At 44.8% G+C, this 144179-nt stretch overlaps 1 protein-coding gene across 1 annotated transcript; it reads left to right on the top strand.

Annotated features, from left to right (window-relative positions):
* Positions 1–49265: 49265 nt before the first annotated feature.
* plekhb1 (pleckstrin homology domain containing B1) lies at positions 49266–115816 on the top strand. Its single transcript, XM_078221463.1, has 6 exons — positions 49266–49302; positions 49758–49910; positions 55013–55115; positions 58017–58236; positions 114017–114119; positions 115680–115816. Exons 1-6 carry the CDS (start codon positions 49266–49268, stop codon positions 115814–115816), a joined length of 753 nt encoding a protein of 250 aa, XP_078077589.1.
* Positions 115817–144179: the final 28363 nt, after the last annotated feature.

Below are 144179 nucleotides of genomic sequence, written 5' to 3' on the forward strand. Positions count from 1 at the left end.
CCCAAGTCTCGTTGAGCATCAACACTTTCAAGTTTTTAACCTTTTAAAAAATATTCCGCCTTTTTATTCTTACAACCAAGGTGAAAACTTCATTCTTCCCTATATTATACTCCATCTGCCATCTGCTTGCCCACTCACCTCACCAATCTATATATTTTTTCAGCCTTTCTGTGTCCTCCCCACAGCTTACCTTCTTACCTAGCTTGATAGCATCAGCAAACCTAGATACATTACTCTCTGTCTATTATCTCTTCATTAAGTCATTTTTAATAGCTTGTAAATAGCTGATTCTTGTGATGCTGTAATATTCACTGCCTGCTATCTTGAAAAAGCCCTGTTTATGCCTACTCTCTGTTTTCTATCTGTTAGCTAATCCTCTATCCGTGCTAATATATTATCCCCACCCATAATTGGTCTATTAACCTTTTTTGTGTCGCATCTTATCAAATGCCATTTGGAAATTCAGGTATATTACATCTACTAGTTCTCCTTTATGTACCCTGTTAGTTGTAGACTCAAAAAACTCTAATAAATTTGTCAAACAGGATTTCCCTTGAGTAAAACCATGTTGACTTGTTATAATCATACTACACTTTTCTAAGTGCATTGTTAAGACTTTCTTAAGAATAGGTTCTAACAATTGATGTTAGGCCAACTGGCCTGTAGTTCACTGTTTTCTCTCTCCCTCCTTTCTTGAACAGCAGTGTAACATCTGTCAATTTCCAATCTAGTAGGACCATTCCTGAATCTAAGGACTTTTGGGAAATCATAGCTAGCACATCCATTATCTCTGCAGGTATTTCTTTTAGAACCTCAGGGTGTAGGCCATAAGGTCCACGCATTCATCGGATTTCAGTCTCTTAAGTTTCTCCAACACTTTATCTTTGCTGATATGACTTTCCATAATTTCCTCACTCTTCTTAGACCCTAGGTTATGTTTATTTCTGGTATGGAACTTATGTTTTCTACTGTGAAGACAGATCCAAAATATTTGTTCAATGCTTCCACCATTTCCTTGTTTCCTGCGATAATTTGTCCTGTCTCTTCTTCTAAAGGGCAAACATTTACTTGAACTACTCTCTTTTTCATAGACTTATAAAAGCTCTTAGAATCATTTTTTAAAATATTCTTGGCTTGTTTACTTTCATATTCTATTTTTCCCCTTGATTTCAACTTTATGGTGGCCCTTTTCTGGTTTCTAAACCATTCTGAATCCACACTCTTGCTACTGTTTAGGGCAACATTGTAAACCTCTTCTTTTAATCTAATATTATCCTCAACTTCCCGAGTGAATGACTGCTGGGTTCTTCTTGCTGAGTTTTTGTTCTTCAATGGAATGTATTTTTGTTCAACATTTTGAATTATTTCTTTAAATGTTTCCCACTGTTCATTTACCTCCATATCCTTTAGTCTATTTACCTGCTTAACTGTAGTCAGTTCTACCCTCATACCTATGCAATTGGCTTTGTTTAAGTTTAAGATTTTAATTTGCGATTGGAGTTTGTCACTCTCAAACTTGACATGGAATTGAATGGTATTATCGTCACTATTTCTCAGTGGATTTTTTACTTTGACATTACTAATTAACCTTGCTTCATTACACAATACTAGATCTAAGATAGCTTTATCCTCAGATGGTTCTACTACGTACCACTCCAAGAAACCATCACAAAAGCATCCACAGTCACACCCTCCTGTTCCTGACCATTCACCAACTCTAAAATTCTGCCTCGGTTAAGGAATGTGAGCACCTCCAAGAATAAAGTGTCCAGGTGACTTTCCCCTACCCGATGCATCAGTGTCCACTCCAGATCAATGGCTCTGAGCCGAAGCTCCTCAAGCCACAGGCACTTCAGCAGATGTGTTCACCCTGGCCCACATTCCACAATCACAACATATCACCTGCTCTGCCATCTTTACTATGTGTTAGTTGGTTAATTAATTAATATGGCAGCACGGCGGCACAGTGGTTAGCACTGTTGCCTCACAGCACCAGGGACCTGGGTTCAATTCCCAGCTTGGGTCACTGTCTGCACGTTCTCTTCGTGTCTGCAGGGTTTCCTCCGGGTACTCCAGTTTCTTCCCACAGTCCGAAAGACGTGCTGGTTAGGTGCATTGGCCATGCCAAATTCTCCCTCAATATATCCGAACAGGTGCCGGTGTGTGGCGACTTGGGGATTTTCACAGTAACTTCATTGTAGTGTTAATGTAAACCTACTTGTGATTTGTGTAACAAATAATGAATTAATTACTTATAGAAACATGGAAGATAGGCGCAGGAGGAGGCCAATTGGCCCTTCGTACTGCTCTGCCATTCATTACGATCATGGCTGATCATCCAACTCAATAGCCTAATCCTGCTTTTTCCCCATAACCTTTGATCCCATTCGCTCCAAGTGCTATATCTAGCCACCTCTTGAATACATTCAATGTTTTGGCATCAACTACACCCTGTGGTAATGAATTCCATAGGCTCATCTCTCTTTGGGTGAAGAAATGGCTCCTCACATCCGTCCTAAATGGTCTACCCTGAATCCTCAGACTGTGACCCCTGGTTCTGGACCCCCCCAGCATCGGGAACGTCCTCCTTTCATCTACCCTGTCTAGTCCTGTTAGAATTTTATAAGACTCTAGGAGATCTCCCCTCTTCCATCTGAACTCCAGCGAAAACAATCCTAACCTGGTCAATCTCTCCTCGTACATCACTCTCACCATCCCCAGAATCAAGCTGGTAAACCTTCACTGCACTCCCTTGAGAGCAAGAACATCCTTCCTCAGAAAAGGAGACCAAAACTGCACACAATACTCTAGGTGTGGCCTCACAAAGGCCCTGTATAATTGCAACAACACATCCCTGCTCCTGTGCTCGAAACCTCTCGCAATGAAGGCCAACATACCATTTGCCTTCTTTACCGCTTGCTGCACCTGCATGCTTACCTTCAGTGACTGGTGCACAAGGACACCCAGGTCCCGCTGCACACTCCCCTCTCCCAATTTACAGCCATTCAGGTAGTAATCTGCCTTCTTGTTTTTACTTTCAAAGTGAATAACCTCACATCTATACAAATCATACTGCATCTGCCATTGATTTGCTCACTCACCCAACCTGTCCAGATCATTCTGAAGAATCTCTGCATCTCCTCACAGTTCACCCTCCCACCTAACTTTGTATCATCTGCAAACTTTGAGATGTTACATTTTATTTCCTCATCCAAATCATTAATAGATATTGCGAATAGCTGGGGTCCCAGCACCAGTCCCTGTGCACCCCACTTGTTACTGTCTGCCAATTTGAAAAGCACCCATTAATTTCTACTCTTTGTTTCCTCTCTGCCAACCAGCTTTCTATCCATCTCAATAAACTTCTCTCAATCCCATGCGCTTTAATCTTGCACGATAATCTCTTGTGCGGGACTGTGTCAAATGCTTTCTGAAAGTCCAAACATACCACATCGACTGGTTTCCCTTTGTCAACTCTACTAGTTACATCTTCAAATAATTCCAATAGATTTGTCAAGCATGATTTCCCCTTCATAAATCCATGCTGACTCTGTCTGATTCTGCCACTGCTTTTTCAATGCTCTGCTATAAAGTCCTTGATAATGGATTCGAGAATTTTCCCCACTACCCATGTTAAGCTTATGATGCACTATCAATCACGATACGAAGACTCCAGTGAGTGAGTGAATTAACAGGCTTTTATTCACAAAGAACAGGAGCACACCCTTGTAGCTGACCTGGTCTAGACTGAGGCAAGGAGGAGGAACCATCACCTTTATACCTCGCTCTGGTGGAAAGGGAGGAGTCTCAGGTGGAAAGGGAGGAGTCTCGGGCCAGGTGCAGCATGGGTGTGTCCAGGCATACACATGTAGTTACAGTGGTTCACCACAGCTTACTTGTCTATAATTCCCTGTTTTCTCTCTACCTTCCTTTTTGAATATTGGAGTGACATTAGCTAACCTCCAATCTGCAGGGACTGTTCTAGAGTCTATAGAATCCTGGAAGATGACCACCAAAGTATCCACTATTTCTAGAGCCACTTCCTTAAGTACTCTGGGATGTAGATTATCAAGCTCTGGTGATTTATGCACCATCAATCCCATCAATTTTCCCAGTACCATTTCTCTACTAATATTGATCTCCTTCAGTTCTTCCCTCTCACTAACTCTTACATTCTCCAACATTTCTGGCATCTGATTTGTGTCCTCTTTTGTGAAGACAGAACTTTCAAAGTATGTATTCAGTTGCTCAGCCATTTCTTTATCCCCTATTATACATTCCCCCGTTTCTGTCTGTAGGGGACCTACATTTATCTTCGCCAACCTCTTTCTCTTCACGTATCTATAGAAACTCTTTGTGTCAGTCTTTATGTACTCTGCAAGCTTACTTTCATACTGTATTTTCCCCTTCTTAATCAATCCCTTGGTCCTTCTTTGCTGAATCCTAAGCTGCTCCCAATCCTCAGACCTATTATTTTTCTTGGCCAATCTGTATGCTTTTTCCTTGGATTGGATACTCTCTAATTTCCTTTGTAAACCATGGATTAGCCATCTTACCTATTTTGCTTTTGTGTGAATTTATAATTAATAAACCTTAATACTCTAAATAACTTAAACTGCTGCTAATAGACCTTAATACCAGCAATAAAACTTTACAATTATTAATTGCGGAGGCAGTGGGGTAGTAGTATAGTAACTGGGCTAGTAATCTAGAGACCCTGGGTAATGCTCTGGGGACCCAGCTTCAACTCCCACCATGGCAGATGGTGAAATTTGAATTCAGTTAAAAAAACCTGAAATTAAAAGTCTAATGATGACCATTGTTGTAAAAACTCATATCTGGTTTACCAATGTCCTTTATGGAAGGAGGTCTGATCTCCTCACCTGGTATGGCCGACATGTGAGTTGAGATCCATAGCAAAGTGGTTGACTCTGAAAAGGAAGCCACTCAGTTCAGGAGCAATTAGGGATGGGCAATAAATGCTGGCTTAAGCCAGGGATGCCTCCATCCCAGGAATGAATAAGTAAAGGTTACACGCTTTTTTGCTCCTCACCAAGAACCAATCATGTTTCCCTGTGATCTCAGACTTTAATTTTTACTCTCGCCTCTTGTGCCGTTTTTAATCCCCTGCTGCTCAATCTCACCTCTCTCTCCACTATTTTAAAATGGACTCTTGTCACTCATGCTGTTTTCAATCGCCCACTGCTCTCGCCTCTGCTGTTTTAAAATGGACTCTCAGCTCTCGTGCTGTTCTCACCTCTCACTCTGAGTAATTGCAGACAAAGGGCAGGAGGCCAATACTGTGGAGCACCGCATGCACGGGAAAAGGAGAACTGCCCAGCAAGGGGAAAGCAGCATTTTAACTGCAAAATGTTAAATCATTTCAGCCACAAGTCTTTGGCCAGAAAAAAGCACAACAAGCTGATACAGGTGGCCACTGGAGAGATTTCAGCTCAAGAATCTGATGAAGAATCTTTATAAAAGTTAATTTACAGGATGTAGGCATCGCTGACTAGGACAGCATTTATTGTCTTTGAGAAGGTGATGGTGAGCTGCCTTCTTGAACTGCTGCAGTCCCTGAGGTGTACGTACACGTGCAGTGCTGTTAGGAAGGGAGTTCCAGGATTTTGACCCAGTGACAGTGAAGGAACGGCGATATATTTCCAAGTCAGGATGGTGAGTGGTTTGGAGGGGAACTTTCAGTGGCAATATTTTCTGCTGACCTTGTCTTTCTATATCAGATCACTATACACGATATGGCAGGTTGGTTCAGTCAAGACTATAGGTGACTGTTACCATGATGACTGCAGAGAGAAAGTATTGAGCAAAAAAGAGGTGTCACATAAACACAAGTGCCTCATGCAACATAATGACCTTCACAGACCTGTGTGAAATGGCTCAACATGGCAATCTGATGAAGCCCTCAAAAATAAGATTGAGGCTATATGGCGGCACAAAACTCATACCGAGAGAACAAATTAACTTGACAGTCTAATGCAACAGCAAGAAGGAAGGTCTCAAGTCCAATTCATAGTTGGGATACAATACACTAATCTCAGCTAGAGCAAGTCTAAAGATTGGGTTACACATGCCAACAGAGAAATGGTGACAAAAGACCCCAGAGAGAGAGAAACAAAGGATGCCAGAGAGATGGAGACAGAAGACCCCAGAGAGAGGAAGACAATATTCAGGTAAACCACATGATGGTTGCTGACTACGTCAGTGCAATGAAATGCACGAGCCGAAGGTAAGTGTTCTACAGGAAAATATTCTCATGAGAGTTGACCTAGAAGAGTAAAGGGTGCAATTCCAGCTAAGCTTATCACTTTGAAAATATACAATAAGCTGAAGTCTTCAGTGAACCAAGCTAAGATCCGATCAAACAAATTTCAGAGACAACGCAGAGGTACCAACAAGAAAGAATGAGCCATAATTCCAGAGTTGGCAACTCAAAGTGGGAGTTAGTAAAAACTCAACCAGATAAACAGGTGCAGGCATATTTGTTCAATTAGCAAAATTACTCCTTCACAACAATCAAATGGTCAGGGTGGAGGGATTTCACCAGCTATATGACATGCTCATTGAATTTAGCTCTTTTGAGGATTTTGTTACTTTTTAGGTTAAAAATAAGCATTGAATAATTTTAGTACTTCTTCAAATTTAGCAGGTGATTCCTTGAATCTTAGTCATTATGACATCTGCTATCAGGCCTACCGAATAAAGTATTGTGTTAACTTGTTCAGCTTCTGTCTTTATATCCAGACCTGAAGCAATCATGTATCTAAGGAATCTTTTTCTTCAAAGTCCACAATTATGTGATTAATCTGACAACACCAGGTAAAGTCCAACAGGTTTATTTGGAATCACGAGCTTTCGGAGCTCTGCTCCTTCATCAGGTGAAGGAGCAGCGCTCCGAAAGCTCGTGATTCCAAATAAACCTGTTGGACTTTAATCTGGTGTTATGAGACTTCTTACTGTGCCCACCCAAGACCAATGCTGGTATCTCCACATCGAGATTAATCTGGGCCTTGAATAAATCCACATTGATCTGTGATTAATCTATCCAACGTCAAAATTGATCTGGATGAGTGGATTTCTGACCCAATAGTTTAAAAAATTTAAAGTGTAGGTTTAGTTTGAAGAGGTTGCTGAAATTCAAGGTGATGCTGCTGTTCATTTGAAGCTAAAGAGTTTACTCACATTTGTCAGCTTTGGTAGGCTCCCACTGCAATGGCACTTGCGTTCAACATTGAAAGGTTTTAAACAATGGCTGTTTGGATCGACTAGCTGCAAACTTCTCTATTTCAGCATAAAATTATTGCCTTTGCTGATCTTTAAAACTACATTTTAGTCACAATTCTTCCAAATTAATTATTTTTTCTCCTTCTCAGAGCGAGTTCAGAGCCATGGCTCGGGAATCTGTCTTTTCTGACAAAGATTTTAAACTGCGTTTTCAGACAATTTCCAACCACTGAACTATTTAAAGGTTTCTAAGGAGTTGCTTTATTCTAGAATTTAAATGTTTTAGCTCACCCCTGCTACGTCTGCTGACTCTGTGCTATGGGAATTAAAGCTGGACTTCAAAGAGATGCAATGGCATCTTCTGTTGCAATGAGGAATTTTAAATTTCTGCCTTCAGCTTCCAAGCCTTTTTTTGGAGATTTTCCCTGGTGATTTTCCTCTGAGTTTCTGCTTCTCAAGCTTTTCTTCAAGGGAGAATTCTTCTTTGAATTTTCCTGTAGTCTTGCAGGATTTTAGTTTTTCTCTGCACGTTTGCAATGTTTTGGGTTTGTCCATTGCTGCCACAATGTTGTAAAGTGTTGGATACCATTTGGTGGGTCTTACTGAAATCTTTGTGGTCTTAATAGATTAACAGTAGGTATTTACTAACTACAAGAACCATGTACATAATATAGTGAAGGGTTCAAGCTCAGAGCTGTCTCCATGCTTGCTTATGCATATGGCTCCATTCAATGCTAGGTCTTGTCCTTTCTTACATTACTGTGTGGGCGGTACTGTGTAAAGTCCTGTTAACTCTATTTTGCAAGGCACTTACATACAACCCACACTCTGACAAACAAAGGATTTCTACTTAAATAGACCCCAGAGGTGTCAGGGTTCTGAATTCTACATTGTTGATGAAAGATTCAGCAACCACAAGAACGGAAAGGAAATGTGGAAAGACTGCCTCCTCCCCCTCCACCCCAGCCTCCTACCCTTCCCTGGAGGTCTTACCAGGGGGTCTGAGCAAATGACATGAAGTGCTGTTTCCTGGGAGCAGGAGGTCGACCTCTAACACCAAACAGACATGGATAGAAGTGGACAAGAACTGAATCCAGTGCCACAAGATGTTCGATAACCTCATGAGGGCAGAAATGATGAGTGCTATCTCACTTTCAGGTGCTGACTCCAACAGCATTCTTCGGAACAACATTGCTCAGACCAAGACAAATTGCAGCTCCGTTCAATCCTCTTTCTCTCTTGCACCCTCCTCACATCTCTGTCTGAACAACCAACACTCCCAATCACCCTCATCCTATTGATATCTCAGAGTTGCCTTCCAAATTGATGTCATGCCCTCCTCGCCGTATAATCCATTTCTCAGATTCATAGCACTGTATTTTCTCTCCATACAGAAGAGAGTGCACAGCTCCAGAGAAATGCAGAGACCAAGTTCAGAGGTGGAGCCTCCAGTGATTGCCAACTTATCTGCAATGCATGACAATCTGATCCACTATGAAGGAGATTTCCTCCAGATGGCTACAACGCTCAGTGAGAGTCTGCATAAAACCTGAGCCTCATGAGGCTCTGGTGCTCAGAAATGTCAAAAAAGCTGATCCCCTCTCTGCCTGTAGACCCTGTGTCGATGTTGCTGCTTCTCTTGTTCCTCATCAGAAATCCAAGGCATAGCTGTATAAACTGTCCCCATGCAGCATGAAGACCGATATCCCAAAAATCGAGAACATGGTGAGTAAAGTCCTAGGTGGGTGAACCTGTAATACCGTGAAACCTAGCTCTCCGAACAAGAGTGATGAGCACAAACCATTTACATAAGCAGCAACTATTTAGGCTGAACAGGATAAATGCAAGAATACCAAGTTCCAAAAGACCACAACAATTATACTACAGGACAAAAGGGTGTTGACTGGTTGGCCAAGGCATTGCCATGGAGAACACAATGGGGAAGTATTGGCTCGCAAAGCTCCCAGAAAGGGTGCAAAGCTGGAGCATATTCATTTTGTTTACAGAAAAGGATCCTTGCATATGTGTGAGGCTTGTAGCAAATGTAAACGAGCTGCATTATAAACTCATCTGATAATCTTAAATTGGTCATTTGTGTAGCTATTAGCATACTCCGGAACATTCAGCTGCCCAGTCTTGGAATCACATCTAACAGTAAATATTTTGTTTTGCAAGCTCAGGCTGGTTGAGTTTGGTTTGTACGCTGCCTTTTACAAACAATCAAAGAAACGTGCTGTTTGATTCCATCAGCCAATCACGGGGACGTACGGCCTATGCACCTGGCATTGCACTGGCACTGAAATTCATACACAACATTGCTCAATTGTGTGGCAGGCATAACACATTGCTGGATTAATGGCAGCATGCTGTTAGTGGGAAATACCATTTGCTTATCCACTGCAAAGGAATAGCATGAAACGGCTTCCTTAACCTGTTGTTCAAATGTGTGAAATGTTTTGCCTTTCCAGGGCAATTTGAGGTGGAATGGTCACTTTTCCTGGGTCCCTGGCCCATTTGCAAGGTTGTACAATACACAGCAAACAATGATCTGATCAGGATAGCCATTGTCCCTGCAGGGTAGCTTTGATGCACTTTATTTCTGCATCAAGCTTGCAAATGAATCCCAAAGTGTATATTGATCAGTGAAGGCAGGCTTGTGATATACAATAGTGGAGAGTCTATTCGCAGATTTCTCTTTAAAATTTGGCATTCATGAGTGTAAGACAGGAGGTTTCAGCACATGCCTCTCTTTCCAGCAATATTCAACTCCTGGGCTACCAGGAGACTGTTTATCTAGTTTATCTGGTGTTGCAAATATTTAGTTCATGGTTCATGTGTTTTGGTATATAACCTTTCAGTATTAGGAATTAAAGTCTTAACCATAGAAACTGGGATAAATGTAATTAAAGCAAGCTTGGAACTTATTACACTTAAAAGGTTGGGGCCATGTCACCTTAAGTGGTTAAGCTTGAAAGGTAAGGTAATTAAAATTCTGGATTCAAAAGGTGACATATGTTGTTTCATAAAGTCAAAGTAGAAGAGATAGAGCTATGAAATAGCAGGTGGGCTTATTTGTCTAAAGAGCTGGAGGCACAATGCATGCAAAGTTTACAGTCCCGACAGTCCAGAGGGATCCTTTTATTTTGGGAGGCAGAGCTGAATTAGTTTAAAAACCTGAAAGGTTCTAAAACCCAATTACTTCATCAGATCAAATAAACAATTGTAAATGAGGGATAATTAATCTGAAGCTCAGTTTGAGGACAGCCCTAAGTAGGTTACATCATTAGGGTGGCACGGTGGCACAGTGGTTAGCACTGGTGCCTCACAGCGCCAGGAACCCAGGTTCGATTCCTGGTTTGGGTCACTGTCTGTGAGGAGTTTGCACGTTCTCCGTGTGTCTGCATGTGTTTCCTCCGGGTGCTCCGGTTTCCTCCCACAGTCTGAGAGGCATTCTGGTTAGGCACATTGGCCATGCTAAATTCTCCCTCAGTGTACCCAAACAGGCGCTGTAGTGTGGCAAATAGGGGGTTTTCACAGTAACTTCATTGCAGTGTTAATGTAAGCCAACTTGTGACATTAATAACTAATTTTTTAAAACTTAAATAAACAAAACAAATGAGTATGTTAATTCTATAGCTTATAACTACATATGTTATGTACTCGGGTTTACTTCTTACTTCCCCAAAGGATTCTCTTATAAGACATCAATCATAAAAGTATTTGCTCCTGTAGGGACCAACCATATTTATGCCACAGTCCTCGGGAGAATTCTCTTCAGTTCCAGCTATTCTCAGAGATTCAACTTTCATTTACCATCTCTTGACTGTGGATGCCTCAGTCCAGTGTTCTGGGTACTTTTTAATACATCTCCAAACTCCATGGCCTGGGGCTCAGCTCCTTGCTCTACGACTGGATCCTAGACTTTCAAACCCACAGGCCACAATCAGTAAGGATAGGCCACAACACCTCCTCCATGATCATCCTCAACAGCGGTGCCCCACAAGACTGTGTCCTCACCCCCTTACTATACTGCATGGCCAAATACCCCTCCAACTTGGTTTTCAGGTTTGCTGATCACACCATCGTAGTGGGTCAGATCTCAAACAATGATGAGACAGAGTACAGGAATGAGATAGAGAAACTGGTGAACTGGTGTGACGACAATAATCTCTCCCTCAATGTCAACAAAATAAAAGAGACAGTTATCGACTTTAGGAAGCACAGTGGAGGACACATAACGGGGACAAAGTGGAAATAGTCGAGAGCTTCATGTTTCTCAGTGTGCAGATCATCAACAATTTGCCCTGGTCCCTCCACGCCGACACTATAGTTAAGAAAGCCCACTAACACCTCTACTTTCTCAGGAGGCTAAGCAAATTTGGCATGTCTGCTACAACTCTAACCAAATTTTACAGAATTTGTTTTTAAATGTTAACAGTCCCTAATTAGATTGTAACACTGGTTAAAAACTGGGCAGCACGGTGGCACAGTGCTTAGCTATGCTGCCTCACAGCGCCGGGGCCTGAGTTCAATTCCCGGCTTGGATCACTGTCTGTGTGGAGTCTGCACATTCTCCCCGTGTCTGTGTGGGTTTCCTCCGGGTACTCTGGTTTCCTCCCACAGTCTGAAAGACGTGCTGGTTAGGTGCATTGGCCATGCTAAATTCTCCCTCAGTGTACCCAAACAGGTGCCGGAGTGCGGCGACTAGGGGATTTTCACAGTGACTTCATTGCAGTGTTAATGTAAGCCTACTTGTGACACTAATAAATAACTTTTAAACCTGTTTGTTTCATTGAACAATGACTCCTGGCTCTGCAGTTGCCTTGTTGACTCTGCCGGTTCCATGCAGCTCAGCAAACATGTACGCTGACTGTTAAAGTCAGAATCTTGGGTTAAATTCACAATTAATTGATGATTTAAATATGGAAATTGTATGCCCAAGAAATCCTTAGAAATATTCCACTCACTTGCTAACACGTCCCAGTTAAACCTGGAAGTGGATTTCATTTTAATGTTCCAATGAAATCACTCTCCCATTCTTTAAAGAATATAGGCCTGGTATGCTAAACCTTGCCTCATGGGGCAATCCCCTTATCCCAGGAATCAGCCCAGTAAGTGTACATTGCACTCCCTCTAGGGCAAATATATCCTTCCTTAGGTAAAGAGACCAAATATGTACACTATTCCAGATCTGGTCTCACCAAGGCCCTACATAATTCTATTAAGACTTACTCTTATATTCACATCCCTTTGTAATAATAACTAACATATCATTTATGTGTCTGCGTATTAGATTTATGAAAAGAACAACCAGTTCCCTATGAATACCAACATTTTCACTTTCTCACTATTTGAAGATATTCTGGTTTTCTATTTTTCTCACCAAGTGGATAAATTCACACTTCACTACACTGTATCCTATCTTCCATGTTCTTGTCATAGATTCATAAAATCGCTACAGTGCAGAAGGAGGCCATCCGGCCCATTGTGTCTGCACTAACCCTCCGGCCCAGGCCCACCCCCCTCCCTATCCCTGTAACCCCACGTTTTTAACCCGCTAATCCCCCTAACCTACACATCTTAGGACACTAAGACGCAATCTAGTATGGCCAATCCCCCTAACCTTGCACATCTTTGTCCTCTCAGTCTGTCTGTTGGTTTCGTCCTCCTCACAGCTGACTTTGCCACCTATCCTTGTATTGCCAGCAAACTAGGATATATTGCAATTGCCCCCCCCGCCCCCGCCTTCTCATCTAAGAATATAGCTGAGGAGGACACTGGGTTGCAAGGGAGTAGAATAGACAGTATTACAGTTGATAAGGAGGATGTGCAGGATATTCTGGAGGGTCTGAAAATAGATAAATCCCCTGGTCCGGATGGGATTTATCCAAGGATTCTCTGGGAGGCAAGAGAAGTGATTGCAGAGCCTCTGGCTCTGATCTTCAGGTCGTCGTTGGCCTCTGGTATAGTACCAGAAGATTGGAGGTTAGCGAATGTTGTCCCATTGTTTAAGAAGGGGAACAGAGACTTCCCCGGGAATTATAGACCGGTGAGTCTCACTTCTGTTGTCGGCAAGATGTTGGAAAAAATTATAAGGGATAGGATTTATAGTTATTTGGAGAGTAATGAATTGATAGGTGATAGTCAGCATGGTTTTGTGGCAGGTAGGTCGTGCCTTACTAACCTTATTGAGTTTTTTGAGAAAGTGACCAAGGAGGTGGATGGGGGCAAGGCAGTGGACGTGGTATATATGGATTTTAGTAAGGCGTTTGATAAGGTTCACCATGGTAGGCTTCTGCAGAAAATGCAGATGTATGGGATTGGGGGTGATCTAGGAAATTGGATCAGGAATTGGCTAGCGGATAGGAAACAGAGGGTGGTGGTTGATAGTAAATATTCATCATGGAGTGCGGTTACAAGTGGTGTACCTCAGGGATCTGTTTTGGGGCCACTGCTGTTTGTAATATTTATTAATGATCTGGATGAGGGTATAGTTGGGTGGATTAGCAAATTTGCTGATGACACCAAAGTCGGTGGTGTGGTAGACAGTGAGGAAGGGTGTCGTAGTTTGCAGGAAGACTTAGACAGGTTGCAAAGTTGGGCCGAGAGGTGGCGGATGGAGTTTAATGCGGAGAAGTGTGAGGTAATTCACTTTGGTAGGAATAACAGATGTGTTGAGTATAGGGCTAACGGGAGGACTTTGAATAGTGTGGAGGAGCAGAGGGATCTAGGTGTATGTGTGCATAGATCCCTGAAAGTTGGGAATCAAGTAGATAAGGTTGTTAAGAAGGCATATGGTGTCTTGGCGTTTATTGGTAGGGGGATTGAATTTAGGAGTCGTAGCGTTATGTTGCAACTGTACACAACTCTGGTGCGGCCGCACTTGGAGTACTGTGTGCAGTTCTGGTCCCCACATTACAGGAAGGATGTGGAGGCTTTGGAGAGAGTGCAGAGGAGGTTTACCAGGATGTTGCCTGGTATGGAGGGGAGATCCTATGAGGAGAGGCTGAGGGATTTGGGATTGTTTTCGCTGGAAAGGCGGCGGCTAAGAGGGGATCTTATTGAAACATATAAGATGATTAGAGGTTTAGATAGGGTGGATAGTGATAGCCTTTTTCCTCTGATGGAGAAATCCAGCACGAGGGGGCATGGCTTTAAATTGAGGGGGGGTAGTTATAGAACCGATGTCAGGGGTAGGTTCTTTACCCAGAGGGTGGTGAGGGATTGGAATGCCCTGCCAGCATCAGTAGTAAATGCGCCTAGTTTGGGGGCGTTTAAGAGATCCGTAGATAGGTTCATGGACGAAAAGAAATTGGTTTAGGTTGGAGGGTCACAGTTTTTTTTTTTAACTGGTCGGTGCAACATCGTGGGCCGAAGGGCCTGTTCTGCGCTGTAATGTTCTATGTTCTATGTTCTATGTTCTAAGTAATTGTTACAGATTCTGAATTTCTGAGACCCATAAAACTGATTCTTTGTGGTGTCCTGCCAGTTATAACATGTCAACCTGAAAATGACCCATTTATTCCAAATCTGTGTTTTCTGTTCATTAACCGATTCCAAATTCATGCTAATATTACCCCAATCCCATGAGACCTGATTTTGTACATAAACCTCCTGGCTGCTTGCACATGACTGTGCACAATCTTAGTGTTGTAGTTGAATTTGAAAAATCATGTCTTGATCCTCACAAAGATGGTTTACTTGAACCGCCAAGACAATGCACACCCATCCCCCAACTCACTCTCAACAATACTTATGCACACTACTGCTTTGCCCACACTATATGTCACCAACCTCTCCAACCATTGGTTGCAAATTCTTCAGAGACCAGACCTTGTACATCCTTAAACAGCTTTGCTTTAATACCATTCTCCCTTAAATCTTCAGCGTCTCTCTCAAAACCTAACCATACAATGATGCTTTTAGTTATCTCTCTCATTGCTTCAGATTTAGCACCAAAGTTTTTGATCTGTTATCACGCATTTAACTGTTGATTGGCTATGCTAAATTGCCCCTCACTATCAGGGGGATTAGCAGGATAAATATGTGGGGTTATAGGAATAGGGCCTGGGTGGGATTGTGGTCGGTGCAGACTCAATGGGCCAAATGGCCTCCTTCTGTGCTGTAGGGATTCTATGATTCTATAGTTGCACATCATGTGACAGAAAGAGGAAGGTTTTTGACTGCGTTATGACATAATAGGGTCAGTATTGTTACAGATGAGGAGAGATGTGGGATAGTTTTCCCCCTTTTCTCACTTATCAGCTGATTGAGTCAAGATTGAGACTTTTGAGAAGAAATATTTTCCCTATTTTAGTGCTACGACTCTGAAGAACAGACACAAAACAGGCTTTCATGTAGGTTTAAATTAAAAGAAAGGATAGGCATTTATTTTTCACATCACCCAAAATGTAAAAGCAAAACAATCACTCCTTATGTACACACAAGAAGAGATTATTTCTAAAGATGCACCATGCACTTAAATTACCAGAAAGGTAAAATTAAAGAAAAAAGGTCACTTCTTTACATAGTTCCTAAGATGGTGATTGCAAGCCTGAAGGATTCTCTCTTAGTTCACTGAAGGCAAAGAAAGTTATAAGTTTTTGGCTTTTCAGTCAAAGTTGTGGTCACGCCTCCGTGATGGAATTTCCTTGTGGATTAATAAAGTATTGGTTATCTCCAGGCAGTTTCAGTCATGTGATGACAGTAACGCTGTGTTCTATTGTCCACACAATGGGTTGATGGCAGATGTATTGACACACAATAATGGACGAATGATATCCCATCAACATTCCAGCTATCATTAGCCTCTTGAAGTGTCTTTATTTGAAATCCCATCTTCAAGGGGGCAGCCAATCTGGCAGCCATTGTAATTCTAAGTATCTTCCATTGAAATGGTGATGGTTAATCAGCACCTGGGAAGGCCATTGGCTGCTGAAGTGACTCACTAAAATTATGATCAGACATGTCTGTCTCTGTCTGTACAGAAATCAGTAAGAAGTTTAACAACACCAGGTTAAAGTCCAACAGGTTTATTTAGTAGCAAAAGCCACAAGCTTTCGGAGCCTTAAGCCCCTTCTTCAGGTGAGTGGGAATTCTGTTCACAAACAGGGCATATAAAGACACAAACTCAATTTACAGAATAATGGTTGGAATGCGAATACTTACAGCTAATCAAGTCTTTAAGGTACAAACAATGTGAGTGGAGACAGCATTAAGACAGGTTAAAGAGATGTGTATTGTCTCTAGGCAGGACAGCCAGTGAGACTCTGCAGGTCCAGGCAAGCTGTGGGGATTACAGATAGTGTAACATGAACCCAATATCCCGGTTGAGGCCGTCCTCATGTGTGCGGAACTTGGCTATCAGTTTCTGCTCAGCGACTCTGCGCCGTCGTGTGTCGTGAAGGCCGCCTTGGAGAACGCTTACCCGAAGATCAGAGGCCGAATGCCTGTGACCGCTGAAGTGCTCCCCAACAGGAAGAAACCATAGAAACCCTACAGTACAGAAAGAGGCCATTCGGCCCATCGAGTCTGCACCGACACAATCCCACCCAGGCCCTATCCCCATATCTACCCACTAATCCCTCTAACCTAATCATCTCAGGACACTAAGGCAATTTTTAGCATGGCCAATCAACCTAACCCGCACATCTTTGGACTGTGGGAGGAAACCGGAGCACCCGAGGAAACCCACGCAGACACGAGGAGAATGTGCAAACTCCACACAGACAGTGACCCAAGCCGGGAATCGAACCCAGGTCCCTGGAGCTGTGAAGCAGCAGTGCTAACCACTGTGCTACCGTGCCGCCCAAGAGAACAATCTTGCCTGGTGATTGTCGAGCGGTGTTCATTCATCCGTTGTCGCAGCGTCTGCATGGTTTCCCCAATGTACCATGCCTCGGGACATCCTTTCCTGCAGCGTATCAGGTAAACAACGTTGGCCGAGTTGCAAGATTATGTACCGTGCATCTGGTGGATGGTGTTCTCACGTGAGATGATGGCATCTGTGTCGATGATCCGGCACGTCTTGCAGAGGTTGCTGTGGCCGCGTTGTGTGGTGTCGTGGTCACTGTTCTCCTGAAGGCTGGGTAGTTTGCTGCGGACAATGGTCTGTTTGAGGTTGTGCGGTTGTTTGAAGGCAACTAGTGGGGGTGTGGGGATGGCCTTGGCGAGATGTTCGTCTTCATCAATGACATGTTGAAGGCTCCGGAGGAGATGCCGTAGCTTCTCCGCTCCGGGGAAGTACTGGACGATGAAGGGTACTCTGTCCACCGTGTCCCGTGTTTGTCTTCTGAGGAGGTCGGTGCGATTTTTCGCTGTGGCGCGTCGGAACTGTCAATCGATGAGTCGAGCGCCATATCCTGTTCTTATGAGGGCATCTTTCAGCGTCTGGGGGTGTCTGTTGCGATCCTCCTCATCCGAGCAGATCCTGTGTATACGGAGGGCTTGTCCGTAGGGGATGGCTTCTTTAACGTGTTTAGGGTGGAAGCTGGAGAAGTGGAGCATTGTGAGGTTATCTGTGGGCTTGCGGTATAGTGAGGTGCTGAGGTGACCGTCCTTAATGGAGATGCATGTGTCCAAGAATGCAACCGATTCTGGAGAGTAGTCCATGGTGAGTCTGATGGTGGGATGGAACTTGTTGATGTCATCATAAAGTTGTTTCAGTGATTGTTCACCATGAGTCCAAAGGAAGAAAATGTCACCGATGTATCTAGTGTATAGCATCGGTTGAAGGTCCTGTGCGGTGAAGAAGTCTTGTTCGAACCTATGCATGAAGATGTTGGCATAACGCGGCCAACGTTGTCTACCTGATACGCTGCAGGAAAGGATGTCCCGAGGCATGGAACATTGAGGAAACCATGCAGACGCTGCGACAACAGATGAATGAACACCGCTCGACAATCACCATGCAAGACTGTTCTCTTCCTGTTGGGGAGCACTTCAGCGGTCACGGGCGTTCGGCCTCTGATCTTCGGGTAAGCGTTCTCCAAGGCGGCCTTCAGAACACAGGACAGCGCAGAGTCGCTGAGCAGAAACTGATAGCCAAGTTCCGCACACATGAGGACGGCCTCAACAGGGATATTGGGTTCATGTCACACTATCTGTAATCCCCACAGCTTGCCTGGACCTGCAGAGTCTCACTGGCTGTCCTGTCTGGAGACAATACACATCTCTTTAACCTGTCTTAATGCTCTCTCCACTCACATTGTTTGTACCTTAAAGACTTGATTAGCTGTAAGTATTCGCATTCCAACCTTTATTCTGTAAATTGAGTTTGTGTCTTTATATGCCCTGTTTGTGAACAGAATTCCCACTCACCTGAAGAAGGGGCTTAAGGCTCCGAAAGCTTATGGCTTTTGCTACCAAATAAACCTGTTGGACTTTAACCTGGTGTTGTTAAACATCTTACTATGTTTACCCCAGTCCAATGCCAGCATCTCCACATCATGTACAGAAATCACACAAGATGTCTGGCTCTCTACAGTCCATTTTGTGAATGTAGTGTCCATATCCGATGTTGTCTTTTAGAGGAGAAGTGTCCATCTCTCCATAAGCTTTACAGACATAGAACATAGAAAGCCACAGCACAAACAGGCCCTTCGGCCCACAAGTTGCGCCGATCACATCCCCACCTCTAGGCCTATCTATAGCCCTCAATCCCATTAAATCCCATGTACTCATCCAGAAGTCTCTTAAAAGACCCCAACGAGTTTGCCTCCACCACCACCGACGTCAGCCAATTCCACTCACCCACCACCCTCTGAGTGAAAAACCTACCCCTGACATCTCCTCTGTACCTACCCCCCAGCACCTTAAACCTGTGTCCTCTCGTAGCAACCATTTCAGCCCTTGGAAATAGCCTCTGAGAGTCTACCCTATCCAGACCTCTCAACATCTTGTAAACCTCTATCAGGTCACCTCTCATCCTTCGTCTCTCCAGGGAGAAGAGACCAAGCTCCCTCAACCTATCCTCATAAGGCATGCCCCCCAATCCAGGCAACATCCTTGTAAATCTCCTCTGCACCCTTTCAATGGCTTCAACATCTTTCCTGTAATGAGGTGACCAGAACTGCGCGCAGTACTCCAAGTGGGGTCTAACCAGGGTCCTATAAAGCTGCAGCATTATCTCCCGACTCTTAAACTCAATCCCTCGATTAATGAAGGCCAGTACGCCGTACGCCTTCTTGACCGCATCCTCCACCTGCGAGGCCGATTTAAGAGTCCTATGGACCCGGACCCCAAGGTCCTTCTGATCCTCTACACTGCTAAGAATGGTACCCTTCATATTATACTGCTGCTTCATCCCATTGGATCTGCCAAAATGGATCACCACACACTTATCCGGGTTGAAGTCCATCTGCCACTTCTCCGCCCAGTCTTGCATTCTATCTATGTCTCGCTGCAACTTCTGACATCCCTCCAAACTATCCACAACACCACCTACCTTGGTGTCGTCAGCAAACTTACCAACCCATCCCTCCACTTCCTCATCCAGGTCATTTATGAAAATGACAAACAGCAAGGGTCCCAGAACAGATCCCTGGGGCACTCCACTGGTCACTGACCTCCATGCAGAGAAAGACCCCTCCACAGCCACTCTCTGCCTTCTGCAGGCAAGCCAGTTCTGGATCCACAAGGCAACAGCCCCTTGGATCCCATGCCCTCTCACTTTCTCAAGAAGTCTTGCATGGGGGACCTTATCGAACGCCTTGCTGAAGTCCATATAGACCACATCCACCGCTCTTCCTTCGTCAATGTGTTTGGTCACATTTTCAAAGAACTCAACCAGGCTCGTAAGGCACGACCTGCCCTTGACAAAGCCGTGCTGACTACTTTTGATCATACTAAACTTCTCTAGATGATCATAAATCCTGTCTCTCAGGATCCTCTCCATCAACTTACCAACCACTGAGGTTAGACTCACCGGTCGGTAATTTCCCGGGCTGTCCCTGTTCCCTTTCTTGAATATAGGGACCACATCTGCAATCCTCCAATCCTCCGGAACCTCTCCCGTCTCCATCGACGATGCAAAGATCATCGCCAAAGGCTCCGCAATCTCCTCCCTCGCCTCCCACAGTAACCTGGGGTACATCCCATCCGGTCCCGGCGACTTACCAACCTTGATGCCATTCAATAGTTCCAACACATCCTCTTTCTTTATGTCCACATGCTCGATCCTTTCTGTCCACCGCAAACCAGCAGTACAACCACCCAGATCCCTTTCCACCGTGAATACCGAGGTAAAGTATTCATTAAGCAGCTCCGCCATTTCTAACGGTTCCGCACAAACTTTTCTCCCTTCACCTTTTAAGGGTCCTATGCCTTCACATCTCATCCTTTTACTCTTGACATATTTGTAGAAAGCCTTGGGATTCTCCTTAATCTTACCCGCCAAGGCCTTCCCATGACCCCTTCTCGCTCTCCTAATTTCCTTCTTAAGCTCCTTCCTACATCCCGTATACTCCTCTAAATCCTTAACACCTCCTAGCTCTCTGAACCTTCTGTACGCCTCTCTTTTCTTATTCACCAGGTTCATCACAACCTTCGTGCACCACGGTTCCCGTACCCTACCAACACCCCCCTGTCTCATCGGAACGTTGTCATGCAGAGCTCCAGACAAACATTCCTTGAAAATCCTCCACTTTCCTTCGGTACTTTTCCCCAAGAATGCCTCCTTCCAATTTACCCGTCTAATTTCCTCCCTGATGACACTGTATTTCCCTTTACTCCAGAGAAACACTTTCCTAGCCTGCCTGATCCTATCTCTTTCCAATGCTATCGTGAAGGAGATAGAATTATGATCGCTATCCCCAAGATGCTCACCCACTGAGAGATCCTCCACCTGTCCAGGTTCATTAGCCAGCACCAGATCAAGTACAGCCTCTCCTCTAGTAGGCTTATCCACATACTGTGTCAGGAAACTCTCCTGGACACACCTAACAAACTCCTCTCCATCCAAACCCCTAGCCCTAGGGATATTCCAATCTATGTTTGGGAAATTAAAATCTCCCATCATGACAACTCTGTTATTCCTACATCTCTCCAGGATCTGTTTCCCCATCTGCTCCTCAACATCTCTGTTACTATTGGGCGGCCTATAGAAAACACCCAGCAACGTTACCGACCCCTTCCTGTTCCTAACCTCCACCCACAGAGACTCCGTAGTCAATCCCTCCACGGCGTCCACCTTCTCTACAGCCGTGACACTATCCCTGATCAACAGTGCCACTCCCCCCCCTCTCTTGCCTCCCTCCCTGTCCTTCCTGAAACATCTAAAACCCGGCACCTGAAGCACCCAGTCCTGTCCCTGAGACATCCAAGTCTCCGTAATGGCCACCACATCACAATTCGAAGCAGCAATCCACGCTCTAAGCTCATCCACTTTATTCACTACACTCCTGGCATTAAAATAGACACATCTCAGACCTTCAGCCTGAGCACTTCCCTTCTCCATCACTCGTCTAACCTCCCTCTTACCCTGTTTACATTCCTTATCTATTTGCGAGCTAACCTCCTCGCTCTCAGTCCCCTCATTTCGATTCCCTCCCCCCAACCTTTCTAGTTTAAAGTCTCTCCAGTAGCCTTAGCCAACCTTCCCGCCAGGATATTGGTCCCCCTGGGATTCAAGTGCCACCCGTCTTTTTTAAACAGGTCACACCTGCCCCTAAAGAGGTCCCAATGATCCAAGTACCCAAATCCTTGTCTCTTGCTCCAGTCCCTCAGCCACGCATTCATTCTCCACCGATTCCTGTTCTCACTCTCCCGCGGCACAGGCAGCAATCCCGAGATTACTACCTTTGCATTCCTCTTTCTCAGCTGTCGACCTAACTCCCTATATTCTCTTTTCATGACCCCTTTCCTCTTCCTACCTATGTCAGCAATACCTATATGCATCACGACCTTCGGCTCCTCTCCCTCCCCCTTCAGGATTTCTGGGACTCGACCAGAGACATCCCGGACCCCTGCACCAGGGAGACAAACCACCATCCGAGAGTCCCGTCTGTGTCCGCAAAAACACCTATCTGACCCCCTCACCGTAGAGTCCCCAATTAGCACTACCCTCCTTTCCTTACCCTTTTGCACTACTGGGCCAGGCTCAGCTCCAGAGACACTGCCACCGCTGCTTCCCCCAGGTGGGCTGTCCACCCCAGTAGTACTCAGACAGGAGTACTTATTATTAAGGGGCACATCCACCGGGGTGCTCACCATCAACTGAGCTTTCTGGCCATAACAAAAAAAGGTTTGCATCTGGGACTTGTTCTATCGCCAAATGTATCATTAATTAAACAAAATAGCAGGTGCTGACTGCAATAAAAACTTGGCAGGCATTGAATTAGAGTCTATTTCTGAATAAAAGGTGTAATTGCACAAAGAGAGAGGTGTTACCTTAGTATCCCCAAGAAATGCAAACCTGCTGTTACACTTAAAGCACTATGAGTGCCTTCCCAATGTGGCAGTGAATGAAATGGCAGCTGCCTTTACTGATTACTGACACAGGAAAAAACATTTGGCTTGCAGTCTGCAAGTGAGTTTTTGAAACTTGAATGACTTGAAAAATGTTTAATTTTCTTTTATTCTTTCATGGGATGTGGGCAATCGTTGGCAAGGCTGGCATTTGCTGCCCATCCCTAATTGTCCTTGCAAATGTGTTGGGGAGCTGCCTTTTTAAACTGCTACAGCCCAGCCGGTGCAGGTACACCCACAGTTCTGCTGGGAAGGAAGTCCCAGGATGGTGATCACATGACAGTGAAAGAATGGCAATATAGCTCCAAGCTGGGATGGTACGTGGCTTGGTGTTCCCATGCATCTGCTGCCTTGGTCTTTCCAGATGAATCATGCCATTATACTATTGCTTTTATAAGACGTTAGTTGTTATGTTTCATTGCCTACCTATAGTTGACCGTTATGTGATCCTGGAAGGCTGAAGATCGCTGCTGGGATTGTGCTTTCATGAACAAAGAACAAAAAATTACTGCACAGGAACAGGCCCTTCGGCCCTCCAAACCTGCACCGACCATGCTGCCCGACATAACTAAAACCCCTACCCTTCCGGGGACCATATCTCTCTTTCCCATCCTATTCATGTACTTGTCAAGACGCCCCTTAAAAGTCACTACCGTATTCGCTTCCACTACCTCCCCCGGCAACGAGTTCCAGGCACCCACTACTCTCTGTGTAAAGAATCTGCCTCGTACATCTCCTTTAAACCTTGCCTCTCGCATCTTAAACATATGCCCCCTAGTAATTGACTCTTCCACCCTGGGAAAAAGCTTCTGACTATCCACTCTGTTCATGCCTCTCATAATCTTGTAGACTTCTATCAAGTCTCCTCTCAACCTCCGTCGCTCCAGTGAGAACAAACCAAGTTTCTCCAACCTCTCCTCATAGCTAATGCCTCCATACCAGGCAACATCCTGGTAAATCTTTTCTGTACCCTCTCCAAAGCCTCCACATCCTTCTGGTAGTGTGGTGACCAGAATTGAACACTTTATTCCAAGTGCGGCCTAACTAAGGTTCTATAAAGCTGCAACATGACTTGCCAATCTTTCAGCTCAATACCCTGGCCGATGAAGGCAAGCATGCCGTATGCCTTCTTGACTACCTTCTCCACCTGCATTGCCACTTTCAGTGACCTGTGTACCTGTGCACCCAGATCCCTTTGCCCATCAATACTCTTAAGGGTTCTGCCATTTACTGTATATTTCCTATCTGTATTAGACTTTCCAAAATGCATTATCTCACATTTGTCCAGATTAAACTCCATCTGCCATCTCTCCACCCAAGTCTCCAACTGGTCTATATCCTGCTGTATCCTCTGATGGTCCTCATCGCTATCCACAAATCCACCAACCTTTGTATCATCCGCAAACTTACTAATCAATCCAGTTACATTTTCCTCCAAATCATTTATATATATTACAAACAGCAAAAGTCCCAGCACTGATCCCTGAGGAACACCACTTGTCACAGCCCTCCATTCAGAAATGCACCTTTCCACTGCTACCCTCTGACTTCTTTGATCGAGCCAGTTTTGTATCCACCTTGTCCTAGCTCACCTCTGATCCCATGCAACTTCACCTTCTGCACCAGTCTGCCATGAGGGATCCTGTCAAAGGCCTTACTGAAGTCCATGTAGACAATATCCACTGCCCTACCCTCACCAATCATCTTCGTCACTTCCTCGAAAAACACGATCAAGTTCGTGAGACACGACCTCCTCTTCACAAAACCATGTTGCCGCTCACTATTACATCATGAAATCGATCAATATTTATGTATCTCAGATCTTTGGAAACAATTTCAAATCTATGAGATTATACATGCTTAAGCCCAAATTCCTTGACTCTGGCGTTACTCTGGGGCAGAGTTTGGACAAGGCAAAATGTCCATTGGATCCTTGCCTGTGCCTGACTTAGCCCATTCCCTGGTGTCAGTGGCATTTAAATATTTCAAGTAGGCACGAGCACCATTTATGGTGCGGAGAAGAAGCTTGCCTCAGGTGTCTTGGCACAATACAGGTCTTGGGTGCCAGGGTAGAGTAAATAAAAGTTACAAAATTTGTTAGCTTGTCATTCTTCTACTCTGAATGAAACTGTGACTAATTTATTGTTGAAATCAGCCCTTTAAAATTAAAATATCTCCCAGTGGCACCTGGGTAACACAAAAAGAACCTGCATTTATATAGAACATCTAACATTTGCAAATGATACATCAGTTTTCCACCTGCCCATCCTTGCTACAATGCAAATGACCAGCAATATGTTACATGTTGTAATTCCCTTCTTTGCCTGTGATTTTAGCATTCCTGAAATATAAGATTTTTTAAATGGATTTTCAAACTTGCCCTATACAGAAATTTCATCCTGTTCTGATATATTTAATGTAAGAACAATAGGTGTTATTTCTTTACATACTCCAAGGTTAGATCAAGTATTACTTAGTTTTTTTGCATTTAAACTAAGTCACTGTGGTGAACCATCGTTGGTTCCCACTGTGGGGTTGTTCTAATGTTGTTGTTGGGTTAGGGTGTTCACACTGTGGGATTGTTCTAATGTTGTTGTTGGGCTAGGGTGGGATTAATACACCTGTGGTTGTTACTGTTGTGGCACATCCCAGTCGGGCTCCGCCTCCTGGGAGAGGTATAAGACCCCCTGCTCGGGCGGGACCTCGTCAGTCTGGGATGGTGTACTTACGTTCTAGTAGTTCCATTGTTAGGCAATAAAAGCCTTCAGTTACCGAAGCCTCATGTCTTGAGTTCAATTGACGTGCATCAATTTTATTGCCTAACACTAAGCTCTCGACGGAAAGGAACAAATCTTAAAGCCAGAGCGTCTGACGCTGGATCCACGTGCGGTGGGCGCCTCTAACACCTTCGACCACTGGCTGAAGTGTTTTGAGGACTACCTGGCAGCCTCCGCAGCGGTCATCACAGATGATGACAGACTCCGGGTCCTCCATGCGAGGGTAAGCGACACTGTCTACCTCGCGATCCGTGCGGCCACCACTTACCCGAGGGCCCTCGAGCTTTTAAAAAGGCGCTACACGAAACCTCCCAATGAGATCCACGCTCGTTACCTCCTCGCTACACGACGTCGGCAGTCGGGCGAAACCATGGAGGATTACGCCAATGAGCTCTTGCAGCTTGCCAGGGGCTGCGACTGCAAAGCTGTGTTGGCTGAGCAGTATATGTATGACCTCGCCCGAGATGCGTTTGTGGCAGGGGTAGGATCTTCGTACATCCGTCTCAAGCTGCTAGAAAAGGGGAATCTCAACCTGACCCAAGCTATCGAAATGGCTGAAATGCTTGAGGCGGCTTCGAGGAGCTTGGTCCTGTATCCGGAGGACCACGTGGAGACAACGTGGCAGGAGCAGTCACAAATCCCTCCTCGCCCCACGGGCTCGAAGTGCAGTGTTATGGCGTGCTCCCATGTAGACCCGACGACGGCGGCAGCCCCATGCAGCCCGCGGTGCTACTTCTGCGGAATGGCCAAGCATCCACGACAAAAGTGTCCAGCTAAAGCGGTGGTCTGTAATCAATGCGGTAAAAAGGGGCACTACGCGAAGGTGTGCAGATCAAAGCCCAAGAACGGCAGTGCAGCCTGTGACCCTTCAGAACGGGGATCATCACCATCGACGTCGAGTACCCACGGGGTTCGTCCACGTGCGAGTCCAGGACGACGCCATTGTGGTCGACGGAGTCGGAGGAGGATGACCACCGGGAGTCGCTACGCTTGGCGCCCTCAACCATGTGCGATTCATAGGGGCGGCCATTTTGGTCGACGACGACCAGGAGCGACCAGCAGGGGTCCTCAGCATCGACCTCAGCTGCCTGCAGTGACGTTCAAGGGCCAACGGTGGCGTCGATCACCCTGAACCAGGCTAAGCACCACAGGCTTGACTGTTCAATGATGGACATAGAGGTAAATGGTCGTGCAATTTATTGTCTGTTTGACAGCGGGAGCACTGAGAGCTTTATTCACCCTGACACTGTAAAGAGGTGTGGACTCCAGATTCAACCTGCCAAACAGACAATCTCTATGGCATCACGGTCCCGGTCTGTCCCTGTTCAAGGACGTTGTGTGGTAACTCTGAAAGTGCAGGGCACAATTTACGAGCGATTCAGGCTCCTTGTGTTGCCGCATCTTTGCGCACCAATTCTCCTCGGACTAAACTTTATGGTCCACATGAAGAGTGTGATCCTAAAGTACGGTGGGCCACTCCCTTCGCTGACAGTAGGGGAACAGCTGCAGTCTCCAAATTGTCCAAAGCGCCCCGCATGCAATCTTTCTACATTAAAGATCACCACACCCTCTTTATTCAAGAATCTGGTACCAGGCTGCAAGCCCATCGCTACTAAAAGTAGGCGTTACAGCGCTGAAGATCGGATCTTCATCAGATCTGAGGTTCAGCGGCTCCTCAAAGAAGGGATCATACAGCCCAGTGTTAGTCCGTGGAGAGCACAGGTTGTGGTGGTTAAGAGCGGGAACAAACCCCGGATGGTCATTGATTACAGTCAGACCATTAATCGATATACGCAGCTGGATGCGTATCCTCTCCCGCGCATATCTGATATGGTCAATCAGATTGCGCAGTACCAGGTGTTCTCCACCATAGACCTTAAGTCCGCCTACCACCAACTCCCCATCCGCCCAGAGGACCGACACTACACGGCTTTTGAGGCGGATGGTCGTCTGTATCAGTTTCTTAGGGTTCCATTTGGTGTCACCAATGGGGTCTCGGTCTTCCAGCGTGCTATGGACCGAATGGTGGACCAGAACGGGCTGCGGGCTACCTTCCCGTACCTGGATAATGTCACCATCTGCGGCCGTGATCAGCAGGACCATGACACAAATCTCCAGAACTTTTTACGCACTGCATCTCGCCTGAATTTGACCTACAACAGGGAGAAGTGTGTATTCCGTACGCGCCGGTTAGCCATCCTGGGATACGTAGTGGAAAACGGAGTCATTGGCCCTGATCCCGACCGTATGCGCCCCCTTGCTGAACTTCCTTTGCCCGCTAGCGCAAAAGCACTGAGGAGATGCCTAGGCTTCTTCTCCTATTATGCGCAGTGGGTCCCCAACTACGTGGACAAAGCCCGTCCGCTTATTAAGTCCACAACTTTTCCACTCACGCCAGAGGCCCAATTGGCCTTCAAGGCATTGAAACACGACATTGCGAAAGCCACGATGCACGCGGTAGACGAATCCATCCCTTTTCAGGTGGAAAGCGATGCATCTGATTTCGCCCTGGCCGCCACACTAAACCAGGCAGGCAGGCCCGTCGCGTTTTTTTCCCGCATTCTCCAAGGTCCCGAAATTCGGCATTCAGCGGTGGAAAAGGAGGCCCAGGCCATTGTGGAGGCCGTCAGACACTGGCGCCATTACCTGGCGGGGAAGCGGTTCACCCTGATCACGGACCAGCGGTCCGTGGCGTTCATGTTCAATAACACGCAGAGGGGCAAGATCAAGAATGACAAGATCTTGTGGTGGAGAATTGAGCTCTCCACCTATAACTACGATATTATGTATCGTCCAGGGAAACTCAATGAGCCCTCGGATGCCCTCTCGCGCGGAACATGCGCTACTATGCAGGAGGATTGCTTGAACGCCCTCCATAATGACCTGTGCCATCCTGGGGTCACTCGGCTCTACCACTTTATCAAAGCCCGCAACCTGCCTTACTCGGTGGAGGACGTCAGGTCAGTGACAAGGAGCTGTCGGATTTGCGCGGAATGCAAACCGCACTTTTACCGACCTGACCGGGCACATTTGGTCAAGGCCACTCGCCCCTTCGAGAGGCTGAGTGTGGATTTTAAGGGCCCCCTTCCCTCAACAGATCGGAACGTGTACTTTCTGAACATAATAGACGAGTACTCCCGGTTCCCGTTTGTTGTCCCCTGCGCGGACACGTCGACTGCCACGGTGATCAAGGCATTCCGTGATCTTTTTACCCTGTTCGGGTACCCCAGCTATATACATAGCGACAGGGGCTCGTCGTTCATGAGTAATGACTTGAGGCAATTCCTGCTCTCATACGGGATTGCCTCTAGTAGGACCACGAGTTACAACCCTAGGGGCAATGGACAGGTGGAAAGAGAGAATGCTACAGTCTGGAAGGCTGTCCTATTGGCGCTGAAGTCCAAAGGCCTTCCAGTCTCCCATTGGCAGGAGGTCCTCCCAAATGCACTTCACTCCATTCGCTCCCTCCTGTGTACGGCAACCAATGCTACTCCCCACGAGAGGATGTTCTCATTCCCTCGGAAGTCGTCCTCGGGGATATCTTTACCAGCCTGGTTGACATACCCAGGACCCGTCCTTCTGCGGCGACATGTAAGGCCCGCAAGTCCGACCCCTTGGTCGAACAGGTCCACCTCCTCCACGCCAACCCTCAGTATGCCTATGTGGCATATCCTGACGGGCGAGAGGACACAGTCTCGATCCGAGACCTGGCGCCCGCAGGGGTCGTAGCAACTCCTGTCGCTCCCATACCCCCAGTGACGAATCCCTTATCCCTTATTTCTTCCCCGGACGTGGCGCGGTCAGCACCGGGACCAGTGCTTAACAGTTATACTCCAATGTACAGCTTGCCTGAGACCCGGAGATCGGCGCCATCGCAGAATGTACCGGGATCCCCTGCACTACCGCTTCATCAGGGTCAACCGGCCTGTGAGTCCGCGAGAGGACAGCCGGACGCTGTTTTGGAGAGAACGCCACCGCAAGCACCTACTCCGGTGTCACCGCCGGTATTGAGGAGGTCACAACGACGGTGCGGTCCTCCAGACCGTCTGGACTTATAATCTGTTTACTTTTTTTTTAGTCTGTTTTCGCACCCCGCCGGCCTTTGTTCTCAAAGGAGGGGTGAATGTGGTGAACCATCGTTGGTTCCCACTGTGGGGTTGTTCTAATGTTGTTGTTGGGCTCGGGTGGGATTAATACACCTGTGGTTGTTACTGTTGTGGCACATCCCAGTCGGGCTCCGCCTCCTGGGAGAGGTATAAGACCCCCTGCTCGGGCGGGACCTCGTCAATCTGGGATGGTGTACTTACATTCTAGTAGTTCCATTGTTAGGCAATAAAAGCCTTCAGTTACCGAAGCCTCGTGTCTTGAGTTCAATTGACGTGCATCAGTCACAGGTTTTAATAATTGAAAGGCCTGTGACTCATTGCTGGATTAGTTTGCATGAGGAGCAGAGTGGAATGGGGCAGAATAGGTTTATGCTTACGTTTGCACGAGTGCCTAACAACCGGCCATGTGGAGATGCCGAACTGGGGCTGGATGGTTCTTACTGAGACGGAAATTTTGTAGACAACAACAGCTTGTAGTTATATAACATCTTTACTATAGTGAAATATCCCAAAGCATCCAGAGGGATATTACTGAACAAAATTTGACACTGAAACAAGGCGATATTAGGACAGGTGACCAAAAGTTCAGTTCAGAAGGTTAGTTTTAAGGAGAATGTGAAAGGAGGAGCGAGAGGTACAGAGGTGGAGCGTTTAGTGAGAGAACTGCAGAGATTAGAATATTAACAGCGGAGGTCATGGCCACTAACAGTGCAGAAAGTAAAGTTAGCAATCCACAGTGGACCACAATGATGTAGTTGTAGCTACTCTCATTTTGTATATTTGTGCACAGCAAGGTGGGACATTGGTGTTTGAGAATGAAACACTTTCCTGCATAAGCATCAAACACTCATAAATCATGTATAGTGTGGTTTGATGCAGAAGAAATCTCTGAATGTTGTGCCGCAACAATGTCCCTCAGCCCCAATCTGAGCCTCAGGAAAACACCCTCTACTCTGGACGGCATCCATAGAATCAGAGAATCTACAGTGCAGAAGGAGGCCATTTGGCCCATCGAGCTTGCACCGACAACAATCCCACCCAGGTCCTATCCCCGTAACCGCACATATTTAACCTCCCAGTCCCCCTAACACTAAGGGGCAATTTATCATGGCCAATCAACCTAACCCACACATCTTTGGACTGTGGGAGGCCCCGGAGGAAACCCATGCAGACACGAGGAGAACATGCAAACTCCACACAGACAGTGACCCGAGGCCGGAATTATACCTGGGTCCCTGGCGCTGTGAGGCAGCAATGCTAACCACTGTGCCACCGTGCCACCTGTCTTGTCTTGAGAGATCCACTTGTCTTGAGAAATGATGGACTGTGCCCAGGGTATATGTTACTTCTGGATTGAACATCATCTGTTATGGGTGTGGAGGCTGAGTTGTGAGTGACAGTCTGCAATAATTCTTGTTCACTAGTTAAGGGAAAAATAACAGCATATTTATTTACAAGTAAGGGCAATACAGAGGCTTGCAGCCTCGTGGCTGCAACCAACTCCCGAGATGTTCCTGGAACAGAAGCCCGAGCTCACCAGGGTGATCCCCTGGGTCATGTGACCTTTACTCTGCAGAGGGATCCTTAAAAGAACAATCACCACATAGCCCCTCCTCCTCTAAATCCTTTTATATGAATGGCAATACTCAATTTACACAGTCCAAGATAATTAAATGTTTACTACATGAATTTACTCAATTATAAATTCTTTCAGGAGGTTTCCGAATCCTTTGGAGCGGCGTAACTCCTCTGCCTGGGGCGCTTCCACAGGATTTCTGTAGAAACCACAGTGACGGTGCCTCTTCAGGCATAGACAGTTCAGTTCTATCTGTTTCCATGGGAGATGTTGGTTGTGCCTGCCACAGGACAACCAGGTACCTCAGTGCTTGGATAGTCAGCAACATTCCCAGATGGCAATATAGCTTCTGATGGCAGTATTGGCTGCTGGGGCAACTCTCACTCTCTCAGATGGTCTCAAATGGTCTATGTTTTTGCGGGCGATCCTTCCTTCTATATCCACTTGATAAGACAGGGATCCTGTTTTGGATACAATGACTCCAGGGACCCAACTCGACCCACTTCCAAAATTCCTCACATACACACTTCATCCATTGAAAACGACCATGTTGACTGAGATGAATCATGGTTTGTCTTCTGACAAGTCAGAGACTTCACCTCAAACACTTGCACACACTTTGTACATTGACAAGAGCTAAGGCATTTTTTCCATGAATAGACCAACCTATGTCTCTGAGCAGGTAGGAAGCATCCTAAAAGGGGCGGGTAACCAGACAGATGTCATTGTCCACTCACATTGTTTGTATCTTAAAGACTTGATTAGCTGTAAGTATTCGCATTCCAACCATTATTCATGTAAATTGAGTTTGTGTCTTTATATGCCCTGTTTGTGAACAGAATTCCCACTCACCTGAAGAAGGGGCTTGGGGCTCCGAAAGCCTGTGTGGCTTTTGCTACCAAATAAACCTGTTGGACTTTAACCTGGTGTTGTTAAACTTCTTACAGGTGAGGTCCCAGAGGATTGGAGGATAGCAAATGTGGTCCCGTTATTTAAGAAGGGTAGCAAGGATAACCCGGGTAATTATAGGCCAGTGAGCTTGACATCTGTGATAGGGAAATTGTTGGAGAAGATTCTTAGAGATAGGATATATGCGCATTTAGAACTGAATAATCTCATTAGCGATAGACAGCATGGTTTTGTACGAGGGAGGTCATGCCTCACAAATTTGGTTGAGTTTTTTGAGGAGGTGACAAAACAATTGACGAGGGCAGGACCGTGGATGTCGTCTGTATGGATTTTAGTAAAGCGTTTGACAAGGTCCCTCATGGCAGGCTGGTGCAAAAGGTTAAATTTCACGGGATAAAAGGTGAGCTAGCTAGATGGCTTAGCCATAGAAGACAGAGGGTAACAGTGGAGGGGTCTTTTTCCGGTTGGAGGTCTGTGACTAGTGGTGTTCCGCAGGGCTCTGTACTGGGACCTCTGCTGTTTGTGATATATATAAATGATTTGGAGGAAGATGTAGCTGGTGTGATCAGTAAGTTTGCGGACGACACAAAGATTGCTGGAGTGGCGGATAGTGATGAACATTGTCAGAGAATACAGCAGGATATAGATAGGCTGGAACATTGGGCGGAGAAATGGCAGATGTAATTTAATCCAGATAAATGCGAAGTGATGCATTTCAGTAGATCTAATGCAAGGGGGAGCTATACAATAAATGGCAGAACCATCAGGAGTATAGACATACAGAGGGACCTGGGTGTACAAGTCCACAGATCCTTAAAGGTGGCAGCACAGGTGGAGAGGGTGGTCAAAAAGGCATATGGCATGCTTGCCTTTATTGGACGGGGCATAGAATATAAAAGTTGGCATATGATGTTGCAGCTGTATAGAACGTTGGTTAGGCCACATTTGGAATACTGCGTCCAGTTCTGGTCGCCACACTACCAGAAGGACATGGAGGCTTTGGAGAGAGTACAGAAAAGGTTTACCAGGATGTTGCCTGGTATGGAGGGTCTTAGCTATGTGGAGAGACTGGGTAAACTGGGGTTGTTCTCCCTAGAAAGACAGAGGATGAGGGGCGACCTAATAGAGGTGTATAAAATTATGAAGGGCATAGATAGGGTGAACAGTGGGAAGCTTTTTCCCAGGTCGGAGGTGACGAACACAAGGGGTCATGGGTTCAAGGTGAGGGGGGCAAAGTTCAACACAGATGTCAGGGGGACGTATTTTACACAGAGGGTGGTGGGGGCCTCGAATGCACTGCCAAGCAAGGTGATTGAGGCGGACACGCTGGGATCGTTTAAGACTTATCTAGATAACCACATGAACAGACTGGGAATAGAGGGATACAAACGAATGGTCTAGTTGGGCACATGAGTGGCGCAGGCTTGGAGGGCCGAAGGGCCTGTTCCTGTGCTGAATTGTTCTTTGTTATTCAATATACCCTGTACCCATGGCTAGCCAGGCTAGTCACAAGGGTGCAGTGGGCGGCAGCCTCTGTTGCAATTGGCATTGTTCACAGTGTTTGGCTGGGTTCTCAATGTCGACATCACTGCACGGCCGCCAGACCTGATTCTTGGTGAGAATTGGGGGGTGCCTCTGGATTCACATCGATCTTCGCCTGTAGGCCTTTTATCTTGCCAACTCATCACTGAAGACGGTCTCATATTTCTTCAAGAGTTCAAGCCATCCTCCTTCCTGCACTTGCATTTCCTTAAGCCAATCGTGGCCCAGAAGGCTTTGTCCTTCGCCTGGCACTATTATTGCTGGGAGCTGGGCAGACTGTTGCCCATAGCTTATAGGTACTGTTGTTGTGCTTCTCCTGTGTAAGTTGTTAACTTTGCTGCAGCGCTCTTTAAATTGATTGGCTGCCTCCTTCTCTCGAGTACTGAAACATATGTTGACCTATCACAGTGGCAGTTGCCCCCGGCGTCTACTTCCATCTTAAGAGGCTTTCCATTTACCAGGAGCATTACAGTAATGAGGGCTATCTTGCCCACTTTCACATTAATCAGAGAGTGAACATTTAAACTGTTGGTGCCAGCTTCTTCTAGCGGCACAGTGGCACAATGGTTAGCACTGCTGCCTCACAGCACCAGGGACCTGGGTTCAATTCCGGCCTTGGGTCACTGTCTCTGTAGAGTTTGCACATTCTCCCCGCATCTGTGTGGGTTTCCTCCGGGTGCTCCGGTTTCCTCCCACAGTCCAAAGATGTGCGGGTTAGGTGGATTGGTCATGCTGAATTGACCCTTAGTGTCAGGGGATTAGCAGGGTAAATATGTGGGGTTATGGGAATAGAGCCTGGGTGGGATTGTGGTCAGTGCAGACTTGATGGGCCGAATGGCCTCCTTCTGCATTGTAGGAATTCTATGATGATTATATACATAAGCTCTACTTAATCGGCTACTGGTTAGATGTGACTTGCTTTTGCGCCAATACCTTAAATGGTCTTTCCCCTGACAGGAAAAACCCTGCTGGATTCAGGGGAGTGGTTTCCCCCACACCGGTAACATTCTGCTTCAACCTTTGCCGATTGATTTCCTCTTCTAAATTTTGTTTAATTTGTGGCTAAATTTGCTTCCTGCTTCACTACGACATCTTCGTTTCTGGAGCCAATGCTGACTGCAAGTTCCCACCTTAACTGGTGAACAGTGCAATAGTTTCCCCTGGGGGCTCTCCTCCTTGAATTAAACTTAAATCTCTGCAATATGACTGATGGTTTTGGATGGAAATGTGACTTTACCCATTCAACCATCTCACTGAATGACTTAGAGTCGGGCATGCTTGGGGTTGTGAGACTATGAATCAAATTGTAAGCCTGGGTCGCACACGCACTCAGGAGGATTGCCTTTTTCTTCCTCTCCTCTATTCTGTTGGCCTGAAAATAATAACCCAAATGCTGTATGTATTGTGTCCAGTCCTCCATGGAGGCATCAAAAGGATCTATCCGTCCAAATAGAGGCACCTTGTAATTACTCTTCTTTGTCGCAAACTCACTCAACTTCAATGGAAACGGTATACTTTACTTATTTACAGGTAAAGGTTATACAGAGGTTACAGCCTCATGGCTGCAGCCAACTCCTGAGACACTTCTGGAATGCAAACCCGAGCTCACCAGCCTGATCCCTCACCCTGCCCCTCCCATAGGTTCCCAGGATCATGTGACCCTTACTCTGCAGATTGATACTTAAAGGGACAATCACCACACAGTCCCTTCAGCAGCTGGCACCGATGAATAATGTTGGGCCGAATTCAACTGGTGATTATCCTCCCTGACCAGATGGCAGAAATCTACTGTGGTGGACCTCAGTTGTGCCTTTGTCCTATATGGACCACCGTTGTGTGTGTTTGTCATACCTGGACACACCCCCTTCCAGTTTGGTTCCTCCCCTCGGCACCTAGTATAAAGGTGGCTGTCTCCTCCCCCTTGTTCAGTCCAGGTCGGTTATTTGTTGGGATCTGCTCCTGATTCTGTTGTGAATAAAAGCCTACACTTGTATTGGCACATCGGTAGTCTTTCGCCTTATTGATAGCGCATCATCTACCAGCTTTGAAGTTGCACTGAAACTCTGGGTGGATGCATGATGTCAGGATCTGCAATCTGGTCAGAGCATCAGAGCAAAGACTTTTCCCACCATCCTTAATAAGAAGATGCCTTGTTATTTTTTTTTGTGGTCCCCTTTGTTTTGTACAGTGTGATTATTTCTGCATTATGCATATCTTGAGGTTCAGATCTTTCCTTCCAGCAGAATCACAAAAGTTCACGGAGATGCTGCAGCAGTGCCGGTTTTCAGCTTTTGATGATTTCAGGTGGAATGCCATTGTTTCTTGGGTTTTACCAATGGCAAGATGCTCAATGGTCTTGTTGAGCTATGGTTAGGCTCACTTAGGTGGCACGGTAGCACAGTGGTTAGCACTGCTGCCTCACAGCACCATGGACCCGAGTTCGATTCCCGGCATGGGTCCCTGTCTGTGTGGAGTTTGCACGTTCTCCCCGTGTCTGCATGGGTTTCCTCTGAGTGCTCCGGTTTTCTCCCACGTTCTGAAAGCTGTGCTGGTTAGGTGGATTCACCCGAACAGGCGCTGGAGTGTGGTGACTAGGGAAATTTTGCAGTAACTTCATTGTAGTATTAATGTAAGTCTTGTGACTAATAAATAAACTTTAACTTTGTCCATCTCCTCCATGACACAAAAATCTGAATGACGCTGAGAGTTTCTTCACTGACAACATTCTTTGTTGCATAGAGTTTGAGGTAGTTCTCCATCCACCTTTCTAGCTGCTTAATAGGTTTAATGATGATCATCCTTGCCTTTGTCTTCAAGAGGGTTGATTTGGTTGCTGCTGGGCCTATTGCTTTCTGGGTGCCTTCATACATCCCTCTAGCATCCCCAGAGTTTCAACCAGTATTGATTGGCAATGGCAGGCAGTCTGTTGGGACTTGATTCTGGCAACTCTGAGAGCATCTAGATTCTGTTTGCTTGGGATTTGACAGTAGTTTGTGAAGGCTCTTCTCTTGGTTGCAGTAAGCGGCTCCATAGAGTGGATGTGGAGAGGATATTTTCATTACTGGGAGAGACTAGAACTTGAGGGAACAACCTCAGAGTGAAGGGATGATCCTTTAAAACTGAGATGAGGAGGAATTTCTTCAGCCAGAGGGTGGTGAATCTGTGGAACTCATTGCCACAGAAGGCTATGGAGGCCAGGTCATTGAGTGTCTTTAAGACAGAGATAGATAGGTTCTTGATCACTAAGGGGATCAAGGGTTACAGGATCAAGACAGGAGAATGGGGATGAAAATCATATCAGCCATGATTGAATGGTGGAGCAGACTCAATGGGCCCAATGGACTAATTCTGCTCCTATATCTTATGGTCTTATGGTCATTTCAGTCCAGTAAGCTTCAAACCAGTCAGCATTTCTTGATTTCTTTCCTGTGTGCAGTGAGTGCAGAATTATAGATGGTGTTGTGCAGTTGATCCCACTGTGACACCACAATCTAGTCTTGGGGGTTAATATCTGGAAAAGCCTGATTAAGGATGTTGAGGAACTCCTGGGTCCTTCCAGACCAGTGGTGCGGCTAGCAGGGAGTCATACAGTTTCCTCACTGAAGTCTGACCCTGCTACAGAGCAGGGAGTGATCAATGTCATGTTATTGTTTAGCTAAGTGTTACTTCAGATCAAAGGGGGATATAAAGTTCACTTATACAATGTCACCATCAACCTTTCAAGAGATCCACTGATGAGCACATTGCCGAGTAATGCAGGTTCTCTTGACTTTATTAATTGGTAAATTGAAATTATCACCTTTGTAGGACAGGAAGACAATTTGTTCCCTTCATTTACTGGATGTGGGTTTGCTGTCTGGGCCAGTATTTGTTACCCATCTTTAATTGCCCATGGACTGAGTGGTTTGCCAGTCCATTTCAAGAGTTAACCCATTGCTGTGAATCTAGAGTCAGATGGAGACCAGACCAGTTAAGGATGGCAGATTTCCTTCTCTACAGAACATTAATTAACCAGATTTATGACAATCAGCAATGGTTTCATTGTTATCATTAGCCTTTTAATAGCATCATCTGCCCTGGTGGGATTCAAACCCGTTTCCCCAGAGCATTACCCTGGGTCTTTGGATTGCAAATCCAGTGACAGTACCACTGTGTCATTGCCTCCCCTTATCTTAGCACCAGCCAAGATAAACTGAAAGACTTCCTTCTTGTGTTGCATCGTTCTATGATTTGCAGGTCTGTCATCCACCCCGAGGCAACATTTGCCCCAAAATACCTCGAGCAAAATGACACAAAATAACTTGGTACACATCTCTGGCAACTGTAATTATGTTCCTGTGCAATTCTGAGTTCATCTAGTTTCACCATCTGTTGGTGATTATTGCTCTCTGCCAAGCTGATTTTAATATACAACATTGCCTGGAGCAGAATCCATCATCAAGAAAAAAACAATTGCAGAACTTTTTAAAGTTGTATTACGAAATGCCCACATGAAATCCAGATATCTGGATCTCATTTTTGAAAAGGCAAACATGGGCTGATATTTTACGACCTCGCTCGGGCGAAGCTCATAAAATCCCACCCAAGGCCAACGGAGAATTCCGTTCTGCAAGCTGCGCCCGCCCTGATTCCAGGGTGGGCATGGTGGTAAAGTTCGGGCCATGAACTCTATGACTTCCCAAATGGTAGCAGACTTTATTTGAAGTCAAGTTTTTGAAACTAGTGTCATGTACCATGGCTACAAGTTGTGATCAATGTCACTGGCAAAAAGAACATAGTGGCATTTATAAGTTGACATTCTCAAGGGAAATTAGGGATGTTGCCAGCGAAGTTCACATCCCAACAACGAATAAAAAAAATGCACCTTAACTCGCAGCTACCCCCTGCTCAATTCTCATTTTGGAAACATTAATTGAATCATGGTACTTCCAAAACAGACACATTCCTGCATGATATTTCTACCACCTATACTTTTTGTGCCATCTTCATACCTGCTCCAGATCTTGTTCTGTGCAAATAGATTTCTGGTATAAATCAATTTACATTAACTATTCACACCATTATCACAGAATACAGATCTATGTACCTGCATGACTGCTCAGTTTCAAGTCATTCTGACTTAATGGGTACATTGTACTTTTGAGTTTTATATGAGATCGTCTACTTAGGTTCAGCCATTCCTGTAAGCATCCTCATATCTCCTTGACACAAAATGTCTCTTTAATTGACCAAGTAGTAAGTAAATCATTATGGGACCAAGAATTAAAAGGAAATGTTTTTGCCTACATTTGCCTCCAAATATAGTGCTTAGTTCTTAGTGTTTTTAGTCATTTGTTACAGTAAAGATCTTAAAATGTGAAATTCTGACATTCTTTCAGCTATTAACTGGAAGTTTGAATTTGCTTTTAAAAGTTATTGGTCTCTGGGCGGCACAGTGGTTAGCACTGCTGCCTCACAGTGCCAGGGACGCGGCTTCAATTCCGGCCTTGGGTGACTGTCTGTGTGGAGTTTGTACGTTCTCCCTGTGTCTGCATGGGTTTCCTCCGGGTGCTCCGGTTTCCTCCCACATTCCAAAGATGTGCGGGTTAGGTGGATTGGCCATGATAAATTGACCCTTAGTGTCATGGAGGTTAGCAGGGTAAATACATAGTGTTACGGGGATACAGCCTGAATGGGGATTGTTGTAGGTGCAGGCTCGATGGGCCGAATAGCCTCCTCCTGCATTGTAGGGATTCTATGATTCTACAGGGATTATAACACGAGGGAGAACAATATGCTCCTCCCAACTCCACAGCTGCTTATTGGAAAGTCATACATGCCACCACAGACCTCTCCTTGTCTTCAGTATGCAGAATTAGTACGTACCTCTCAGGCTAAGACACACATTATAAACCAACATATGATTTGTTTAACATGGGGGAACAGGTGAATGAGCAGTATTAAATGTCAAAGAGTGTATTTTTAGGTCTGGAAATTGCATAGCCCTGTTCTGTTCACAAAAGCTGGGCACAGGTAACATGATGATACAAGGCCTGAGAGAAACTGAGCCACAAGCCTCATTTAAATTAAAATAGATGTTCCCTGTGCATTTCATTGAACCTCGAGTAAAAACTGGGATAGGAGGGGTGGTGACCAGGAAAATGGAAAAGATGATCAGAAGAGGAAGAGGTAACTTTTAAAAGCAATTTCAAACTTCCAGTTAATAGCTGGAAGAATGTCAGAATTTCACATTTCAAGAGCTTTACTGTAAGAAATCACTAAAAACACTAATAACTAAGCACTATATTTGTAGACAATTTATACTTTAAAGAATCCAATAGAACATCCCCCTTTTATTTTTTACCCCAAGCAAAAAGACATATTTCACAGTTAAGCTTTACACTGTCCTTTATTTAATGTAATTTTAATTTTTAATTCTTTTTTACAGAATCAATCCAAAGTGAAGACTCATGAATACTGCAGGTTGCAAACTGTATTTTCCTCACTTACCAATGGATTGGCTTGCTCATGATATAATATTCTTTCCTCATGCCCCTCATCTCAGAAGACTGTAGATTTGAGACCCATACCTGAACAATAACATATAACCTAGATTGACAATCTCATGTGATATTAATGGAGTGTTTTAATATTCAATGTGCCATCATTAGGACGAGGCATTCAACCTACTCTTGTCTGTATGCCAGGGCTGCCCCGCTGTAGTTTGTGGGGTTAGTGGGAAGGCACTTTATTTACAGATGCATCCGAGGTGCTTCACCACCTCATGCTGCCAGAACACACATCAGACATCTGAGGGGGCTGTCTATCCTGCTTCCCAAGGACTAATTTTCAGCTCCCCTTACAGGGGGCCAATGCTAAATATATTAGGGGAGCGAATCCTCATTTTCAGTCATCAAGGCCACTTTGCCAGCCTGGATTACCAAGACAGCACATTGCATCACCATAAGTCATTGAAGACTAACATGCAGGTGCAGCAAGCTCATGGAATGTTAACCTTTATCGCAAGAGGATTTGACCACAGGAGTAGTGAAGTCTTGCTTCAATTGTATAGAAGCTTAGTTAGACCGCACCTGGTGTACAGTTTTGGTCCCCTTACCTCAGAAAGGATATTATTCTCAATGAGGGAGTGCAACAAAGGTTCACCAGACTTGTTCCGGGAATGTGGAGCTGTCTTATGAAGAGAGACTAAGCAAACTGAGCCTGTATTCTCTAAAATTTCAAAGAATGAGAGATGATCTCATTGAAACGTACAAAATACTTCAAAGTATAGACAGAATAGATGCAGGTAAGATGTTTCCCTTGGCTGGGGAGTCAAGAACCAGGGGCTCAATTTCAAAACAAGGGGAAACCCACTTAGGACCGAGATGAGGAGAAACATCTTCACGTAGAAGGTTGTGAATCTTTGGAATTCTCTACCCTGTGGAAGCACAGTCATTGAGTATGTTTAAGATGGAGATTGATAGATTTCTGATTAACAATAACGTGAAGAGTTATGGAGATAGTGTGGGTAAAAGGCCTGATCAGCTGTAATTGTACTAAAGGGTGGTGCAGGCTCAACAGGCTGAACTCCTGTTCCTACGTTCAGCTCACATTATATGCAGTGTGGCTGTCAATAAGGCTGTAACAGTAAATCCACGCACTTTGGGGATACACTGCAGTCTGCTTTCTTGCAGGTCATGGGGTATCCCTTGAGAGATCCTATACCGAATATGGCAATGGGCTAAGGAGCTAGGATCTACAGAAGAAGACAGAGGTGAGATGGATTCTACTAAATTTACAATTATTGACATCAGACTTACTGGGCTGTATTTACCAGGCATGTCTCTGTGTCCCTTTATAAATAAGAGATCTACACTTGTCTGCTTCCAGCCTGCTGGAAATTTCCCATTGGTGACTGACTCCCATATAATGACCTTCAGCGATTCTCAAATCTCCACCTTTGTATTGTAAATGCCTTAGGACACAGGTCATATTTCTGAGGGAATTTATTAGCTTTTAGCCCCTTGAGCCCATTCAGAACTTCTGTTTTGCAAATGTCAAAGTCCCAAAGCTCTCACAATGTGTATCTGATGTTGAATAGTATCCTCCTGGTTAAAAGAAGCCATCATTTAACATGTGTACCATCTCCTTTTCATCATAATTTTCAACTCCATAAGGGTCTTAACATCTTCCTTGACTACCTCATTGCCGTTATAGTACGGTAAGGATATTTTAACATCATATTTTGCATTTGTTACTATGTCCCTTTCTACCTTACTCTTAGCATTGTTACCAGTCACATTATTGCGGACTAGGACCTGCTCAATATTATGGCACAGTCATATGTGTTAATAGTCTCAAAATGTGCACAGTGTGATTATTAAAATTGAAACTGCTTTCTAATAATAAATGTGTATCAATCGGGGAATTAGTGTTCACTAATCAAGCCAGCTTTCACCAAATATCAATTTGTGTGTTAGAATTTGAAGATTCAAATAAAATTCAGAAATTCTGTTTTTTTTCTCAGAACCCCCCCCCAAGAAACAGCTCCAACGGTGATATATTGTTGGGTTATAATCTAAATTGTTGTCGTAGAAAAGTCATTTATTTGAATCTGTGCTTTAATGCTTCAAGGAGACTGAGTCCTCTAAGCCATTGGGAAATTTGGAACATGTGTAATCAATCAAAACATTGACAATAGTGCTGCCTTTTCCCCTGGAATTTTTCAAAGTGGAACTTGTGCATCGAATGCCTGTGTTGCTAAGATACTGGAGGCTTAAGTCTTATTGCAATCAGTACTTTGATCATGGTGCTAATGCTGTTTAAAAGCAGACTGCAATTATACCATATTTTAATCTGCATCCTGTTTGAATTGTGCTTTGGGAAGAGGGCACGGATTCATGTGACATAGATAACAATGTCAACGTAATTTTAATTGTCTCAATAATACCTGTATCAGTACTGCCGGTAATGTCACCTTGAGCAGCGCCGGAGTGAGGTTATTCCAGCTAAACCACTGGGAGAAGATTTTCATTCAGCACCACTATATACCATCAACCACTGCAAAATGACAGGGTGGTGCGCAGCCAGAAAAAGGCAGGCTGAAAAACATACCTTTGGAGAAAGGAGCTGTATAATAACTGAGAGTTAGTCATCTCTGATTAGGAAGAGATCTTTGTGAGAAAGCACATTACTGCAGCATGAAAGAGCTCAGGAAGACACCACGGGGGAACTCTCGAATTATTTTGAAACCGTGATGATGAGAGATGAAACAGTTATGATTGGGGTCATTCAGGTTGCACATATTATAGAGATTCTAACTGATTTTGATTTAGTTTCAGTGTTGGAATGTATGACCTTGAAATTACAGAACTAATATTCATACAAGAACACTTAATGTGTTCATGACACATAATACTCCACTATTCGCTGTTTTAGCACTGGTGTTAACCATTCAAAATTGGAGAATATTCACAGTTTCGAGGCCAGCAGCATTAATGAACAATTTTTAGCTGATCTACTTATCTTTTGATTTGATTTATTATTGTTACATGTATTATCATACAGTGAAAAGTATTGTTTTTTGCGTGCTGTACAGACAAAGCATACCGTTCATAGAGAAGGAAACGGGAGAGTGCAGAATGTCGTGTTAGTCATAGCTAGGGTGTAGCGAAAGATCAACTTAATGCAAGGTAAGTCCATTAAAGAGTCTGACAGCAGCAGGGAAGAAGCTGTTTTTGAGTCGGTTGGTATCAGACTTTTGCATCTTTTTCCCGACAGAAGAAGGTGGAAGAGAGAATGTCCAGGGTGCGTGGGATCCTTAATTATGCTGGCTGCTTTTCTGAGGCAGCGGGAAGTGTAACAGAGTCAATGGATGGGAGGCTGGTGTGCGTGATGGATTGGGCTACATTCACGACCTTTTGTAGTTTCTTGTGGTCTTGGGCAGAGCAGGAGCCATACCGAGCTGTGATACAACCAGAAAGAATGCTTTCTATGGTGCATCAGTAAAGGTTGGTGAGAGTCGTAGCTGACACATCTAATTTCCTTTGCCTTCTGAGAAAGTAGAGGTGTTGTCTGATCTATAAGTAAAAATTGGGAGAGCTGAGTACTGTATTCCAAAAGAATTGGCGTAATATGAATGAAGAAGTCTTCCTGAGATTGTGTAGAACTTTGGTGAGATAATCCTGGAGAACTAGTTTAATTTGATTTTGATTTTATTTATTATTGTTACATGTATGAGCATACAGTGAAAAGTATTGTTTCTTGTGCGCTATACAGAACCGGTGGATAGTCAGAAGCTTTTTCTCAGGGTGGAAGTGTCATTTACAAGGGGGCACAGGTTCAAGGTGAGAGGGGGAAAGTTTAAGGGAGATGTGTAAGGGACGTTTTTCATGCCGAGAGTGGTGGGGGCCTGGAACGCGCTGCCAGAGGGAGGTGGTGGAAACAGGCGCATCAGCAACATTTAAGAGGCATCTGGATGAATACATGAATAGGGAGGGATAGAGAATACGGACTAAGTAATCGTAGAAGAGTTTTTTTTAGTTTAGTTAGGGCATCATGATCGGCACAGGCTTGGAGTGCCAAAGGGCCCGTTCCTGTGCTGTACTTTTCTTTGTTCTTTGTTAACTGTGTACAGCTTTTGTCTCATTACTGAAGGAAGGATACACTTGGAGCGCAGCAAACATTTATTAGACAGTTTCCTGGGACGATGGAAATGTCCTATCAGAACAGATTAAGTCAATGAGTACTATATTCTTTAGAAGAATGAGAGGTGTTCTAATTAAAACATGTAAAATTCTAAAGGGTCTTGCGGTTTTCCCTGTTTGGAGAATCAGGAACTAGTGGTCACAGACTCAATACTGAGATGAGGAGAAATGTATTCACTCAAAGGACTGTGGATCTTTGGAATTTATTACCCCAGATGGCGATAGCTGTTACATTGCTGTATACAAGACAGAGATTGATAGATTTTTGGTTACAAAGAGAAGGAGGGGATCTGGGGATGGTGAGGATATATGGAGATGAGGCAGGCACGATGGCACAGTGGTGAGCACTGCTGCCCCACAGCTCCAGGGATCCAGGTTCAATTCCCGGCTTGGGTCACTGTGCGGAGTCTGTACGTTCTCCCTGAGTCTGCGTGGGTTTCCTCTGGGTGCTCCAGTTACCTCCCACGGTCCAAAGATGTGTAAGTTAAGTGGATTGGCCATGCTAAGTTGCCCCTTCGAGTCCCAAGATGTGTGAGTTAGATGGATCAGCCATGGGAAATGCATGGAGTTAAATATACGATGTGCATTACTGTGCATTCCTAGATGAAATAACTTGCAAAATAAACAAAACCACTAAATATAAAAGTAGCTACTTTAGCACTTTTGTCAAGAGAAAAAAACATTAAAACATTATAAGTTGAAATGCTATACATTCCTGAATGCCTATGTTCATAAATTTAAAAAAACATTTAAAATGAGATCATTTTTAAAATATATAAGTACAAAATACTGTAATCAATTAATGATATGAATGGACTGACCAGGGTCCATCTAGTGGCAGATATTAGTCATGCAGGTACCTTCTGAAGTCCCAGGATGGAAAGTGCAAGCTTGGAGCAGGAATTGGACCAAAGAGAAAAGCAGCATCTAAACATGTCCCCAGTGGTGGTAATGGATACTGGGAGTGTGGGACCGAGAGCCAAGTGCTGGTGAGGAGGTAGGAGGGTGTAGTTGGAAATAGGAACTTCAGCACTGGGGAGAAGGTCATGTACACATGCAGGCCATAAAACAGACATCTGTTGCAAATAACATTAAAGAGAAGCTTGCAATGTTGAACAGATGTATTGTCACTACTTTACAAACAACTTTAAAGTGAAACAATGTCAAATAAGTCAGTGTTAAGGGGATAGAGCAGAGTCTCACTGATAGGTTGAGGCAGCATGGTGGCACAGTGGTTAGCACTGTTACCTCACAGCGCCAGAGACTCAGGTTCAAATCCAGCCTCGGGTCACTGTCTGTGTGGAGTTTGCACATTCTCCCCGTGTCTGTGTGGATTTCCTCCGGGTGCTCCAGTTTCATCCCATACTCCAAAGATGTGTGGGTAAGGTGGATTAGCCATGCTAAATTGGTCCTTAGTGTCAGTGGGGACTAGCAAGGTAAATACATGGGATTATGAGATAGAGCCTGGGTGGGGTTTGTTGTCGGTACAGGCTTGATGGGCTGAATGGCCTCCTTCTGCAGTGTAGGGATTCTATGATTTGACTGAGTGAGACAGCATGTTTGGCCTCTTTTTGCCAGCCTCTCAAGCTTCACACTCCAAATAATCTCCATCTTCTCTTAAACCATATTTCCCATATCCTATGTGGTAAGAAGTCTTCCTCAACTGTTGGTCTTCCCCATTCAGCTCATAAGTTACAAATGGCAAGTGACTGTGGCCATAGTGCATTATCCTTCCACTCCACCTCTCTGAAGTCTTTGACGTACTTGACCACACCTTCATTCTCCCAGCCTATCTTCCATTGGTGGGTTGAGTGGGATGACCTTGCTTGTTTCCAGTCTTGTCTCTCAGGTTGTAGCCAGAAATCCTCCGACAATCGCTCGTCCTGCCATCCCCACAGTGTTACCTGATGTTTCCCAAATATCAATCTTTGGTGCTTCCTCCACCACCACTCCTCCTACCCCTCGCCCCCACCGCTAATTCTCATCGACAGGTGGCCTCTCAATGATATAATACAAAACATAATGTCAAGTTTCACTAATATGTTGACGAGACTCAGATTTAGCACCACCACTGCCTCTGGACCTCTCTACTGCCTCTGTGTCATCAGGTTACTTGCCTGTGAATCCCCTGTGGGCAAGGTTATAGCAGGGAGCCCATAAAACTCTGTGACCTACTCATCCGCCCCCAACCTGCTCACAATTTAATGGGTGCAGGACAAGGCTTGCACCAATCATGGCCCTTGAGTGGTCAATTAGTGGCCACTTCTCACCCAGTCACAGTTTTTCCTGGTGGGAGGAGCTTGGTGATGGGTGGCAAATCTGGCAGGTAAGCCTGCATAGACCTCAGGTGGGAAAGGAGGGGTGCCTCCTCCACAAACCCCCTTTTCTGATCGGAGGCCCTCTCAAAATTTCCCCTTACTTTTCCCAGTCCTCACACCCCTCAACTCCTAGCTGGGGCGGCTCGGTGGCACAGTGGTTAGCACTGCTGCCTCAGTACCAGGGACCCGGGTTCAATTCCTAGCTAGGGTCACTGTCTGTGTGGAGTCTGCACGTTTTCCCCGTGTCTGCGCGGGTTTCCTCTGGGTGCTCCGGTTTCCTCCCACAGTGCAAAGATGGGCAGGTTAGGCGCATTAGCCAAGCTAAATTCTCCCTCAATGTACCTGAACAGGCACCGGAGTGTGGTGACTAGGGGGATTTTCACAGTAACTTCATTGCAGTATGAATGTAAGCCTATTTGTGACTAATAAATAAACTTAACTTGCTTAAACTTAGCCTCCAATCCTGGCCCTAACAGGTATTCCTCACCCTCAACTTACCCTCAACTCATCCAGCTCCCAGCTGTTCCTTTTCAGGACTGGTGCAGTGGCAACCACTCCCGGTATGCTGCTGAGATCAGGGAGCTGTCAGCCAATCAGAGCATTAACCAGCTGCAGGACATTCTGTCAAAATGGGGGATGTGTTTTGTGGAGACTGTTTCAGCAGTATGTCAGGAAACCCCACGAAATCCTGTCAATCCCTCCCGTCAAATCCTGCCCCTACTTAAACACTGGGAGGCCAAAGCCTTTGTCTTTGACCCCTGACACAGACTCCATCTCCCTCTGGCTACAGCCTCAGCTGAACTAGACTGTTTGCAACTTTCCAACAGTTCCATTTAGGGTCACCAACTGTGATTAAACGTATTCCTGGAGGTTTCATCACATGACTTGTTCCCCCCCACCCCCCCACACACACACACACACACACACTCCAGCCATTAGTCTAAAATAAAGGCAAAATACTGCGGATGCTGGAATTTGAAACAAAAACAGAAAATGCTGGAAAATCTCAGCAGGTCTGACAGCATCTGTGGGGAGAGAATAGAGCCAACGTTTTGAGCCTGGATGAGCCTTCGTCAGAGCTGATTATCCATTAGTCGACCAACATTTGCGTCACACTGCCTTTCTACACACCAGTTGGAAAGCATAAATCATAGAATCCATACAGTGCTGAAGGAGGCCATTTGGCCCATTGAGCCTCAACCGACAACAATCCCACCCAGGCCCCATCCCCGTAACCCCACATATTTACCCACCTAATCCCCCTGACATTAAGGGGCAATTTTAGCATGGCCAATCAACCTAACCCGCACATCTTCGGACTGTGGGAGGAAACCGGAGCACCCAGAGGAAACCCACACAGACAGGGGAAGAACGTGCAAACTCCACACAGACAGTGACCCGAGGCTGGAATTGAACCTGGGTCCCTGGCGCTGTGAGGCAGCAGTGCTAACTGCTGTGCCACCGTGCCGCCCTAATGTCTTGATTATTTTTTCTCTCCAGGATATCACACAGCAATGTCCTGGGGATTGATCTTCAATTCCTGGAGACTCCAGGCCAATCTTGGAGGGTTGGCAGCCCTAGTTCCAATCCATATAATATGCATTATATATTAAATACATTTTATTCAATTAACACGTGATACATAGGCATCGAGATTGGAGAAATCTCAGGCGTATAATTTTCATTTGGGACGACAACTTGAACTGAGAATAAATATAAAATGTAAGGTTGGTACAGTTGTATTAGTTAACACAGATCACAGCAACATGCCAGCTTCTGTTCGCATTACCTGTTTCAGAGCTTCGACCAGTGTCAGTGCTGATACTGTGCCTTGGTTTGCATACTGGGAAATGTAGTTCTGAGCATGAGGAAGAGTAGAGATATCCAGTGCAAAAAGACTACAACTCCCAGGTACATAAAGCTGCTACAAGGCTGAAAGAGTATCAATGTAGAGGGGAAGGTTTTGGAATAGCCCAGTATTTGGAAACCTCTGGATAAACACTGTACCAATTCATCACCTCGTTTAGCTTTGAGACATGTTACCTATCTTGGTCTGTTCCAATTCTATATTTTGAGATCATAATTTCCCCTTAAACTATAGTCATAGATTGTCTTTTTATTAAAAAAAAGCAAATGTATTTACACATTGGTGCACTTTGAATTGTAGACTTTAAAATATTGTTTACATTGTTTGAAACTAAAAAAATGCAAAAAGAGTGTGATCAGACTGAGTTGATCTCATTTCAATAAAGAGTTAGAATATATTTATAGGGTTGGGCATTTATTGAACATTATTACTCAGTTCTGGAATTCGGAAACAATTTGAATTGCAAGATTAAATACAATTGAAAACTTCTTTTTAAATATCAGAGCACAAACCCGTTTAGCCGAGTGTGAGGTGCTGCTTTGAAAAGCCACTTCAACCTGTTTTCTGGAACCTTCCTGACTTTTCTATTTAGGAGAGGGATCATGCAGGGACGAATAAATCCCTAAATCCGATCATGCGGATTAGTATTTGAAGGAGAGGCCCATTTTTATTTTCTTCCGAGCGTTTGTTCCCATAAATGTGCGAGAGAAGGTGAATTGAATTGCAAGCTGGGCGGATGAGGTGTGGGATCCGCTGATCCAAAGACCCCTGTGTGAGAATGGCCTTGGTGAAGAGTGGCATGTTGTGGAGACAAAGTGAGTGTTTTGAAGGGGATTAAGAATCTGCAGTATCTGCTTTAATGTGGCTGAATTTAAATTTCGTAACCAATTGGAATTCTGTAACAAGTGTTTAAATTAACAAGCGTTTATATCAATCAATAGCTGTAGATAAATTGGCAATATTCAATCTTTTGACCGAAATTTATAACGGCTTTTAAATTGAGAAACGATGTCTCCACCCTTTCCAGAATTTTTAAGGAGAAAGGAATTTAACTCATTAGAAATTATTTATACTTAGCCACAGAATTTAATAGCAGTTATAGAACTTCTATTTAGCTATAGAATTTAATACAGTTATAGGACTTCTATTTAGCCACAGAATTTAGTAGCAGTGTGTAGAATGCTTTTCTTAAATTGCCCATTTAAACGGGAAAGACGCGAAGGGCAAATGAAAAGAAAATCTATGTAACTTTCTTGATGTGTGTATGCAGGCACAATACTAAAACGGTGGAAGAAGAACTGGTTTGACTTGTGGTTGGACGGTATCCTTGTGTATTATGAAGATGAAAACCGCCGTCAATTGGAAGACAGCATCCATCTGAGAATAAATTGCATAAATATAAAGGCAGGGTATGAATGCATAGGTAAGTGTTATCTGTCCACCTTGTCTATTTTACAAAGTCATGTTTCAACAGTTAGCAATGAGCCAGCTGAACATTTTGGTGGTTCAGGACGCCATTCGATGCTGACAGTTAAAAACCTTCCTTGTGAAGTGTGGCCAGTCTCCCAGTATGGCAATAGGTGGTGCAGTAATAGTGGTATACTTACTTACTACGGTAAGTCACAATAAACTTGCCAACTGAGATAACTTTACATCTTTGGGCTGAAAGGATTCATTTTCTCCTGGAGTTGCTTTTCTGAGGTTATCATAGAATCCCTTTAATGCAGAAGGAGGCCATTCAGCCCATCGATTCTGCACCGACTCTCAGATAGAGAATCCCACCCAAGCCCTATCCCCGTAACCTCACATATTTACCCTGCTAATCCCCCTAACCTACACATCTTTGGACATTTAGGGGCAATTTAGCATGGCCAATCCACCTAACCTGCACATTTTTGGAGGGAACCGGAGCACCCGGAGGAAACGCACGCAGACACAGAGAACGTGCAAACTCCAGACAGACAGTCACCCGAGGCCGGAATTGAACCCAAGAGCTGTGATGCAGCAGTGCTAACCACTCTGCCATCCTAGTTTGAGTTTATATGCAATGATCTGACAGCAACTGTCTTCAGCAGCGACCTGAAACACATGCCATCAAAATCCACTGTCAAGCAAACCTGTGCAATAGCCCCCATACTGTTTACGATCTACCTGACAAGGCTATTAACCTTATTAAAGATCCACTACGCTCTGGTGTGAGTATTAAATACTCCCAGATGGAAAACTCTTTAACCTCAGCCGCCTCCGTGCCAAAACTAAGCTGACCACCACACACAAACATGACCTACAAATTGCGGGTGACTGCAGTGTCGTTGCCCAGGTTGCACCAGATTTGCAAACCACTCTCAATCTCTTCCATTCTGCATGCAAGAAACTCAGCCTGCCCTTGAATGGTGCCAAAACAAAACTCATATCAACCCACACCTAGTCAGCCAAATATTCCACCTCCTATATATGTTAAAGGAGAGACTCTGGAATACGTTGAGTATTTCTCATACCAGGGCAGACACCTCCTCAAAAGCCACCATGACAAGAGGATAGGCTCAGCTACACCAGTTCAGCCTTCTACAAACTAAAGTTTATTTATTAATGTCACAAGTAGGCTTACATTAACACTGCAAGAAGTTACTGTGAAAATCCCCTACTGACCACACTCCGGCGCTTGTTCGGGTACACTGAGGGTGAATTTAGCATGTCTTTTGGATTGTGGGAGGAAACTGAAGCACCCGGAGGAAACCCATACAGACATGGGGAGAACGTGCAAACTCCACACAGACAGTGACCCAAGCCAGGAATCGAATTGAACCTGGGTCCCTGGTGCTGTGAAGCAGCAGTGCTAACTACTGTGCCACCCACCAGGCAGCAAGTAGTGGATAAGAGAACTCGACATGTCAACAAAGGTCCAATCGGCCAGAATTTTTAGGATAAAGCATCACCACCAATACTGGCTGCTCTACTGAGTATTAATTGGCTGGAGGCGGAACTTCTGCCCCTCAGTCAGGGGCCGGTCCCATCTTAGAGAGCTGCCAACCAATCAGATTGACCAGCAGCTCACCAGTCCCAGCAGTGCCAGAAGGTGCAGTGAACAAAACAGGGACTACAAGCTTTCCCTAGAGTCTAAGGCCCAGGCGTCCAAGACCAGGTAAAGTGTGGGTGGCGGGGTGGGGGGGGGGGAGCTGAAGTCCAGGTGTTGGATGGGATAGGTGGTGAGGGTGTTGGTGGAAAGGCCAAGAGGGGAGGGAGCACCCTTGTGAGGTAAATCTTATGGAGGGGGCACCCAAGGTTGAAAGGGGGTCTTTGAGTGAAGTGCCCCTCACCTCCTCCCAACCCAGGCCTTTGGGAAGTCATACGGGGAATTTTACAGCCCCTGTCTCTCCTACTGCTACCACCACCACCTGCACACACATCGCTTGGGTGGGGATGGGGGGGCGGGGGGGTGTAAAATTCTGTCCCTAGTGTACAGAACCATTATCGTCACCACATGCCTGGACTGCAGTGAGAGCTGGATTCTGTATCAGTGCACGTGAATGCGCTAGAGAAATTTTGTCAGCATTGCCTCCGCCCCCTCCTTCAGATTCAATGGAAGGTCCGTCAAACAAATGCTAGTCGTTCTTGAAGCAGCTCCACAAACATTCAGGCAAAACTCCTGCAAAAGCAATTTAGATGGACGAGACATCTAGTGCATGCCGATGGTCGCAACGTGTCACCCTCTCCAGATCCTGATCTCTAAATTCTCAAATGGCCAGCGTTTCAGGGGAGGACATCCTGCCCCATGTGTCCAAAGATCTGTTAGATTCAAAGACATTTAAAATGTCTCTTATTATCCTTGGCCTATAAAAACTCAAAGTTTAAAGTTTATTTATTAGTCACAAGTAGGCTTACATTAACACTGCAATGAAGTTACTGTGAAAATCACCTAGTCGCCACACTCCAGCACCTGCTTGGTACACCTGAGGGAGAATTTAGCATGGCCATTGCAATTAACCAGTACAGCTTTTGGATTGAGGGAAGAAACCGGAGCACCCGGAGGAAACCCACGCAGACACAGGGAGAATGTACAAACTCCACACAGACAGTGACCCAAGCTGGGAATCAAACCCGGGTCCCTGTCACTGTGAGGCAGCAGTGCTAACCACTGTGCCATTGTGGCAGAACATGGATTTGCACAGGACTTAAAATTCTGGAACCTCTCATTTTGCTATTGGCAATTATTTAAAATTAGGTTAAAGACAGATGGTGGACTGGGCAGTCTGATTAAAGATTTTTTGGGATAAATACCCATTTTCATTCAACTTCACCAAGTTACCACTCTTAATAATTTCATAATTTAAAACAGAAATTTTTAAAAATATCTGTTTTAAAACTTGGCCCAATTTTTAAAACATAGTTGTGGGATGTGAACATTACCGGCAAGATCAATATTTGTTGCTCATCTCGACTTTCTCTTGAGAAAATCTGTTGAGCCGTCGCAGTCCGTGTGGTGTTATGAAAGGAAATCCAGATTTTTGACCTGATTGTAGCTGTAGGCTACAAGGCTGAGTATTTTATGTTTTAAAATTCTGTGTTGCATGAACAAAGCAACAACGATACATCCATCTGCAGAGTCATATTGACTGGTAAACCAAGGCAAAGTGTCATTGCTTAGGTGGTGAAAATAAATTATACAGCGTTGCAATCTGGAGTTTTCCACATGATACTCGCACAGTAGACGTCCCATTTCAGTTTAATTTTTCAACATAATACAAGGAAAGTAATGGTGCTTGCTGTTATTAAAACGTAACTTGGACATCTAATTCTGGGGGGGCGATTCTCCCATCCCGTTAGCGCAGCGGGCCGGGAGATTTGAGCGCCGGCTGACTCGCAGGATTCACTAATGTCCTTTAGGGAAGGAAATCCGCCGTCCTTACCTGGTCTGGCCTACATTTGTCTGCAGAGTCGCAGTAATGTGGTTGACTCTCAACTGCCCTCCAAGGGCAACTATGGATGGGCAATAAATGCTGACCAGCCAGCGATGCCCATGTCCCACAAATGAATAAAAGAATTTGCACTGGGCATCCGGGCCCGAGCGCATCTCCCAGCCTAAGTTTTTTGGCGTGGAGGAATCCATGCTGAAAATGAGCATAAAGGAGATTAGCACACGTTTACACACCTTTTAAATATAATTAGTGGATCTGCGACTAGAACCTCCACCCCCGCTACCATCTCCCTCCACTCTGGCATGACGTCACACTGGCGGGGATTACAACTGCTGTATAAAAATCGGGAGCTGGCGTGGCAGCATTGAACAGTTGTCCCTTAGTGTCCAAAGATGTATAGGTGGATTAGCTGCGGGGTTACGGGGATAGGGCGGAGTGGTAGGCCTGGTTAAGATTCTCTTTCAGAGAGTCGGTGCAGACTCAATGGGCCGAATGGCCTCCTTCTGCACTGTAGGGATTCTATGGATTCTATTGAGCCTCCAGTCAAACATGTGTTTTTCCCATTTCCCACATTCTCTGTTCTTGCAATTTTCATTTGTGCTGTACTCGGTACTTAACATAATCTGATTGTCAGAGAGTTTTTCCAGATATCCCAGTGGGCACGAATTCAAAGAAACTTATGAAAAAAAAATATTTCTCCAATGTTCCCCTTGTTTTATAGCAGCATAAGTCTGATGGGCAGGCCCTAGACTGGAGATGGCAGTTTAGAATTGATATTGTCTGGGGGTAAATCCATCATTTACAGGACAATACTTCAGCTAAGGTTTGTTTTTATTCATTCGTGGGACTTGGACATCACTGGCTGGCCAGCATAAGAACATAAGAAATAGGAGCAGGAGTAGGCCATCTAGCCCCTTGAGCCTGCCCCGCCATTCAATAAGATCATGGCTGATCTGAAGTGGATCAGTTCCACTTACCCGCCTGATCCCTGTAACCCCTAATTCCCTTACCGATCAGGAATCCATCTATCCGTGATTTAAACATCTTCAACGAGGTAGCCTCCACCACTTCATTTGTTGCCCAACCCTAGTTGCTGGAGGGCAATTGAGAGTCAACCACATTGCTATGGCTCTGGAGCCACATGTAGGCCAGACTAGGTAAGAACAGCAGATTTCCTTCCCTAAAAGATATTAGATGGGTTTTTCCGACAATTGACAATGGTTTCATAGTCATCAGTAGATTCTTAATTCCAGATATTTTTTATTGAATTCAAACTCCACCATCCGCCGTGGCGGGATTCGAACTCGGGTTCCCAAAGCATTACCTGTGTTTCTGGATCAGTAGCACCAGGCCATCGCCTCCCTTTTAGCTAAGATGTGTGCATCTTAAACCCAACTTCACTTAGAAATTTAGTGCAGGACATAAATGTGGTGTAAACCAATGAGGCTCTGCAAGTTATTTGAACAATGCTGGCCCTGAATAATAGTATGTTCAAAAAGCTAATCTTGCAAACTGACTTCCATAGAAACAACTAAGGCACAACAGAGCACACAGTTCTGTCTTTTACCTGTTTATTATTTTTACCATTATTAAACCTTTTCTTCCACAGAGGGCTTGCCACCTGAACAGAGCAGTAGGGAGTGTATGATGATGATCTACCTAAGGGATGGGTCAAAACTGGCACTCTGTGCAGACAGCTCTGATGATGCATTGTAAGTATGATCACTCCTGTACCTTTTCTACATCCAGAAAATTCATGTATCAACCCAGTCTAATAACTTGTCTGCTGAGTGTTGTGAAGCATATTGTGAACATAGTAAATCTATCGAGTACAGTGCCCAGGGAATAAGGAATCATTGATTCGTTCAAATGCTGGCTAGAAAATGATACTTTGGGGTACAGTATTTATGTGGCAAATTCCACATCTTTAGTAGGAGCTGATGACTCTATAGCCAGAATCCCACCCGAGGCCAACGGAGAATGCCGTCTGCGAGCCTCGCCCACCTCGATTCTGGGGCGGTTGTGCCGGTAAAATTCCAGCATATGTCTATGGTTCCCAAAACTTTCCACCATTGGTGTTTTCCTTGGGTCATGTCTTATTCTGCTGCAAATTAATTGACAAGAGATCGATCAATATGATTAATCAGCAACTCACATTAACGTTCTTTCAAACAACTACCAGGACAATAGAAAGCAAACCTGTTGGACCTTGGTCTTTTCTTTTCACTTTCTCCTTCTTCCCCGGATCACATTCTTGATTATTCAAGGGTCACCAAGCCGCAGCTTGTGCCATGATTTTTCTACAGGGAAGGGCAAGAAAACAGACCCCTGGTCTACCTGAGCTGGAAGAAGATCCAACCTTTGCTTTTGGCATTATTTTGAACCATGTACTAATTGTCTCGCCAACTGAGCTAACTGGATTCCTTTTGCATTTCCAACTGGCACGCCCAGTATATTATGAACTTTCAGCCAATACTTCAAAAAAAGCTGACACAAATATGTTATTAAAAAATGGCTGCTGCAAATCATGAAGCTATAGTTAAGAAAGCCCACCAATGCCTCGATCTTCTCAGGAGACTAAGGAAATTCAGCATGTCCGCTACGACTCTCTCCAACTTTTACAGATGTACCATAGAAAACATCCTTTCCGGATGTATCACAGCTTGGTATGGCTCCTGCTCTGACCAAGACCGCAAGAAACTACAAAGGGTCGTGAACATACCCCAGTCCATCACGCAAACTTGCCTCCTATCCATTGACTCTGTCTACACTTCCCACTGCCTCAGAAAAACAGCCAGATAATCAAGGACCCCACCAACACCAGACATTCTCTCTTCCACCTTCTTCCGTCGGGAACAAGATACAAAAGTCTGAGGTCACATATCAACTGACTCAAGAACAGCTTCTTCCCTGCTGCCATCAGACTTTTGAATGGACCTGCCATATATTAAGTTGATCTTTCTCTACACCCTAGCTATGACTGTAACACTACATTCTGTTCCCTTTCCTTTCCTTCTCGAATGAAGGGTATGTTTTGTCTGTATAATGCACAAGAAACAATACTTTTCACTGTATACCAATACATGAGATAATAATAAATCAAACATGACCTTTGACTATTGAGCTACAGTCAGTATCAAGTCCCAGGCAAATAACTAATTAGATATGAATATTCATAGCCATCCACAGAATTCACACATCTCTTTGTCTTTTTTAAAAATTTGTTCATGGGATATGGGTATTGCTGGCTGCTCAGAAGCATCCTCCAACTGGGGAAAATCACAGCTCTTAAGTACAAACTTACATCACCTGCTCTCAATTCACTCTGATACAAGACCTGGTTTACTCTTAAAGGGACCAGCATTGTCCCTTAAAGGGACTAACATTGTCACCGACCTCCATTGCAATGCAGGCCTGCTGAAAATGGCAACCATGGGTAAACCCTTTGTCTTTAACCAAACAGTGGCACCATCTTGAATTTCAGCAGCTTTGTAAAGCTGAACCTACACTTCAAAATATTTTAATCATGGATCCACTCTTCCTGGTCAACTTGGACTTATCCAAGACCGAGTTCAATTACATGATTGAGGACTTTGGAGAAAAACCTTTCTTAGATATATGATAGATTCAGGTCTGGATATAAAGACAGAAGCTGAACAAGTTAACACAATACTTTATTTGGTAGGACCAATAGCGGATGACATTGTTGCTAGATATGGAATTGACAAATTATTTGTTAAATTCGAAGAATTATTAAAATCATTCAGTGTTTATTTTAGCCTGAAATGTAACAAAATCCTCAAAAGGGCTGAACTTTATAAGCGTTTCCAAGAGCCAGGAGAAGCTGTCAACTTATTAATGAACTGTACAGAATGACTGTAGGTTGCGAATACAGAGACCTAAAATCTGAACTTATCAGGGAAAGAGTAATTGTAGGAATAGTGGACAACACATTCTCAGACAGGCTGCAAACGAAGGAAGGTCGAACCCTTGGGAAAGTTATCCAGATTATTAGGCAATCTGAATTCTATGTGCAGCACAAGTCCATTTTAAGAGGAGGAAATAAATCACGGCACAAAGGAAACCCCACCGTCCAATTAGGTAAACAGCACAGAAACAGGGATACTCCAGGCCAGGAGAACAATACCCGAACTGAACAGTAGAGCAACCATGGCAGCACTGTGGAGCAATCCTGCAGTTTAGGCCCAATGTTTTCAATGTAACAGAAATGGAAGCTTCAACAAACTGTGAAAGGCCAAAACATCTAAGCGTACAGAAGACCCGAAGATGATTCAAGAGGTCAAAACTGTACACCAAGAGGACATTCAGCCATGCTTCTTGGATAATGTCAAAGATCTTGGATTTTCAAACTGGAGAGAAGACATTTTGTTTACCTGCCATGTCACAAAGTTCAAATTGGACATGGGAGCCAGTGTTACAGTCCTGTCAGACAAAGAATCGTGGCTTCGAACAAGAGACACACCACTCTGTGGGCCAAGTGGAACCCGACTTCTAGTCATTGGCATGATTCTGGAACTGCTAAGGTCTGACGACAAATAAATCTTCAAGCTGATGCACGATATTCATAACCCGTCCTTTTCTCTTTTGAGCAGAGATGCCTGTGTGGCCCTGGATCTCCTCAAAATGGCAGAAGGTGTCAAGATAGCCACTGTCTTAATTGTCCAAAATTGCACGTTCCTGAGAGCTCCAACAAGGAAAGGGTATTCTAACTGGGATTTTGGCTATGAACTGACTTTGCTACACGTGCCAAAAGACCCTCATTGGCCACACCAACTAACCACTCCAGATGGTTACCATGATGCCCCCAGGGGAGTATAGACAAGAGAGCAATGAACAGCCTCAACTTTCGGCTCCGCCAACTCCCAGGCAGCATGGCAGTGCCAGAGAAGATGCTGCAACCAAGTAGTAATCGTCCATTGTCGACAGAACACCACACAGTCAAAAGCAAAACTGAAATTACGAGAAAAATCCTCATCCTGACAGGAATGACTACCTTCCGTCGCAGAGGTCATTGCGGTGAGTAATAATGACATGCTTACAAGCACAGTGTTCGTCTACCCCGTAAGAAACAAAATAGAACAGCCATCACCTATTTCCAGAACTGTGGATTTGACAAGGAGTGGCTCAATATTAAGGAATGGAAAAAGAGAAGGAAAAGATAGCCAGGACAAACTCCAAAACAAAAGATTTTACCTGGAGCAAATCAGCCTCCCATTCCTTTGACATTAGTGCGAATGAGATATGGAAGGGTTATAAGGCTTTGAGCCTTGGCCTGAACCTATGAACTCAAAGACTTGAAGGGGGGAGATGTGGTAGTCATAATGATGTAAATACCTGGGGTAGACTTGAATAACTTAAAATATGTTGGATAAGGACTTGAGGGAGGTGTATCAGAGAATCCCTACAGTGCAGAAGAGGCCATTTTGACTCATCAAGTCCGCACCAACTCTCTGACCCATTATCAGTCCCACTTCCCTGCCCTATCCCATAACCATGCTAATCCATCTTACCTACAGATCTTGGGACATTAATGGGCAATTTAGCTTGGCCAATCCACCTAATCTGCACATCTTTGGACTGTGGGGGAACACGCAGACACTGGGAGAATGTGCAAACTCCACTCAGTCACCCAAGGCCAGATTTGAACCCGGATCCCTGGAGCTGTGAGGCAGCAGTACTAACCACTGTGCCAGTATAAGGCTCTGACATAGGACTGAGTACAATATTGCCTACACAGTGATGTAAGAGAACACATGACCCACGCCTAGGGGTCTGTCTAGCATTGGACAGAGGCACGTTCACAAGCAAGCGTGGAGACAGCACATAGCTTGAATCCTTTACTGTATCTATGTTCTTGCAGTTAATAATTATATATAGCTAACCTACTTAAGACTCAAAGACTTCATTAAGACCAAACCAAACAGCATCCAGCACCCTACAACACTCAGGAGGAGGCCGAGATGGATCAGCCACTCTGCACTTTTAGCTGAACATAGCTGCAGTTTCTGTTTTGCCTTTTGCACTGGTATGTTGGGACCGTAGCAGGCGGGAACCTGATACGTATTCAAATTCACCAATTTAAATATAATTAGCGGGCTTGAAAACCCGCTAATTATTTAGCTCCTCTTAAAATGGACTTAGCTGGGGTTTCCTGCTGCAGTGGGCACACAGTCCCAATTCAGGAGAATCGTGGCTGTAATGTGGTCATTTCTGACGGAAACACTGCAGCTTTTTTTAAAAATTCATTCGTGGGACATGGGCGTCGCTGGCTGGCCAGTATTTATTGTCTATCTCTAGTTGCCTGAGGACAGTTGAGAGTCAACCATATTGCTGTGGGTCTGGAGTCATATGTAGGCCAGACCAGATAAGGATGGCAGATTTCTTCCCCTGAAGGACATTAGTGAACCAGATGGGTTGTTCCGACAATCGACAATGGTTTTGTGGTCATCAGTAGATTCTTAATTCCAGATATATTTTATTGAATTCAAATTCCACCATCAGCCATGGCAGGATTCGAACCCGGGTCCCCAGAACATTAGCTGAGTTTCTGGATTAATAGTCTAGCGATAATACCACTAGGCCATTGTCTCCCCAATGACATAAATGATGGCTACATTAGTCTGGCAGTCACATGTTGAAGGTTATTCAGTGCCTGGTGGACACAAAGCTCCATAGTGTGCTAACGCTGTGAGCATGTGGAGCCTGTGCATTGAGTGTTTGACGGCTTAGCGAGGGTACAAATTCTGTTCAGGTTAAAGGAATGCTTGATTAATGCAGCTGGAAATCTGAAAATTGCCTCCATCACTCAATGCTCCGTATCAAACAAACGCATCGAGGGAGCGCTGTAAAAATAGTTTTATTTCCCTTCGCCACTGACTGAGCCTGTCTTTGAAAGGGGGACATCCTTTATTGCCACACATCCTCTTGCTTGGCTGCCAAAAGCTGAACAGTGAAGGGGCTGTTCTGGTCTGAGCCATTTTTCTCCCTTCAAAAATGTTTCAACTTCAAGGGCAGCTCACAGTCTTTTGATGACTGCTGGTGCCTGATAATATAATTCCTGACCCGCGTGGCACTCCCAGCAAGCCAGCTACGTGGGTAATATATGCAGTGTTACTGGGGTCACCCACATTTCAAAAGCAAACAAAAATAAATGCAATTAAATCTTCTGGGGTGAGTCTGATTTCCACAATTTCCTTACCTGCACACCCAGCACACAATAGTCTGTGCCAGGATTTGTTAAATTTAATGCACAATATCTCCTTCACAACTTAACCATTCCGTATCTGTTTACTAGCACAAATGTATACCATGTTCTCCACATTTCACTGACTAACAAACCCCAAGAAGTGAAAGATTATTACGGATTTGGGCTCTGGAATGTACTTGCAGCATTTAAATGTAAATGTCATCGTGTCATTAAAAAAATCAACAAAAAGGTTAATTTAAACGAGGCATGTTTGACACCTCAACCTGCTCCTTTCCCAATTTCAGGCTGATTATTTTATATATATATTCTATGGACATTTCTCATTTCTAACATCACACTCCTGATGTGGAGATTTTACTGACTGAAGTGTGCATCCTTTAGAAAGGTCTAATGATTGTAATTTGCAATGCATGGTGTTAAATGGGTGGGTTTTATTTAATTGAAAGATACTTTTCTGTAAATTCATGGCGTACCAGTACTGGGGAAAGAAGGAACTGTACTGTTTGGGCCACATGGTGGCACAGTGGTTAGCATTGCTGCCTCACGGCGCCAGGGACCCGGGTTCGATTCCAGGCTTGGGTGACCGTCTGGGTGGAGTCTGCATGTTATAAGAACATAAGAAATAGGAGCAGGAGTAGGCCATCTAGCCCCTCAAGCCTGCTCCGCCATTCAATAAGATCATGGCTGATCTGATAGTGGGTTCAGTTCCACTTACCCGCCCGCTCCCCATAACCCTTAATTGCCTTAATGGTTAAAAATCTATCTGTGACTTAAACACATTTAACGAGGTAGCCTCTACTGCTTCATTGGGCAGAGAATTCCAAAGATTCACTACCCTCTGGGAGAAGAAGTTCCTCCTCAACTCTGTTCTAAATTGGCTCCCCCGTATTTTGAGGCTATGCCCCCTAGTTCTTGTTTCCATTGTAAGTGGAAATAACCTAGCTGCTTCTACCCTGTCTAGCCCCTTCATTATCTTATATGTCTCTATAAGATCTCCCCTCAACCTTCTAAACTCCAATGAGTACAGGCCCAGTCTACTCAATCTCTCCTCATAAGCTAACCCCCTCATCTCTGGAATCAACCTGGTGAACCTTCTCTGTACCCCCTCCAAAGCTAATATATCCTTTCTTAAATAAGGGGACCAAAATTGTACACAATACTCTAGGTGTGGCCTCACCAGTACCCTGTATAGTTGCAGCATGACCTCCCTGCTTTTATACTCCATCCCTCTCGCGATAAAGGCTAACATTCCATTTGCCTTCTTGATTACCTGCTGCACCTGCAAACTGAATTTTTGTGATTCATACACAAGGACCTTGTGCATGTTCTCCCTGTGTCTGTATGGATTTCCTCCGGGTGTTCCGGTTTCCTCCCACGTGCTGGTTAGGTGCATTGGCCAAGCTAAATTCTCCCTCAGTGTACCTGAACAGGCACTAGAATGTGGCGACTGGGGAATTTTCACAGTAACTTCATTGCAGTGTTAATATAAGCCGACTTCTGACACTAAATAAATAAAAGTTGGGACGGCTTTCATCTGAACCGTGCTGGGATGAGTATTCTGACGAGTCAAATAGCAAGGGCTGTAGAGAGAGAGTTATAAACTAAATAATGAGGAGAGACTTCATGTGGGAAGAAATTTGGAACGTTAAAGAGAAAGAACAAGATAATATTGCAAGGTAGCAAAACAGGTATTGGTGGTCAGAGTGTGACAGGAGGAGACAGGACATACACACATGAGAGTGCACCAGCAAATATTGGCAGAGTAGCGAAAAATGACTAAGTTCACAGAGAGGAGAGGAGGATTCAGCTGCAGGGAGATTTAGAAATCCAAATGTAATAGAAAAATATATCGATGTGGGTAAAAACAAGCTGAGTGGCTCGGGAAGGAACAGAGTTTATGGTAATAGTGCATCAGGGAGTAATATCCATACAGGGGATAGTAGTGCCAAGAAAAATCACAGAATCTACAATACAGAAGAAGGCCATAGAGTCTGCACTGGCTCTCTGAAAGAGCATTCCACCAACTCCCACTCCCTTGCCTTGTTCCCATAGCCTTGCACATTCCTTTCCAGATAGCAATCCATTTCCCTTTTGAACACTCGAACAAACCTGCCTCCATCACCCTGTAGGAGGTTCATTCCAAACTCAAAACACCCTCTGGGTGAACTCATGTTCAAAGAATTCATCCACAGGCACATTTCACTCTTAAAGTCAAGGTGTCAGGACCCTGGAGTGTCGGGACCCTGGAGTGTCGGGACCCTCAGGGACAACCCCAGCAGCGACAGCCTGGAATGGTGCATTGCTATTGTTTGCCCGGGAGCCCGGGTATTTTGGCATTGGCATCGCCACCGTGAGCGAAAGCTGGCGGGCAGGGGAAGGCCAGTACAAGGAACAAGATAGTGATTGAACCTTCTTCTAGAAAGGTAAACCAGAAGACCACCGAGTCCATAGAGTTGGCTTTGCCATTAAAAGCAAACCAATTGGCCATCTCAGAGACTCCCCTTGTGGGATAAATGATTGCCTTATGACCTTTTTACTCACCCTAGCCCAGAACCAATGCACTACAGCCCTCAGCACTGATGCTCCATCACTGAAATCTATAGTCTACACCAAGCCTTATGAGAGCATGGGCCTTACATCCATTAGACAAAGGTCTTTTACCAACTTGTCCCCCTCACTGCCCCTCAGTTATTAAAATCCACAATGAGGTCTTGGACAACGTGGACCACTTTCCATACCTTGGAAGCCCACCATCAACTAGGGCAGACAGACATTAGCGATGAGGTTAAACATTACCTTCAATGGGCCAGTGCAGCCTTCGATCGCCTGAGGAAGAAAGTATCTGAAGATCAGGACCTCAGGCCTGGCACCAAGCTCATGGTCTACAGAACACTAGTGATATCTGCCCTCCGATATGGCTCAGAGACCAGGACTAGGCAGCTCAAAACCTTGGAGAAGTACCATCAGCACTGCCTCCGCAAGAGCCTGCAAATCCACTGGCAGGATAGGCCAACATCAGTGTTCACGCTCAGGCCAACATCCGCAGCATCGAAGCATTGACCACCCTAGAACAGCTCCGCAGGATGGGCCACAACATCCGCAAACCTGACATGGGACACTCAAAACAAGTGCTCTACTCGGAGCTTCAACACAGCAAGCAAGCCCCAGGAAGGCTTCAAAAATACCCTCAAATAAAAGTGCAACATCCCCACTGACACCTGGGAATCCCTGGCCCAAGACCTCCCAAAGTGAAGGAAAAGCATTTGTGAAGGAGCTGAACACCTCGAGTTTCATCGCCAGGAACAAGCTGAAGGCCCCCCCCCACCGCCCACACCGCTGATGCCCTAGGGGCCAGCCCTGCCTCCTACTTCCCAGTGTAAAATCTCTGTGTTGCACAGGTGAGCTGGAATCCGGAGGGAATCCCGTATCCCGCCCTTTCAATTTCATGCTCCCCCCCCCCTCCCCGCCGCCTCACCTAAAAGCCCACCGAGCAGGGGAGCTTAAAGTTCTGACCCATATTTCGGATGGCAGCAGAACTCAGTAGTGGTACAAAAATGAAAAATAAACTAAACTTTCTTTCACTGAATTACATATCAGCAATTTGTGAAAATTAAAGCACCAAGTTAAATAAGGAACACAACTTGTAATTACAAATGTTTTAGTGGTAATTTCATTTTTTCATAATGGGCGGCAAAAGAAGCAACATCGGGAAAACCTGTTGACACAGTGAGCAGTAGAATCTCGAATACACTGCCTGAGTGTGATGGAGGCAGATTCAATCCTGACACTCAAATGAATAATTATCTGAAGAGGGAAAAATTGCAAGGCTATGAGGTAAAGGCAGCAAAGTGGGACTGGATGAGTTGCTGTTGCAGTGAGCTGGCATGGAAATGACAAACCGAATGGCCTCCCGTGCTGTAACCATTCTGTGATTCTGTGAATCCCTGTAAGTGTATTTGCAGGGCTGCAATGGCACAGAGCTTGCGTCCAAAACTGGTCGAATGTAGGTCATGGGCCTCGTTATTGTTTTAGGCAAGCAGCCAGAGCCTGACGTACCTCTACAGGCAGCTGTCCTATTTTAAGAAGACAAATATAGCACCACTTGCCTCGCTGGCAGTGCCTGAAGGTATGTGCTGGAAGGGAAGAAAGCTGGTGCGGCAGTAAGTGGGAAGACCGTTGAGTGGCACCACTAAGTTGGGGGTGTTCTGCTGCAGCTTCTGCCTCCACAAGCAATTTTCAAAAAGTTTTAGAAGAAACCTTAGTGCCTGTCAAAGAATTGCAAGTGAAGCTGGCTCAGCTCCTACTCTGCTCATTGCCATCGAATATGGAGCCTAAAACAGGCCCCTGATTTATATATGAAAGGGACCTAATGTTCCTTCATGTTGCTGCCAAGGACGGCTGGAAGATGGCCCAACCCACTATTGGGTCATAATCAATTCCAGTTTCTATCCCATTAGCCACAAAATGGTTTTCAGCATACAATACACAGCACTTCATTAAAACGCTCACTCATTATACATTTATTTTATAGGTTTGTAAGTCCATCAGGAATTTCAGATAGTTGGAGTCAATCAGGCAGAGTCAATATGGTTTTGTGAAAGGGAAAACACAATTAGCCAATTTATTGGAGTTTTTTGAAGGAGGTACATATGCTGGGGATAAAGGAGAACCGGTGGATGTATTTTACTTAGATAACCAGAAGGCATTTGACAAGGTACCGCATCAAAGGTTATTGCGGAAAATAAAAGCTAATGGTGTAGGAGGTAACATGCTGACATGGATAGAAGATTGGCTAGCTGCCAGGAACCAGAGAGTAGGCATAAATTTATCTTTTTCTGTTTGGCAGGATGTAATGTGGGGTGTGGCACAAGGATCAGTGCTGGGGTCTCAACTTTTCACAATTTATATAAATGACTTGGATCAAGAGACTGACGGTACGGTCGCTAAATTTGCTGGTGACACAAAGCTAGGTAGGAAAATAAATTGTGAAGAGGACATAAGGAATCTACAAAGTGACATAGGCTTTGGAGAGGGTACAGAAAAGATTTACCAGGATGTTGCCTGGCATGGAGGGCATTAGCTATGAGGAGACACTGGAGAAACTTGGTTTGTTCTCACTGGAATGATGAAGGTTGAGGGGCGACCTGATAGAAGTCTACAAGATTATGAGGGGCATGGACAGAGTGGATAGTCAGAAGCTTTTTCCCAGGGTGGAAGAGTCGATTACTCAGGGGCACAGGTTTAAGGTGCAAGGGGCAAGGTTTAAAGGAGATGTACGAGGCAAGTCTTTTACACAGAGGGTGATGGGTGCCTGGAACTCGCTGCCGGGGGAGATGGTGGAAGCAGATACGATAGTGACTTTGAAGGGGCATCTTGACAAATACATGAATAGTATGGGAATAGCGGGATATGGTCCCCGGAAGGGTAGAGGGTTTTAGTTAAGTCGGGCAGCATGGTCGGTGCAGGCTTGGAGGGCTGAGGGGTCTGTTCCTGTGCTGTAATTTTCTTTGTTCTTTTGTTCTTAAGTGAGTGGGCAAAGATTTGACAAATGGGGTATAATGTGGGCAAATGTGAAATTGTCCATTTTGGCAGTTAAAGAAGCTTATTATGTAAATGGTAAGAGTGCAGAGCTCTGAGATGCAGAGGGATCTGGGCTTCCATGCGCATGAATCACAAAAGGCTAGTATGCAGGTGCAGCGAGTGATTAGGAAAGTTAACAGAATATTATTGTTTATTGCAAGGGGAATTGAATATAAAAGTTGGGAGGTTATGCTTCAGTTGTACAGGGCACTGGTGACACCACATTAGAGTACTGTGTACAGTATTGGTCTCTTTATTTATGGAAGGATGAAAATTAATTGGAAGGAGTTCAGAGATTTACTAGACCAGTACCGGGAGCAGGCAGGTGAGAAAGAGGAAGGTTTGACCAGTCTCGGTTTGCATTCACAGGAGTTTAGAAGATTGAGAGATGCCTTGATGGAAACTTTTTAGATCCTGAGAGGTATTGACAGGATGGAAATGAAGAGGATGTTTCATCCTGTGGGAGAATCTAGAACTACGGGTGACTGTTTTAAAAAAGGGTCTTTCATTTAAGACTCAGACGATGAGAACTATTTTTTCTCTCCGAGGCTAATGGATTTTTGAAACTCCCTTGCTCAAAAGGTGATGGAAGGAGAGTCTTTGGCCAGTACGTCCGCCCCGGTTCCGGGGACGGGTGAGGCTCGGAGAACAGCATTCTCCATTGGCCTTGGGCAGGATCGTATGAACCTTGGGCGGACATGCTGGTAAAATTCCGCTCTGTGAATATTTTTAAGACAGAGCTAGATAGATTGATAAACAAGGGGGTGAAAGGTTATCGGGGTAAATTAAAGTAAAGTTTATTTATTTGTCACACATATTCTTACACTAACACTGCAATGAAGTTACTGTGAAAATCCCCAAGTCGCCACTCTCCGGTACCTGTTTGGGTACCCTGAGGGAGAATTCAGCATGGCCAATGCACCTAACTAGCACATCTTTCGGACTGTGGGAGGAATCTGGAGCACCTGGAGGAAACCCACTCAGACACAGGGAGAATGTGCAGACTCCACACAGACAGTGACCCAAGCTGGGAATTGAACCTGGGTCCCTGGCGCTGTGAGGCAGCAGTGCTGATCACTGTGCCACCATGCCAAGATTAAAATCATTTTAGAAATTATCTTATTGAATGGCAGAGCAGGCTCAAGAGGATGAGTAGCCTACTCCTGTCCCTAATTTGCATGCCCGAATGTAGAGGCGGAAACGAAACCAGTGACATTGGGTGAAATCTTGCCCTCAGAGCTGATGACAAGCAAGTGGTCTGCTTCGTCCTGGATGGTGTCAAGCTGTTGAGTGTTGTTGGAGCTGCACCCATCCAGGCAAGGGGAGAGTATTCCATCACACTCCTGACTTCTGCTTTGTAGGTCGGTCAAATACAGCATCATGGCGTTGAATATCCGACCATCATATTAAAACAGCACCCAGAGAAGCATCATCAACTCCCCGCAAGCCAGTAGTATTAGCCTGCCTGCCTGAGAGACACACATTTTGACCTTGAACTGCCACCCCTCCCCACTTGCCATGCATGGATCCCTCAAGCTGCTGCCACCTTTGCCCACATTTGGATCCCGATTACCCGCTGTCCCCCAATATCAGTGAAGGTGTTGCCACAGCGCAGAGAATGCGTGGCTTCACGATTGAGCGATGGCTCCCTGCAGATTCTCCTCTGGATCATCCAGAGTGGTGGGAGGTCACGTTTCATTAGGCTAGCCAGGAGCTGACCCCAAATAAAATCCACCCCCAATCCAGATTGCGCTGTTGTTCCAACAAAAGAAGGGGTGGGAATTTTAGGGCTTTGATACTTCTACTTATGGCATTTGTTTACTATCAAGTAAAATGACCCACAGTTCAAAAATACAGTTTGGTTCTGTAATAATCAAGATTCTTCAGATAAATGTTTCAGAAATCTTATATGTATTTGTTTAATAAAGTGTGGAAAAATTCTACAGGTTCTCACTATAGCAACTTGTGAAAATTAATTTGTTCTTGTGTGTGGCAGGGCATGGAAGCTGGCCTTCTTGGAAACTAAATACAGCCCGGTAAGGATCCTCTTTAAAAATAAAACTTAATTTGCTAATTTACGCCAAGGTTAGTTTTTTCAGATTGCACTGAGCATTACTTAGCCATCGAGTAGACGTAAATGAAAATGTGCACCTATGAATTAATCCAAATTTGGATGACCCAATCAGGGAGACCAGAACCCGAATGTGGCTCACTTTGGATCAGACTGGTTGTTATACGCCTGCCACATGCAGTCATTTTTTGATACCGGGACTGTGGCCGCACTTAATGGTTTCTGTGGAGTTTGATGCATGACCACCAGTTCTGAATTCTGCTGCTGAGTTCCCATCCCCGTGTATTGAACCAAAGTTATAAATACAGAGCCTCTTTGTCTCCTGCTTGAATCTGCGCACTTAGCTTTGCTCACCACTGGCTAATTTGTCATGTTTGTAGACTGCAGCTGGAAGTGTCTGCTTTTTTGTAAGATTAAAAATACATTATTGTTATCCTAAATTGTGTGTATCTTGCAAGCCTCCTATTTTGCAATGTGCTCAGTCTTTTACATTATCTTCTGAACTGTTGTACGGATTGGATTGCTCCCCCTGCTGTGACACCTTGTTTCATATTCATGTTTCTCCAGACTGTGATAGACAATGACCACATCCATCGCTTTACAGTTTCCAGAGATAATTGATGGGATTGTAAAACGCAATCCCTGAAAACTGCCACAATCTCTCTGTCTGTCCATGCAATTTCTTCACTTGTCCGAGTTTGAAGTATACTTATTAGCGTCACAAGTAGGCTTACATTGACACTGCAATGAAGTTACTGTGAAAATCCCCTAGTCGCCACACTATGGCGCCTGTCCGGGTACACTGAGGGAGAATTTAGCATGGCCAGTGCGCCTAACCAGCACGTATTTCGGACTGTGGGAGGAAACCGGAGCACCCAGAGGAAACCCACACAGACACAACAGACACAGGGAGAACGTGCAGACTCTGGGGATTTTCTGGGGCAATTAGGGGATTTTCACAGTAAGTTCATTGCAGTGTTAATGAAAGCCTACTTGTGACACTAATAAACAAACTTTAAGGTGGTGACCCAAGCCAGGAATTGAACACGGGTCCCTGGCACTGTGAGGCAGCAGTGCTAACCACTATGCCACCGTGCTGCCCCAGCGAGGTTTGCTAATCTGGTCCTGTGTAATGAGACAGGTAAAATTAATGATCTTCTTGTGAGGGATCCTCTTGGAATGAGTGATCACAATATGGTTGAATTTCTAATACAAATGGAGGGTGAGAAAGTAGGGCCCCAAACCAGTGTCCTCTGCTTGAACAGAGGGGAGTACAATAGGATGAGGGCAGAATTGGCTAATGTAGGCTGGGAGCGCAGACTAGTTGGTAGGACAGCTGAGCAACAGTGGCGGATTTTTAAGGAGATTTTTCTCAGTACTCAGCAAAAATATATTCCTGTGATAAAGAAGGAATGTAAGAAGAGGGATAACCAGCCGTGGATAACTAAGGAAATAAAGGAGAGTATTAAATTAAAAACCGATGCGTACAGAGTGGCCAAAACTAGTGGGGAATTAGAAGATTGGGAAAGCTTTAAAAACAACAAAGAACTACTAAGAAAACGATAAAGAAAGGAAAGATAGATTATGAAACTAAACTAGCACAAAATATAAAAACTGATAGTAAAAGTTTTTACAAATATATAAAAAGGAAAAGAGTAGCTAAAGTAAATGTTGGACCCTTAGAAGACGAGAAGGGGGATTTAATAATGGGAAACGAGGAAATGGCCGAGGCCTTAAACAAGTTTTTTGTGTCGGTCTTCACGATAGAGGACACAAATAGCTTACCGAAAATTGACGGTCGTGGGACTGTAGGGGGCGAGGTCCTTAAAACGATTACTATTACTAAAGAAGTAGTGCTTGGTAGGCTAATGGGACTAAAGGTAGACAAGTCCCCGGACCCGGATGGAATGCATCCCAGGGTACTGAAAGAATTGGCAGAAGTAATAGCAGATGCGTTGGTTGTAATTTATCAAAATTCGCTGGACTCTGGGGAAGTGCCGGCTGATTGGAACACAGTGAATGTGACGCCACTGTTTAAAAAGGGAGGTAGACAAAAGGCGGGTAACTAGAGGCCGGTTAGCTTAACGTCCGTAGTTGGGAAATTGCTGGAATCCATCATTAAAGAAGAAATAGCAGGACACCTGGAAATAAATGGTTCGATCAAGCAGATGCAGCATGGATTCAGGAAGGGAAAGTCGTGTTTGACGAATTTACTGGATTTTTATGAAGATGTGACTAGTGCGGTTGACAGAGGGGAACCGGTGGATGTGGTGTTTTTAGATTTCCAGAAGGCGTTCGATAAGGTGCCTCACAAAAGATTGCTGCAGAAGATTAAGCTACACGGAGTTGGGGGTAAAGTGTTAGCGTGGATTGAGGATTGGCTATCTAACAGGAAGCAAAGAGTTGGAATAAATGGGTACTTTTCTGGTTGGCAGTTGGTGACTAGTGGCGTGCCGCAGGGATCGGTGCTGGGGCCTCAACTGTTTACCATATACATAGACGATCTGGAGGAGGGGACCGAGTGTAGGGTAACAAAGTTTGCGGATGACACAAAGATGAGTGGGAAAGCGAATTGCGTGGAGGATGCGGAAAGTCTGCAGAGAGATTTGGATAGGCTAAGCGAGTGGGCGAGGATCTGGCAGATGGAGTATAACGTTGACAAGTGTGAGGTTATCCACTTTGGAAGGAATAATAATAAAATGGACTATTATTTAAATGGTGAAAAATTACAACATGCTACTGTGCAGAGGGACCTGGGGGTCCTTGTGCATGAATCGCAAAAACTCAGTTTGCAGGTGCAGCAGGTGATCAAGAAGGCAAATGGAATGTTGGCCTTTGTCGTGAAGGGGATGGAGTATAAAAGCAGGGAGGTCTTGCTGCAATTGTACAAGGTACTGGTGAGGCCGCAACTAGAGTACTGTGTGCAATTTTGGTCCCCTTATTTGCGGAAGGATATATTGGCCTTGGAGGGAGTACAGAGAAGGTCCACCTGGTTGATACCGGAGATGAGGGGGTGTAGCTTATGAGGAGAGATTGAGTAGATTGAGCCTGTACTCGTTGGAGTTTAGAAGGCTGAGGGGAGATCTTATAGAGACATATAAGATAATGAAGGGGCTAGACAGGGTAGAGGCAGAGAGATTCTTTCCACTTAGAAAGGAAACAAGAACTAGAGGACACAGCCTCAAAATAAGGGGGAGTCAGTTTAGAACAGAGTTGAGGAGGAACTTCTTCTCTCAGAGGGTAGTGAATCTCTGGAATTCTCTGCCCATTGAAGCAGTGGAGGCTACCTCGTTAGATATGTTTAAGTCACAGGTAGATAGATTTCTGATCAATAAGGGAATTAAGGGTTATGGGGAGCGGGCGGGTAAGTGGAACTAAATCACTATCAGATCAGCTATGATCTTATTGAATGGCGGGGCAGGCTCGAGGGGCTAGATGGCCTACTCCTGCTCCTATTTCTTATGTTCTTATGTTCTTATGTAATCGTGACTCAGTTGGGCAAATAGAAGAGGCAGGAGCCAAGAATTACCTAAGCCAGTGTGGAAATTGGACAACATTGAGCTCTCTTCATCATCTGGGCAAACTGGCCCTGCTCACCAACGTCTCACATCATTGAAAAAAGGCATTTTGCTTATCGGTCAACATAAACTAGTGACCTTAACTAGAAGCAGCTGATGATTATATTGGTTGTTTGGTATGTAGGGTACTCAGTTTTCCTGTTGAGTGATAAAAATCGGTGGGAGCTGTCATCAATCATTGGTTTCCTCATGCAAAAGATTAAATCCATTGGGTGGAATTTTCCCGTCCCGCCTGCCACAGGAATCGTAGTGGGCGAGACACAGACCATGCAAGTTCCGTTGATCTCGGGTGGGATTTTCCGGCCTTGGGACGAACGCGGCCGGAAAATCCCTTTATTTACACTGTACCTGTGTGAAGTTCAGCCTTGTAATAGAGTTAGTTTGTCAGTACATTGGGTCTCAATTAGCACATAGGTGGAAACATTTTCGGTTCTTTTACAGTGTAGTGCTGCAGGCTTCAAAGAATCATACAGGGAGCTTAGCTCCTTGTTGTGAACCTTTAGTCAGGCTCAATGCCGGACACAGCCAGGAACAGCTCACAGAGGATTTGTACTACAGCAGATGGAATATTTACTGCAGCAACGACAGTTTTTGTATTCATTTGGTCTCATTGCTTCTTTTTGGCTATTGGCACAATAACGGCTAGATTTTGGCTACCAAGGCAGAAAGCTCAAGTTGGGAAATTTCCTGATTCGCCTAATGTGTCCAGGTGAAAGGTACCCCGCAATGTGCGGTTTTCACTCTGGCGTGGGACAAGGGGGGAAAGAATCGAACCCACCGACCTTGGAAACAGAGCACAGGCAGCCATGGGGGCAGGCTTGTTAGAACGCCTGCCTCACTTCTCTAGGGCTTTGTTCTAGTTTATTTTTTACAAGGTATTAAATACTTGAACCCTCACATGTCACACTCCCTCACCCACCCACATCCATGACCCTTCAATGCCCTCATGCCAGCTTAATGCCAACTCATGCCCCCACCCACTCCTAATGGTCCTCCATTCCCCCCATGTCAACTCATGCATTCCACCTTCCCCCCATGGCCCCTCATATCTTTCACACCAAACTCCATATCCACCAGGAGCAGACCTCAGGAGCCCTGAGGAGATGAAATAATTAATTTGTAATAATCTAATATAGCTCTCACTGCTACACACTTGTTGGAAAAATTCCCATTCTTTGTGCCCATTCAAAGCTTTTAAATATTTTGAAGTGGTCAATCTCTTATAAAAACAAACAAACTTCCAATCAGACCCCACATCAAAGACAGCTAATCTTTGAATATCTTTTTAAACCTGGAATCCCCTGCTGAGGTAATTGTAGCTTTTGAAACTCAGCCAAACATTCATAATGACATTATGATGGCCCTTGGGGAAATGTCAACAAAGAGTGCTATTGAAATTGCATGACCTGATGTTGCTTTTTTTTTTCTAATCTACATCTGTTAATCTAAACAGTCCAACTTTTAACTCTCAGTGACCTTTTTTTTAGTTTAAAGAGCAGGGGATTTTAAAAAGTTCAGATCATGACAGTTATACAGCCCATAACTGCATTTCAAGAACATTTCCATCTACTCCATCAATTTGTGAATCCCACACTGTGGGTTAAGGCACTTTGAACCGCCACTGGCAAAATTTGGACCTATCAGAAATGGGGATGGGACTTGCAAATCCGAGTCCCACCCTTCATTTTTAAAGGTTTGTGGCACCTTCCCACACGGGTAAGGGGAGAAACATTGAGCTCAGGGATAAAGAGGGAAATTTTTAACCCCCCTCCCCACCAAACCCTTCCCCCCCCCAACTCCAAATGCTGGGTTGATGATCTAAGTTTCTCTTTTGCGCTGTTTGTGAACCCAAGAGGAGAAATTATGCTTGCCCAGAACCCACCCCACTCCCACCTCAGCCCACTGTTTACTTTCTAAACACAGTATGATCTATTTACTCCCCCCTCGACCCCCAACATTCCCAGAGTGATTTTGGTTCCTCCCCTTGCACTGCCAGACTTAGCTACCATCTGCTTCTAGATTATTTTCCAGCCCAAGACAGGTTGTCAGTCTCGCTGGCAGCCAGTAAACCTGTTACGATCAGACAATGAAGGATCTGCTGTTTAAATTCGGCAGAATCTTCAGGGAACCCTTTCTTCCAGGTTTCCTGTCCAGAAATCACCCCCACAATTTTCTTCCAGACTCTGAGCTATTCTCAGACCCAAAGTCTCAGGGTAATTTTGACTTTTGGCTGCTCTTCATATTGTCTCCCGACTTGTCTCAGTTGAAATCAAGGGTAAATGATATCAGGAGGGGTGTGGAACAAGCTGTCCATTCACAGTCGGTCATTTTACATCGCACCAAGTCAAAATGGCCCCTCTTCTCGCTCAGCTTTTCATAGAATCTTAGAGTCCTACAGTGCAGGAGGAGGCCATTCGGCCCATTGAGTCTGCACCGACCACAGTCCCATCCAGGCTCGATCCCCATAACCCCATACATTTACCCTAGCTAGTCCCCCTGACACTAAGGGGCAATTTAGCATGGCCAATCCACCTAACCCGCACATCTTTGGACTGGGGGAGGAAACTGGAGCACCCGAAGGAAACCCATACAGACGCGGGGAGAATGTGCAAACTCCACACAGACAGTGACCCAAGCCAGGAATCGAACCCAGGTCCCTGGCACTGTGAGGCAGCAGTGCTAACCACTGTGCCACCATGCCATCCTCTTGGAAATCATCATTTCCCAAGTCCATCAATGTCTGTAGCATGCATGAAGGCCCTCTGAGAGGTAACAGACATGAATTAGTACTAAATGTTTTGAAATGTTTGTTCTCTGCTGAGTGAGATTGTTGATTACAGCAAGGGAAACTGAGGCAGTTGTGTGTGTGTGGGGGGGGGGGGGGCTTTATAATTGGCTGCAAAGCCCCTCTGTTAAGGAAGGAAAAACAGACCAGACGCTTGGAAGACACAGACTCAAACTTCTAACTCTGTTTTGCTCCCCACAGAAGCCGCCAGTCCTGCCATGCTGCGTTTTTCCAGAATTTTCTGTTTTAACATTAGACAAGAAGCTGCTTGTAATCACTCAGGAAGCCGAGTTTGACGTACACTTGCGTGGACACTGGGCAATGGCAGCTTTGGGTTTGGCTGTGTGGTCACGTAGCCTAACCAGTGCTCACAGTCAGAGCTCACAAATGAGCCGCCTCTTGGGAGAAGTGCTGGTGGGTTCTTAATGACGATATCTTAGTGTGGAAGTCCCCTGAAATAAAAGTCACCTTGACATAAAAGCGAGAAAGTCAGCCAGCACAAAACAGTCAGTGACTCTGTTTGATTTCCTCAATGCAAACCTGATGTTCCTTGAGGAATTTAATACTAATTAATATAAACCTGGAAACAGAAGATTTACACAGCACCTTTAATGAAAAGTTGCATGAAGCTTAGCAGCTTTGGAATTACTGTAACAGGTAGCCTAGGTGATAACATTTTAATACTGGAATGATCATGAACATCATTTTTTCCTCTCCCTGCTTTTCACCCTTGGCACCTTTTCACATCCCTGGCAAGAGATATGCTGTCAAAGATTTTGCCATTGATAAACTGTAACCAGTTGCTCTGACTTCCACAAGGGCAGAGAAGTCATCTGATTTTCCCTATTTACTCACTGTTTCTCCATGGTACAATGGTTTAAAACATTCCCACATGGGAATCAGGAGTGTGGTGCCACTGTCTTCTTCTATATCTAACTATTGTTCAATAACAATAGGAGCTATAAAAGCTGCTTTCTGCATCTCCTATTTAATTCAGAATAAATTTGCCCAAAGAGGTTGTTTATTCATGTGACAAAATAAGGATAAGAAAGGAAGCTGCTTCAGCATTGTTTATTCCAGAGGTCGGAAAATACAAAAATTTGAAAAGCCATGACTAATTCTAGCTTTTAGGATTGTGGAAATTTGAGGCTAAATGCTTTCGGGAGAGCACTGGTTTATCCTTTCCACTATAGTGTATCCAGGCACACATTTTTTTAATCCATTCGTGGGACTTGGGCATCGCTGACTGGCCAGCATTTATTGCCCATCCCTAGTTGCCCTTGAAGGGCAGTTGAGGGTTAACCACATTGCTGTGGCTCTGCAGTCACATGTAGGCCAGACCAGGTAAGGACGGCAGATTTCCTTCTCTAGGGGACATTAGTGAACCAGATGGGTTTTTCTGACAATCGACAATGGTTTCATGGTCATGAATACATTCTTAATTCCAGATTTTTTTTTAAACTAAATTCAAATTACACCATCTGCTGTGGCAGGATTTGAACCCGGGTCCCAGAACATTAGCTGAGTTTCTGGATTAATAGTCTAGTGATAATACCATTAGGCCATCACCTCCCTTTGCAAAACATGTTTGGACACCTGCTACTGGAAAAATTAATTATGACTTTGGTCTATGGTTAAATACACTGCAATGCAATCAGTCACTAGCACATCAATTTTAGATGCTCTCTCTCTATAAGTTGACTTGGGGTGTCTGTTAATGTTAATAGACTGTGCAGAAAATGATTTAACTGCACAATGTGAACTGGCAAGCCTGGACATGGCAGAAGAAATTTCCTTTGTCTAGAAATTTAACACCATAAGTAAATACCCACCTCTCTGAGTGTAATTAGAATTTCCACACACTCTGCTTTGTGCTTAAGCATCGGACAGACAAAGCAGAGCTGAGTTAAACTCACTGTTCAGAGAATGTGAATTTTCATGGACTAGGCTATTATCATAACCCACTCCCAGACAGGATTTTGCAGTGTCAAACAGGAGTAGCCCAGTTGCGGACTTCATGGAGTAGCTGGGGCCTTCTGGCTGCTGTTCTCCAAGATCAAAGAACTGTTTGGATGGTACAATGGTATAATGGAAAGGACGCACTTAACCTTTCAGCCTCTCTTGTCTCGCTGCCTGGACTCCTTAGATCATCCAAAATAAAGGGATCTTACGTGCAAGGCCTTGCAACTATTTGGAGAATCTTTACAAAGTCCAATTTTATAAATAGAGTCAAAGACCGGAATTCTCCGGCCATTCATGCCAGCGGGATCCTCTGGTCCCACCTGCAGCGCACCCCCACCTGTGGGTTGCCCAATGGCGTTGGTGGTTTAAATGCAAAATCCCTTTGAGAGCAGAAGGACCAGAGAATCCTACCACCACAGAACGGCATGCTGCCTCCTACCGCCGAGAAACACACAGCTGGGAGGCCTGAGAATCCCGCCTATAGAATTTCACTGCACTCATTGCCAGAGGCCAACAAGGTAGCTCTCACTGGAAAGCTAGCTCCCATTCATTGCTTCGCCCTGGTGTTGTGCCTACTCTTCTCCTGCAAAAAGAGCAAGTAGCGAGTTAGGAGATTGAGAAATGGATTGTAGAGAGAGGAGGGAATGACACTGGTTGTCTATGAGAGCAGGGTGTGAGATGTTTAGAAAATGGGTTGAGAGTGATTACGGGTTGTGGAGAGATGCCTGGAGAGAAAGGAATGAGGAGAGCTGCCAGATGTGTTGGTCCAAGGAGTGCAGCACAGGAGACTCCCCGGGAAGCGGTAAGGGGTTTGGCACCTAAACGTGGCACCCATCCTTTCTGCATTCATGAATCATTGAACCTCTTATGTAGTATCGCCACATTGGAGGGGCCATACCTCTGCTGCACACTTCCTCAGCCACCTCCGTCGATGCCTGCTTGGTTTGAGAGGTGGAACTCTTTCCCCTGCCTGCAGGCAACAAGATTTCATGTCAGTCCCTCGGATCCTGCAGTAGGACCTCGGTGGAAGAGACCTGGAGGAGCAACCTTTCCCCATCTCCACTCCATTCTTGTAGTCATTGAATAGCTGTGATCAGGAAACAAGATGGAGCTCATCCATTGTGATTGCTCTTTTTTTTAATAAAAACTCCTTCCTTTGACTAGTTCTGGATTGTCCTGCCGCCCACTTTCCATGATTGGTTTGGAAACGTAGAAACAGAATGCTAATGTCTGGCTGGGTTAAAGTGCCTTGGCAAAACCTACTGCTCAAACAAATAGGCTTCCTGACCTACTGCCATACACCACTCGGAGGAGACTTATTTCAAAAACATTCTGCCCAATAAATCAGGAAGGCCAACATGTTCTTGCATTTGGATACTACCAAAATGGTAATTTTCTCGGCTCTCCAGCTAGATAATGAGAAAATAGAATATCTTGTGACTGGTGGATGCCTGTTTGAAAGAGAGGAGAAGAGTGGGTCTAAGATTAGTATTTTACACTTAAATAAGGGCAACTATGTGGGCATGAAAGCTGAGTTAGGTGAAGTGAACTGGGATACTAGGGGATAGATCAGTCAAGAAGCAATGGCAGACATTTAAGGGGATATTTCAAAATATTTGGAATAAGTATATTCCTGCTAGAAAGAAAAGTTCTAAAGGGAGGAGCCACCATCTGCAGTTAACGAAAGAAATTACGAAAAGCATCAAACTTGAGGTAAAAGCAGAAAACCGCACAAAGATGAGTGACAGGTCAGATGATTGGTTAGAATATAAATAACAGCAGAGAATGACTAAAAAGATAATCAAGAAATTAGAGTATGCGAAGAAGCTCCACCGCCCCAACCCCCGCCCCCTCACCCGCCACTGCCAACCAGCTCACCAGTTGCTGATGGGAAATTCCGCCCAGAAAGTCAGTATTGGGATACAATTTTGCTGTCTGACCAGATGTTTCTTTGCAATTTAATGGAATATGGAAGCTGTCTGAAGCAATGGATCAATAAGCTACTGCAAGGTGGATGGATATAGTTCCTTGGTTAGGCCGAATGGCCTCCTTCTGTGCTGTAACTTTTCTATGGTTCTAAGTAGCACTGTTTTCTTCCTCATAGTGTGTTTAAAAGATCTTGTAGCTAAAATAAGAATAATATATTTTGATACCCAGAGAGCCACTGACAGAGTAGTTTGGCTCAAAGAAGATTTCCCCAGATCTGCAGCCCAGAATTTCACATATTGCAGGAATTATCTCCCTGGTGGCCATTAATCTCAAGTTTACTGCTCGTCTGATCAAATTAGACCCGTTGGTTGTGGCCAATAAGTATAACCTCCTCTTTGCTGCTGTCCCTGGAACAGCAGAGAGACTGCTGAGAATTTCAAGTGGCATTGCCGCATTGTGTACCACTACATTTATTTTGCCAGTATTATCAAATCTAGAGCAATTGCAACTTAGTGCCATTGTAGAACATCTTTAAAAAGAGCCGAATTTGAAGAACTACTTAAACTAATTGAATTTGGCCTTGAACTTGCACCTAAATTAGTCTTTTAGTTTTCTTTTAATCATTGCCTGCCATGTTAAACAGTTAACTAATTCTGTGGAGTGGCATTGAATCACACAAAGTATTCCCTCCTGCCTGCTAGGAATTGGATGGTAAAATTACTGACATTCTGCCTGAAAAATCTGACCACAATTGTTCCAAATAGTGGTATCTGTTCAGTATCAAGATGTGATTTATTTTCTCAACGGTTTTGGAAAACAGTGCAAGTTGAATGTTATACCTTCGGCCAGAAACTTGAGCACATAAACCTGGCTCACACTCCAGTGCAATATTGAAAGTGTATGGCATTTTCGAAGGTGCCATCTTTTTGATGAGATGAGGGGCGGCATGGTGCCACACTGCTGCCTCATAGTGCCAGGGACCCGGGTTCGATTCCTGGCTTGGGTCACCGTCTGTGCAGAGTCTGCACGTTCTCCTGTGTGGGTTTCCTCCGGGTGCTCCGATTTCCTCCCACAGCCCAAAGATGGGCATGTTAGGTGGATTGCCATGCTAAATTCTCTCTCAATGTACCTGAACAGGTGCCGGAGTGTGGTGATTGATTTTCACAGTAACTTCATTGCAGTGTTAATATAAGCCTACTTGTGGCACCAATAAATAAACTTTAACTTTTAACTTCAAGTGGACTTAAAATTTCCCATGTCACCATTTGAAAAAGAGCTGGGACATTCCTCCCAGTGTTCTGGCTAATATTTATATCTCAAATAAGATCGCTAAAATGATCTCATTGCTATCTGTGGGACCTTGTAGTTTGCAAATGGCTACAGTGTTTCCCATACTACACCAGGACTACAATTCCAAAGTACTTCATTGCTTTTAAAGCTCTTCAGGAAAGGCCTTATAGAAAAGTAAGTCATTCTTATAAATAATTTTTCCATTTTGCATCTGTATCAAACGATTAATACTTTCACAATGACTTTTAAATGTTGTAGATTTCCTTAAAGAGACCTGCATAACGTACACAAGTAAAGTACCTGTAATACATTGAAATTGCTCTATGCATACATGGTAATATTAGGGAGAATTAAGTGTTTAAGGACTGTACTAATCAAAAGGGAAGAAAGTGGCTAGAAATGTGCCAATAAGAAAGTACTGGGCACAAGTGAAAGCAGCAAGTCAAGTATAACCAACCAAACAAATCTATCAATAAAGGAACAATAGGGAACCAATAAAAGTGCTCTAAATGTTTTACAAATCTTTGCAGTTGCTCTGACCAGACATTTTAAAATTCTTTTAACATCTCTTGATCCTTGATCTTCCGGCGGCACTGCTGCCTCACAGTCCCAGGGACCCGGGTTCAATTTCCGGCTTGGGTCACTGTCTGTGCAGAGTCTGCACGTTCTCCCCGTGTCTGCGTGGGTTTCCTCCGGGTGCTTCAGTTTCCTCCCACGGTAAGAAAGGCGTGCTGGTTAGGTGGATTGGCCATGCTAAATTCTCCCTCAGTGTACCTGAACAGGTGCTGAAGTGTAGTGACTAGGGGATTTTCACAGTAACTCCATTGCAGTGTTAATGTTAGCCTCCTTGTGACTAATAAATAAACTTGCCTCCCTCACCCTTTGCAGTAATATAAACGCTTGACTCTATGAGTGATGCAATGGGAGATCTATTTGTTTAAAAGTTGAAACATTCAAAGGTAGCATGTTGCTGTTAAAGTATTGAACAGAAGGATGTGAGATAGATATATTAAGCATTTGTTCACTAATATGACCTACTGTACATCCCAAGCTGTGGCTCTTTAATGTGTGAAGTGCTTCACATACACAAGTGCTGGAGGACATGGTAGCCTAGTGGGAATGGCAGTTATAGTCACGCATTTAATAAATTTGGCAATTTGCAGATTAGCACCAAAAGAGTGGCCTTGAAAGCTGCTGGATTATTATAAAAATGCAACTTGCCTAAGGAAGAAGCCTGCTACCATGGCACGGTGACACAATGGTTGGCACTGGAGCCTCACAGCGCCAGAGACCCGGGTTCGATTCCCAGCTTGGGTCACTGTGTGGAGTTTGCATGTTCTCCCCGTGTCTGCATGGGTTTCCTCCGGGTGTTCTGGTTTCCTCCCACAGTCCAAAAGATGTGATGGTTAGATGCGTTGACCATGCTAAATTCTGCCTCAGTGTACCCGAACAGGCACCGGACTGTGGCAACTAGAGGATTTTCACAGTAACTTCATTGTGGTGTTAATGTAAGCCTACTTGTGACTAATAAATAAACTTTACTTTGCATTGGCCATGCTAAATTTTCCCTCAGTGTACCCGAACAGACACCAGAGTGTGGAAACTAGGGGATTTTCGCAGTAACTTCATTGCTGTAATAATGGAAGCCTACTTGTGACACTAATAAATAAACTTTTCTTTACCATTGCTTGCAGCTGACTCCAAACAGCTCTGAAATTTTTTAATTTTTCCTAAAATGCCTGTCGTTGAAACAACGTTCCGTAGCAGCTCTATTCAACAACCAAGCTGCAGGAACTGTGCTTTTGTGATATTAATGAGTGCATTTAGTTGTTGAAAATAGTTTAGCAGATTACAATCTAAAGCTTGTAATCTAACTAGCGCTATAAATTAGTTGTCGCACATAACATATTAAAGCTGCTTCCATTCTTTGAAGAGACTTGTAATTAATTAACACCTCATATAAATCACATTGTAAATGCTTTTTCAGAGTCTTATCTGCTTCCTGTATTTTCTAATAAATCTCGACTCCCGTCTTCAGTCAACTGAAATATATGCATGGCTAAACTTTAATGACAGTGATAAATTAGAAGAGATAATGTCCTAAATCACAGCTAATAAATAACCGAATAAGATAACCTGAAACTATCTCACATTTTCACTGTTTTATGGACACCCTTTCTAGTTTATCAGAAGGAAATCAAATGAAATATCAAACAGGAACATTGATGAAATGAAGAATAATTGTAATGTGCCTGAAAATCAGGATACGTGAAGCAGAGAATAGCTGACAGTTCTGTAAAGGAGCTGCTGTACGCTGAATAAGAGCTGTTGTTAGGAATATTTAATGTGCCTTCTGGTGTTATGTTCTCATAAAGAAGGGGTTTAAGTGAGCAGCTTCTTAGGGTTTTCCAATTAACAAATATGTGCTGCTGTGAGTAAGCATATTTATGACCTTTACTCTATTTCCTATGCTTGCGAATGCACTGCACTTTAAAATTTTAGCTTGGTGCTGCTGAATTACACCCTCTTTCCTTACCTCAAACCTTCTCTCCCTTTCATGATTTTTTATTTCACGATGGGCTTTGTTCCTTCATGTGAGCTCCTTCAGGGTGACACGGTGGCACAGTGGTTAGCACTGCTGCCTCACCGTGCCAGAGATCCAGGTTTGATTCCCAGCTTGGGTGACTGTCTGTGTGGAGTTTGCACGTTCTCCCCGTGTCTGCATGGGTTTCCTCCGGGTGCTCCAGTTTCCTCCCACAGTCCGAAAGACGTGCTGGTTAGGTGCATTGGCCATGCTAAATTCTCCCTCAGTGTATCCGAAGAGGCGCCTGAGTGTGGTGACTAGGGGATTTTCACTGTAACTTCATTGCAGTGTTAATGTAAGCCTATTTGTGACACGAAAAAACAAATTAAATAAATAAATAAATGTCTCAGTATCACGGTAAAAAAAATCTTGCACACCTGTTTTGTGTCTTCTAGTTTAGAGAAACCGCATTACACAACGTAGGTTCCCAGTAAGGTGAATAACATTCAAAGGCACATCACAATTTAAAAAATAGAGGCTGAGCTGCAGAAGGACAACAACATTTGGAGGAATGATTTTAATCATGTTGAAATAAATAAAAGGATTTGAAATGAGCAGAGAGCTGGAGACAGGGCTTATACAGGGAATGAAATGGTAGGACAAGGTCTGAGGGATTTATGGGTCAAAGAATTTAATATTAATGGGTTAGAGGTTCCACTCTGGGAGCAGTAGGAAATTCCGTTGCAAACTTCCACCATTTTGAAAAATATCTTTTTCCCCCCCGAATTTATTTAATTTGTGTATCGCGAAACTCTTCGGGGCGATCTTACCAAAAACCTTCTAAGTGCCGAACGAGCATGACACCAGGAGAGAATCGCAACCATTTTTGGGGACAAGCTTCGAGATGTAATCATATGACATTTCGGAAAAAAAGAGGCAAAATATGATTCCCGCCAGTAGGGGGAGTGGGCAGAACCTGTTCACACTGAAAGGCTGGCTGCTGAGCTCGAGGGGCACCATTGCACAATGTCCCTATGCACTGTGCACAATGTGAAATTTAGGGAGTGAATGCCAGAGCTTAGGGCCCAGACAGTTGAAGGCACAGCCACCCAGTGGTGGGCGAGTAAAGTTCGGGTGTTAGAGACACAGATCAGGAGCACAGATACCTGAATTGTAGAGCTACAGGTTATAGAGACAGGGGTGCATGTGGCCGTGGGAGGATTTGAAAACAAGGATGAGAATTTTAAAATTGAGAATTTATTTACATAATTAGAAATCAGTATATGTCAGAGAGCACAGGGATGATGGGTGAATGGGACCTGGTGCAGGTTAGGATTTTGGATGATCTCAGTTTTGTGGAAAGTAGGAGATGCTTATTTTGCTATGTGCTTAGTTCAAACCTGAAGGGCTGGAACCTAGCTATTTTTGAACAAATACAGGTAGTTTCCTTTTTTCAGTTAAAGGCATGGCACACTATTACTTTTGACTCAGAGTGAAGAATATAAAAATCCAAACACACTGTGGTAAATTTTGAAAAGCTGCATTAGAGGCTGGATCCAGTTCCTCACTGAGTTAATAGAAGATAGATGAACCAATTGGAAAGATAATGTACACTAATTAGCAGCCGTGTGTATGAATTGAGAGGAACAATTTGTGAGAGCATGAAATCTACTGGTTGAGCAATATAATGAAGCTAAACATACCTGCAAGCAGTAAGATCTGGATTACATTCAGGCTTGAGATGATAAGTAGCAGGTAATATTACTGCCACAAGAGAGAATCTAACCAGCACATGCACATGGCAGCATTACTGCCTGCAAATTCCCTTCCAAATCTCAAACCATCCTGACTTGGAACTATATTACCATTCTTCACTATTGCTGGGTAAAACTCCTGGAACCCCATCCCTAGCAGCACTGTAGTGTACCGACACCGGACTGCCACAGTTCATGATTTTGGCTCACTACCATCTTCTCAAGAGCAGTTAAGGCTGGAAGGAGGGTGGCACAGTAGTTAGCACTGCTGCTTCACAGCACCAGGGATCCAGGTTCGATTCCCAGCTTGGGTCACTGCGCAGAGTCTGCACATTCTCCCCATGTCTGCGTGGGTTTCCTCAGGGTGCGCCTGTTTCCTCCCAAACTCCAAAGACATGCATTGGCCATGCTAAATTCTTCCTCAATGTACCCGAACAGGTGCCAAAGTGTGGCAACTGGGATATTTTCACAGTAACTTCATTGCTGTGTTAATGTAAGCCAACTTGTGACACTAATAGATGCTGGCATTGCCAGTGATGTCCACATACCATGAACCATTTTTTAGAAAGGAGGCAAAGTCACTGTTGCCAATTTCAAAAGAACTCATAAAGGTTCCAAAGGCTTTCCCATTCTTCCAACTTTGCTATCTGCATCTCCTAGCGCAGTAGCAATTGCCAGCCATACTCAAGGATACCTCCATTCAGTTATTGCTTTTGGGCCCCCTGTAGCAGGCCATAAGATTATACTCTCTCCATGGTATTCTGCACTTCTGCAATCTCCTCACACATGACTGCAGGGAACGATGAGATACACTGCTGTGAATTCTCTGCGTGCTACAGTAGACTGTTTGTAGTAGATTTAATTCATGCAGTAAAGGCCTACTGCTTCTAAAGGCAGATTTGGGATGGTAGCAGGTCCAATTGATGTATGTTTGAGAATATCAAACTTGTCTGATCTTTCCTGCTCCTCTTTGACCAAATCTGTATGTTCCTTCTCACTTGTATACTGAAGTGTACCTTCTGAAAATTACCTTCATTTTCCCAGTGTGCTGAGCTGCAAGTGCTTGAGAGGGTGAAGGGCTTAACATAATCTCCATGGAGTGACGTAATCTGTGGCATCACTTGTTTCAGGATGGCATCTGAGTCCTTGCTTAAGAACTTAGAGAAAGGGAAAAGAAGTAAAATTTATAATGCATTCCCCAGAAATGGCTTCAAAGGAACTCAGCACTGCTGCCTCACAGCACCAGGGACCCCGGTTTGATTCCCAGCTTGGGTCACTGCCTGTGCGGAGTCTGCACATTCTCCTCGTGTCTACGTGGGTTCCCTCCGGGTGCTCCGGTTTCCTCCCGCAGCCTGAAAGACGTGCTGGTTAGGTGCATTGGCCACACTAAATTCTCCCTTAGTGTACCCGAACAGGTGGTGGAATGTGACGACTAAGGGATTTTCACAGTAACTTCATTGCACTGTTAATGTAAGCCTACTTGTGACACTAATAAATAAAGAAAATAAAGTTCATAAGTCATTTTAGCCAGGACCTTCATCTAGATAACTCTTGATTTTCAATTGGGACAGAAAATAAGGTGGGAACCCTCGACACCATATTCTCACTTTTTCTAACAGATTCAGAGTTTCTCCTGTTCGCTCTGCCAGATAATAAAGTGTCCTCCCAAATTTTATATTAAAACAAAGTGGTAATGACATCATACATTGGTCGCGATTCACCTGAATCGGCCCGAAGTGCCCATGCCCGCAGGAAAACCGGGCACTGGCATTGCCTGTCAGGTGGGATTTTCCCACCTTAGCTATTCAAATGTATGCAGAGCGTGAAACACCCCCACCAGCCCAGCTGTTGCAAGGTTAATCCTGATCTCGGCATTCTCCTGTGACCTCAAGACTGCAGCTGCAGGCAACTTCAAAGCAGCTAAGTGCTTTCAGTTCCTCTTTTCCATAAACATTGCGGTAAGGAACAATGTGGGGTGGGGTGGGGAGCGGGGGCGGTGGGGGGTTACTTGAAATGCCCTCAACAGTGAAGAAAAAGGTACATACACAAAGATGACTGCAATCAAAGGCAAATTAAAAGGACTGGGCGGCCAATGAATGAAACAAAGGTTTGCAAAGGATTTGAAGGGATTTCAAAGGCTCAGAAAAGTGAAATAAATGCTGTGTTAAATGAATGGGGCTGAGTAAGCAGCTGTGGGAAACCTTCCCCCGGGGGAAAGTGACTTCTCCTGTGAGTCAGAGGACTTCAAAGGGGCCTTCTCACATGTGAGAGAGAGAAAGGGGAATCCCTTCTCCTGAATGGAGTGCTATTGGGATTTGAAGGCCTGTCAGGTGTCCAGGGGCATGGAGATTAAAGTGACCAGGCCACCTCAAAGTTTTCACAGTTGACAGACAGGAGTGAAGATTTAGATTATGGAGCTACCTGAAATCGCCATGCCAAGAGTGATCTTCAGGTTTTCCAGGGCTAGCAGGGACAGCCCACCACGAAACCCCTTACTTAGGGGAGGGAGCCAAGATCAACTCCTTGCCCCCGACCCGAGCCCAACCAGCCCCCAAGACCCTTGGTGATCCTCCCTCTATAGCTTGGCAGCGGCAGAGGAGTACATGGCACTGAACCTACCTCCTTGACCCCCTAGGATCCAACACGCCAGGTCCATGCTAGTCAGGACCTGCACCAAAGCCTGCCTGGTGCAGCTCCCTCTGGGGGGGGGGGGGGGGTAAATGACAGGAGGACATTAAATTGGGCTTCAAGCCTACTAATGATATTTAAATCAATGCTTATGTATAATCATCAGGTTCCCGCTTGCTCTGGTCGGTAACCTGACTGGAGCCGGCGGTGTGGGGTGGATGAATCGGAAACGCTTTGATACCCGGCGACAATCCCATTTTAGCTCCGACGTCCTATTCAGCGGAACATCGGGATTCCCAGTAGCAGCAAACAGCACCGGTGAATTCCCCCATTGTGTTTTCCGTCATTGCCACAACAGTAATGCTGGGTTCACCTTACATCTGTATATAACAGCAACCAGCAGTGCTAAGTGATGGGAAATGATAAATGCTCACAACAGACACTTTAGAGGAGAATGAGATTTGAATCTTAACTATCCTATGTGTGGCCAGCAATCGTGCCAGTTAGGAAAATCCAGGCTTTTGTGAGATGAGCATTTGTTTTGGAAGTGTAACTCCCACTGTGAGGATTCGCAAATGTGTCATTGTATGAATGACCGTAATAAATAGAGGCTACTTGCTGGTTGCAGGCCCCAAACTTCTCTTCTTCAATATCCTTAACAGATTGTTGGCCATATAGGGAAAGGGGTTCAGGATAACTGGCAGCACGGTGGCACCGTGGTCAGCACTGCTGCCTCATAGCGCCAGGGATCCGGGTTCAATTCCCGGCTTGGGTCACTGTCTGTGCGGAGTCTACATGTTCTCCCCGTGTCTGCGTAGGTTTCCTCCCAGTGCTCTGGTTTCCTCCCACAGTCCAAAAGACGTGCTGGTTAGGCACATTGGCCATGTTAAATTGCCCCTCCGTGTACCCGAACAGGCACCGGAATGTGGCGACTAGGGGATTTTCACACTAACTTCATTGCAGTGTTAATGTAAGCCTACTTGTGATACTAATAAATAAACTTTAAACTTTACTATGTATCTGAATTCCCTGTTGATGCTGAGCTGCCTATGCATGCAAATGGTACCTGAACCTTTCACATTGTATACTTGTGTCCTGACCACACTGTGTCAGGCCTTTTCAAATGAACATAGATGTGCTTTATTCTAGCACTACTCTTTTGAGGGAGTACTGTGAGGTGATATAAGTGCATAATATTATTGTCTCCTAATGTCACAGTTGCATGAATGAATGAGTACTGTAAGAAGTGTATTGCGTGTGCTCTGTGCCGTATAGGTCATCTTCAAAAGGGTGCAACTATGGGCTCACACCTGAGGGAAGAGCAGGCATGTGTACAGGAATTGCTACGTCACTGAATTTCGTCACTCTCAGGTACATTGGAGCTGTTTAGTCAGACACCTCCATTCATGATGTTTGCATCGAGGTTTTAGCAGCTGAATGCTCCTTTGCACCAGAGAAGGTTAATCTCCTTCACTATACTTCCCACTGCAACACCTCCAGTTACTCATTGCAGAGAGTGGGATTTTTAGATGCTCACCCTGTTTTACACATGATGCTGCCAACTCCATTGCTTCCTTCAGGTTTTTTTTATCCATTCAAAGGATGTGGGCTTCGCTGACTAGGCCAGCATTTATTGCCCGTCAATAATTGCCCTTGCGAAGGTGGTGGTGAGCTGCTTTCTTGAACCACTTCAGCAGAGAACAATTGCAGACAACTTCCCCGATAAAAATGTTCACTTTCCCAATTTTCCAGCTGGCAAGCAAACAGGATTTGGACCAAACAAACTGTGATCCTATTCTATGAATAGCAAAGCTCTTCAGGTGAAGGTGTTGCCTCACAACATTCAGTCATTGAGGTGATGACCCTACACCAAGGGTGACTGCAACTCCAATTTCGCTGGACTGTATGAACTTTGAGATGAACTGATGGACCAAGTGATGGAAAATGGGATAAGAATAGATAAGTGCTTGATGGGCAGCACAGACACGGAAAGGCCAAAGGGCCCCCACCTACCTCCTATGGCCTCTGAGCGTGATCTTACCTGCCATTCACGCCATGCTGCTCCTACAAGCGAGGACGGAGAATTTGGTGCTCAGCCAAATCTCCATTCACCACAACGGGGACCAGAAAATCCCACTGGTGTGATCGGCTGGAAGATTCTTCCCAATGATTCAATGTGCAGAATTTTCCCGCCCGCCCACAGAGGGAATCAGAGCGGGCGGGACAGGACCACGCAAAGGGCCATTGACCTCGGGCGGGATTTTCTGGTCTTGGGGCAAGTGCGGCCATAAAAATTTGCTCTATGACTCTAAATTACATCAGTACGGAGAAGGATACGCACTGAAAGGCTTACAGTTTGTGTTAGCTAGTTTTGGTTATCTTCCATTTCAGGCTTGCTTCTCTCTTAAGATATTTAACAAACTGCTGTCTGTAGACTTAAAACCAGATGCAGTGACTGGCTTAGTTGGATAGCTGCTGCAATGCAGTCCTTTCAAACACTCCGGCCTGGAATTTCGCTCGCACTTTGTGTGCGCAGAAATGGAACATTTCCCAGATCCACCAATCCAAGAAAAAGATGTGGATGTTCAGATTTTACTCTGAGTAAAATTGTCATAGTCCCAGGTAACCTTAGGCACTGGCTGGTGGCAATTTAACCAGAGGATCACCACACTTCAAGTGAGGGGCACGGGTGAGAAGGCAGGACCTTCACGAATAACCTCAGTCGGTACAGGAATTGAACCCACGCTGTTGGCGTCACTCTACATCACTAACCAGCCATCCAGCCAACTGAGCTAAACTGACCCCAGTTCTGAGTAGGGTGTTGGGGCAGGGGATGGTGATGCTGTAATTCTGGATTAGAAGTAGTGGCTGCCTCCCCTGAAATGAGTGCAGAGCCTGGCGGCTGCAGAGATGGGCTGACTGGAAGGCCCGCCTCTGTATGCCTGCAACTTTATTTAAGTTATTTTTTAAAAAGTATCAGAAAAAAAGAACAATCCTCCATCAATCCTTCAAAAAACCCATGCTGCCTCATGCCCCTCACCTACTTCCTATGGCCTCTCATACTTCCTAAGCCACTCTACCCATCACCATGGCCCCTCATGCCCACATGCCAAACATGCCTTTCACTCATCCTGAATGCCATCTAATGCCCCATGCCAGCTTTGTGCTAACTCATGCCTACCAATGCCCCCTACCCACCATCCTTTGCCCATACCCCTCCTAGTATCCACCATAGACAAGACTCGGGTGCCATACTGACACAAAATATGTGTATATTGATGACATCATTATTTTAAAAAATCACTGATAAAAAACATTCAATACATTGAATTTCCTTTGCCTAATCTCTTATGAAAACAAACATTTCTATTTGAGAACCACTTACAGTTGTCAATAAAACTGCTCACTTAACATGCATCCCCACTGTGATATTGTTAGGTTGTAAAATCAGTCATTGCAGCACAAATCCTCTAATGATAATCCTGAGGCTTATGTCTACAGACAGAGTGAAATAGCAGGCACTGATTTCTTTTAAAACTCTGCTTTTTTTTAAATTTAAAGCCCAGCGGAGTTAAATCCCTTGACAGCTTTGAAAGGTAAAATAAGCTTTGACAGTTTCAATGAGTTTTGACAGTTCTTTGACAACAGCTTGGCAGTGCCTGGTGGGCAGTACAGGTTTGCCCCTTGGGCAGTGCCAGGCTGAAGAGGCACCTCCTCCTTGCTTCTAACTTTCTGGTGGGGCCTCAATGGCCTCTGTTCCCTCCAGCAGGGTGAGGGCACCTATTCCCCATTAGTTGGGAGCAGTCATAAACACCGCTGGAGGGAACCACTCTCGGCTGGGTGGGGGGGGGGGGGGGGGGGGGGGGGCATGCAGGGGGATATGATAGCGGGCCCAGAGAATACCATCCCGGGCCCACTATTCACATTGAAATTCTCATTTCAAAATAATAATTAGCTCCGCACTGATTCCTGGCGCGGAGCTGATTACGTTACAAAAATGTGACTGGGAGACTGCAGACACCCCACTGGCATCTCCCGGCCCACTGAGCTGCTCGAGCAGTGCAATGGGCCTGGAGAACCTTGGCTATTATTTGTTGAGGATGTGATGCTTGGGACGTTATTGTCTTCATAGACTCACAGACTCTGCTCGCAAGCTTGACCTGTCAAATACAAACGTAGAACGTACAGGGTAAATGGTAGGACTCTGAAGAGTGCAGTTGAACAGAGGGATCTGGGAATACAGGTACAGAATTCCCTAAAAGTGACGTCACAGGTGGATAGGGTCGTAAAGAGTGCCTTTGGTACATTGGCCTTTATAAATCGGAGTATCGAGTATAAAAGTTGGAGTGTTATGGTAAGGTTCTATAAGGCATTGGTGAGGCCGAATTTGGAGTATTGTGTACAGTTTTGGTCACCTAGTTACAGGAAGGATGTAAATAAGGTTGAAAGAGTGCAGAGAAGGTTCACAAGGATGTTGCCGGGACTTGAGAAGCTGAGTTATAGAGAGAGATTGAATAGGTTGGGACTTTATTCCCTGGAGCGTAGAAGATTGAGGGGAGATTTGATAGAGGTGTATAAGATTTTGATGGGTATAGATAGAGTGAATGCAAGCAGGCTTTTTCCGCTGAGGCTAGGGGAGAAAAAAACCAGAGGGCATGGGTTAAGGGTGAAAGGAGAAAAGTTTAAAGGGAATATTAGGGGGGGCTTCTTCACGCAGAGAGTGGTGGGAGTGTGGAATGAGCTGCCGGATAAAGTGGTAAATGCGGGGTCACTTTTAATATTTAAGAAAAACTTGGACGGGTTCATGGATGAGAGGGGTGTGGAGGGATATGGTCCAAGTGCAGGTCAGTGGGACTAGGCAAAAAATGGTTCGGCACAGACAAGAAGGGCCAAAAGGCCTGTTTCTGAGCTGTAATTTTCTATGGTTCTATGGTTCTAAATGGCCTTCTTAAAGTAAAAAATTATTTATTAGTCATAGTAGGCTTACATTAACACTGCAATGAAGTTACTGTGAAAATCCCCTAGTCGCCACACTCCGGCGCCTGTTCGGGTACACTAAAGGAGAATTTAGAATGGCCAATGCACCTAACCAATGCGTCTTTTGGACTGTGGGAGGAAACCGGAGCACCCGGAGGAAACCTACGCAGACATGGGGAGAACGTGCAAACTCCACACAGACAGTGACCCAAACTGGGAATCGAACCTGGGTCTCTGGCACTGTGAGGCAGCAGTGCTAACCACTGCGCCACCATGCTGCCCCCTTGTGCCACCATGCTGCCCACCTTGAAGTTTGTGCGGTCCCCAGGTGTCTGATAGAAGCTCCTTAAATGTAACGAGGCGTGACATTCTCAAAATTGGGAAGTGAATACTTTTGTCTGGACCCTCACAGATGATAACTCACAGACAGAGGGTCAGTGTTCTCAATGGTCTTTGTTCAGCTGGTGCATCATTCAATGGAAATCAGAACTAGTTGAGCAGCTCCCCATTCAATCAGGTCCTGGTTGAGTTGCTCCCAATTGGCCAGTTGAGCTGCCTGGTGATTTGGGAGCTGCCTTTATTTTCTGCTCTGGTAGCCGTAGCTAGAGTAAAAGGTAGCTCAACTGAGCCACACGGAAAGATTGCAATGGAGTGATTCACCGCGTTGAAGAAACTTGCATGGCCCTTGAAAGCCCTGTGAACAGCAACAATGGCTGCCCCAAGGCTGGAAATTCCCGGCCAAGCTCAACAGACCTTTGAATGGTCCGCCAAATTTTCTGTCTCGTCCGCTCCGATTCCCACGACTTATGAGACAGCAGAATTTTGTCCATGGGCGTCAAAGTCTTGGAGCAACCCGCAACTCATATTTTCAGTTTTTTTTGCAAAGAGAGGCAACAAATATGCACAGGGGACAGAATTAATGTAATTCCTCCAGAACTCGTGGTATGGCTTCTAAATGATCACTGACAAGAAACCATCAACTATGGGTGGGATTCCCTGGCCGTTCTCGCCAGCAGGGTTCTCCAGTCCCGCTGCAGTGAGCGGAGATTTGGCTGAGCGCCAAATTCTCCATCCTTGCTGTCAGCCTGTGTGGAGCCTGCACGTTCTTCCCCATCTCTGTGTGAACGGCCGGAGAATATGGGCCTATGTTTCTCTCTCTGCAGATACTATCTGACCTGTTGTTCAGTATTTCCAGCATTTTCTGTTTTAGTTTCAGAGGTAGACAGGACCTGATTGAACTGCAGTTTTTAACCGTTCTTGTGTATGGTGTTGAACAATTTTAGATTTTACTAGAATTACCCCGTGAATGTAGGTTTTCATTTGGCATTTGCAAAAATACAAATGGACCTAAGTATCACCAAAGCACTGAGATTTTAAATCAAATCTAAAACAGCCCTTCAACATTGACTGGATATAATCATAGAATCATAGTACAGTGCAGAAGAGGCCATTCAGCTTATCGTGTCTGCACCAACTCTCTGAGAGAATATCATACCCAGGCCCTTTCTCCCGCCCTATCCCCCACATATTTACCATGGCTAATCCCCCTAACCTACACATCACAGCACAGTGGTTCACACTGCTGCTTCATAACACCAGGGACCCAAGTTCGATTCCCTGCTTGCATCACTGTCTGTGTGGAGTCTGCACATTCTCCCCGTGTCTGGGTAGGTTTCCTCCGGGTGCTCCGGTCTCCTCCCACATTCTGAAAGACGTGCTGGTTAGGTTCATTAACCCGAACAGACGCTGGATTGTGGCGACTAGGGGAATTTCACAGTAACTTCATTGCAGTGTTAATGTAAGCCTTACTTGTGATTAATAAATAAACTACTAAGGGGCAATTTAGCATGGCCAATCCACCTAACCTGCACATCTTGTTGTGCCTGCCGCACAGTCTGTTTTAACCCTTATACGGTGGACACAGGATTGCGAGTAGACTTCTTGTTAGTACAACAATATTTATTTAAAACACACAATCAATAATCACCCACCCAACCAACAATAAGTTATCTTACTGAAAATACTAAAGTTCGAGTCCACTACTAGAGCTTGACTTAACTTTGCGTGACTGGCAAGTACCCAAGCAGATATTGGCCTTTATCTGTGCATTGGTCTCTGTAGTCCTCTGCGTAGTCTGGTCCTTTGGTCTGGCCTGGCACTCTGGCTCTGGTCGTCCTTCCTTCTCGGGTGTGGTGGCTCTCCACGTGCTGGTCGTTGCTGGCGATGGTCACCATTGTTGTAGCTCGTTCGTGGGGTCAGAGAGAGGGAGCTTCTTCTGTTGTGCAGCACCTTTTTTTATCCCTCCTTAATTTCGTGTCCTTTTTGGGCGGTGTCCTGATTCTTGTCAATCAATCGATCAGGGTTTGATCACCCTGATCGATAAGGGACCAATCAGGTGCTGCCACACCGACCGCTGGGTGTAGGTGCTGGAGGTACATAGGTCACATACCTCTCTCCCAAATAAGAGGTTAAGGCTCCCCTTTGTCTGGTAAACAAGGGCGGCACGGTGGGACAGTGGTTAGCACTACTGCCTCACAGTGCCAGGACCTGGGTTCGATTCCCGACTTGGGTCGTTGTCTGTGTGGAGTTTGCACCTTCTCCCCGTGTCTGCGTGGGTTTCATCCGGGTGCTCCGGCTTCCTCCCACAGTCCAAAGATGTGTGGGCTTGGTTGATTGGCCATGCTAAATTGCTCCTTAGTGTCATAGGGACTAGCTAGGGTAAATTAATGGGGTTATGGAGATAGGGCCTGGGCGGGATTGTGGTCGGTGCAGACTCGATGGGCCGAATGGCCTCCTTCTGCACTGTAGGATTCTATGATTCTATCTTTGGACTGTGGGAGGAAACTGGAGCACCCGGATATGGGGAGAACGTGCCAACTCCACACAGACAATCACCCAAGACTGGGAATTGAACCCAGGTTTCTGGCGCTAACCACTGTGCCATTGTGCCGCCCATAATCAAGAGTGATTATTGTCAGTTATTGTTGTGCCTACGCTGGTAAGGCTTTTAAAACATTATTTCAGATTATAGAGTTGATTCAATCAGATATCATTCTAATTGTGACAAGTGAAGTTCTGTAAAAGAAGCATGTTGAGTTGTAACTTACCCATCCTTTTAGACTCTGGCAGGGTCTCTAATTAAAACATTGCAATGAATAATTTATAAATCTGTGCAGTTGCAGTACTATGATTCCTGAAGGTAATAAAAAAATGATATGAATTGTTCATTGCTCATAGCTTTAATATTGATGATTATTTTATTGATTTTTTTCCCCATGTTGTACATAATTTAAAGATTATCTGACATGAACTTGTCATTCAAATTTCTGAAACCTGACAGTTCATATAATAATTGTATAAGTATTTCAGTCGGCAATCACATTAAACCCAGAGTGATAAGCACTGCTGAAATAGTGGAATGTAACGCAGTGAACCCGCTTCCATTATCATTCACAAACAGGAATGATCACAGGCCAATGCTGACTGCACCAAAGCTCGTGATTCCTATAAATAATTATCTAATGATCATTGCAAAAACCCGAGTGCATGAAACACAAACTTGTGCTGAACAGATTTAACTGCAACATTAATTAAAATAAATGTATTGCTGGATGGGAATTACTATCTGTAATGTTACAATCTTGTTGGCGTGCAGTTCCTGTCAATTTCCTTCCTTGTGCATTTCTCTATCCACATTTATAATGTATACTGCCCACTTAAACTTGTCACGTTGTAATGATACCCTCCCTGCGATAGAAGGTGACGTATAAATGTGGGCATAGCAATATGTAATGAAAATATAAAGATAAAAACAGACTGTGTGAACCAAACTACCAGGGAAGCTGTAAATCTAACATGGGCGGCATGGTGGCACAGTGGTTAGCGCTGCTGCCTCACAGTGTCAGGGACCCGGGTTCGATTCCCGGCTTGGGTCACTGTCTGTGTAGAGTTTGCATGTTCTCCTCATCTCTGCGTGGGTTTCCCCCAGGTGCTCCGGTTCCCTCCCACAGTCTGAAAGACGTGCTGGTTAGGTGCATTGACCCAAACAGGTGCCGGAGTATGGCGACTAGGAGAATTTCACAGTAACTTCATTGCAGTGTTAATGTAAGCCTTACTTGTGACTAATAAATAAACTTTGAAAAGAGGAAATGCCAGAGATACTCAGGAGGTCAGGCAATGTCTGTGAGGAGAGAAATAAAATTAACTTTTCAGATCAATGGCCTTATATCAGATCTGTAAATGTGAAAAGTGGACTGGGTTTTAAGCAAGCACAGAGACAGGGAATGGAGAAAAGAGGAGAAGGAACATTATCCAGGGCGACACAGTGGCACTGCTGCCTCACAACACCAGGGACCCTGGTTTGATTCTCAGCTTGGGTTATTGTCTGTCCAGAGTCTGCACGTTCTCCCCGTGTCTGTGTGGTTTTCCTCCAGATGCTCCGGTTTCTCCCCACAGTCTGAAAGACGTGCCAGTTGGGTGCATTGACCATGCTAAATTCTCCCTCAGTGTACCGAACAGGCGCTGGAGTGTGGCGACTCGGGGGATTTTCACAGTAACTTCATTGCAGTGTTAATGTAAGCCTACTTGTGACACTAATAAATAAACTTTAAAAACAAGGAGAGCTGTGTGATCAGGAGGAAGCAGGAAAGAGTAAATGACAGAAGTCTGGAGGGTACAGGCTGTTAATGGGGCAACAAAAAATGGGTCTGGATGAGATGCAAATGAGGAAAACAGAATCATCTCCAGCTGCTATCCAAAAACAAAAAACTCAAAGAAAAAATAGGGGCGGAGGTTATGATCTGAAATTCTGAACTCGGAGTTGAGCCTGGAAGCTGCTAAAAGCCGAATTGAGAGATGAGATGTTGTTGCTCAAGCTTACTTTGTACATTGTTGGAACAGAGTAGGGTGCTGAGGTCAGAGTGGGAATGAACAGAGAATTCAAATGACGAGCTACCAGACGTTCTCAGTAATGTTCCGGGTGGCACGGCTTGGGTCACTGACTGTGTGGAGTTTGGCTTACTTTGCCACTGCTGCCTCACAGTGCCAGGGACCTGGGTTCAATTCCCAGCTTGGGTCACTGACTGTGTACAGTTTGCACGTTCTCCCCCGGTCTGCATGGGTTTCCTCCGGGTACTCCGGTTTCCTCCCACAGTCCAAAGATGTTGCAGGTTAGGTGGATTGGCCATACTAAATTGCCCCTTAGTGTCAGGGGAGCCAGCTAGGGTAAAGGCATGGGGTTATGGGAATAGGGCCTGGATGGGATTGATGAGGAAGTGGAGGGATGGGTTGGTAAGTTTGCTGATGACACAAAGGTTGGAGGTGTTGTGGATAGTGTGGAGGGATGTCAGAAGTTGCAGCAAGACATTGATAGGAAGCAAGACTGGGCGGAGAAGTGGCAGATGGAGTTCAATCCAGATAAGTGTGAGGTGGTTCATTTTGGCAGGTCAAATAGGATGGCGGAATATAATATTAATGGTAGAACTCTTGGCAGTGTGGAAGATCAGAAGGATCTTGGGGTCCGAGTTCATAGGACGCTCAAAGCAGCTGTGCAGGTTGAGGCTGTGGTTAAGAAGGCGTATGGTGTACTGGCCTTCATCAATCGAGGAATTGAGTTTAGGAGTCATTAGATAATGTTGCAGCTATATAAGACCCTGGTCAGACCACACTTGGAGCACTGTGCTCAGTTCTGGTCGCCTCATTACAGGAAGGATGTGGAAGCCATAGAAAGGGTGCAGAGGAGATTTACAAGGATGTTGCCTGGGTTGGGGAGCATGCCTTATGAGGATAGGTTGAGTGAGCTCGGCCTTTTCTCCTTGGAGAGACGAAGGATGAGGGGTGACCTGATAGAGGTGTTTAAGATGTTGAGAGGTATTGATCGAGTGGATAGTCAGAGGCTTTTTCCCAGGGCTGAAATGGTTGCCACAAGAGGACACAGGTTTAAGGTGCTGGGGAGTAGGCACAGAGGAGATGTCAGGGGTAAGTTTTTCACTCAGAGGGTGGTGGGTGCGTGGAATGGGCTGCCAGCAACGGTGGTGGAGGCGGATTCGATAGGGTCTTTTAAGAGACTTTTAGATAAGTACATGGAACTTAGTAAGATAGAGGGTTATAGGTAAGCCTAGTAATCGCTAAGGTAGGGACATGTTCGGCACGACTTTGTGGGCTGAAGGGCCTGTATTGTGCTGTAGTTTTTCTCTGTTTCTAAGAAGTCTCACAACACCAGGTTAAAGTCCAACAGGTTTATTGGAATCATGAGCTTTCGGAGCCACTCACCTGATGAAGGAGTAGCGCTCCGAAAACACGTGATTCCAAATAATCCTGTTAACAAATTGAGGGTCAGATTTCCATCACTCAGTGAAAGGAATCTGATCTGCAAGCAGGTTCACAAAGATCAAAGGTAGACACCAGATCCAGGTACGTGCCAGAGATTTTGGGCAGGGAGGGATCAGACACACTGAAATGGGAGTGGGAGGAGGGGGTGGGGGCAGGATTTGGGTCCTGGTGGGGAGGCACAAAAGAGGTGTATGGATTGGAGACGATATGCCTCCAATGTGCACAGGGCAGCTCTCAAAGGATGGAACCCCTCCTTCATGCCTTATCACCAACCTGGGTGAAAAAACAGCCTTCCACTGCCCAGTATATTGTGGCAGTGAGGGCAGATTGAGGGCTTTAATTAGGCAATAATTGGCCACCAGATGGCTAGTGAGCACCTTATCCAACTTCTCCCCCCTTCCTGCACATTTGATGACTGGGTCGGGTGGGTGGGAAGGCAGTGGGTTGGCACCTGACAAATTTTACATCCCCCGCCACCCCTGCCAGTAATGGATGCCAGTTTGCTCCTCAGAGACTTGGGCAACAAACTGCATGCACCTAAAAACATTGAGGATGCACCCACAGCGATGCCGTTGCAAGATCCTCCAAACCTAGTGGCAAGCAAGGTGTTCCTGGCCAGGACTGCCTGTCACATGCCTGACACCAAACCCCCGAAGCAACTGTTCCGATCAGAACTTGGCTGGAGCAGGAGATTCCTCGGAAGACAGTGGAAATGTTTTAGGGCTGTCCTCCAATTTTCCCTGAAGAGGTCAAATCACCGACTCGTGGGACTCCCTGGTCTGTCACCAACCAAAATGAAGAAGGTGCACTTGGGAAGACATCAAATACACCGTGAGACTTTGTCAGGAGCACGCAGAGATGAAGTGGAGGCGTCAGAGAGAGCACACAAACAGCCAAACAACTAATTTACCCCATCCTTCAAGCACCATTTGCCACCCACCCACCCCCATGTGACAGAGTTTACAGATTGTGCATCAGACATATCAGCCGTATCAGAATCAGCATAGAAACAACTCATCCTCCATCCTGTGGGACTGCCGGAGAAGAAGACAGGCTGTACTAAGTAAAAAATAATCAAGAAAAAGGTGCTTGCCTTTAAATTAAAATTATATTTAAAATAAAGGTCTGCAAGGGGTGGCACGGTGGCACAGTGGTTAGCACCGCTGCCTCACAGCGCCAGAGACCCGGGTTCGATTCCCGGCTTGGGTCACTGTCTGTGTGGAGTTTGCACGTTCTCCCCATGTCTGCGTGGGTTTCCTCCGGGTGCTCTGGTTTCCTCCCACAGTCTGAAAGACGTGCTGGTTAGGTGCATTGGCCATGTAAATTGCTTCTTAGTGTCCCAAGATGTCTTTAGGTTAGATGGTAAATGTGTGGAGCTACGGGGAAAGGGCCTGGATAATATGCTCTATCAGAGAGTCAGCGCAGACTCGATGGGCCGAAAGGCTTCTTCTGCACTGTAGGGATTCTATGATCTATGAATTTCAAAATGACATTTATTTATAGGTTCATTCTGCAGCACTTATTTATGAAATCTCCTTTAAAGGAACATTGAGTGTTGAGAATAGTGGTTGCTTACATAAGCAGTGTAATTACCTTATTGAGAAGCAATGAGGTGTTTTGATGCAAACACCTTCATTGTATCTGAGCATGTAGAAAATGAAGCTTCTGTAAAAGGTTTTCCGTGAAGACCCAGTTTTTAAATAGCAACGATGTGTGGGTATCTCTTGTCACAAATTCTGTCACTACTGCTTAACAGCTGAATGAAGCATCCCAGGGTTTTGATACCTTGCACAGGTATCAAGTGTCACAATATCCCTGAAAATTCCCAATTTGGAATAATATCAATAGCGTTTATGAAATTCATTTTAGCAGCTATCTCACTGTGCGTTATACTGGCAGCCGGCCCAAAAACAGCAGGCAGCTATTGCTATGGTAACAAGAAGTCTGGCAGGCCTGCCCTCTATGCTGTTCGCACTGCAAGCACGCTCTGCTATATATGTTTGCAGCCTGGGCCCTAAAGACTGAGCTCCGTCAGAGTAAATGGAAATTACAAATCAAATTCTTTGCATTTCAAAAATGAGGAAAAATCAATTTGCTTTTTAACATTTTTTTCTTCAGAAATCCTTTTTTGGGCTGTTCCTGTCACTGGCAGGAACAGTGTTTATTGTCAAACCCTCATTGTCCTGGGGTGGGGCTGGTCTTGGACTGAGTGGCCTGTTAACCCACTTCATTCATCAGCTAAGAGCCCATGAGGACTGGAATTGGGGCAGGAGTGCACCACAGGGCCTGTTGACCCTGTTCCATCATTCACTACAATCATGGCCGATCTTCAGCTTCAACTCCACTCTCCCACACACTTTCCAAATCCCATGATTCCCTGAGAGACCAAAGACCTGTCGACCCCAGCTTTAAATCTATCCAATGACAAAGCATCCGCAACCCTCTGGGGTGGAGAATTCCAAAGATTCACAACCCTTTGGATAAAGAAATATCTTCTCATTTCAGTGCTAAGGCAGCATGTAAACATGCCTTTGTGGCTTCGATTCCCCAGCCAGGTCAAACAACCTCACAGTATCTACCCTGTCAATTCCCCCTTCAGAATGTTTCTATAAGATCATCTCTCATTCTTCTTAACTCCAGAGAGGATAGACCCAATTTGCTGTGCCTGTCATTATAGGATGAACCTCCCATCCCTTTGCTATACTGGGGCAGCACGGTGGCACAGTAGTTAGCACTGCTGCCTCACAGCGCCAAGGACCCGGGTTCAATTCTGGCCTTGGGGATTAATTGTCTGTGCGGAGTCTGCGCATTCTCCCCGTGTCTGCGCGGGTTTACTCCGGGTGCTCCAGTTTCCCCTCACGGTCCAAAAGACGTGCTGGTTAGATGCATTGGCCATGCTAAATTCTCCCTCAATGTACCCGAACAGGCGCCGGAGTATGGCGACTAGGGGATTTTCAGAGTAACTTCATTGCAGTGTTAATTTAAGCCTACCTGTGGCACTAATAAAAAAAACTTTATACTGCCTTTAATGCAAATATATCCTTCCTTAATTAAAGAAACCAAAACTGCACAAAGTTTTCCAGGTGTGGCCTCATCAAGGCTCCGTATATTTGCAGCAAAACTTATTTTTATTATTCATTATTCATTTGTGGGACATGGGCGTCGCTGGCTGGCCAGCATTTATTGCCCATCCCTCGTTGCCCTTGAGAAGGTGGTTTGAGCTGCCTTCGTGAATCGCTGCAGTCCATGTTCTGTGGGTGGACCCACCGTTATGGAGGGAATTCCAGGATTTTGACCCAGCGACTGCGAAGGAACGGCCATATATTTCCAAGTCAGGAAGGTGAGTGGCTTGGAGGGAAACCTGCAGGTGGTGGTGTTCCCATTTATCTGCTGCCCTTGTCCTTCTAGATGGGAGTGATCGTGGGTTTGGAAGGTGCTGCCTAAGGATCTTTGGTGAATTGCTGCAGTGCATCTTGTAGATAGTACACACTGCTGCTACTGAGTGTCGGTGGTGGAGGGATTGAATGTTTGTAGATGTGGTGCCAATCAAGCAGACTGCTTTGTCCTGGATGGTGTCAAGCTTCTTGAGTGTTGTTGGAGCTGCACCCATCCAGCCAAGTGGGGAGTATTCCATCACACTCCTGACTTGTGCCTTGTAGATGGTGGACAGGCGTTGGGGGGCGTCAGGAGGTGGATTATTTGCTGCAGCATTCCTAGCTTCTGACCTGCTCTTGTAGCCACTGTGTTTACATGGTGAGTCCAGTTGAGTTTCTGGTCAATGGTAACCCCAAGGATGTTAACAGTGGTGGATTCAGTGATGTTTACACCATTGAATGTTAAGGTGCGGTGGTTAAAGTGTCTCTTATTGGTGATGGTCATTGCCTGGCATTTGTGTGGTGTGAATGCTACTTGCCACTTGTCAGCCCAAGCTTGGATATTGTCCAGATCTTGTTGCATTTGAACATGGACTGCTTCTGTTTCTGAGGAGTCGCGAATGGTGCTGAACTGTGCAATCATCGGCGAACATCCCCACTTCTGACTTCTTTCAACATACCATTTGCTTCCTAATTTTTTTGCTTGACCTAAATGCTAACTTTTTGCATTCATTGTATGAGTGCATCCAAGTTAGTCTGACCATCAACATTTTGATTTGATTTGATTTATTATTGTCACGTGTATTAGTATATAGTGAAAAGTACTGTTTCTTCCGCACTATACAGACAAAGCATACCATTCATAGAGAAGGAAAGGAGAGAGCGCAGAATGTAGTGTTACAGACATAGCTAGGGTGTAGAGAAAGATCAATTTAATGCGAGGTAGGTCCATTCAAAGGTCTGACGGCAGCAGGGAAGAAGCTGTTCTTGAGTCGGTTGGTATGTGACCTCAGACTTTTGTATCTTTTTCCCGACTGGAAGAAGGTGGAAGAGAGAATGTCTGGGGTGTGTGGGATCCTTAATTATGCTGGCTGCTTTTCCAGGGCAGCGGGAAGTGTAGACAGAGTCAATGGATGGGAGGCTGGTTTGCGTGATGGATTGGGCTACATTCACGACCTTTTGTAATTCCTTGCGGTCTTGGGCAGAGCAGGAGCCATACCAAGCTGTGATACAACCAGAAAGAATGCTTTCTATGTGCATCTGTAAAAGTTGGTGAGAGTCGTAGCTGACATGCCAAATTCCCTTCGTCTTCTGAGAAAGTAGAGGCGTTGGTGGGCTTTCTTAACTATAGTGTTGGTGTGGGGGGACCAGGACAGGTTGTTGGCGATCTGGACACCTAAAAACTTGAAGCTCTCGACTCTTTCTACTTCGTCCCCGTTGATGTAGACAGGGGCATGTTCTCCTTTACGCTTCCTGAAGTCGATGACAATCTCCTTTATTTTGTTGACATTGAAGGAGAGATTATTGTTGCCGCACCAGTTCACCAGATTCTCTATCTCATTCCTGTACTCTGTCTCGTCATTGTTTGAGATCTGATCCACTACAGTGGGCTATTTGCAGGTTTCATACCTGTTTTAAAAATTCTGCTTTTCTATTCTTATGAGCAAAGTGAATAATTTCACATTTGCCACATTATTCTCCAGCTGCTACCTTGCTGCCCATTCACTTAACCTGTCTTTACCTCTTTATAGCCTCTTGGGATCCCCTCACACCTTACATTCCTATCATCATCAAACTTAGATACATTACTCTCTGTCTCTTCGTCTAAATCTACACTACTATATGTGTTTAATTTTTCAACAAATGACATTTAAAATGCCAGAGCTATGTTTCTTTATGATTTTCACCCAGGGTCACAACACTGTATAGCAAGATTATAACTATACTGCAGAGTTGGGTTGATTGTCAGAAGCTTCAGTTTTCCTTTAAGATGGAGCAGATCTTTCCCTTGATCTCCCTTGTCCATGAAGAACAGGCTGTCACCTGTCTTTTCAGACACAAGAGCTCTCAAAGTCACAATAGACTATAGCAAGATTAACCCTGTTGGATGCTTCTGAAAGATCTTGACCATTATTGATTGGCTCTAACTTGGCCGCTGGTTTCTTGACAGTAACATCGGATCTTCTGTTCTGCTCTTTATTTTTCATCTTCACTCGCTCTTCATTTCATCTCCTTCCACAGTGATCAATTCTCAGCTTCCCTCCAACTCCGACCTCATCATTTGTACCCTTGGCATCTCATTCTACATAATTGCTTTGTACCCAACATGTATATTTTTCTCAGAAAGGGCCTCCTGTAAGCCTAGAAGTTCCTGTTTATTGACTAATTAATGGTCAACCGTATGTTACATTCCTCATTGTTTGAGGGGCAATCTCACCTGATCTGAAGACTCTCTCTGAGATAGAACACACACAGTTTAAGGGAACCAAGGCCGTCCCCAACATCCCAAAACATCTGGCCTGCCTGGGATAGGAGATGGTAGCTGTAATACAGGTATGATTAATCACCCACTTTTCAAGAAAGCGACTGTTATTTACACCAATGCTGCAGGAGTCTTGCCGATTTTCCACTGAAATTCCACCTGCGTATTAAGAAACACTCAAACATTCTAACCCTTAATCATTCCAGAAAGGACAGCATTCAGCCAATGGAAGCTACCAAACTTCACAAACAATGCAATCGAGGAAATGAATGTCCAGCAATAAACTTGAAGATTGTATTGAATATTCGATTGTCATTGATTCCTATTGAAGATCCTGGTACAAGATGAGAACATTTTGATATTTGTGAATTGAGTAATTATAGGACAAATCAGATCTGCTTGTCCAAGGTGCCCCTAAAAGAACAGATAAAGCTATGGCACTCCAAGTATGTAACCTCCAAGTATGTAATGCTCTTGTTCTTCCAGATGGTAATGGTCCTGGGTTTGGAAGATGCTGCCGAAGGAACCTTGTTGAGTTCCTGCAGTGCATCTTGTAGGTGGTCCACATGGTTGACACTGTGCGTGGGTGGTGGAGGGGTTGAATGTTTGTAGAAGGGGTAGCAATCAAATGGGCTGCTGGAATCCATCATGATCTTATTGAATGATTCAAGGGGACAAAGGATCTATTTGTAATTTGCATGCTTGATTGCAAGATAAACTTTATTGTAACTGTTCTCTGCTGTGGGTGGTGTATCTATATTAGGAGCATATGTACCAGCTATTGCTCATGGTTGCAAAGTACAATCCATCCCAGAGGGAATTAGTCACAATTGATGGAAACTCTGAATTAAATTTCCTTGTCTGGAAATTCAGTACAAAAATTTTAAAATGAATTAAAAGTTAGGAAACTGTAGACGCATTTGTGTGAGGCAGCAGCTTGCAATTTTTACATTTTTCCTCAAGTGGTTTTGCATACACACAATCTGCTTTGCCTGGGAGGGCTCTAGACTTTACACCGTATTGATCACATTGCTGCTTAATGCTTATGTATCAGATGATGCATGTGGCAAAAATGAAACAAACCCACGCAGAGACGGGGAGAACATGCAAACTCCACACAGACAGTCCCCAAGGCCGGAATTGAACCTGGGTCCCGAGAGCTGTGAAGCAGCAGTGCTAACCACTGTGCCACCATGTCGCCCCATGATCGGGCAGCAGCCATTTGGAACCTGCTCATCAATTTAATCGGATGGTGAGCTCGGAAGCGGCCAGTTTTGTCTCTGGCTGATACCTACCCTGGACCTGGCTCCTGGCAAGTGCTGGCTCTGGACACCCGAATGGTCCTAACACCTGAAGCCCACAGGAAAATCTTATCCAAATGCATTTTGGTTTGATCTCAGACCAGATAACATGAGCTGAGGAACCAGTCTATATTGAAGCAAAAACATAGTTAAGTGTGCAACCAGCAATTGCTTTTAAATTTAATTGAATGATTGAAATTTATAACTGCATTTAAGTGTGGAGATTATTCAAATCACACAATCAGTGTGAACTTTCGGAGATAGACCAGAACTCTTTGTTCCTGCAGTAAATGAGACTATATGAAGAAGAGAGTAACTAGCTATATAAAGGCTAACTTTATTAACAGTTTATTATCAATATTTTGAGCACATTTTTTCCATTCAAGAATTTAACTTATAGATCTACAGTAAATAAGCATAATTGGCCTGGTTTTTGCGATTAGTGGTGAGTTAATAGTGCTGCTCGTCACTGACCTCAAAGAAACTTTCCCACAAAAATCTACCAAGCTCACCCTTTCAAATATTGATTTCATTCTGGCACCAATCAAACAGGCTAAGCAGCCAATCGCAATGAAGTGTTCTCACGGTCAGCCAATCAGGGAGTAACAACAGGATTTATTATTTAATTTTTAAAAATAATTTTACCAAAAGAAAAATTAAATGTTGTGACATACACATTGGGATTAAAGTGGAAGGTGAACTAGTGGCAGCAATCTAGCGACCCCGTTAGACATGGGCGCAAATCCTGTAACTGCTGCTAATTCTTGCAAGTGGCCAAAACCCGGATTTGCGCCAGCCCACCCCCGCCCTATCGGCCCCCTCCCCCAACCCCGCCCCCATCGGCCCCCATCCCCAAGCCCCGCTCCCATCAGTCCCAACCCTGCCCCCACCCCCACCCCCACCGGCCCCCACCCCCACTGGCCCCCACCAGTGACATTCTAGGTGTGAACCTGTTTTCCATACTATTCAATATATTATCATATTGTTACTGGGCTTGATGCTGCAATGTCCTCCCACAATATATCCATCTCCCACCCCGGTGGCATGACGTCACGCCGGCGTGAATCACTACTGGTTTTGAAAAGCGAAAACCAATCATAGTGACCATGCACAGTGGGGTGTTGCCCTCCACCCCCACCCCCACCGCCCCACCTCCCCGGGCGGTGCGGGACATGGCCAGCAAAACCCTGACACTTCCCCCTGGCAGAGTGGCACTGCCAAGGTTGGGCCCTCTGGGTTCCCCTTATGTGTGCAGTTGAGGGTGGGGGGTGATGATTGTTACGGGGATGGGTTGGGTTGGGGTGGAGTTGGTGGAGCCTTTGAAGGAGTGGGGCAGTGCCAGTGACAGACAAGGGGCGCTACCCCGCTGCTTGTTAGGGTTGGGGGTTGTGCCCTGATGTCGGGGGGGAGCTAGGTCACCCAGATGCTTGTGTGGTTGGGGGGAGGGTGCCCCGATCTTTGCATTGTGTGATTGGGGGCGGCCCCAAAGTTTGCATGGTGCGGGGAGTGTTCACTTTCTGCATGTGGAAATTGGGGGTGTTCCTCTTGACAGCTGTGGGGGATGGGGGGCCTTAAATGTAAATTTGAAAAGGGTGCCTTGTTCTCAGATTCCTGGCATTGCTGGTGAGTTTAAGCCCCTCCCCTCCAGCTGGCTGTGTGATCCTCTCCCACACTGTGAAATTGCACATAGTGCTGTTAAATCAGGCGAGAAAAAGTGTATGTGAAACTATGACTCAGCTTTCCTCACCTGATCCAACATTGTGTACAATTGTGGGAAAATTACACCCATCATTAACATTGAAAAATTACATTTTTATTAATTTAAAGATCCTTTATGTTCAACAAATGTGAAAGTATTTTTTTCTGAGCTAGAGAGGATGTTCGGTAATAATTATAAATTAGATTGTTAAAATCCCAGTTACGTTTCATTCAACATGCGTAACTTTTTTATGAGTCTTCCATTGAGAATAATAGCATAGGAAATGGAAGCTCACATCAATTCAGTGATTTCTAATTGATTTCAATTTCTGAGCATTCCAACAGCACAACTAATGGAGAAACAGGGAACCATGGACAGCACCTTCTGGATTTCCACATTTATCTGTGCATTTGCAGATGCCAGAAGTTGTCAGTTTCAATGAGTAATGAAGGCTAATGGTGATAGTTTCTCTGTCATGAGAAAATCCAGGCCATTATTGTTATAAGTTCCAATCAGCCACAGGGTACTTTCTTGAGTTCAGTGCTGTACTTCACTACCATAGGCATTCAGGGGAGGCGATGGCCTAATGGCATTATCACTAGACTATTAAGTTTAAAAACTCAGCTAATGTTCTGGGGACCTGGGTTCGAATCCTGCCACAGCAGATAGTGGAATTTGAATTCAATAAAAAATATCGGGAATTAGAAATCTACTGATGACCATGAAACCAGTGTTGGAAAAACCAATCTGGGTTCACTAATGTCCTTTAGGGAAGGAAATCTACCGTCCTTAGCTGGTCTGGCCTACATGTGACTCCAGAGCCACAGCAATGTGGTTGACTTTCAAATACCCTCTGAAATGGCCTAGCAAGACTTGATGGTTTGAGTTATAAGGAGAGGCTGGATAGACTGGGACTTTTTCCCCTGGAGCGTAGGAGACTTAGGGGTGATCTTATGGAGGTCTATAAAATAATGAGGGGCATAGATCAGCTAGATAGTCAACATCTTTTCCCAAAGGTAGGGTAGTCTAAAACTAGAGGGCATAGGTTTAAGGTGAGAGGGGAGAGATGCAAAAGGATCCAGAGGGGCAATTTTTTCACACAGAGGGTGGTGAGTGTCTGGAACAAGCTGCCAGAGGTTGTAGTAGAGGTGGATGCAATTTTGTCTTTTAAAAAGCATTTAGACAGTTACATGGGTAAGATGGGTATAGAGGGATATGGGCCAAACGTGGGCAATTGGGACTAGCTTAGTTGTTAAAAAAACGGCAGCGTTGGCCCGAAGGGCCTGTTTCCATGCTGCAAACCTCTATGACTCTATAAGACATTCAGTTTCAAGGGCAACTAGAGATGGGCAATAAATGCTGGCCAGCCATTGGTGCCCATGTGCCACGAATGAATAAAAAAAATTCAACATGTTTTAATTTTTCAGACGCCTAATATCTATTTTGGCAATAATGGAATCTCTGGGATATAACAGCAGCACTCCCCATGACCTGAGCTGAATATTTGATTTGTTTGCATGTGCCCTCATGTACCTCTCTAATCTGTCCCAAAGTAAATCAATTTAACACTTGGTAAGATGAAACCAGGCTTGAATCATTTAGCTGCTTTATTTTCCACAAGTCGAGTGAACTTACTGAACACTGGCTGCAATCTAAACCAATTTATTCCACCCAGCTTCACTTTGTTTCCAGTATGTGGAGAAAATAATGAACTCGCAACGTTAATCCCTACTGATGGACTACCTTGCTTGTTTGTTTGAAAATTATCTTATAGCCAATGGTTGCACAGAATGTAAGAAACTAAATGGATTTTGATTTCCAACTCAATCAGAACATTCTCTCTCTATTGTCATTGATCATAGAATCCCGACAATGTAGAGGGAGGCCATTCAGCCCATCGAGTCTGCCTAACTCACACATTTTTGGAGTGTGGGAGGAAACCAGAGCACCCGGAGGAAACCCACGCAGACATAGGGAGAACATTCAGACTCCACGCAGACAGTGACCCAGGTCGCTGGCACTGTGAGGCAGCAGTGCTAACCACTGTGCCACCATGCCTCCCTGTGTCGTACCTCCATTAATTGAAAAGTGCCTTAAGATCTCCATGAAGTTGTAATGACTTCAATCAGGCCATTGAGGTTGGCCTTTTGGAATATGAACTCCCTGATTAAGGAGTCAATTGATGGGCCAATCAGGGAGTCTTTTCCTTGTATTTAACCAGGAGTGTCAGTTCCCCTGGCACTCTCGAAGGTAGACGGCTGACTGATAGCATTCTGTGTATTGCTTTTGGAATTGTAAATAAGGGGGATCTGGTGGAGGGACTTCTGCCTCTGAAGATTTATTACAGAAGTGCACTATAATATTTATTATTTTTTCTTCCATCAGCCTATTTACAGTTGTGAGGTTTTAGTCAGACTGACTACCCGCTCCCCAGCAAAATAATCAGCTGGCAACAAGCTCTCTTGAGTTCAAATGAATGAAAGTTGACTTAGCAGAAATTAAAGAATCCCTACAGTCCAGAAGGAGGCCATTCGGCCCATCGAGCATGCACTGGCAACAATCCCACCCGGGAATATGCCCTATTCCTGTAACTCCACATATTTACCCTGCTCATCCCCCTGACACTAAGAGGCAATTCAGCATGGCCAATCAACCTAACCTGCACATCTTTGTAGTGTGGGAGGAAACTGGAGCCCCGGAGGAAACCCACGCGGAGTAATTGCTGGCATATTTAATTATCTTTCATGGTCTTCACTACACTGTTCAGACATTCCATATGAATTATAATCTAAATTTTCAACAGCTTCTATCCTTCTGAACTGAACTAATAATTTCATTTTAATGTTATTTATGTATGTTATTTATGATAGTGGTACAGTCAGAATTCCTCAATCTTGACAATTAGCTTATTGCTATATGTTTGCTTGTCCATAATTATTTAATTAATTCACTTAATAATTAAAAATGTAAAACAACATCTATGATTCTCTACATTTTTTCAAAGATGTGAGAAATTGCATAGACCGGATAGTTAAAGGGACTTTAAAGAAAGATCTTTCGTTTTCTTTATTATTTATTTTTGGGAGGTGCTATGCCACACATTTATTGTCCATCCCTAATCTCCTTGAAAAGAATGGTGGCACAGTGGCTGGCACTGCTACCTCACAGCACCAGGGATCTGGGTTCAATTCCGGCCTTGGGTGACTGTCTGTGTGGAGTTTGCACATTCTCCCCGTGCCTGCGTGGTTTTCCTCTGGCTGCTCCGGTTTCCTCCCACAGTCCAAAGATGTGCAGGTGAGGTGGATTGGCCATGCTAAATTGCCTCTTAATGTCCAAAGATGTGTAGGTTATAGGGATATGGTGAGGGCTGGGCCTACATAAGATCTCCTGTCAGAGAGTCGATACAGACTCGATGGCCTCCTTCTGCACTGTAGCGATTCTGTGATAAGACGATGTTGTGTCTTCTTGAACTGCTGCTGTCCTTGTGGCGATGATGCCCACTTTAAGTAGAACATTTCAGGATACTGATCCACAGTAATGAAGGAATGGCAAAACATGTCCAAGTAAGATGATATGCCACTGGGAGATAATCAAATACCTATGACATTGCTGTCCCTAATATTCTCAGTGTGAATATTGAAGGACAAGGAGTATTGTTGAAGTACTCTTGAGGAGATCCTGCAGTGTACGTATCATTTAGATCAAACATACGGCATCGCAGTGTGCTAGTAGCACAGAGGGAGTGAATACCTAGTGCAGTGGCAAGGGTTGTCCCAGGTTGAGTTGAACATCTGAGAGTCATAGAGGTTTACAGCATGGAAACCGGCCCTTCGGCCCAACTTGTCCATGCCGCCCAATTTTTACCATTAATCTAGTCCCAATTGCCCACGTTTGGCCCATATCCCACTTTACCAATCTTACCCATGTAACTGTCTAAATGCTTTTTAAAAGACAAAATTGTACCTGCCTCTAGTACTGCTTCATTCCAGACAGTTACCACTCTCTTTGTGAAAAAATTGCCCCTCTGGAACTTTTTGTATCTTTCCCCTCTCACCTTAAACTTATGTCCTCTAGTTTTAGACTCCCCTAGCTTCGGGAAAAGATATTGACTGTCTTATCTATGTCCCTCATTATTTTGTAGACCTCTACAAGATCATCCCTAAGCCTCCTACGCTCCAAAAAAAAGTCCCAGTCTATTCAGCCTCGCCTTATAACTCAAACAATAAAGTAGCATCCGAGTAAATCTTTTCTGCACTCTTTCGAGTTTGATAGTATCCTTTCTATAACAGGGTGACCAGAACTGCACACCGTATTTCAAGTGTGGCCTTACCAATGTCTTGTACAACTTCAGACATCCCAACTCCTGTATTCCATGTTCTGATGTGGAGATGCCGGCGTTGGACTGGGGTAAACACAGTAAGAAGTTTAACAACACCAGGTTAAAGTCCAACAGGTTTATTTGGTAGCAAAAGCCACACAAGCTTTCGAGGCTCTGAGCCCCTTCTTCAGGTGAAGAAGGGGCTCAGAGCCTCGAAAGCTTGTGTGGCTTTTGCTACCAAATAAACCTGTTGGACTTTAACCTGGTGTTGTTAAACTTCTTACTATTCCATGTTCTGACCAATGAAATCAAGCATACCGAATGCCTTCTTCACCACAAGGGGGCAAAACTTGACCTCCTCTTGGAAATAAGGAAGAGCAGGTGACAGAAATGATAGTGAGAGATCACTTTGGGACCAGTGACCATAATTCCATTCGTTTTAAGATAGCTATGGAGAATGATAAGTCTGGCCCAAAAGTTAAAATTCTAAATTGGAGCAAGGCCAATTTTGATGGTATCAGGCAGGAACTTTCAAAAGTTAATTGGGGGAGTCTGTTGGCAGGCAAAGGGACATCTGGTAAGTGGGAGGCTTTCAAAAGTGTGTTAACCAGGATTCAGGGTAAGCACATTCCTCTTAGAGTGAAGGGCAAGGCTGGTAGAAGTAGGGAACCCTGGATGACTCGGGATATTGAGGCCCTGATCAAGAAGAAGAAAGAGGCACATGACACACATAGGCAGCTGGGATTAAGTGGATCCCTTGAAGAATATAGGGAGTATAGGAGTAGAGTTAAGAAATAAATCAAGAGGGCAAAAAGGGGACATGAGATTGTTTTGGCAGATAAGGCAAAGGAGAATCCAAAAAGCTATTACAAATACATAAAGGGCAAAAGAGTAATAAAGGAGAGAGTAGGGCCTCTTAAAAATCAACAAGGTCATCTATGTGCTGATCCACAAGAGATCAGTGAGATCCTAAATGAATATTTCTCATCAGTATTTACTGTTGAGAAAAGCATGGATGTTAGGGAACTTGGGGAAATAAATAGTGATGTCTTGAGGACTTGACATACAACAAAGAAGGAGGTGCTGGAAGTCTTAAAGTGCATCAAGGTAGATAAATCCCCCGGGATCTAATAAAGTGTATCCCAGGACATTGTGGGAGGCTAGGGTGGAAATTCCGAGTCCCCTAGCAGAGATATTTGAATCATCGACAGCCACAGGTGAGGTGCCTGAAGATTGGAGGGAAGATTGGATTTTTCTTTAACTCTCCCAATGCCCCACCATTAACTGAGTAGGTCCTGCCCTGGTTCGATCTACCAAAATGCATCATCCTGCATTTAACTAAATTAAACTCCATCTGCCATTCATCAGCCCACTGGCCCAATTGATCAAGATCCCATTGCAATCCTGGGTAACCTTCGTCACTGTCCACTATGCCACCAATCTTGGTGTCATCTGCAAACGTACTAACCATGCTCCTAAATTCTCGTCCAAATCATTAATATAAATGACAAATAACAGTAGACCTAGCACTGATCCCTGAGGCACACCGCTGGTCACAGGCCAAGAGGAGGTCAGTTGTTTGAAAAACAACCCTCTACAACCACCCTTTGTCTTCTGTCATCAAACCAATTTTATATCCAATTGGCTACCTCACCCTGGATCCCGTGAGATGTAACCTTATGCAACAACCTACCATGCGGTACCTTGTTAAAGGCCCTGATAAAGTCCATGTAGACAACATCAACTGCACTGCCCTCATCTACCTTCTTGGTTACCTTTTCAAAAAACTTGATCAATTTCATGAGACATGATTTTCCACTCACAAAGCCATACTGACTGACCCTAATCAGTCCTTGTGTCTCTAAATAACTGTAGTTCGTGTCTCTCAGAATACCTTCTAACAACTTATCCACTACAGACATTAGGCTCACCGGCCTGTAGTTCCTCGGTTTTTCCCTGCAGGCCTTCTTAAACAAAGGCACAACATTTTCCACCCTCTAATCTTCGGGCACCTCACTTGTGACTATCGATGATTCAAATGTCTCTGCAATTTCCTCCCTAGCCTCCCGCAATGTCCTGGGATACACTTCATCAGGTCCCGGGGATTTATCTATCTTGTTGCGCTTTAAGACTTCCAGCACCTTCTTCTCTGTAATTTATACACTCCCCAAGACATCACTATTTATTTCCGCAAGTTCCCTAACATCCATGCCTCTCTCAACAGTAAATACTGTAAGTATTGTTGCAGCCAGGTAAATGGTGAGTATTCCATCACACTCTACCTGAACCTTGTCGCTGAATAGGATGCGAACAACTTGATGCAGAACATCCACCCTTCTGTTCTGCTGTTATGGATGTAACTGTTTCAGTGAAGCTTCCTGTCAATCGCTCTCTATTTGCTATATTGGGTACATTACTGAAACGTACTAGAGTATTGTGGCCATTGAAGCTTCTGAAGGCCATGAAAATAATTAAACGAAAAGCGTAACACAAAATGTAGAAGCTTTTAAGAACGCCATTAAATATCCCATAATGCATTGCAGCTGGTCATCATGTGCCATCGTTAGCTGTCGCCAAGCAATTCTGGTACCTGCGTTCGAAACTGATAAGTTTTATAGTATTATAAATGTTAATTTCAGGCTCAGTTAGTCAACAAATACAGTGACCTGCTGCTCAATTATTTACAGAAAGACATTTCTGATCCTCAATGGGATAATTGCATACGGTCACTGAAGATAAAATTCCTCTTGCTCCCCCGATGTTGTAGCACCCTCTAATGTTTCATTTTTTGTTTGTTTTAAAGGTAACACAATACGATCCTGCTGATGATCATTATCAGACTGTAGCCCCAAATGCTTTTAACACCATCTACGTCAACCCAAGGAACTGTGGCCATCCACAATCAGGTATAGTATTTAAAATTATGTTGCAATTCCTTCAGGTTACAAGTCCATCAATAAATTAGTTCATTTTTTTATATTTCGTTGACCATCGAGACCTTTGCTGAATTTCAATGACTATCAATATCTTTCATAGTAAGATGTTCATCCAGCTCATCTTTTCAAGCAGGTACATGTAGCTTTGTGGTCTTACCTAGCATAAGGCTGCTCGGTGCTATACGCCACCTCACACAGAAGCCAAGTTTGAAATGACAGCTTAGCAATATGTCGCCATGTCAACATCATGGTAGCACTGAGTATCCTTGCAGCAAATGGCACAACTTTCAATCTTCCGTCCAGACTTAGAGAAGACATGTTTCCCGGGGACATTTCCAGTTATAGAGTCTTAGAGGTTTACAGCATGGAAACATGCCCTTCGGCCCAACTTGTCCATGCTGCCCTTTTTTTAAACCACTAAGCTAGTCCCAATTGCCCGCATTTGGCCTATATCCCTCTATAGCCATCTTACCCATGTACCTGCCTAAATGCTTTTTAAAATACAAAATTGTACCCGCCTCTACTACCTCGGCAGCTCGTCCCAGACACTCACCACTCTGTGTGTGAAAAAATTGTCCCTCTGGACCCTTTTGTATCTCTCCCCTCTCACCTTAACTTATACCCTTTAGTTTTAGGTTCCCATACCTTGGGAAAAGATGTTGACTATCTACTTTATCTGTGCCCCTCATTATTTTATAGACCTCTATAAGATCACCCCTCAGCCTCCTACGCTCCAAAGAAAAAAGCCCCAGTCTATTCAGCCTCTCCTTATAGTTTGGTGTGCCAGGGCTGCAGTAATGGATAATGGCATAATGGTACAGTCAGGTTGATTAGCATAGTGGTACAGTCAGGTTGTTTGGCAAAGTGGGACAGTCAGGTTGTTTGGCAAAGTGATACAGTCAGGTCGCTTTTTCACACATGCCACTGAAAGTGATTGAAGTGCTTCTAAGGAAGCAAACAGTGTTTTGGTCAGTTATTAATATATCTTAGTGGTGCCACCACAGCTACCTTTCAGACAAGAAGCCTTCACCTCTTGGGAAATCCATTGGTGTCAGTAATGTGCTCTGCGGGAAAAGTTACATTTAGCCACAAAAAACTTAAATGCCAGCAGGAAAAATCACATTAAATTGGTTTAGAAATGACCAAATACATAAACTTTAGTTTTACATCACTCTCCATCACTTCCTACCATTTCATTTGAGCTTGTGTTACATTAAACATCCAGCAGAGCTAAACAACAGGAAAGGACAGGCAGGAGACATGCGTCCAAAATCATATTCAAATCCACTTGTTTGAGCCAAGTCCTTCCAAAGCTGCTTTTCCAGTCTTTATAAAATGATTATGTGCAAAATGGGCCCAGTCTTGGTGGGCAGGCCTCATGCCTGCCGCCTCCTACCCAAATACCACCTGAAAAGTGGATGTTTACTATAGAAAAATATAGTTTTTCAGCTCACAAACTCATAATCAATTGATTAGATTCTCATGCATGTGATAACTATATATGAATAATGCATTTTCCTTCTTTCCCAGGGTCGGGGATGACCCACGTATGGGTCCATGAGAATCCATTTTATAACACAGGAGGACAGATTGCACTGGGGATGCTTGCTGGGGCTGTCACAGGCACTGTGCTGAGGTCGCTGATGTGGTCGCCATGTTGGCTCTAAAATAACATTGCTTTTAAGGCAATAGTTTTCCCATTGCTATATATACTTAAGGGCCTTTAGTTATATAATAGCATTGCTGTGCAAGCTTCTACTTTCCACTTAAACAAATGACATTGACCACGGGTACAATTAGACATGAAATAATTAGTCTGAACTTAGGTCAAATAACCAAAGACTTAACGCACAGAAGAAATATTGGCTGGAATTCTCTGGCTGTTCACCCCCCACTGCCGCTGCCAGTGAGAACGGAGAATTTGGTATTCAGCGGGACCGGAGAATCCCAGCTGCGGGCGGTGTTGGAAAATCTGGCCCATTATTTTTGAAATTTCACTATAAGATATTGCACATTTTAAAGTTTATTTATTAGTGTCACAAGTAGGCTTACATTAACACTGCAATGAAGTTACTGTGAAAATCCCCTAGTCACCACACTCTGGCACCTGTTCGGGTACACTGAGGGAGAATTTAGCATGGCCAATGCACCTAACCAGCACGTCTTTCAGACTGTGGGAGGAAGCCGGAGCACCCGGAGGAAACCCACGCAGACACGGGGAGAACATGCAAACTCCACACAGACAGTGGCCCAAGATGGGAATTGAACTTGGGTCCCTGGTGCTGTGAGGCAGCAGTGCCAACTACTGTGCCACCGTGCCGCCCCATATACATGGTGTAGTGCATTAGGAGAACATTGTCAATATTATAGCGCTAGCTGAAGTATATTCTTTACACAAAATTAGGTTCAAATTCTTCTGTTAAAATGCAGGTAACAATTTTTGCTTAAAATGTATGACCATTTAAAGTTGCATCGCTTTTTGGTGCATTGTTTGGTGATGCAATACTTTACCAATCCATTTTCCTGCCACCCTTCCCTCTCACCGCCCCTGCACCCCTTCTGACTCACCCCACTTCCTTAGTTTGTGGAGGTTATGAACCAACTTTGACCAAGAGAGTAGGTGGATTGCTCCAGAATTGGAGCCTCAGATTTTTCATTGGCTGCCTCTGTTGCTAAGCATCTGACCTCTGCTCGAAAATTCTCCACATTAGGATGAGGTGGGAAGCAGTGTGAGAGACCACAAATGTAAATGCAGGAGGTATAAATTCAACCGCTTGAAGCTTCAACATTCCTACAAATTGAGCCCCGGTGGAAGGTGTCCAGGTCTGTGTTTGAAGATACATCAGGAAAGCATGTTCTTTATTTGTTACAAGATTGAAGTGGTTCAGACACAAAATAAGTTTCCATCAGCACAAGTCACACAGCTGGTCATTCAAGCTTTGTTGGAATTTATCCCGATGCCACTTCCATTTTAGCTGTGCATGTTGCTTACAATAAAATATCAGCAGAATTGTGTGCAGGACTAATCATTCCGCTGTCCATGCAAAGCATCATTTGCCATTTTCAAGCATCACGACAATTGAAGGGTGGGCCCTTGTCATCTTCATTCACATCCAGCCAGTTAACATGTGTGTAATGGGGATAGGGAAAGTGAGCATTGGGGCCAGTTTTCCTCCTGGCTGCTACTTCCGGGATTGGTGGAAGTCGGGTGGGGGTGGTGGTGGGAAGGGATTGACTTTATCTGCCACTTGCCTACAAAGTTAACGGTCTGCTTCTTGATTCCCACTCTCCAAAGTGTAGAAGTCCCATGGTAGGTCTGGTTTCCTCTGGGCACCCAGTGGTCCCAGGCAGAGTAAACTGAGCCAGGAGAGCAAGAATGCCTCTCTCACCTGAATTTCCTCCCACTTCACCAGACTTCACCAGTTTCCAACATGTTATTCCTCTTCGCTGCTCCTAGGAGATTTCCCAAATACAGTGACATCCATGCTTTTTTAAAATTTATTTACAAGATGTGGGCATCACTGGCCAGACCAGCATTTATTGCCCATCACTAGTTGCCCTTTGGAAGGTGCTGGTGAGCCGCCATCTTGAACTGCTGCAGTCCCTGAGGTGCAAATACACCCACAGTGCTGTTCAGGAGGGAGCTCCAGGATTTTGACCCAGCGACTGTAAAGGAATGGCGATATATTTCCAAGTCAGGATGGTGAGTGACTTGGTGAGGAACTTGCAGGTGATGGTGCTCCCAGATATCTGTTGCCCTTGTTCTTCTATATGGTAGTGCTCATGGATTTGGAAGGTGCTGCCTAAGGAACCTTAGTGAGTTTCTGCAGTGCATCTTGTAGATGGCACACAGCGCTGCCACTGCTGCCGGTGGTGGAAGAATTGAATGTAGCAAAAAAGTGGGCTGCTTTGGTGTCGAGCTTCTTGAGTGTTGTTGGAACTGCACTCATCTAGGCAAGTGAAGAATATTCCAATACACTTCTGATTTTTGCTTTGTAGATGGTGGACAGGCTTTGAGGACTCAGGAAGTGAGTAACTCGGGAGGCGATGGCCTAGTGGTATTATTGCTAGATTATTAATTCAGAAACTCAGCTAATGTTCTGGGGATCCAGGTTCGAATCCTGCCACGGCAGATGGTGGAATTTGAATTCAATAAAAAATGTCTGGAATTAAGAATCTAGTGATGACCATGAAACCACTATCAATCATCGGAAAAACCCATCTGGTTCACTAAAGTCCTTTAAGGGAGGAAATCTGCCATCCTTACCCGGTCTGGCCTCCATTGACTCCAGAGCCACAACAATGTGGTTGACTCTCAACTGCCCTTGGGCAACTAGGAATGGGCAATAAATGTTGGTCAGTCAGCGATACCCATGTCCCACAAATGAATTTTTAAAAAACTCACTACAGGATTCCTAGCCTTTGACCTACTCTAGTAGCCGCAATATTTATATGACTAGTCCAGTTCAGTTTCTGGTCAATGGCAATCCTTACGATGTTGAAAGTGGGGACTTCAGCAATGGTAATACCATTGAATGTCAGGGGGCGATGGTTAGATCCTCCCTTGCTGGTGATGGTCATTGCCTGGCAGTTGTCTGCTGCATATATTACTTGCCACTTGTCAGCCCAAGCCTGGTTAATGTCCAGATCTTGTTGCATTCGGACATGAATTTTTTCAGTATCTGAAGAGTCGCAAATGGTGCTGAACATTGTGCAATCATCGGCGAGCATCCCCACTTCTGACCTTATGATGGAAGGAAGCTCATTGATGAAGCAGCTGAAGATGGTTGGGCCTGGGACACTACCCTGAGGAGCTCCCATATTGATGTCCAACCACCACAACCATCTTCTTTTGTGCCAAGTATGACTCCAACCAGTGGAGAATTTCCCCTGATTCTCATTGACTTCAGTTTTGCTAGGGCTCCTTGATGCCACACTCGGTCAAATACTGTCTTGATGTAAAGGGCAATAACTCTCACCTCACCTCTGGAGTTCAACTCTTTGATCTCTATTGTTGAACCAAAGCTTCAATTAAGCCAGGAGCTGAGTGACCCTGGCAAAACACAAACTGGGCATCACTGAGCAGGTTATTACTGAGCAGCTGCTGCTTGATAGTGCTGTTGATGACCCCTTCCATCAGTTTACTGATGATTGAGAGTAGACTGATTGGGCAGTAATTGGCCGGGTTGGATTTGTCCTGATTTTTGTGTACAGGACATACCTGGGCAATTTTCCACATTGTCAGGTAGATGCCAGTGTTGTAACTGTGCAGGAACAGTCTGGCTAGGGTCGTGGCAAGCTCTGGAGCACAGGTCTTCAGTACTATTACCGAATGTTATCAGGGCACATTGCCTTTGCAGTATCCAGTACCTTCAGCCATTTCTCGATATCACGTGGAGTGAATTGAATTGGCTGGAGATTGACATCTGAGATGCTGGAGACCTCCAGAGGAGCCGTGATGGATCATCCACTCGGCACTTCTGGCTGAAGATTGCTGTGAATGCTTCAGCCTTATCTTTTAAACTGATGAGCTGGGCTCCTCCATCATTGAGGATGGGATTATTTGTGGAGCCTCCTTTTCAATGAGTTGTTTAATTGTCCACCACCATTCATGGCTGGATGTGGCAGGACTGCAGAGCTTAGATCTGATCCATTGGTTGTGGGATCACTTAGCTCTGTCTATTACTTGTTCCTTATGCTGGTTGGCACAAGTAGTCCTGTGTTGCAGCTTCACCAGGTTGACAACTCTTTTCTAGGTATGTGTGATGCTGCCCCTGGCATGTCCTCCTGCATTCATCATTGTACCAGCGCTGATTCCCTGGCTTTATGGTAATGGTAGAGTGGGGGATATGTCAGGCCATGGGATTACAGATTATGGGTGAGTACAATTCTGCTGCTGCTGATTGCTCAGAGTGCCTCATGGATGCCCAGTCTTGAGTTGCTTGATCTGTTCAAAGTTCATCCCATTTAGCACAGTGAAAGTGCCACACAACATGATGGAGGATATCATTAATGTGAAGACAAAACTTTGGCTCCACAAGAACTGTGTGGTGGTTACTCTTACCGATACTATCATGAGTAGATGCATCTATGGCAGGAGGTTGTTGAGGATGAGATCAAGTATGTTTTTCCCTCATGTTGGTTCCCTCACCACCTGCCTCAGTTCCAGTCTAGCAGTTATCTCCTTTAGGACCCCTCCGGCTCGGTCTCTGGTGGCCACTCTTGGTGATGGACATTGAGGTCCCCCACTCAGAGTACATTCTGTACCTTTTCCACCCTCAGTGCTTCCTCCAAGGGATGTTCAACACGGAGAAGTACCGATTCATCAGCTGAGGGGGGCCAACAGAATGTGGTAATCAGCAGGACAAGGCCATTCAGCCATCAAGTCTGCACCGACTACAATCCCACCCAGGCCCTATCCCCATAACCCCACATATTTACCCTGCTATTCCCCCAACACTAGAGTCAATTTAGCATGGCCAATCCACCCAACCAGCACATCTTTGGAGTGTGGGAGGAAACCAGAGCACCCGGAGGAAACCCACACAGACACGAGAAGAACGTGCAAACTCCACACAGACAGTGACCCGAGGCCAGAATTGAACCCAGGTCCCTGGCACTGTGAGTCAGCAGTGCTAACCACTGTGCCACCGTGCCGTTCTAAGTCAATGAATTTCCAACAGTAATTTTAAGGGACTCTCTTCTGAGCTTGAAGTATGCTGCCTCCTGATCTAAGTAGTATCCCAGTGGTACAAAATATTTGATATTGTCTGATAGATTATATTGACTTGGAGGAAATTCTTCTCTGTATCTGACCGTGCTGAACCTGAATTGAAAGTGTTTGATATTACTCTGTGAAAGTGGAGAAAACTGGTATTCACGCAGATCTTGATGGAGCTTTTCTGTTCTTACTCTGTGGCAACATCGTTTATCTCATTGTGGCACAGATCAATAATTCATCCCAGTGAAAACAGAAAATAATTCACAAAAGTAGATAAATTTCTGATGTTTAGCCAGCCGTGTGCAGAATATTAGATCTGCTTAAACTGGATGGTATGTTCATGGACAGGGCAGTGTTGGCAGGTTACACATGTTCTTCTAATTGTGTAAAGGCTGTTGTCAGCCATAGCTGAAGTGAGCTATGCATCTTTTACACTTCCAAACACCTTTCTCACTGCACAGGATACAGGTAAAAAAAACAAGCCATATGATCAGATCTCAATCCCAGACTCCAACTGCTATCACATTAGTTCTTTGCTCATTAAACTATAGAAAATATTGTGGCTGATGTTCACCTAAGCATTCCTGTTTTCTTTCTAATCTCCTAACACACTGCTTTATGTTCCTTTCTGCTACTCTATATATCCTCTCAATGTATTGAAAGTATGTCTCGTTGCTCAAACTCTTTTTTTTTTCCCAAGGTGTCAAAACTCATGAACTCCCTGCCCTCTCGCACTTTGCAATTAAGCTCTTCAAATATTTGATGTGATTTGATTTATTATTGTCACATGTATTAGTATACAGTGAAAAGTATTGTTTCTTGCATGCTATACAGACAAAGCATACCGTTCATAGAGAAGGAAAGGAGAGAGTGCAGAATGTAGTGTTACAGTCATAGCTAGGGTGCAGAGAAAGATCAACTTAATGCAAGGTAGGTCCATTCAAAGTCTGATGGCAGCTACGATCATCTTGCTGGTGCCAGTACAGAGTGAGACTGCGGATAGTTGGGAACCTGTCTCGGGGGCAGGGGATTCATATGGTGTTCGTGGAAGTGGAAATGACTAGGGTTGGGAAGCATTTTCCGATCGGGGCCATTGTGATCTCCTGGACTCGTTTCGATCGCCTCAGGGGGTCGGAGAGGAATTTCCCAGATTTTTTTTCCCCATATTGGCCCTGGGGGTTTTTCACTCTGGGTTTTCGCCTCTCCCTGGAGATCACATGGTCTGGAATGGGGGGTGGGGGTAAGTTAATAGGTTGTAATGAACAAAGCATCGTAGCTGTGAGGGACAGCTCGGTGGATAGGATATTGGTATGTAGATAGGCTGGAAAATTGGGTGGGGATCCTGGATTCAGGATTCAATCCTGGACCGGGGAGCGGCGCGGGCTTGGAGGGCCGAAGGGCCTGTTCCTGTGCTGTATTGTTCTTTGTTCTTTGTTCAGGGAAGAAGCTGTTCTTGAGTTGGTTGGTACGTGACCTCAGACTTTTGTATTTTTTTCCTGATGGAAGAAGGTGGAAGAGAGAATGTCCGGGGTGCATAGGGTCCTTAATTATGCTGGCTGCTTTGACGAGGCAGCGGGAAGTGTAGACAGAGTCAATGGATGGGAGGCTGGTATTAGTTTAAGGTATTAAGTATTAGTTTAAGGCCCTTAATGAAATGGAATGTGTTAGTTTAAGGCTTTTCATGGAATGGGATGTATGAAATTCCTTTCTTTAAGTATGGTTCCAGCCCTTTTAAATGATACAGACTAACTACTGTTAAAATACTAAACTAGGAAATGTTATAAGAATGTCAATGGTTCTGATCTTAATAGTTGAAGAGCCCAATTTCATGGCCCCATCTACTCTTTACAATCCCCAGCTTTTAAAGACCAGAACTCAATCTCACTCACTACTATTTCGATTCTATTTTCTGCCCTACTTTTTTCAATATCGGTATTGTTTTGAATGATTAACCTTAGCTCTTCACTGCAGTAACTCCAGAAAAACATAGATGAATCCAATTTAACTTTCACAGTCAGAGCATCTCAAGTTAATAACCAGTAATGCTGACCCTCTATCGATCATTTTATATAGGAGTCAGTTAGTTCAGTTGGCTGGACGGCTGTTTCATGATGCAGAATGATGCCAACAGCACAGGTTCAATTACCGTACCAGCTGAGGTTATTTATGAAGGCCCTGCCTTCTCAACCTTGCCCCTCACCTGAGGTGTGGTGATCATAAGGTTAAAATCACCACCAGTCAGCCTATGGTCATCTGGGACTATGGTGACTTTACCTTATTTATTAAGCTGCAATTTAAATCTCCTACTTTAGGAAGGATATTGATGCCGTGGATGGGTTACAGAAAGGTTTGTAGAATTTTACAGCATACAAAAAAACTGTTCAGCTCATTCCACCTAAACTGACTCGGAAAGAGAGAGCCTCTTAGTCCCATTCCAATACACTTTGAAATGCTTCATTTTCATATATTCATTCACTTTGCTTTCACAAGGCATTATGGCTTCTGGTTATGCCATTGCTTCTGGTAGTACATCCCCTATCCTACCAGCATCCCAGAAAACCTCTACAGCACAGCTACTTCCTGTCCTAGAGAAATATTCTATTACAAGCGCTGGCATCTAGCTGACAATTTAGAAGAGTGTCCATGTTTGTCCTAGCTACAAAAACCTAGATAAATATTGCCCACCCTGTTTACCATACTATCCTGCAAGTATCCTCTCCAACAGCACCACATCCAGTGATATAATGGTCTATCATCTGGCAAAACCAAGTTGAGCATTTGGCAGCCTTTCCCACAGTCTTTGGAGGGAACGTACAGTTTGTCTCAAAACAAAGATTGAAGTCTACCAGGCATTGGTTCTCACCTCACTTCTCTATGGCTATATAAGGCATGGGCAACCTTCCAGCATCGCATAAAGCAACTCGATGCATTCCACTTTCGCTGTTAAAATCAATCTGCAACATCAAGTGGCAGGAGAAAGTCCCAACGCTGTATTTCTTGCAAGGTGCCGCGTACCAAGTATCGAGAGCATGCTCAAGAGGGTCAGTTTTACGGGGTAAACCGTGTAATTTGCCTGGAGGATTCCTGCATACCAAAGGTGGTATTCTGCAGCCAGCTGAGTACAGGAACCTACACCAAAGGCTGTCCAATAAAGACCTTCTGAATACCAATCTCAAAACCTGGAAGCTGGACACTAACATATGGGAAACAAAACCCTGGACAAACACAAACGGGGAAGCGTCTGTCATCAAGCAATCTCAACATTTAAGGAAAACAAGAGTCAGGTCTCTATAGGGCAAACCAAAATGCTTCAAAGCCAGTGCCCTCGCCCATCCTTCCAACAGAGACTGCATATGTAATATTTGTATCTACAAATTCAAGATTTGGTTTAACATCACTTCATTTTATTTTTTCATGGAATGTGGGCATCACTGGCTGAATTTCTTTTGCCCATCCCTAATGACCCTTGAGAAGGTAGTGGTGAGCTGCCTTCTTGAACCCACTCCAGTCCATTTGGTGCAGGTACACCCACAGTGCTGGTAGGGAGGGTGTTCCAGGATTTTGATCCAGTGAAAAAGAAAGGCCATAAATTTCCAAGTCAGGATGGTGATTGGCTGGTGGTGTTGCCATACATCTTTTCTGGGTGGTAAAGTCCCAGGCATATGGCATGCTTGCCTTCATTGGCTGGGGCATTGAGTTCAAGAGTTGGCAAATCATGTTGCAGCTATATAAAACCATGGTTAGGACACATTTGGAGTATTGCGTGCAGTTCTAGTTGCCACACTACCAGAAGGACTTTGAATCTTTGGAGAAAGTGCAAAGAGGTTCACCAGGATGTTCCCTGGTCTTGAGGGTGTTGACTATGAGGAGAGGTTGAATAAACTAGGATTGTTTTCACTGGAAAAATGGAGGCTGAGGGGAGACCTGACAGAGGTCTGCAAAATTATGAGAGACATAGACAGGGTGGATAGCCAGAGGCTTTTTCCCAGGGTGGAAGTTTCAATTACAAGGGGGCACAGGTTCAAGGTGAGAGGGGGAAAGTTTAAGGGAGATATGCAGGGCATGTTTTTCACACACAGAGTGGTGGGTGCCTGGAACACACTGCCGGAGGATGTGGTGGAAGCAGGCACATTAGCAACATTTAAAAGGCACCTGGATGGGTACATGAATAGGGAGGGATTAGAGGGATATGGACCGAGTAAGGGCAGAAGGGTTTAGTTTAGTTAGGGCATCATGATCAGCACGGGCTTGGAGGGCCGAAGGGCCTGTTCCTGTGCTGTACTTTTCTTTGTTCTTTGTTTATAATATGTTGTTGAAGAAACCAGTCATGTTGCATTGCCATCAAGCAGTGCCTGCTGTTGTGATCCAGTTAGGGTCCAGTAACCTTTTAATAAAAGTAGAAAAAAAAATTCAGGTATTTACTATGAGAATCAAGCCACAAGATTCCACAGTTTATAACAAACAGAAGAGCTTTTACTGTACATGAGCCAACAAAGCAGTGAATACTATCTATCCTATATGCTTAACATCCGGAATTAACATTAGTTAAACATGAATTAACCAGCAAACTGTGGTTAAATATATTCTATAAATTGCACATTAAATGGCAGACACACCCAACACAGATCCCACAGAGTTTCTCAGCAGCTTCCCCATTGTTCACTGTGAGTTACAAAACAAGGAAGAACAAAGAAAATTACAGCACAGGAACAGGCCCTTCGACCCTCCAAGCCTGCACCGACCATGCTGCCCAACTGAACTAAAACCCCCTACCCTTCTGGGGACTGTATCCCTCGATTCCCATCCCATTCATATATTTGTCAAGACACTCCTTAAAAATCTTATCCTCAATGAGAGGTGATCTTATTGAGGCATTGAAGTTTCTGAGGGGTTTTTATAAGATAGATGCCTGGAGGATATTGTTATGGTTCAGGTTAGAAACTCCAAAGTATTTTATGGAGTCCACCAGAATCATAAGTTTTGCATCTTGAATTTGACTAGGATAAGCATGAGATGTTTCACTTCAGGTATGATTCAAAAAACCCACTAGGGAGCTTTTATCAAACAAAATTTATTTAAGAATATAGTTAACATGTATAGTAAGAAAATTAGCAAGAACTTTTATCAATTACCAGCAAGAAACAAAACAACCATTATAATGTATAACCCTTAACAAAGATATGTAATGTGTTCCAATCAAACCAAAACCTTTGCCCGAGACAAAACCCTTTAAACAGGTTCAATACAGCAAAGTCTACTACTCACGTGATACTGGAAATTGAAATCTTTTGTTGAAGTCTGCAGTCCTCTGGATTCACTCCAAACAGTTTGATTTATTTATTTATTAGTCACAAGTAAGGCTTACATTAATACTGCAATGAAGTTACTGCAAAATTCCCCTAGTCGCCACACTCCGGCACCTGTTCAGATCAATGCATCTAACCAGCATGTCTTTTAGACTATGGGAGGAAACCGGAGCACCTGGAGGAAACCCATGCAGACACGGGGAGAACGTGCAAGCTCCACACAGACTGTGACCAAGCCGGGTCCCTGGCACTGTGAGGCAGCAGTGCTAACCATTGTGCCATCATGCCACCCAACAACAAAACACCAGAAAGACTGGTCCAGCCCCTAACAACAGCAGGTTTTCACCCTTCAGGAAAACAATATCTTGCTTTCAGCTAACCAATAGAATTTCCACAGAAAAAACAGGGAGAGAGGGAGACTTCTCTTTCAGCTTGATGCTTCTAACACCCCAACTCCCAAACTGAAACTGAAAATGACCTCCTATCACCTGACCTGCCCACAGTTTCTTCTCCTCCCAACGATGACATCACCTAAGGCTGTGAGCGTGAGAAACACTGACTGTAAGAACTGCAGAGATCATGATTTTTAAAAAAACTTCTTAAAGGTACACTAACATCACAATGTTCCCACTTGTGGGAGAGACTAGAACCAGGGGACACAGTTTAAGAATAAGAGGCCTACAATTTAAGTCGGAGATAAAGAGAAATTTTATTCTCTAAAATTTTCATTAGTATGTAAAATTCTCTTCCTCAGAAAGCAGTGGTGACTGAGTCATTGAATTTATTCAAGGCAGAGTTAGGCAGATTTTTGATAAACAAAGGGAGTCAAAGGTTATGGGGGACAGACAGCAAAGTGAAGTTGAGATCACAATAAGATCAGTCAAGATCTTATTGAATGGTGGAGGAGGCTCAAAGGAATGAGTGGCACCACCAAGTTTAAAATGCCTGGTCTGTAGTTGCTGGATTTATCTTTATATACATCTTGGAACAAGGTTGTAACCTATGCAATTCAGCAGTACACTGGCATCTAAGGAGGATTGGAAGATGGTGCATTCATTAATTCATCCTTTACTTCCTCAGTATCCTTGGATCCATCCCATCCTGGTGCTTATCAAATTTAAGTACAGCCAGCCTTTCTGCCACCTCTACTTTATCCACATTAGCCCATCCAGTGTTCCAACTCTCTTCCCTTTCACTATGACTTCAGCAGCATCATGTAGTTTGCAAAATATGAATTTAATACCTCGGCCATGCCCTCTGCCTCCATGCCTCCCACCTACGACGGTGGTGTGGTAATGGTTTCACTAGACTAGTGATCTAGAGGTCAGGCTAATGTTCTGGGGACACAGGTTGAAATCCCACCATGGTGGATAATGGAATTTAAATTCAAATCTGAGATTGAAACTCTGACAAAGAGTCATCCAGGCTCGAAAAGTTAGCTCTATTCTCTCTGCACAGATGCTGCCAGATCTGCTGAGACTTTCCAGCTTTTTCTGTTTTTGTTTCAGATTGCAGCATCTGCAGTAATTTGCTTTTAGGTCAGAATTTTACAGTCCATGCCCGTCGGGTTCTGAGACGGAGATGAGGTGTAAAATAACGTGGATGGGGTTCCCTCCGGGATCCCACCTGTCCCGGCCCAGACGCAATTTTACAGCGGGGGGCGTGATGGACAGGCCCTTGGACAGGAAGCTCACTTTTGCCCCTATTAAAACCCTTTAGTGGCCACCTAATCTTGACACAAGGGCCTGTACCTGCCCAGCCTTAATTTGTAGGCTTGGGTGGGGGGGGGGGGGGCACCCGAGGGCCGAGGGTGGGAAATTGAAAACGTTTTCACACTCAATCTTGGGTGGGAAAGAGGGGGGAGGGTCAATTGGAAGGCCCCTTCAGACTAGGAGTGTCCTCCTCTCATGGACCAGAGACCCGTGGCTCTCTCTCCACCCCCACCTCATCCCAGTTTACAACCTACCACCACCCAACACTGAGATCGCTCCGCACTCCCCACCTCCCAACTCCTCAGGGCATCTCCTAACCTCCTCTCCCCAGGACCCTGAAGAACAGGTACAGCACTGCAATACATCTTCTGGCCACTGCAGAGTTGCGCCTGGAGTTGGCCAACATATGTAGGACAAATATCATAGGAACATAGGAATTAGGAGCGAGAGTAGGCAATGCAGCTCTTCGAGCCCAGTCCACCATTCTACATGATCATGGCTGATCTCCATCTCATCCTAACTCCACCTCTCTGCCTTTTCTCCAGAGCCCTTTATCCTATTTTTGATCAAACATTTATCGATCTCTTTCTTGAATCCATTGATTGATTCTGCATCCACTTTGCACTCTGAGGCATTGAGTTCCATAGATTCCCAACCCTCTATGAGAAGTAACTTCTCCTTATTTCTGTCTTGAACCTTCCCCCTCTTACTCTACAACTATGACCTCTTGTCCTCAACTGTTCTAGAAGGGGGAACGTTTGATTAACATTTACTTTATTAATTCCGTTGAGTATTTTATACACCTCAATCAAGTCTCCCCTCATTCTTCTGTACTCCAGTGAGTACAGACCCAATCTACTCAACCGCTCCTCATACGACAGCCCCTTCAAACCTGGAATCAATCCAGTGAACCTGTTCTGAATTGCCTCCAGTGCCACCACAAGATTTCCCCTGTAGTTCTTGCTTAGGTTGATTGACAGGGTCATGTGATAATATGATTAATGGAAGGAGCTTGGTCTGTACCAGAGAAAAACAGCTTTTCAATTCTGGCTGGGATTTGTTTGAAGATGGAGTTCCACAGGTTTCTTTGAAACTTATTTTCTCTCTCTCAAAGCTTCAGGACTGTCTACAATTATTATAGCAAGTATATTTATGGTTGCTAATTGTATTTAAAGTGGATTTTAAGCCTGTAAGAGGAATGCTGCTTATTTGGAACTGAAACAGACATAAATTAGAAATTAAATTGGTTTCCTTTAATTTTAAAATGTTGTTGAACTGCTGGAATTATAGTTAAACTGTGTTATTAAATAAAGTTTGTTTTACTTTAAAAGATCCCTAATTTGTCAGTGGAATTACTCCTGGAGAAAAGCATCCTATCCTCACATTTATGCCAAAGTAGAAAAATTGTTGGGGTCTAGTCTGGCTTCACATTATACCCTGAGGTTCTGGTCCAGTATCCTAACATCTTTCCCACTAGTTGATGGCCTGGATAATAAAGCACTTTTGGACATCCTGAAATCATGAAAAATATTATATAAATGCAAGTCTTTCTTTGTATTCATTTTTTTGTCAGGAATCACTTACATGGGACATCATTGCAGGAGTTCAAGGATGGCTCTTCAGCCCAATCATATTACCTTCATCCAACAGGGAGGGGTAGGGCAGTTCCCTAATGATTCCATAGTGTTCAGCTATATTCCTAATGCCTCTGATAATGAAACAACCCACACCAGCCTGCTGCAGGATCAAGATAACATCTAAAAGTGGCAGGTAACATTTGCTCAACACAACTGTCAGGTAGGGATCATCTAAAGCAAAAGACATTCCAGCCATCTTCTCATAACTCTTAAAGGCAGCACCATCGTTGAGCTCATCAGTATTTTCAGGTCACCTTAACCAAAAGCTGACATCGTGACTACAAAAGCAATGTCGAGATTGGGTGGTTCATCTCCTGGTACCTCAGTCTCTACTATCTATAAGGGTTAAAAAGTTGCCATAGTCCCTGATGACATAGGTGCAGAGCTGACTGGTGGCGATTTAACCTGAGAATCGCCACACCTCAGACAAGGGGCAAGGTTGAGAAGGCAGGTCCTTCATGAATAACCACAGCCATTGAACCCACACTGTTGGTGTTGCTCTGGATCATGAACCAGCCATCCAGCCAACTGAGCTAATCGGCTATCAAGGATCATTTCATTACTAGACCTCATCACTAACCTGGATGAATGAAACTGCCACATCACTCCAAAGGTCTTCCCAAGTCATAAAACCATCCTGATATGGACAAAATTCTGCTAACTCTTGTTTTTCTGGTGTTGATTTCCAAATTATAGTTCCACAGTGACTGACTTATTAGGATGATGGCAGCTTTAGTTATGAGAGTAACCTGAGAGTCTTCTCCTTGCAGCAGAGAAAGTTAAGAGAAAATCTGATTGCGGGTCTTCAAAATTATGACAGAGTTTGATAAGATTAATGAGGGTTGGTGAATTGGGGAGGGGCTGGTGGAGATGTCTAGGTGGTGGTCATTGCCTGCAGGAACCTGTCATGGAAGCTGATAGACTGGCTTTGCTTTGGTGAAGTGAGAGCCAGGATGGTTTATTACAGGAGGCTGTAAGGCTACATGTCGGCAACAAGAACACACTGGGGAAAACCTGTAATTTGTAAAAGCTGCTGGTGCCAGTTAGCCATAGGGAAAGTCAGCAAGTTGCTGGCTCTCACAAATAACTCATCAGTCACCCACTTGACACACTGAAAATTGACTAATGTTGTTGATGCTTCGTGCAATAAACTGGAGCCAATTGTTTGGGGCTGAAATGACCTTGATAGATGCCACTGATGGTGTGATTAACTTGGCCTCTGGCTGCAGACCCGTCATCAGAATATAACATAACTATGTTCAGACTTTCCTTTTGAGTATTGGTCAGTAGGTGCACTATTGCTTTGCCTGCAGATGCAGTTGTGTGAGTAACAGCAAGTGGTCGTTATTTTTCTCTGATCCCATTACTTCTAAAGAGGAATCTCCATATAGGCAGCCATATGAGGTAAAACATTCTTTAAAAGGCACAATAAAGCCTTAGTGCCAATTGGGCAGAGCAGAGGACATTAAAAGGCCCAATGCACTAGCCTTTTACTGACCATCTCAACTGCAGACCCACCTGTGATGACCGCAGCACCAGGTTCCACAGGCACGTTGGAAACCCAGAGCCTGGTTTACCTGTGGGCCAGCAAGTAATGTGACACCCATCACTGTCTCCTTTTACAAGTTGCAGCAAAGCTCCTTCCTGCTTTAGACGACAGCTTCAACCGTCCACTCCCCAGTCCCAAACAGAAGAAAGAACAGGAGCTAAAATCAGCCAGCAGAACTTATTTTTGCCAGATTTGTCCAATACCTAATGTCTTGCTGATGCCCTAAATCAGAAAGGTAAGAAAATTGAACCTCACATTCCTTCACAAGGCACAGATGCCATCTTATTTTTTGTGTAGATTTGTCTTCACCCTCAATGTAGACTGGCAAGGTAAACAAGAATTGTCAATACTGATTGCTCTGGAGATGATGGACCTTCTTGAACTGCTGCAGTTTATGTGGTGGAGGTGTTCCTGCAATCCAACACGCCCGATTTCCTGGCTCTCCTGATATTACCAGCCCCGTTCCGTCGGCGTAATCAGCCTTGCGCCTGGGAAGGGTAGCGATCAGGGGGGGGTCCATGGATGGGGTGGAGGGCAATATCTGTGAGGGGGTGGGGGTCGTGACAGATCTCCCAGTATATTGTGTACACTTGTACACAGTATACTGGGAGATCAGGGCGCATGCTCAATAGCGAACCGACAGTCTACAGCCAGCTTCCCTGCGTGAATAGGCTCTACCACTCCCCCTACTGGCAAGAATCAGATTATGGCCTCTGCATAGCACAGAGTGCTGTAAACTCACATAACTTACCTCACTGGAAGAACAGGCGAGAAAACCTCTCGTTTTCTCAGCCCTTTGACAATTAGAATTTTTCTGAGGAAATTCCACCCGCTCTTTGTTTCTGAACTGCCTCTTATTCCTCTGCTCCTCCTATTTTCCCAGATTCCGTCCACTTGCAGTTGAGTTCCACAGTGAATCTTTTCATGACCCACCCTTGTGAAAATTTCCAATTGTGGCGGGTGTTGTGTTGTGGATAGTGCTGCAAAGAACATATTCAAAGCTTTGCGCCCAACTCATCTCCTGAATAGCCTTTCCCTCTGGTAGAAATAGTTGTCCTGTTCATTTGGGTTGAAGCAAAAGGGTAGTGTACCACTCCTCATCTCATTCTCAAACCCCTGCTAATGTCACTCTTCAACTCAACCCAAGAAGAACCCTGTGTTCAGTGGCCCTGGAATGACTTTTGGTCCCTGGTGTCAGAAGCTCCATGATCCCAAGTGCTTTGGTGTCCTCACCAATGAGGGAAGTTTCTGGTTGATCCAAGACCAGCAGCTAGGTTCATAGCCCCAAAGCCATCTCCTTCTATTCCATGCTACAGAATGATTTGGAATGTTATGCCTTATAGGGTGGTGGTAATGGATTCAATAGTAGCTTTAGAAAAAGAATTGGATCAATGCTTGAAGGAATCAAAATTGCAGGAAAATGAGGAAAGGTCAGGCAAGTGGGATTAACTGGATAAAAGCAAATTACTGCAGATGCTGGAATCTGAAACCAAAAGAGAAAACGCTGGAAAATCTCAGCAGGTCTGGCAGCATCTGTAAGGAGAGAAAAGAGCTGACGTTTCGAGTCCAGATGACCCTTTGTCAAAGCTAAAAGCCATAGAAAGTGGGAGATATTTATACTGCAGGGGGTGGGAATGAAAGATGAGTCATAGCCATAGAAACCAGGGGAAAAGACCGCTAATAGCTGTCCAGAGAGAGAATAAAGGGTGTGAATGGTCAAATGGCAGAGAAGCTGTAAGCTGTGACAGATGGAGATGTTGGGGGAAGGGGGGGAAATGGGACAGAGGTAGAATGTAGAAAAGGGGAAGCGGGAGGGAGAAAAGGTAAGGGAAGGGGGATGGAGTAGGGGGAAGGAAAGAGTGGGGGGGGGGAAGAAAAATGAAGAAAGACAATAAATAAATAAAAGGTAGAGAACAGCAAAAAATTAAATAAAATAGAATGAAAACAAAGGGGGCCGAGGTGGGGTAGAGCAAATCATCTGAAGTTGTTGAATTCGATGTTGAGACCGGAAGGCTGTAAAGTGCCCAGCCGGAAGATGAGATGCTGTTCCTCCAGTTTGCGGTGAGCTTCACTGGAACATTGCAGCAAGCCAAGGACAAACATGTGGGCATGGGAGCAGGATCGTGTGTTAAAATGGCAAGCAAGATTAACTGGACTGCTCTTTGAAAGAGCCACACACATACTCAATGGGCCGAACTGCCTCCTTCTCCTGCACTCCTGTATGATTTAATCCATACTGAATATCTGGGCAGCACAAACCAGTCTATTTTAAGTTAAACTTCTCAACCTCATTACCATATAGCATAGTGATGGATTGAATACCCTCAGGGCTGAACTGACCTATTCATCTGAATTTATACAATATAATATTAACGCTAGTTTTCCTGTTCACTTTCCCCTGATTAAATGCCTTCCCTGCCACATACCATTTTCCCAGCTAGGCAGCCAGGTAGGTAACCAGCTGCCGGCTATAAACACAACGGAGTTTTGCATAAAAGACCTTGAAAGGCTTCCCCTCTCCAATTTCATCTTCACCCCTCGTGGAGCAGTGCCTGATTCCAGCTTAACATCTCTGATTGTTGATTGCCATCTAATCTCGGTGCTGCAGATCCTCACAATCACTTAGGAAGCCAATCTGCCAACCTGTATACTCAGGAAGGAAGGAGGTTAATGCACCATGTGGACATTATTGTGTATGAAAACATAGGTCGCTCCTGATCAGTTGTAAATTATGGTTTTGACAGTAGGTGAGGCCAACCATCTCTCTCTTTATGAGAAGGGTGACAGTTAAGGGCAGCCTATTAATCGACTGAACTATCATTGAAAATTGTTCTCCTATTATCTGCAGGAAAAACAAATTTATCGTATTATAGATTTCCTTTTGGTGAACTATTAGGTGCACACTGAATAAAGCACATTACCATCATACTGACATCCTGACATTAATTTTATAATAAATTCCATTACTAAGTATGTTTGTGACTCACTGTTAACACAGAGAATCCCTGAGCCTTGTAACTTAGAATTAGACTGAGGGTCGAATAGTGATTTGAGCTGCAAGTGACAGCCGGAATTACAGACTTTTTATTCATTCAGGATCAATAAATTGATTTTCCCTCCGAATACATCTCCCGCACTCACTTTGTAACTGTGTACCCCCACTTTACGTTAATTCCGAACGAAGGGCCACCAGCTCGGCAACCTCGACAGCGCCACCACTGGGGGTGGTCATTGCTGGAGCTGCAAGAGGAAAAGAGAGGGCACCTCCTTGGCGAGGCGCCCTTGAACATAAAGGTAAGTTTGATTGAGTTGGCCAGAGCCCGGCAGACAGATGCCAGTGATTGTGGGGTGGGGGTGGCACTGTGGTACAGTGATTAGCACTGCTGCCTCACAGCGCCAGGGATACGGGTTCGATTCCCGGCTTAGGTCACTGTCTGTGCGGAGTCTGCATGTTTTCCCCGTGTCTGTGTGGGTTTCCTCCGGGTGCTCCAGTTTCCTCCCACAGTCCGAAAGATGTGCTGGTTAGTTGCTTTGGCCATGCTGAATTCTCCCTCAGTGTACCTGAATAGGCACCGGATTGTGGCGACTAGGGGATTTTCACAGTAGCTTCATTTCAATGTTAATGTAAACCTACTTGTAACACTAATAAATAAACTTTAAAACTTTAAACTTTATTCTAATGACTTGTTCACTGGTGGGAAGCTACCAAACAGTCAGAGTGCTGGAAAACTAGCATTACGCTGTGGTATATGCTCTCACTCCACAGGGAGCTCCTGATTCTGATATACAAACACTTTTGATCTCCATTTTTTGGCAGTCTGTGAATCCTCATTCCTATATTTAAGAGGAAATACTATCTATTCAATTATTTCACAAATGGCCTTTTTGGCTTCAGAATAAGTTGTATCTGTTGTGTCCAAATAAACCTCCAATTTGATGTGATAATAACTAGCTGTTATCTTGTTTCTAGATTCTCTAGAATCATCTACCAGAGAGTAGGAAAGGGGCGGCACGGTGGCACAGTGGTTAGCACTGCTGCCTCACAGCGCCAGGGACCTGAGTTCAATTCCAGCCTCGGGCCACTGTCTGTGTGGAGTTTGCACATCCTCCCCGTGTCAGCATGGGTTTCCTCTGGGTGCTCTGGTTTTCTCCAGAGATTTACGGGTTAGGTTGATTGGCCACGCTAAATTGACCCTTAGTGTCAGGGGATTAGCAGGGTAAGTATGTGGGGTTACGGGAATAGGGCCTGGGTTGGATCGTTGTCGGTGCAGACTTGATGTGCCAAATGGCGTCCTTCTGCACTGTAGGGATTCTATGATTCTAATATAAGAAAAGACATTGGAGTTTAAAGTTTCAAGTCTAGGTGACCCTTCGTCAGATCTGGATTGGTTCGATTCTCTCCCCACAGATGCTGTCAGACCTGCTGAGATTTTCCAGCATTTTCTGTTTTTGTTTCAGATTCCAGCATCCGCAGTATTTTGCTTTTATCTTATGTCCAAGAATGATCTGGTTAACAACCATAAGATCATGAATAAAGAATTATTTCAGAAAGCGTCAACAGCGTACAATAAAAATATCCCGCAGGTACACAAGAAAGCTACTTCATCTCAATGCTAGAGCCACACGTGTCAATGGAAGGAAACCTCCATTTTGTCTGTAGTGTCATTTTAAAATAAAGCAGTTGTTTCTCCAGCAAACTATTATGGATGAATCCCCCGATAGTTGTACTGAGGTCGAGCCCCATTATGAATGCACAATGACAACACTGCTTTTTTCACAGACGTAGCACTAGAACTAAATCATTCCGACTGCAATGGAATAGGCGGCTAATTATTAACGTGTCCATTTCTGGCTCTTCCCAAGTAATCAAAATATCTGAACTCAAAGCAGATAACAAGGCATCACTGCTGAAACATTGCAACTAAAGCTGGTGTATTTATCTGTCCATAAATTAGCGTAATACGATAAAATATTAAACAAAACAGATCTAATGGACTATGATCCTTCCCTATTTAGTTAAAGCCATCCCACAGGCCGTATTGATTTATCGGGCGGGTTTTCCGGCTGCGCTCACCCAGAAAACGGAAACTCCCACCAGAGGTCAACGGACCTTTCCACAGATTGGAATGTGAAGAATGATTGGAAAGCAATCTGGAATTATCTTGCAATTGTGCCTTTGCCTATATATGCCGTGTTTGTGAACCTACCTCCACTCACCCGATGAAGGAGCAGCGCTCCGAAAGCTCGTGATTCCAAATAAACCTGCTGGACTTTAACCTGATGTTGTGAGACTTCTTATTGTGCCCACCCAAGTCCAACACCGGCATCTCCATCTCATGGCTACAAGATGCCAATTTGTGCATTCATTACTTGTTTAGATTGCCTTATGTATTTGTGGAGTCAGATATTGCAGCAAAGAACACCACAAGAGCTACAAAAGGGCAGATTACTGAGGAGCATAGACACATACGTGAATGGATATACCTTGTTTTCTTTCTTATCCTAATTGCCACTCTCTTTCTGATTACTTTTGCAGATCCATCACAACCCTAAAGCAGTTGATTTTCATGTAGGCACATCCTATAAGACGCTTCAAAAATTAACACGATGGCCCTGACTCTAAGTTTGTGATGTGCTGGGAAATGGGGGTGTGGTTCTAACAGCACGTGGGGAAAATAAGTAAGTTACTCTCGCTGTCAATGGCCTTTTAGGCCAGCAACCTTAAAATCATTTATTTCTAATGTTCCTGTCCAATCAGAGGCAACCAGTGAGATATGGCCCCAGATGACGCAATCTGACCTCCAATATTCAAAGGAACAATCCCATGATGCAAGTGGAAGGAGTTTGAGGTAAAGAAGAGAGAAACGAGGGTCAGAATGGAGTCCGGCTGGGCAAAGGTTGTTTCACTTCCCTACATGTAGCACTGGAGGAGTAAGAGAGAGAGAGAGGTACTCTTCCCTAGCAACAGGAGGAAGAAACCTGCAGCTGAGACCAAAGGCATGATTAGTGGCTGCCAAGGAAGTCAGCAGCAAGAGCATGGTGCCACATTCCTGGATTTAACATAAGAAGAAGTTTAACGACCCATGCCGGTCAGAGAAGACAGCGCAGTAACACTTCACCAGCATTGTGCTATGGCTACAAATCTCCACACCCCCCTCTCTCAGCTTTGTTAAGCCTATTCCATCACTTCATATCATAAGGGGAGGCAATGGCCTAGTGGTATTATTGCTCAACTATTAATCCAGAAACTCAGCTAATGTTCTGGGGACCCGGGTTCGAATCCCGCCATGGCATCTGTCAGATTGGGAACAGACCCTTAAACTTCCTCCTTGCCACAGATGTGAGCACAGGAACAGAGAACCAGAGGAGATCCTCTGAAAATCCCACAGCCAACAACTGCAAAGGAAGAGGCACTGGAAATAATGTGTCCTGGATCATCAGAGGTGGGAAGATCCCAGCTACCGAAGGACAAAATTAAACAGACACCCATATGTCATACAGCAATCGGCCAAGTTGACTTGGTTTCCACAGCAAGTGAAATATGATTATCTTCTCAATGGTAACTTGTAATATTTTTACATTGCCAGTACTAATTCATGCCTGTTCCCTCTCAGAGGGCCTACATTCCTGTAACAGACATTGATGGACTTGGCAAGTGATGATTCCCGAGAGGACGGCATGCTGGCACAGTGGTTAGCACTGCTGCCTCACGGCACCAGGGACCCAGGTTCGATTCCGGCCTCAGGTCACTGTCTGTGTGGAGTCTGCACATTCTCCTCGTGTCTGCATGGGTTTCCTCCGGGTGCTCCGGTTTCCTCCCACAGTCCAAAGATGTGTGGGTTAGGTTGGTTGGCCATGATAAATTGACCCTAGTGTCAGGGAGATTAGCAGGGTAAATATGTGGGGTTGTGGGAATAGGGTCTGGGTGGGATTGTGGTCGGTGTGGACGCAATGAGCCGAATGGTCTCCTTCTCCAGTATAGGGATTCTATGATTCTATGAGGTAATTCCCTCTGAGGATGCACCATCACAGGGCTCAAGCAGACCACTTACCAGCTCAGAAACACACAATTCGATGGTCCCTCCAGTGACTCACACTTAAGAAGAGAACAAGAGTAAATGCTGGAGACTGGATCATCCATGGCAGCACAGCCCTCTCCAAACTCTGTTCAGCGGGACATGAATGCTGTACCCCGGGGAGGGGGCGGGTGGTTGTCATTAAAGAGGTGAACAATGCAGACAATGTGCGATGCATTGAGCAGGCCTTCATAGTCATATCACCAAAAGTGTAAAACAACCTACCTCAAGCATAGTATTCCTCCATGGATAGGTGACATTGGACTCCATGGATAGAGTCCAATGTCACCAGGAGATGTCCAGATTGCCATGTGTGCGTTGTCACTGACATCCTGCAACTATGGAGCAGGGAGAGCAGAAAGGTTCCTCTGAACCCTACAGGAAACCATGGGCCTTGCTAGCCCAGGACTTGTCCTCTTCCAGTTACATGCAGAGATCACCCCCCATCCACACAGAAGGATCATTCTTTTTAGAAGGCAGGTACCAACCATGTTTTAAATAAGCTACCAGGGGTCAAAATGATCTGGTGGGGTAGAGGGCTGTCCTTAGACAATAATAGAAAATAAACTAATTTAAGATCATATATAAATATATTATATATAGACTGTGATCTTTCTCCACCATCTTAAACCTTTTTAAAAAATATTCCTATATTTAATGTCTCAGTGCAAAGACCCTCATAGAATCATAGGATCCCCACAGTGCAAAAGAGGCCACTCAGCCCATCAAGTCTGCACCGGCTTAGTATCTTACACAGGCGTCTCTCCCCCGCCATATCCCCATAACCCCACACATTTCCCATGGTTAATCCATTTAACCTACATATCTTAGGACACTAAGAGGCAATTTAGCATGGCCAATCCATCTAACCTGCTCATCTTTGGACTCCCTTCCCCCCACTCCTCCCACAATCCGACCCTTCCTTCCCACACCATACCTTCTGTTCTTAAGGTTGTCACATCTTGTTGCAAACACTCCCCGTTACCGTTTAATATCCAGACCTGCTGAGTTTTTCCAGCATTCTCCTATTCATTGGTAAGGGGATCTAAGGTTACGGGGAAAAGGCGGGAGAAGAGGTTGAGAAACACATCGGCCATGTTCGAATGGCGGAGCAGCCTCGCTGGGCCGAATTGGCTTAATTCTGTTCCGGTATCTTATGGTCTTAAATAAAGTACCTTCTTGTAGCTTAAGTTAGGACAAGCTTGAGTGCTGCTGCCCTGTTAGTGAGGTTACTTGTTTTCACATTATTAACCTGTATCAGGGCTCCTGGAGTTGTAATCTTTTTTAAAGTTGTCAGTTCACTACTTTGCACATGGATACAACACTGATTAACAGTGGGCAACCATTATGTTCAGGTACACATAAATACCCAGATAATTTAACAGCTTAATGTAAGTGGCTCACCTTCTGATTGCATGCTGTGTTTAATCAGAGTAAGGGTGATGGTCTTCAAATATTTTTAAGGTTGTCACATCTTGTTGAAGAACAGGGAAAGCGATGGCCTCGTGGTATTATCACTAGACTATTAATCCAGAAACTCAGCTAATGTTCTGGGGACCCGGGTTCAAATCCCACCACGGCAGATGCTGGAATTTGAATTCAATAAAAAGATTTGAAATTAAGAATCTACTGATAACCATGAAACAATTGTTGATTGTTCCCAAAGACCCATCTGCTTCACTAATGTCCTTTAGGGAAGGAAATCTGCTGTCCTTACCTGGTCTGGCCTACATGTGACTCCAGATCCACAGCAATGTGGTTGACTCCCAGCTGCCCATTGAAATGGCCTAGCAAACCACTCAATTTCAAGGATAACTAAGGATGGGCAATAAATGCCAGCCCGCGATGCCCATGTCCCACGAATGAATAAAAATTTTTGATGCAAGGTTTCGAACAGCTTCTTAGCAGTGCTTTTGTTGTAACCCTTTCCAATTTTTAATCACTAAGTTTTATTGTCACAAGTAGGCTTACATTAACACTGCAATGAAGTTACTGTGAAAATCCCCTAGTCGCCACACTCCGGTGCCTGTTTGGGTACACTGAGGGTTAATTTGGCATAGCCAATCCACCTAATCAGCACATCGTTTGGAGTGTGAGAGGAAACCGGAGCACCCGGAGGAAACCCACGCAGACACGGAAAGAATGTGCAGACTCCACACAGACAGTGACCCAAGCCGGGAATGGAACCCGGATCCCTGGTGCTGTGGGGCAGCAGTGCTAACCACTGTGCCACCGTGCCGCCCCATTGTTAGCCTTAAAACTGATTGAATTCTAGGATGCCAAATTTCCATTGCAGTCGATTTGCACATTGACGTTCCTGATAAGTGCAATAGAGAAACTCCAAATGATCTGGCTGTCGAAAGGTAGCAACAAATAATTCAGTGATAATGTCTAAAACATTCCTGATTCTCACTCTTGATCGCACACTAATGTAAAACCTGAGATGACAGAAAACTTTCGGCATTTGAAAGAAACATGGCAAAGCTGTCTTTCAACTTCAGGTTAGGGCAAGTATTAAATATTTTAACACTCTTTCATCTGTGCATTGTTAAATTATTCAAAGTGGTTCCTCCATCCAATCACGCAAGATGTTTGAAGAAAGCCTGTCAAGGAACAAGTCTCAACTTGCGCAGAATACCAACAAGAGGAGGAATGTTGAAGCTTCACTCGACATATTAGCACAAGACATGTTGGTCTGAATGCCCCCTTCTGTGCTGCTTGTTTTTTCTTAATCCCTGCAGCCCCAGTGTCTGTACCAGAGTGAGAATGGTATTGTATAATGTGGATTTAGTTGGTATAATACAAAAAAAACATTTTTCTTAGCTTTGATATTCCATTTTTAATGTAGATTTTATATAACAGTATTTAGAATCAGAATCACAGAATAGAATCATAAAATCCTTCCAGTGCAGAAAGGAGGCCATTCGGCCCATCGAGTCTGCGCCGACCACAATCCCACCCGGCCCTCTCTCCACAACCCCATGCATTTAGCCTAGCTAGTCCCCTGGATACTAAGGGGAAACTTAGCATGGCCAATCCACCCTGTGGGAGGAAACCAGAGCACCCAAAGGAAACCCACGTTGATATGGGGAGAACGTACAGACTCCACACGGACAGTGACCCAAGTCGGGAATCAAACCCGGGTTCCTGGTGCTGTGAGGCAGCAGTGCTAAGCACTGTGCCACCGTGCCGCCCTAACCACTGTGCCACCATGCCACCCTAACCATTGTGCCACTGTGCCGCCTTGATTCCAGCACAGGTCATTCAGCCCATCATGTTTGTCCTCCCTCCCCCAAGGAGAAATTTGCATAGTGCCACTTTCTGGCCTTCTCCCTGTAGCCCTGCAGACTTGTCCCTTTCAGATAATGATCCAATTTCCTCTTAAGTGCTAACTCAGAATAGAGAACTAGCTGATGCAATTGTTTTTATGTGTTTCATTCAGAGCCATTTGTTTGGGTCAAAGTTTGGGTCAGAGCTAGTTCGAGCCAAACTAGGCCCAAGACACTTAAAGGCAGTGTCATCAAAAGGCAAACATCAACGTTAAAACCAAAGGTAAGGTGTTGGGAGGGGTGAATTAAAGGGCACTTTAAAGTATGATTGCAAAGGGAGAGAGGTGGAAAGGTGTAGGGACAAAATTTCAGAGTGAGGGGCTTGGTGGTTGAATTCACAGCTGTCAATGGTGGGACAGACAAAAGGAAAACACAGTAGCCATGGGTCAGAAACATGAGGCTGAATTATATGCTCTGACATGGCGTGTGGTAGCTGCACCCTGAAGTAGGTGATTTCCAAGTTCTGGGCCCAACACCTAAAGACACTGAATAACTCAACAATTAGGCCAGGTGGGACTGGAAGATAGGTTGAGGCCCAATGGCATTGCAGGATTCCGCCCAGTCAGTGCTGGAGAGTGGGATATCCAGCATTGCGGGTCATAGGCCGTGAGCCACAACAAAGTCACGGCCTGTTGTTTAAAGGACCACCTGGCATGGGAAAGTGTCAGGTGACCCAGCGAACCAGCACATTTCTTCATTTTTAACCTGGAGATATTTGCAGGGCCTTTAAGGGAAGCGTGAACCTCTTTAATATTTCCCTGAAATGTCCATAGTTTTCCATTGATCACAGGTAGTATTCAACTTGAACATTAACACAGCATAGTCTATCTTAGCATCGTCTAGTTATTGCATATTTCATTCCAGAGATATCCAAGGCAAATGAGTGAGGGGAGAGGGGTAGATTGGAGGAGGAATCTCTGCAGAACCTCCTCCGGGCTGTGTCCAACTGATGGGAGCAACTAATTCCAGCCAACAGGAAGAGGAGACCTCCGTCAGTAAGAGGTACAGCCTGGGAGCAGGTTACTGTGAAGTTCAGCAGCATTGGGCTAGTACAGTGCATTTAGACACAATGTCAGAAGTAGCTCAAGGTTCTCCTGAGGTTGGCCAGGGTGAGTAAATCATGTATTGGACATCTGCAGATACCTCAGTTTCTGCCTATACACTCAAAGTTGAATAAAGTCCCTCTGCACTTTCGTTGGGCATTCATGATGGCTTCATCGCCTTCTGGGTCTGGTGCAGCTCTGCCACCCTCGTGCAGCACCAGTGCAGCCTGACCCTCCTGACATGCCCAGCTTCCTCCTGTTCTCCTCCTCCCCTGCTCCTCACTGGAGGTTGTGCCTCCCATAGAGACACCTTTCCCCATGTGTGGTCTGGTTTAAAGCCTAGGGCGATGGTCAGGGTCTAAATGAACGTCTCTGCAGGAGGAGTAAGGCCTCTGAATAAGAAAAGTTTGAAATGTAAACTCTGCCTTCTTGCATGAAGCACTTCCAGCAGTCACAGAACTTGGAACAGCGAAGCTTAGGGCTCAGCTGAAACCTTTCAACCTGCCCAAACACGTTGCCTCATTAAAATCAAACAGGAAACCTGACGTGAAACACACTCGATAAACATTTTATTGCTCATGTGATGTTTTTCCAGTCAATTGGCTGATTAATGATTTTAACAACCCGGTTTCGTGAGATTTGAATAATGCTCCTGATTTTTAGCCCCGCCCACTTACCCTATTATCCAGAACTGGTGTGATGACATCGGAACGTGACCAGAATTCACAGAGCCCAATAATACATCAGTGCAGACACTAATTCTCCCGGGACGGCACGGTGGCACAGTGGTTAGCCCTGCTGCCTCACAGCGCCAGGGACCTGGGTTCAATTCTGGCCTTGGGTCACTGTCTGTGTGGAGTTTGCATGTCCTTCCTGTGTCTACGTGGGTTTCCTCCGGGTGCCCCAGTTTCCTCCCAAAGATGTGCGGGTTAGGTTGATTGGCCATGTTAAATTGCCCCTTAGTTTCCCGTTGGCTGGCATTTAGTTGCTCCCATCAGCTGGACACAGCCTGGAGGAGGCTATGCAGAGATTCCCCCTCCAATCTAGGGGCTGATTCTACCCCTCTCCCCTCACTCACTTGCCTTGGATATCTCTGGAGTGAAATATGTAATAACTAGACGACGCTAAGGTAGATTATGTTATGTGAATATTCAAGTTGAATACTACCTGTGATCAATGGCAAACTATGGACATTTTAGGTAAATAGCGAGGGTAAATAGGTGGGGTTATGGGGATAGGGTCTGGGTGGGATTGTGGTTGGTGCAAACTCGATGGACTGAATGGCCTCTTTCTGCACTGTAGGGGTTTTACGATTCTATGATTTTCAGAGTGTATTATTTAGCCCATGGTGAGTTCAGGTTGGGTTTGTAGGGCTGGAGGAAGTTACAAAAATAGGAAGGGGCAAAACCATTATTTTTTTGTTCTTTCACGGGATGAGAGTGTTGCTTATCTAACTCTATTTGCCCTTGAGAATGTGGTGGTGAGCTGCCTCCTTGAACCACTGCAGTCCATGTGGTGTCGGTAGGGATGGAGTTCCAGGATTTTGACCAAGCGACAGTGAAGGAACGGCGATGTATTTCCAAGTCAGGATAGTGAGTTGCTCGGCAGGGAACTGGCAGGTGGTGGTGTTCCCAGGTAGCTACTGCCTCTGACCTTC

The sequence above is a fragment of the Mustelus asterias genome, chromosome 10, assembly GCF_964213995.1.
Source record: "Mustelus asterias chromosome 10, sMusAst1.hap1.1, whole genome shotgun sequence".
NCBI classification, from domain to species: Eukaryota; Metazoa; Chordata; class Chondrichthyes; order Carcharhiniformes; family Triakidae; genus Mustelus; species Mustelus asterias.

Coding starts and splice junctions, on each gene's coding strand:
- plekhb1 (XM_078221463.1), top strand. CDS start 49,266: ATGGCCTTGGTGAAGAGTGGCATGTTGTGGAGACAAA. Junction 49,911..55,012: donor GGCAGGGTATGAATGCATAG/GTAAGTGTTATC, acceptor TTTCTTCCACAG/AGGGCTTGCCACCTGAACAG. Junction 58,237..114,016: donor ACCATGATGCCCCCAGGGGA/GTATAGACAAGA, acceptor TTTGTTTTAAAG/GTAACACAATACGATCCTGC.